Below are 137,229 nucleotides of genomic sequence, written 5' to 3'. Positions count from 1 at the left end.
CAAGAGGGGCCAGAGGAGTTTATTGCCAGGGCTGTCAGCTTTCCCCTTCAGGAGCAGATGTGCTCCCCTTGCTGCTTTTGCATTCCTATTCCCACACCATCAGTCAATCCCTGTGCCTCTGTAGTTTTTATCCACTTCATATCTTTCCTGAGGGATGTCCTTACTCCCTCCTCAGAGGGAATTTGCTTTGGAGGCTTCATCCATCCCCACAGGCATCAAATCATAGGCTGACGTATCTCACGAAGCCACGAGTCAACCGAGGTCCATCTCAGATTGTGGATGTAATTTAGGGTCAAAAGGAAGCCTGTTTCTTGTTTTCTCCCTTGGTAATACAGGGAATTCACCCTCAGAGAATTTATGAACATGTCAGTTGGTCAAATAAGAGTGTTCTGGATATTTGCAGGAATAATTTACTACCTGGCAGGGCTCGTTTGTTTACATCCTCCATAGGGATCCCGTGGGACAGACTTAATCCTGGGCCTGGATATTTGATTGAGGACAGCTCTTGGGGTATCTGCTGGGATGTTTGTAGTCCACAGACAGTCAGCTGTGGGATGTTTTAAGGTAAAATAAATATATATGAGCTTTTCCACCCCATCAGTGAGGATCTGTGTAACTCCCAAACTGTTCAGCTCATGGCTCAGTGCAAACACTTCTGATGTTGCTGAAAACAAACCCCAGTCTGCTCAAATTGATTTTAAAGGCGACAGAAAACCCAAGAGGTCGTGCAAGTGCCTTGTTTGATCAGAGCCAGCACAGGGGAAGGCACGGCACAAGGCTGGCAGGGAAAGAGGGGAAGCTGGAGGCTGAGAGTTGATGGATTCATCAGGGCATCCCTGTTGGATACAGCAGGGCTGGAAGGTGGCAGTACCAGCTGATGAGTTTTCACTGCAGCAGCTTGTACCAATCTCTGCTGCACCCCCAGCACTCAGGTGGGCACGTGTGTGTGTGTGTGGAGCAGTGCAGGACGTGTGGGAGAAGGGCTGCTCTTCACTTTAGGCTTCTAATCCAAGCACTTCAAACAGGTGCCTGGAGTTAAGGGGCTAAATCAGGGTTTGTTTCTCTATCCTCTTGTAAAATGCAGTTAAAGACACTTTCTATGAGTTCCAGTCTTATCAAGCCCCAAGCAGCATGTGAAGTGTTCAGTTTATTCTTCACTGAGTGTGTCTTTTGCCCTCTGCAAATTAAAAATCTGGCATTGGGTGGGTGTCACACCCACGCCATGAAGCCAGTGGCAAAGCTGGGCATGGGGTGGCAGAGCAGAAGCACGTGGTGATCTGGTCCCAGTTATGTGACATCTGGCTCTGCCTTCAGCCTTAAAACTGAGCTGCAAACACAGCAGCAAGTGCAGATTGCTGGAAAGGTCTTCACAAAGTGCCACAAGTGATCACTGCTCAGAAAAATAACATGTGAGGGACTCGGGGGTCAATCTCTGGAGCAGGTACAAGTCATGTGCTCGCTCAGATGCTGCTGGAGATCCACCAAGGAGGCTCCTCAGGGAGCTATCAAGGCTCCCTCAACTCTTGGGTCTCTCCAGCAGCTTGTGCAGTTGAATTAACATTTACTGTTGGTGCATTTCTCCCCACAAGTCTGAAAAAGGTTCTCCTAGACAACCATTCCAACAGCAAGGACAACCAGAGTGAGTTTATAGGGGTGGGAATCAGCTCAGTAGCAGCACAGCAGAGAAGGATGTGGAGGTTTTAGGGGACCACAGCTGATTATGATTCAACAGTTGGTGCTTTGTTAAAAAAAAAAAGGCTATTTTTGTTCTGGCAAGTGTTAACAGGAAAGTCACGTGAGACACAGGGTGATTAATCCATGCCACTCTGGGAGGCATCAGTGCTCCCAGTTTGGAGCACCCAGGGAGAGCAGGACACACTGGAGACCAAAGGAGACCCAGAGGAACAACTAAAACTCTGGACCTATGGAGGAAGATTAAATAAATCCAGAAATAGAAGAGGAAGGGTAGGTTTTGCTGAGGACAGTCTTCCAGTGGTGGAAGGTAAGAGGCTGAATCTGTTCTCCTCTGACTCTGCTGTAGGGAGGATGGGAAGGTGCTGAACTTCCAGCAAAACACACTTCAAGGAGGTTTTTCCAGGTTTTGTCTTATTAGGCAGGGAGGCTTCCCATGGGAATATTGGTGTGGTTTCTCTCAGTACCTCAGCAGAGCACCCGAATATGGTGTCCATGTGCTGGGTGATGCATGTGGAGGGACTGGATCATTGCTTTGGGGGTGGAAACATTGCTCCTCTGGGCTTGGAATTCTTGGGATTCAGTGACACTGAGGAGCAGGGAATTTGAAAGGGTGGGAGAGGTGTATCCACACACAGGGAGCAGGCTTGAATGTCCAAATCCACCTGCAGATCTCCCACGGACTCCCTAAATTTTCATGTTTAGAATGTAGAACTGGAACCAACTATGCAGAATAAACCAGAATAACACCAAAACCTGGCAATTTCTATGAATGAGACCATCACAGTTACAGTTACTGGGCAGATGATCTCAAGGGAATTTTCCAAGGATCTGAACCTTATATTTAAAAAACCCAAACAGCCCTAACAAATGAGGAAGGGGAGGGGAGATAAGATGAAGTCCACACCTCTTCCAGGATGGGATACTCATGTTTTTGCACACTGTAGAGTATATTAAATCTGTAAGGCTGATCTGAGGATATCTGGGTGCAGTAAATGCTGTAAATGCCTGAAATACTCTGGATTTGATGGAGAACTACCCATTTTGGAGGTCAGTGGGGGAATATTCTGCCCCAAGGAGGCCAATTGAACTGATGATTTTGGTGAGCAGAGAGCCTGTAGCCACCTGAATATTTCCTTGGTCACCAACAGCCCAGTTTACCAAGAGCTGCTTTCTCAGAGGTGGTTTGTTGCTGAAAAAAAAAATAAATCAGAGAAATCAAACATTTGGATTGCTTCTCTGATTCCAACAAACACAGATCAGGGAATTAGGGTGGGAATCTTGAAGAGTTTCCTCTTAAGTTTAAAGAGGACAAAGCCTTGCTGTGTGAACTCTTTGGCTTTGGGGTTCCAGAAGTAAATTGTAGTTTCCTTGTTTGTGCTCCTGAGGTTTCCAGCAGGCTCTGGGACAGGGATGCAGCAAGGAAATTGTTCCTGAGCTTGCTCTTGTTTTAGTGAATGCTGCCAAACTGAAGGGAAGGTCGAAATTCCCTCTTTTTTCCAGCCTCAAAGCTCAGCAGGTTTTCCACAGGCTCGAACTGCAAAGGTTTTGTGGGAGGTCCTTTTGACTTTTAAATTCCAACCTGTTTTCTCCTCTTTTAGCAGAGATAAATTGAGATCATTTCAAACTCCCTGAAGTGCTTTTCCAGGTATTCTTTGGCTTTGATGAAAGGCAGCTAGTGTCCATATCAAAAAGCATCCAGGGAAAAATTATTAATTTCCTTCTTTTGTGTGGCAGGGAGGTTAATGGGGCCACCAGTGCTGCCCTGCAGCTGGCCCAGGGTGGAGGGTTTTCATCTCCCTGCTTCATTTTGAGCTGCTTGGAAGCCCTAAAGCCCTTTGGTTCTCCATGGAGTGGTGTTGCTTTTCCTGTTTCTAGTGAGTTACTGGTTCTTGGACAAGGTGGGATTTAGTGGGAATCTTGTGGGATTTAGTTCTTCAGCAAAAGCATCCTTTCCCCACAGTGTTAATTACTCACTTGTGCCAAATGGGGAATGAGAAACAGAGTTTAAGGATCTAATTAGCATTTGCTTCTCCCTTCAACAGATCAGCTTTTACACTCATAAACTCGGTGATAAAACTATTTTCAGTTACTTTCTACTCATCTGAGAATCTTGCAGCCTCCACAGAATCGGAACTTCCAGGTTAGGAAAACAAACATATGGAAAGAAAAGCTAGAAATAATATCTTGCTGCCTTTAAAAAAGGACAAATGACATTTTTATGTGCATTTATCTTCTTTTTTAGCCCAGCAGTGATTACTGTACGTGCCAGAAGTACCTGTTAATATTAAATCTTCTTCACAAATCTTTTGTTCTGACATATCCAGAGTGGGCACAGTTTAAAAATACATATATTTTATCCCAATTTGGCTTATTCCCTTATAGGAGTAGGTAACATAAGGTACCATTGTAACAATCTGAGAGTGTCTAAGGAAAGCAATATTATCTTCACCACCACAGACTGGCATAACTAAAGCAGTGTTGAAAAGCCATAGGTCAATGTTATTGCTTTGGATCTATATCAAGGAATGCTACAATTTTTTTTTTAAACAAGTGTTTCTTCTCAGAAATCAGGACTACAGGATTTGATTCAGGGTTCTTAATTCTGGAAGGCGTTTTGAGGTTTGCTAAAGGTGCCATGTTTAGTCATAAAAATAACAAAATGAAAAATACAGGAGTGTATTTATAGTAAGAATAATGAAGATTTATAGGGTAACGATAGTTGCAGTGCTCCTGGCCTGGGAACTCTGTATTGAACAGAGTGATTGAATGTTTGGCTTTTAAAAAGAGAGAGAGAAAAAAAAAAAAAAAACCTAACCAACAAAAAAACCAGATGAATAATGAAAAACAAATCCTTTCTCTGGTGAAAAGCCAAACCTGTGTTTTGAAAATTAAATGTTTTTTTGGGTTAAGCGGTGAAAAAATGGACTTGATCTTTGCAACAGCTTGGATTTATTATTGGAAGCAGTTGGCTGTGCCATGGAGGAGAGGAATTTTCTGGTAATTAGGGCAGGAACAGGGAGTCAGGAGCAGTAGGGTCTGTTCCTGGCTCGGGCACTAACACGCTACGGAGCCTTGGGAAATGCACTGCCTCGTTTGTACCTTGGCTTTCCCATCCATAAAATGGGAATAAGGAAACAATTCCACCTCACAAACTGCACACACTAATTAAGGGACATTTCCACAGCACCTTGAGGTCGTTACTGCTGGAGGAGGGATTTTCACAAGGACGTGTTTAACTGCTTTTGAAAAGTCCTGCCCTAAACATTTACCAACCTGATTGCCCAGATTCCTAAATCCACGTGTGGGCATCTAATTGGATTTCTGATTTCCAGAGGTTTGCCTGCTATTGAAAAGAACATGGTGGGGAGTGTTTTCTCACTGGACTGTGCAAACAGAGGGATCACAGGACTCCCTCCTGCTGGGATCCTGCCATTTACCTTGGCCAATTCCACAGGCTCCCCCTGCTCCCAACAGTGAGGTGGGAGCACAGAATCATGGAATGTGCTGAGCTGGAAGGGACCCACAAAGATCATTCAGTTCTACCCTTGGCCCTGCACAGACACCCCAGTAATCCCACCCTGTCACTGAGAGTGTTATCCAAACCCTCCTGGAGCTCTGGCAGCCTTGGGGCTGTGCCCACTGCCCTGGGGAGCCTGGGCAGTGCCCAACCAGCCTCTGGGGGAAGAACCTTTGCCTGAGATCCACCCTGAGCCTGCCCTGACACAGCTCCAGCCGTTCCCTGCACGTTCTATTGCAAGTGGGGAGTGATCAGCCCAGTTGGTTCATGCAGTGGATGGTCTCTGGATGGGGCAGAAATGCCCCTCGCCCTGCTGGATGCAGCTTCCTCGGGAAAGCAGCGGAGTTAATCTGCTGGAGTTACCCCAGTACCCCAGAGGCCCCAAATCTGATTTGGCTTGGGTTTCCCGGTGGTTCAGTTCCTAAATCACCTTCTGTCAGCCTTAGAGCGGCTCAGCCACCCCTTCCTCCGGCCGTTGCCGTGGTCTGTGAGCACCAGGAATGCTGCTGGCCTTGGACACCATCCCTCCCTCCCTCCCCGGAGCACAGGAAACGCGCGCTGACAGGACAGGAAATTCTCCTGAACCACAAGGACCTGGAGCTCTCCCCTTGCCTTCCTGTGGGCCTTACCCAGCTCTCAGCCTGGGTCTTTAAAGGTTATTTATAGCACTGGTTGCATTGACACGTTTGTGTTTTGCTTCTTCTGTCAACCAAGTTGTTTCTCCAGTTGGGACTTTCTGGTTGTTTTCATTCAAAGCATCGGAGACGGGCCCAAGAATGTGGTGGTCCCGCAGGACAGTGATCCCTTGGAGCTTAATGGGCAGCCAAGTGGGATTTGTCTTTCTGGGAGGCTCTCAGTCAGCAGTGGACAGGCTCTCAAGTCTCCAGTGCAAAACAAATAGCTCCAAACTGGGGCAGGATTGGGTTTCCCAAGTATTTCTGTTCAGCAGCAGCGGATTTCCAGGTCGGAGTCACGTTCTCCTTGCTGTGGCTGATTGTTCCAGAACACAGTCCTGTTCTTCTTGCTGTGGCTGATTGTTCCAGAACACAGTCCTGTTCTCCTTGCTGTGGCTGATTGTTCCAGAACACAGTCCTGTTCTTCTTGCTGTGGCTGATCTCTCCTGCACCACCACTGTTCCCCTCTCATCCCATCTGCACAGCCGTGTGGTGGCCCACTCGGGGAATTATCTCAATTCCAAAAGAAAACAGAACAATTCCCCTTCCCTTTTTTTTTTTTTTTTCATTCTGTTAGAATATTCTTCTTTCAGGTCAGTTCCCTAATCCATATTTCAGATGGAGAAACAAGTCATGGAGACAGTGAGAAGGTGACAAGGGGTGGAAGTATGGAAGATGCTTAAGCCAGTGCTTCAACTGGAACCAATATTTGTGGAACTGGAGGCTAAGCCAGACCAAAAGGAGCTCTCCTGTGCTCCTCTTTGAGTCATGAGGACCTCAAAGTGAGTCTTGGCTGCAGGGGTGAGCAAGACATAAGTGTGTGGTTGGGTGTTGGTGTCCAAGGAGACAGTTTGTGTCTTTGGTGGGTAGAAAGTGCTGCTATTCCTTGGGCATAAAAGCTCTGCCATGGACAACAAGCTCCCAGGCTGGCTCTGGGTTTGCAGGGGAAAGAAGGGTGATGTGGGGATTCAGAAGCACTAGGAGTCCTACATTTCAAGAGTGTGACTTTTTAATAAGTTCAAAAAGTAGTGTGTGACTTTTCACTCTTCAAATGGCACCTCTTTGTGTGGCAGGATGACGTGCTAAGGTAGGAAAGGAACCAGGCATCATCCTAGATGGAATATTGGATGCATCTGACTGAAGGTCCAAGAGGTGACAGTGTTTTAGTTGGGGATCTCATAAAGGTGTTCTCACAAAACCTCTGGGGTACAAGGATTCAGACACAGGGAAGAGAAATTCTGGTTTTAAAAGTGCTAAGCCCTTCCTGCAAACTAATGATTTCATCTTCTCCTGCTTCCTGCTGGAGTTGCTGGTGCTTGGCCAGGAGGGATCTGTAGCTGGCACACAGGCAACTGTTCTTTGGAGAAAGGTGCTATTTTGTCTAGCAAAGCAAGGCAGGGAGTGCTGGGAAACATTCACACAACTGAGTAATGTGCAGGATGAGGAGAATTCTCTCCCCCACAACGTCTGATCCTCACAAGGAGTTAAACAGGGCTTATGGAGTGAGTAGATGGTGGGCTGGTCCTCTCTTGAAAAGCCTTTTTTTCACAGGAAGAAGGACAGAGAAGAGTAAAAGTTCAACTTTGTTTACCCCAGATTTATTCTGGAGCATAACATGTATTGTAAACAACTTTCTTCACAGGAAAGTACGTGCACAAAGCCTGTTCTGATTTATTTTCTCTGTTGTTCAGATTTAGCCCCAAAGCAGCACAAACTCACAGCTTCCCCTGAACATTAATGCTTTTAAAAACAAGCCCAACACGTAATTTCACTTACTGTAGGCTTTGTGTTGGTCATGCAGGGCGACAGCCCCAGCAGCACCCAAGCTCTGAGTGGCCACCCTGGCCACAAACTGGTGTGGTTTCCAGTGCAGAGTGAGAGCAAGAGCCTGTAAACCTGAAGGATGTGAGCAAGCCTGGGGCTGCTCCCTTGCTCTGGACCCCCCAGTTCCCTTGGTGGGGTGCCTGGGCTGTGCACTTTGCTCACCCTGGCTGTGGGATCAGGGAGGGGAGGTCAGAGACATTCCTTCCTTATGGTCAGGCTGGATCTCTCTTTTTCTTGGTCCCTCCTGGGACCAAACTCAGCCCCTAACAGGGCTTCCTTTCCCCTGAGGTCTCTGCTGACCTTCAGTTCACTCTTCACTGCTGTGTCACCCTGACAGCCCTGGAGCCTGCCCTGACCTCGGAGCGTCCCTGCAGAAGTCACTGGGAGTGACTGGGAAGTCCCTGGGAATGAACTGGCAGCACCAAAGCCTCCAGCACGTGCATGTTCCTTAGGGGGCAGATTTTGGATCCATCTGTTGTTGGCTTATCCCCAGTTAACTGTTGGTAGCAGTTAAGGTCTCACTCAGTGTGATGAGGCTCAGAACCACGAATATTCCTGGAATACATCCAACTGCAGCCAGGCTTCTCCTATGGAGTGTGGGCAAAGCAGTGCTCCCTAATTGTGAATTACACACAAATACTGCACGTGTTTGTTCAATGAGCTGGAGGTGTTTGGAATTCAACTTCAACCCCTCAAGAAATCCCCAGATCTCCAAAACAGGCTGTTCTGGGAGCTAAACCTCTGCATTAGAAGGGTTGAGTTGTGGAGGTGAATGGATCCACTTTAAATTTGTGAACAGACAACGGGAAAACAGGGCTCTTGAGTTCCCTGGAGACCCATGAATTGTCCCACTGAGTTTTTTCACAGAGCTGCACAGAGTTTTCTCTTTTGTCATTTAATTAATTTCTTTGCTGCAGTGAAGTGAAGACCTGAGGGCACCAGACAATCTTTGGAGCAGAGTGAAAACACACAGGAGACAGACAGGGTGATGGTCACTTCTCTGACAGGAATCATCTCCTTTAGCCTGACTCAGTGTTGTGTGCTCTCTTTTATTTCTGCCTCAGCCTGGTCCTACATTCTTACATGGGAAAGGAGAGCTGGATTCTGTCCTGGACTGTGGACAGGGCTGGAAGTCCAGCACACGTTCAGAATCCTGCCTGGAGGTGCCTCTGTGTGACAACAGTGCCCACACAATTCAGGACAGAACAGATCCTTTGCTCTCGAGCACATCCTGGATCTGGGGCTTTTCCAACCTTCTGCAACATCTTTGAATTTGGGTCTTTGCCCTCTTTGGTCCAGGTGGAAGCTCAAGAGCTCGTTCAACTCCGAGCACAGCAACTTGAAACCAGTATTTGGGAGTTTTGGGACACAACTGGACAGCAGGAGCTCAGTTGGCTGCATGGAAGGGAAACCTTTATTCATGCACCATGTTTCTGGCAAGATGCATCCGTGGAAGGGGTATGGCATCCCTCTGACACGCTGCGGGCTGCCAGGAGCAGGCCACTGGGGTTGCCAGGCTTTGGGACAGCAATCCTGGTGTTCCCCAGCCCGGGTGGGAGGTGAAATCTCCCCTCTGATCTCAGCACTGCTTTTAGCAGCTGGCTCCAGGGAGGAGGGAGGAACAGCCTGTGTGGGATGGAAGGGCCCTGCTCTCTGGCTCGGGAGAGCGTGGGGGGTTTTGGGGGGAGCGTTTCTGGCAAGCAACAAACTTGTCCAAATAAACAAAAGGCTAAAAACAGCCCGTCCTCAGCCCCCTGAGAAACCCTGCGGCAGATGTTGTCAGAGACTGGAGGTCCTTGTTGGGAATCCCATGGCTAATCACTGACAGCAGGCAAACACATGGCCGTGCAGAGAGGGCCCTCTGTTCTCCAAAATCACTGGAATATCTGTCTTGTCCGTGCCCGTGGAAGCGCAGCTGGGGAGGGAGCAGAGCTGCCCCTGGCTCGGCTCTGTGTGGTGTGTGGCCTCCAGCAAGTTGCCTCTTTTACACTGTAGATCCTTCTGTTGTGTGTGGAGGTCAAGGACAGGCAGCTGCTTCCCTGGGGATTCGTGGCCAGGCTTGTAAACTTTGCAAGGTGCAGCTGGAAGGGTCTGTACATGGTCAGCACGGATTTGATCCTTTATGTCTGAGCTAAAGGTGAGGAGGGATGAGAAGTTCAGCTCAAAGCTCACTTTACAAGACAATTTTTTTTTTTTTTTGCCACCAGTGAAAACAAGAAATGGGGGTGGGTACGATCAGAGGTGACACTGGACCAGGACTGGCCTCTCTCATGAAATGCTTTTCTCGTGTTTTGCTGCTCTGTGAGCCCAATTTTTGGCTCTGTTATGAGGTGATTTGTATTTCAGGCTCAGTGATGGCTGTGTGAGGTGGCTGGGGCTAAAGAGGGGAGGACTGAGGAACTGAGTGTGGTTCCACTGGGTGGAGGAGGCAGGGAATTCGGGATTAAAGGAATGAAAGGAGGAGTCAGGTCAGGCTGCAGTGCCTTGTCCGTGCTGTGTAAGGTGCTCCCTTCCTGCTCCTTTCTGCTGTCAAGTCTCATGGCATGTAAATAGGAAAGAAATACTTGTTTCCTTGGATTCATGGACTTCCTTCCTTTCACAGAAGTTAAACTGAGGCAGGAGGTGGGAATAACCACGAGAATCTTGGACCTGAGGGCATGGTGTTGTTTCCTCCCCCTGTAAACATGGAAACCTCTTTCAGATCTGTCCATATCCACAGCAACCAACTGATTGTCCTGTAGTAAAAATGAACCTGCTAAGCAAAGCCTAAACCTGTAAAATCCTGGGATGCAATTCTCAGCAGGACTATGCAAAGTAACCGTGTCATTCCTGTCACATCTGAGCACTCCCAGCCAGCCTGAGAAGCGACAAGATTTTCTGACCATGCTCTGAAATCTCATTTTATGGTTTAGGGGCATCCCAGGGACACAGCAAGGCGTTTTTCATGGAGCTGTGAATTTATGTGTCCGTGGAAATTTCCTATGGGAGGAGCATCTACAGGGATGGGGCATCTTGGACAGGTGCTGATGTGAAAATATACAGACCCACACGTGGGCTCCAGAAACACAACAAACTGGATCCAGCACTTTCTCAAAACAGACTTTTCTATTCTGTTTCTTATTTTATTCCTTCTTGAGGCTTTCCCAGCATCCCTCATTGAAATTTATAATCTGCCTGTTTCATAATTTATCATTCTAGTCCCAAACTCAGCACAACTCAGAGCCCTCCTAATGAAGTAGAGCAGATTGTTCCCATCTGATCCCATTCCTGCTAATCCTGAGAAGTCACAGTAGAGTTAAAAAGTCACATATGCAGTTAACATGTTGAGAAGAACCAAAAGGAGAGAGTGTGAGGCCAAGGTGAAGGAGCTGGACTGTTTTGTGCGATTGGAAATCAAGCTAGGAATACTCAGTGGGAATTATCTCATGGAAATCACTGTCCCTGTTTCACTGGGGCATAGCTATGTTGCCTTCTGAGCCTTCTCACTCCTGGATGTGGCCATTTTGTATTTCTGGGAAAGCCTGGCAGCTCCCTTTATTTGGATAGTGCTGGTCACAGCAATCCATCATCCAGAGCTGTGGTGTTGGTGCAGCAGGAACTGCACCTGGAGCAGTGGAATGTCAAATAGCTGCTGCTTTTTTGCAGGGAAAGAAAATACATGCTCTCAGGCACTGGAAAAGCTTCTTAGGAAACCCTGGGGCACTGTAAAACTTGCTAGGAGATCTCCAAATAGATACTTATCAGTTTGTTTGAAATTAGTTCTCCTTTGGGCCGTAGGGTTTGAAATCCCTGGATCTCAAAGAAGGCAAGGGAAATATAGGAAGTGGTTCTGCAGGAAATCCTTTTCTTCTCTGTCTTGTCACCTAAGTTTGTGTTGATGAGATCTGAATGACTTCAGTGGTGCCAATAGGCTGGGGTTTAGGGAAAGGTTCTTCCCCCAGAGGCTGGTTGGGCACTGCCCAGGCTCCCCAGGGCAGTGGGCACAGCCCCAAGGCTGCCAGAGCTGCAGGAAAATTTGGACAATGCTCTCAGGGATTGTTGGGGTGTCTGTGCAGGGCCAGGGGTTGGACTGGATGATCCCTGTGGGTCCCTCTCAACTCAGGACACTCCATGATTCTATGAAATAGGCTCCTGCAGCACTTAAACCCTTTAGAAACCCTCACCTGGGCCTTCCCCAAACTCTTTCCATTAAACAGTGTGTTAGAAACAGTCAGTACTAACATTCCCACTGCACAGCTTCCTTCTCATTGAAGAGGAATGGGAACTTTCTTAACTTGCCTTGGCCAGGAAACACCACAGGTCTGTCAATCCAGGGGAAGTTGTTCTTTCTTTACCCTTACCAAGAGCAAGATTTTGCCAAGCCCAGAATTCCTCTGGATTCCCTGCTGCCTCGGTAATCCCAGGGACTGCTCAGTAAATTTTGCAGTGTGGGGTATCTGGGAGCAGGGATAGAAACCGTGTTTTGAAATCTCCTGGCTCCATTTGCCTCAGAAGGTTATAAATGCTGTTCCCAGGACAAACATTCTCCATGTCTGGGAGCTAATGAGCCCAACAGCTGCTCCAAGGCTGTCCACCCCTGACACCAGGAAACACTAAGCCATGTGAAAAAGATTTTAATGTGCCCAGACACTCTGATATAAGAGGTTGAATGTGTGTCTGAAATGCAGGGGGGTTTCCCCACATCTATTTTACACCTTCAAAAGAAAAAAGTCCTTTACTGACCATCTTTGGCACCTGTAACTGTCAGGACAAGACCACCACAGACCATCATCTCTTTGACACTGGTGCAAATCCAGCTGTTTTCAATAAAATTGCAGAAGGATGAGATTATAAAGTGTCACAAACATTTCTCTGCGTTTTTGTGAGGATCCATCTGAAATGTGCCACATGCAGACAGCATGCACTGATACCCCCTGGCTCTCTGAGCAGCTTCGAGTCCAAAGCACCAGTAAATCCACTTTAACTGGCTGATTAAACTGGGTTTACAGCTGCTTTGCACTACAAGAGCAACCAAAGGTGTCCTGGCTCGTGCTGATCCAAAGTATCAAAGAATTTGTAAACAGGATCTAGGAACTATTTGAAGAATTAAATAACTTTTGGATCAACACAACACAAATGTCCATGATTCACTTCAGAGGAGACATAAACAGAATTACTGTGTGTCAGACCTGAGTTAGGCAGGAAAAGTGTGCAAAGTGATCTTGCAGTTCATAGAATCGTAGTCTGAAGTTTTTTTGAATCCCTGAGTTTGAAGGATCATCGAGTCCGACTCCTGGCCCTGCCCAGGAGTACCCTAAAAATCCCACCATGTGCCTGAGAGCGTTTGCCAAACACTCCTCCATTGTGAGAAGCTGGATGGGTGTGAAAAGGCAAACATTCTGTACAGAAATCTGCTCCTCAGCCGTGCTTTGGGAAGATCACGAGGCCTTTCCCGCAAGACTTTTTCCCACCAGTGCTCCTCAGACCCCAAACTCCCCCCGGGGCCACAGCTGGCCCACTGAAACCAAAGTAAAATGCAGAACCATGAGGGCAAGAACCGTGTTATGGGGTGGATCTCAAAGCCACACCTGATTCTGGCTTAGAAAAGCTCTGCCTGGGCTCCTGAGAGCAGCAGCAGTTGCATTAAAGGACCTTCTGAATCCTCAAATTCCTGATCTGGGGCTGTGGGAACCATTCTTTTCGCCTGACTCATGTTGACTTAAACCCAAGTGACTTTTAGCACAGGCAAAGTCAAGCCCAAGTTGTGAACAGGACCTTTCCATTCATGTTCCCACTGAGCCTGTGTCTTCTAAAGAGAAAAACAAATAAACTGGGTCGGCTGAACGCAGTAAACAGTTTTGTCTCTCGTTTTGGGCTTCAAAAAAAGTCCCAGTTGCTTAAGTGAAAATTGCTGTGACTTAGAGAAATGTGTCCCAAGGCCCCTCTTTTGTCTGTCTGTCTGTCATTAATCACTGGAAAAGCCTTTCCCTAAGAAAGTTTGCTTTTAGTAGCTCCAGCCTGGATGCTGATCTGGTTCCTCTGTTTGCATCTGGCACGAGCCTGGAGAAGGAAGTGGAGTGACTCGGGATTTATGGCTGTGTGAACCAGAGCAGAGGAGACCATCCTCTGGGCTCTTCAGCATCTGGAGAACATCACAGACTTATTAAAACAGCCAAACATCCAGTGATAACTGCTCTGACATCCCAGCCATGGCATTCTTTCTGACAGGGAGACTGAGCAAGGGTGGGAAGAGAACAAAGGCAGTGGGGGGTAAAGGAGTTGAGCAACCCGGATTTCACATGGAAACGGGCAGGATCTGCTGCTCATGCTGGGTTTTCCCTGCTCCTGGCCTTTTGGACCGGGTGGAATTACTCCCGATTTACACCCGTTCATGTGGAACAGGATCACTCCCTGTTTCTCCAGCAAAACAAACACTCGTTATTTGGAAAGAAAAACAGAGGAATCTTAAAATGTGACCCACAGCTGAGCGGAAATTCTCAGTAATGCAAGAATTCGGGTTTCTTTAGTTTGTAAACAAAGAAGGAGCCCTTGGAGGGAGGGTGTTGATTGATGCCACCACGGGGGTGGTAGAGGGACAGTTCCTGCTGTGGGGTAACTGAGATTCATCCTGCCACGGTCACAGCAGCTCCAGGTGTATCCAGCGGGAATGTGGAGGAGCAGGATGCTCTAACAGGAGAGAGCTGAGCTTTGGGAATGCTGACAGCAGCTTCTCTGCTGGCTCTGAGTCCTCAGGCAGGCTAGGACCTTGATCAAAACAACCCCAACTGCCAGAAGAAATAGAGATCCAGTGCTGAGCTGGAGATAGTTTGGGGTCTGCAGTGCAGACAAATGCTAAAAATTGTTTCCAGAATCAGCCCGAGCACCAAGAGCCCAAAGAGAATCGAGGTCAGATGCTCAGCTGGTGTAAACTGGTGTAAACTGGTGTGGTCCCCCCAGGCCCTGCCTCTGGTCAGTGGTTTGTAGCTCTCTCCAGAGCTCAGGTTCCTGTAGCCCTCACCAAGAAGCTCCAGATTCCCTAATAACAGAGGGTTTTGCTTTCCTTCCCTCCTAAAAACACACCAGCTCTGTTTTGAGGTGGTGATTTAGCCCGAGGAGAAATGCAGAGCTCTCATACTCCAGAGAACCCTCCAGCTTCCCTCCAGGAAGGGAGAAGAATCACACACACATCCAGACACACACACTGCTCCCTCAGCACAACCTGTTAAACTCAGCATGAACTCCAGGCCCAGCCTGGATATATAACCCAGGATATTTATGGAGTGAATATCTTCCTGTGAAGGATGTGGAAGGATGTTACAAGCACTGTAGAACCCCAACCCTCCCTCACATCCTCATATATCTCTCATACACACACTTTTATGACTATTTCACTGAACAGCAGAGGCTGATCCTGGCTGGCCCTCCATTCTGCAGGGAGAGGGCAGGAGAAATGCTTTCATCCTCCCTTCCATGCCCTGGGGAAAGCCCAAATCCCTCCAGGAAAATACTGGCTTTTCCACTCCAGCTGAACCAGTAGCTGCAGTGACCAGGCAGAATGTTTCAGTCATCTTTTGGGAGCATGGCAGCGTTGCCAACCCCCACAGTGCTGCTGTAAATGTGCCTCATAGCCCTTTGTAGGGGCTGTGGGGTGACTGTCCATGAAGTTGCTCTCAAAATGAGCAGAGGAGGAGTGACTGCCAGTGCTGTGTGTGACCTCAGAGGACTATCCTGCACTGGACACACCACCCAGTGCCAGCTGAAATGGTTCTCTGGTGACAGCAGGGACTGGCAGAATCACTGTGCACTTGCCACAGGAATGCTCAGGGTGAAGTTCTGCCTTTCTTTATGTCAAATTCACCTCATCCTTCTGTTCCAGAAGTCCTTTCATTGCGGGCAATTTTTCTGCCACAAGATTCTTTCTTTCAACTCTGATTTTAGTTGCTGGGGAGGGTGAAGAAGGGGGTTATATCCTTGTCATGAGGCTGGTCCATGGGATTCCTCTCTGGCTCAGCACAGCCTCACCAAGATCCCCTTAAAATTCCCCTGGGGCTTAAAATAGCATCTTTCCCACATGCATCCTGGTGAAGGGAACAGCCCCAGTGTGAACATGGGTGTTTGCCTGATTCCTTTTGTTTCTCCAGCTCCCTTTCACAGGGTAACAGCACAGACTAAGCTGCCATACTATTTTGAGAAGAATTGGAGAAGCTGGAAGTGATTTTGTGTTTCCTTTGTTCTAGGAGAGGGATCCACAGGGCCCTGCCAGCCCTCCTGGTCTGGGGCAGAAGGAACAGGCTCGAGCTGTGTCCTGGCCCTTGCTGATTCCTCTGGAGGAAGATGAGCAGAGGAGGAACATCACGAATTCAGAGGAACTTGCCCAGGCAGAGTGTCACTGTTTCAGCAGGGAAGTGGTCAGTCCATGCAGCTGGTTGGTTATCCCCCCACCTGGAACATCAGGGACACACGGAACCTGAACAGTTAATGCCAGTCAGGACCATTTCTGTGGGGTCTCAAGGTGCCAAGTGACCAACATCTGCCCTGGCAGGAAGAGCCTTTTTTCCCCTTACCTCCTTGAAACACAGCCAGGCTCCATGGTTTTCATTTCCCCCCTTCCTTTTCTGTGAGGTCAGGACACCTTGGGCTCAAAATGGTAAAAATTTGAGAATCCCCAGTAAGTTTCTTTTTTAGCAGAGCCTCCTGACCCTGCAGACTGGCCTGTCCCTGCCAGGCAGGACATCAACTTCCAGTCTAATGCACCAGGGAGAACATTGTGAAATGACTGTGCATGAAGAGGCACTGGAGTAAAGATGATTTGGGGCTATTTGCCTGGCAAAGAAATGGAACCAGCTACAGCTTTTCTTTTACCTGGCTCATGGCTGTGCTGCAGGGATAAGATTGGAAAAAAACCCTGTTTTTCACCTCAAGTCTGCCTTCAGACCCACCTCATGCACCTCTGTTGCCAGATGACATCAGGCTTCTGAGGGTGAAACAATTTAAAATATAGAGCTTAAAATTATTGGTTCAAATAACTTCCTTAAAACAGCAACAACAACAGACTGAGGCTTTGGGAACTGATTTGAAAATGTCTATTATTGCACCTCTGGGGTCAAATGGTCTAAACTTGGAAAGCTTTAATAATTTGTCAGGGTTTGCTTTACAGTCATGAGGAATTTAAAAGACAGTGTGGCAAAAGCTAAACTGAAAATAAAGGCTCTGAACTTAAAGTGCCCAGGACTCCAGCACTGCCTCTGCTCATGTAAAGCTCTGTGAGAGCCCTCACAAAGGTTGCAGCCTGATGAAACTTTTCACCTTCCTCAGCTTGGGTGAGTTTGGTCTGTCTGAAGGCAATGGTGGCTCCAAACACAGACAATTTCCTTATCAGTGTGTGTAAAATTGCACCATTCCTATAACTGAGGCTCTTCATGGAGCTTGAGGCTTGTCTTTTGTCATACATTTGTGATGTGAAACTTCTAAAATACCTATTAGTAAGGAAACAAAGGGGAGAAAAGAAGAAAGATCAACCTCACAGATGTGTGCCTGTAACAAAAAGAAAAGGAATCAAGAACACGTAAGTGAAAGTCTCACACTTGACATTTCCCACTTCATTTTTAATGTGTGCTTGTAACTTACTTTGTGCAGCCCTTTGGAGGACAGTGCTGTTATTTAATCAGCAGGTTTACAGGTAATTTTGGAGGTGACTGTGTCACATTCCAAGGTTAACAATCCCCTCAGCTGGGAGAAGCCCCTGCTTCTCCAAAGGTGCCAGCCCTCTGTAATGCTGGATCACAGTTACAGCTCCTGGGGGCTGGAAACTCATCCAGGATTTCTGGGCTGAGATTCCTTAGTGCAGGAAAGGCTGTCAGGAGAGCTGCCTGGAGGAACTGGGGGACCCCACTGCCCCCCTTTCTTGGTCTCTAAAATCTCCCCCTCTTCTCTACCCTCTGTGTTGGGAGGGGCTGCAGGAGGACCAGGTGACCTGAGGGTCCTTCCAACCTCCATTATTCACTGATTCCATGTAATGAGCTGGAATTGTTCCAAAACCTGAATGGGAAAGGTGTGGGCAGGCTCCTGTTGGAATCCCAAATCCCTAATGAGAGCTGCACACCAGTCCTGGTAGGCCACCCACCCCTCGAGGTCCTCCCAGCCTGGCAGAGCTCAGGGACCTGTTGCTGCCTGTTGAGGCTGATGAGATGTGCAGGGAATTAGGGAAGAACTGGGGATTTCAGCAGAGCTGTTTTGTCTGAGTCCTGGAGTTTATGGCACGGGTGGTGCCAGAGGTCCTTGGAGGGGTGGGATCCAGAGGAAAATTCCCCCTTGCACCCTCTTGGATGCAGCTGTGTACACACAGGCACCGGGGGAAGCTCGTGGTCATCGTGGCAGGGCAGCTGCTCCTTCAGGGGGTGGCAGATCCTGGTGCCCATAAAATGGGATGAGAAAATGCAGTGTTTGGAGGCAGAACTAGTAATGTGATGCCACATCCCACAGCTAGGGAGACCTCCCTTAGCCTTAGTCCCTTCTCTTTCCCTTGAGCACATCCTTCTGTGCAGGTGGTGAGGACCAAACTCCAGGAGACATGGAGTGCTGGTCTCAGACATCAGAGCAGTCCTGTGGCACGGGCAGCCTCCTTAAATGACCCTGCCCGAGTCCACCTTAAACATGCCCTCCCTCCCTGCAGTTTTCCTTCAGGATAATTAAGCATGCAGTAAGTTAAGAAGTGGAAAAACCCGAGGAAGCATCCATTTCACAGGTGGGTGCAGCTGTTTCCTCCCAGGGCCTGTTCCTCCTGCAGTTCTGTGCAAGCCCGTGCCTCGGCACAAATGCTCCTGGCCATGATGGTGACTCACAGTTGCATCTGAACAGCCAAATTTTGCAGTTAAGGGTCTCAGGAGGTCACCTGCTCTTACACCATGGCCTTGTTGCAGGGATATCCTTGGAAGTGTTGTTTGTCACTGCTCACCTGATCTGAAATGAGCATCCCCTGGGTTCAGTGTCTTTTCCTTGGGTGCCCTTGGCTTCGTGCTCTGCTGCTGCAGACCTGGATTTTTGCATCCTGCCAAGATCAGGCTCCAAAGGGGGCATTTGTTTTTTTTTTTTCCTAGAGGAGAATGTCTGCTTCTTCCTGGCCAGCTCTGTGTCTGAGCACTGGCTCTTTCCAAACTGGTGATGCCAAGACTGTTTTTATATATTTACTTCCTTTACAAGGACATCAGCAGCCACCTCACCCATCCCAAGTGTCACATCCCTTGATAGACTCCGATGTCACAATAAATCCTCAAATACAGCAGGGTGTTCCTCCCAGAGCTAATAAAAATGTGGATTTCACAAGTGAACTCTGCAGCCAGGAACAAAATTTGTCCCCTCCCTGACACCCTGTGGGCACAGCAGAGTGGCCTCAGGGCTGTGTATCTGGCATGCTGAGGGAATCCCAGCTCTGCTGGAGCCAGAGGGTGTTTCCCTGCAGTCAGGATTTCATCCCAGGGCTGTGCTGGAGTGAGGAGGGGTGGTTTTTCCTGCCCTTTCCACCCCTAGAGCAAGGAAGCCTTTGCACCCTGATTGGAGTTAGACAGGGTGTAGAACTGAGCCTTTGCTGAGCTCTGGTGCTGCATTTCTCTGACACTTCCTTCTGACAGTTTACAGCCACTGACGTGGTGACACAGCTGATACACAGGGAGGAACCCTCAGAAGGAATTTTAGGGCCACCAGCATGTCCTGGGGGTGACTGAGCAGCTCTGGGACAGGGGACAGCTCGGAAGTCACTGCAGACTGGGTGAGGACAATCCCCTGGACTGGGAGAGCACAATTCTCTGTACCATGCTGCTTGTACCAGCTTTTTGCTTTGGCTTCTGCAGGCAGGGAGAAATCCCACCGAGCCAAAAAAACCTGTGTGTGTGCTTGCCTTCATTTTATTCCTTGGCCTGACACGATTTTTTAGCAATTATCTGAATGTCTTCTATTTTAATTACTGTGAATCCAGGGAACGTGCCGGTTGGGCAGGATGAGTGAACCCAGAAGAACGTAACAAGGTGAATTAAACACCCACTGTGCTTTGCTTGGGGGAGATTTTAAGCAGGGTTGACATCTTTATCCCTTCACTTGAGGCAGCTCAGGCAAAAGGAGATACAAACCAGTGCTAACCTGGGTGTTTCCTGCCTTTGATCACTCTGAGGCACTCAACCTTCATGTTCCCCTTTTCCCTCTGGGTATGTCCAGGGGGGTGAACAGTTCAGCTCCTCACATGAGGGGTAGCTTTGCTCGTCCCAGTGCCCTAGGAAAATCTTGGAACTTGGGTGTAGGGAGCTCCCAAAATCCAGGGATCTCCAGCTGATGCTTCCTCTTCACATCCTACTGCTCCTATACTCCAAGAGCTAAGGTGGCTTGAAGGATGAATGAGACTGAACTTAGTGTGTTTTACTGCTCTGGGAAGGTGGAAGCATTCAGGTGGATGATGATGATGAGTGGCTTGGAAAGGATGTTTTATAATCAAATTATTCTTTACTTCTGTTGCAGGTTGAAAACCCAATCAGCCATCAAAATGCTAGCTTAGTGCTGAATGTTCCCAACAAAACTCCTGACAGGTGGGTGAGCCTTAGGACTGTGATTGAACAGTTCATCCCAGGGCACACAGCAGGTTTGTGTTAAAGCACAGTTTGGAAGATCGTGGTTCAAAGTGCAGCTGCTGCTTCTTATAGAATCATGGAATCATGGAATTGTTTGGGTGTGAAGGGAACTTAAAGCCCATCCAGTTCCACCCCCTGCCATGGGCAGGGACACCTTCCACTAGCCCAGGTGGCTCCAAGCCCTGTCCAACCTGGCCTTGGACACTTCCAGGGATTCAGGGGCAGTCACAGCTGCTCTGGGAAACCTGTGCCAGGGCCTCCCCACCCTCCCAGGGAACAATTCCTTCCCAATATCCCATCTAACCCTGCTCTCTTTCCGCTGAAGCCATTCCCCCTTGTCCTATCACTGGAGAAAGGGGAATGTCTTATTCTTGGACAAGGAGCCATGGATTGAGCCACACATCACACAGGGTGATGATCCTTCTAGAAAACCACAAATGTGTCATCTCCAGATGCCCTGGAGGGCTCAGGATTCAGCTGGGGTTTATATTCCTGCAGGGTGAGAGGATGAGGACAGAGGTGGTGCAGCACTTCATCCCTGTCTTATTTACGAGCAGTGGGAGAATGTCCTGGGAAATGTGAGCAGCTAATTTTAGGTGACAACATAGTTCAGGGTGCCAAGCCCTCCAAGAGGGGAAGGAATGTATGCCCGGAGCTCCAAGCTGCCTGAGGGCACTGGGTGTTTGTGCCACCTCCAGAACATGAATGTGTGCAGACATAACCTTCTGCTGGGACACGGGCAGAGGTGGCTGTTATGGAAGTGATTGAGAAATCCCTCTTATGGAAGGGGAGAAGAAGGTGCATCTGGGGTGGTTTGCACTGTGCTAATGCTCTCCAGCCCTGAATCCCAAGGGGCTTTCCAAGTGCTAATTAGTTAAGAGTCGGAATTGTCAGTTTGGACACACAGGGAGTGTGGAGGCTGATCTTGTTGCACAGGGACCTGACAGGACCTGGATGAAATTCAGGGCTTGATTCCCAGCTAAACTGCCCTGCCCTTGGAGGCAGACAGGAAGGAGGCTGAATGTAAATCATGGCATGAATTAAAATTTAAATTGAGTTAAAGCAATTTAAATTAACGGCATGAAGCTGAGTCAGGGGAGGTTTAAGCTGGATATCAGGAAAAGGTTTTCCATCCAAAGGGTGGTTGAGCACTGGGAACAGGCTCCCCAATAGTCACAGTATCAAGCCTGTCTGAGTTCAAAAAGCATTTGGACAATGTTTTCACAGACAGGGTGGGATTGTTGGGGTGTCTGTGCAGGGCCAGGAGTGGGATTGGATGATCCTGATGGGTCCCTTCCGGCTCAGGAGATCTGTCACTCTATGATTTTATGACCTACTACACTCCCTCATTTTCTGCCCTGCTTCCCAGCACTGAGCTGGGATGTGCTGGGCTCTGTGGGGCAGTGCCTGAGCTCCGGCCCCTGCTTTCTCCTGGCCCCAAATAAGTACCGGACCTTGCACCACTTCTCCCCGGGAAAGCTCCCTGACTAAGGCACAGCTCCACCTTTCTCAGGCCACTCCATGTGCAGCACATTCTGTCCGGTCCCCGAGCTGCTCTGTCCCACCCCCGGCCAGCGAGGGCTAAGAGTGCCCTCTGCTGCACTCCTCCTCCTCCTCCTCCTCCTCCTTCTCCTCCTCCTCCTCCTCCTCCTCCCACGGCAGCGCTCCGCCTCCTCTTCGGGAATAAACAAACCGACTCTTTAATACACAAAACAACTCTCTCGTATTCCAAAGGTCTGTTGTGCTGGCTGTACAGAAGCCTGGTGCTGGATTTCAGCAGCAAATAGAAAGGATACTGCCCCAAAGTAAAGATGTGTGAGATCCTGCATCAATCCCCAGGCACAAACAAAGCACTTTAGGGAAGTGCCGTCCTTAATCAAAATTCTTCATCCTGGAGCTATTCGTTGCCTTGTAAAACACGCAGGAGTTTTACGAGCACTCCTCGCGCAGGAGTTCCAGTGATGAAACTTTAATTTCTGGGAGCTGGAAGCGCAAGCGATGCAGGGACAGAGGTGACACCTGACAGCTCCAAACTTCCCATCCCTCCCTCCTGCTCCAACGCTGAGCACCGCAAAGCTCCGCTTATTCACCCCCGAGCTCCTGCAGCCAAACAGGAGCGGCTGCAGGCAGGGAAAGGGGGGCTCTGGCAGCAAAGCTGCGACAGGATTCCTACTCCGGGAGCTGGAAAGAGGTAAAAATGAAACCCTAGCAATCCTGCTTTTCCTGGGGTTTGATTCACCCGCCTGGAAGGTAACCAGGCTGCGGGCAGCAGTGGCAGCCCCATAACCGCGGGGGCCGCAGGAATCCGCTCGTGTTCCCTGGAATTCGGGCAGTTTTCGTTGCACCCCTTCGGGCTCGGTTCCAGCCCGTCGCTCAGCGCGGGGCCCGCCCCCTCCAGAGGATATTTAAGGAGAAGCTGATGTGCGACTTGCTCCAAAGAGACGAGAAACTCCGAAGGAGCGGGAGTCAGTCGGCAGCCTGGATCCCTTCCCAGTGCTCGGGATGTCTGGAGACTTGGGGACAGTGACCCGGACCCTGTTCCTGCTGCTCCTCGCCCCTGGCTGGGTACGTACAGCTCCGCCTGGGCTCTGCAGCTTCTTGCTTGGATGCATGAGAGGGTTTTGGGCTGGGAAACCCTTCCCACCTGCTCCCGAGTTTCCCAGGGAAGCTGGGCTGGGAGCAGAGCGACACAAACGTGCTGTGTAATTAAACCGGGCTCGGAGCTGCCCCGTGTAACGCCAGTCATCCACGGATCTCGGAGCTCCTGGCACACGGGAATGGGTTTTGTTTCATCCCCCTCCTGGGAGTCAAAGACCAGTCCTGGTTTACAAGGGGGAGAAGAGAACAGAGAGAGAGAAAGCCAGTCACTGAGTTTATGTCACTGCAAGGAATAACAGTCTCATATCCCAGTTCCTTACCATCCCCATCCTTCCCCAGCTGCCACTGAATCCACCCATGTGCTCCCAAAACCAGTGATCCCGAGGGGAAAATTAGACTGCAGAGTTTCCAGAGCAGGATTTGTGCCTGTTTTCCTGTTAACACAAGTGCTTGACAGAGCAGCTGATTCCTCTTAGGATGTTTGTGTGCTGTTCCCGTGCCAGGACTGGCAGGAAGGTCCCTGCAGTCATTAATGGCTCTAAATTGTTGGAAGTGCCTTTTGGATACATCAGGAAATCGGGTTCACAGAAGCACTTGCAGGGTTTGTTGTGCTGAAAGAGGCAATAAACTCCTGGTTGGTGAGGTCTGTTGGATGCTCCTGGCAGCACTTGGAGTGTGCCAGCCCCTCTCCTGCCAGGAATGTGCCCTGGGATATGATCTGAGGGTAACTGCTGCCATTCAGGTTGGCATCTTGGTTCTAGCACCAGCTCAGCTTTGGCAGCCTCGTGTTTGTCATATAAACAATAACAGTGAATCCCACTGCTGTGACCCTCAAATATCACTCTGAGATGTGTCATTTTCCCTAAACCTGCCTCAGAAGTGAAAATTTTACCTCTGAGCTCTGAGCATTAGGTTGGACTCAATGACCATAAAGGTCTTTTCCAGTCTAAATGAATCTGTGATTTATTTGTTTTTTGTGGATCAAGGCAGGAAATGAGAGCTGTTACTCCTGAATCTGCCTGTGGTGGTGTTCAGAGGCGAGAGTAATTCCAGGATTTCTGGGAGTTATGTTTAGGCTCAGCCTGGGCAGGTCTCTGTGTCCCCACTGTCTGGGAATGGGATCACTGGTTCTTGTCTCCCCTAACAGGTTGTTGTACAAAGTACTGCAACAGCCTTGGGAAGGTGCCTTGAGAGCCTGTGACAGAGGGAGAGCAGGGATTATCCACAACTGTCTGGTGTTTGGAGGATGAGCAGCCGTGTTTTGGCTGCTTTATCTACTGCCAGTCTTGGAGCACAAGGAGAACCAGTTGGATGTTTATTATCTCACCTCCACCTTGCAGCATTAACCCCTGGCTCAGTTCAGAACTCTCCTTTCCCAGCCCTCCGAGTGCAGAGATGAGCCCAAATAAACTTTAGAAGTCCTCTTTGGTTTGGCTCCCTCAGCTGGTTCCCTGGGCTCCCATGACCCTTGATCAGGAATGAGAAATCCCGAGGGTGCCACAGACCTGGTGAGATCTCATGTCCCCAACTTGTGCCCTCCTGAGGTGAGGAAGGGGTTTTGTGTGAATATGAAGCAGGAAGAAGGTTCTCACTCTTTCTTACCCCCAGGTAGCTGGGTTTGGTGCTGGCAGTTGGGAGGGAGCTTGTTCTGGCTTGTCAGCTGGGATGGGACCTGGGAGTAAGAGGCAGGGGAATCTTCTATCCAAGTGTTGGCACTCCCACAGTGGCTTGGCCATCACTCAGGAGTCCTGGGAGTCCCACAGCTTCTCACACAGCGTTTGTGACAGATGCAAGAGCTGCCAGCAAAGCCAGGAGCAGGGAGAGCTGATATTCCAGGCTTTAGAACCTCCTTGACTCCACGGCCTTGATCCCTGAGACTGGTTGTGTTCTGCTGCTCTCAGAGTTCACAGAAGTGCTCTGCCAACCTCAACAGAACCAAGGGCAAGGCTGTAGTGACCCTGAAATCGGGATCCTGCTCAGTGAAAATAAAAGTGAGTTTTGGGGCAGCCCCTTCTGCAGAGGGAAGAAAATGAAATGTTCCCTGAGTTGAATCCCTCTGGACCCAGGTCAGTGGCAGTTTGTGTGGAAATGCTGGGCTTTGTGTTACATTTGGGTCTGCAGCAAAGCCCCTAATTCCAGTCCTGGCAGTTCCTGGGGACAGGCTGGGGAGTTCTTTGGGGCAGTCTTGGGGCAGTTTCCACGCTGTGTTGAAACAACTCCTAGGAGCAGTCCTTGGAAAGAATGCAGGTGGAAGGTGCTCCTTGCAAATCCAGTATAATCCACTGTTCAGCCTATCTGAAGGAAAACTGAGTAACAGAGGACTCAGGAGGTTGGTTCAGTATTGACTTTGTCCCAGCTGTTCCCAGCTCCAGAGGTTCCCCTGGCCAGGCAGTTTTTCAGTGCTCAATATTGGGGGGGGGTGTGAGCCAAACCCAATTCCAGCTCATTCCCTCCTCTCCTGGACCTGGGAGAGCAGCAGGAGTTATAAATAGCGTGGGCTGACTTTGCTCTGTGATAAAACCAGAAAACAGGAGCTCCAACACCCTCTGGGTGATGGAGGGAGGCAGGTCCGAGCTGACTGGTGGGAATTGGAGTATTGGAAAGAGTATTGGAAAGAGCCCTGAAAACCAGGATGAACTGGGGGTTTGAGCTGGGGGAAATGAGGAACAGCTGAGGTGGGTGCAGGGACACCCAGCAAGTCTCTGACATGCCAGAGATCTGAATCCAGATGCTGTGCTCTGAAAGCAGAAGGTAAAACCAGGTGAGGTGGTTTGTGTGGGTGAGTTATCAAGGAAATCACCAGAGCCAGCAAGGATTGATGAGAGCAAGGAAGAGAACTCACAGAATCATGGAACGGTTTGGGCCGGAAGGGAACTGAAAAACCATCTTGTCCAACCCCCTGCCATGGGCAGGGACACCTTTCACTATCCCAGGTTGCTTCAAGCCCCGTCCAACCTGTCCTTGAACACTTCCAGGGATGAGTTTAATTCCACTGTGTCCTGTCATCCCGCAAGAGGTTGTTTTGGTTTGGATTTCAGCAGGAGAGCTATTTTGAGAGTGTTTTTTCTATGGCCTGTGGCTGACACTGCACTGGAAAATGCTTGTTGCCATTATTTTTTCTGAAGTGCATGGACTGCATCTCAACAGAGATCCCGTGTCAGGAATGCTCTGCCCCTTGTGTGAGCTCACGTACCCCCCACCCACTCACCCGGGGCTGGAGAACACATCCCTTGGCAGCTCCAGCAGTTGCCTACACGAAAAAAACAGTAGGGAAGATTTCTGTATTTTTAGTTCTTTTAATGCACTTCAGTGGTTGGGAATTGATCCCTGTGACGTGCCAGCTCCCGGCGAGCTGCTCCAGCACTGCCGGCTGGGAACAGCTGGGCTGCGGGGAGGAGGGGCTTGGCTCCAAAACACTCTGTGCTAGGACGGATCCAGGAGAATTAGGCTGATTTCTGCTGAGCAGGGAGATTCTGGGAGGACTCAGCCCTTGGGAGCACCCTAGGGAATGGCTAGATTTGTGTCTGAGGAGGTTTGGATTGGATTTCAGGCAAAGGTTCTTCCCCCAGAGGCTGGTTGGGCACTGCCCAGGCTCCCCAGGGCAGTGGGCACAGCCCCAAGGCTGCCAGAGCTCCAGGAGGGTTTGGACAACGCTCTGAGGGACAGGGTGGGATTGCTGGGGTGTCTGTGCAGGGCCAGGAGTTGGACTGGATGATTCTTGTGGGTCCCTTCCAGCTCAGCATATTCTATGATTCCATAGTTCCACGACTTTGAGGGAAGGTTTAGCCCGCTCCCAGTCCTGCCCTGGGCTGTGCTGGGTGTTCCAGCCGTACAAAGCAGTTGGCACCTTCCTACCCCACATGAGATCAAGTCAGAGCAACAGTCAAAACAGCTGGAAAAGTTTTCCTGCTGTTGTGGGTGACAAACACAATATCCAAGGAGGCTGTTTCCCAAGGGAGGGCTGGGTGGGATGTGACAAGTCCGAACAGAGCTGTAAAAAAAGAAAGATTTATTCTCTGACCTCTGTCCCAGGTGTGTGTCCCTCACCTCTTCCCAGCTTGGCTGCCCCTCTCCCAGGTTGCCAGTGGAGCTGTGAGGGGCTTGTCCAGTTGGGTGCCTCCCTCTCCACCCAGATCACAGCAGGACAGGACCCCAGAGTGTTTTGGTGGCATCATCCATGTGCAAAGGTCGTGTCAGCCCCGGGTGGGAGCTGAGCCGTGTCCAGCAGTGCCTGAGCAGGTTGGAGTGGTGATGGAGCAGGGCAAGGGAGGACTTGAGTGGGCAGGAACAGAAAACCAGGCTGGAGCTGGCACTGAGGAGGTTTCAGAGGATCTTTAGGTGCGACTTCAGGGTGTCACATCTCCCAGACTCGGGCAGATCCAGAGCTGAGCTGCTGTAGCTGCTCCAGGCAGATGCAGGACAAAGGTGGCACAGACTCAGTGATTGGGGTGTTGGACACATCCTGGGTTTTCCAGAGCAGGAAACCCCCCTTCAGCCACAGCCTGGTCTCTGTTTAGTGTCTGAAGTGGCATAAATCCACGGGTGGGTTTCAAGGGGTGGCCAGTGAAATGCTGCCCATGGGGGCAGCTCTGGAGTCACAAAGTCCCGAGGAAGGTTGGTTATGTTGTGTTCCTTGGAAAGGGGAGAGGAGAGAGCACATCTCTGGGAATAACGAAGGAAATGTGAGATCCAGGGCACAAAATGGGAGCCTTTGGGTCAGTTTTTAGCACTGCTCCAATCCCTCTGCCTGACTTTGGGCAAGTTCTGTACCTGTGCACGTCCTTTTCCAGCTCCAGCTGGGTCTGATTCTGCTGCTGCTGCAGAGGCTTTGATGTTTGTCCTGTGTAAGAGCTGGAATTGCTTGCTGTTAATAATTACCACTTTATTGCTTCCAGGGAGGTGGAGGGTGAGCTGTGCAGGGGACTCCGAGCTACTGCTTGTCCTGTTTGTTTTGGCTTTGCTTCCCAGAGGCATCTTTTTTCCCCCTGGAGCTCCAGAGGAATGAGGGATGAGAAAAGTCCTGTGAGTCCCTGGGCTCTCCCTCCTCTCTCTGGGGTGTCTGTGCTTGTGGCAGAGCCGTGTTTTCCCTTTCCCTGCCCGGACTCATCCTCTCCGTGGGTTTTTGCCCCGCAGGGAGAAGCACAGGCCTGCACCTTCCCGTGCCAGTGTCCCTCCCAGCCTCTGCAGTGCCCTGCTGGCACCAGCCACGTGTTGGATGCCTGTGGCTGCTGCAAGGTGTGTGCCAGGCAGCTGGGAGAGCTCTGCTCCCTGCACAGGCCCTGTGACCACCACAAGGGACTCTACTGCGACTTCTCCAAAATCCACAGAGGCAGCGGGATCTGCTTAGGTGAGACCTGCATGTTCTGTTCTTGGGTGGCTTCTCCGTGGCGCCTCCCAGAACACCCAGCAGAATTCCCTGGGAGCCAACAAATCCACTGACACACACACACACAGCTCCTTCCCTCAGCTCCAAAGGCGTGAGTGGGGCTGTGGATCTCTCCTGTGTCCTGGGACACCCTTAGGACACATCCTCTGTCCCTGTGGGCGAATATCAGCAATCTGGGCTCTTACTGAAAGGACTTTTTCCTGGAAAATCCCACCCCAAATCCCCCTGCCTTGCACTGCATATGGGTGTTCTGCACTTGGCTGCTCCCAAAGTGTGTTTCTGGCTGGAATGTGTGGGTGGGAAGAGCTGAACAGCTCCTTCACTGCATTGTGTCTGTGTGGAACATGGGAATTCCTGAGCCAGGTAAACACAAGGGCAAGAAACTGTTTTCTCGTGCCTTTTTTTCAGCCAGAAAAGAAATTTTTTTTTTGATTTTATGTTTTTATTTGGTGGTTCTTTTTAAAACAGGCAAAAATGACTTTGGTCAAGAGGGGAAAAAAAAAAAGCAAGTATTTCCTCAATCTCCTGTTCTTTGCTTGAAAACGAGACTCCTCTGCCACATCTCTGCCAGGAGCTTCAGGCCCTTGTCTAAATGAATCTAACTTGTAGAAGCTGGTTTTTTTTTTAATTTTGAAAAGTTTATATAAGTTGTTTCATTTCCCTCACTCGGTTTTTTGGGATCTTTAGGAGCCATGGGAGCTCCTGGTACTTTCTGTAGGCATTGACACCTGAGAGCTGAGGACTGAAGTTTAATAAGGTGAACGTAGGTGTGATAACACCCAGCAAAGTGTGAGCTGCAGGCTGCATCATTCCCACTGGGAATGAGGGATGGGTTTGTGGAGGAAAGGCAGTGAAATCACGGGAATGATTTCCTCTCAAGTCTCCCCACAAAGCCTGGACACCCTTCTGACAAAGGTGTTTTGTGTTCACCGTGAAATATCAGGTTTGATCCCAACATTTTGGAGTAAGAGTCCCAAATTCGTGCTGGGGAGGAAATCAGACTTGCTGACACAACTATCCTTCCAGCTTTTAAGTGAGAAATTAAGCTTTTCATGGCAAAACTCCCAGTGAACCCAGACCAGGATATCTCCCTGAAATGATCTGAGGATTTGAGCCGTAAGGTCCTTGGGTGATGTTTTTGTGGTGTCCACATGGATCTGTTGGAAGAAGGGGGGTTTTGGAGGCAGGGAAGGAAGGTGGAGTGGTGAATCAGTGAAGGGGAAGGATCAATGTGACTTACATTTATCCAAGAAAGACATGTTCTGGGAGCAGAAAGGAGCTGAGGTGTTCCAGTGTCACGGGAAAGGCGTCTCAGCTGGGACCAGCCCGAGGGCCATATCAGCAGAGGTGGGAAGGGAACCCTCAGAAGGAAAATTATTGTGTATTTGCTTAATGTTATCACATTCCACACGATGCAGAGGAATCCTTCTCTTCCTGCAGAGACCTTGGAGTATCAGAAAGGTAGAGACAATCCTGTAGTAACTCTAGAGTAGGGTTCCTACCGGTGGTAGAGTGGCCTGGGTGGGTGTTGGGACCTGGCAGAGGAGCTGGACAGGCTCCTTGAGCCCTGACATACTCCCTGTGGAAAAGGGCAAAAGTCTCCTTGGCTGGAGTTGGTGTTTGGGGTCGGGCACTGCCAGGGAATAAAGAACCACCTCTCTCTGCAGGCGCCGTCGTTTCGGTGCCTTAATTGGATCAGGTCGTTGGGAAAGGGAGGTCAGGGAGGGTAATGAAGGGCACGACAGAACCACTGAGTTTGGAAAACATAATCAACCCCTGGAGTGAGCTGCCATTCCTTGGGTGGGGAGGGAGGAGAGGGAACAGCACGATCCGTTCAGCGGGACGGGAGAGCGCTCGGGCTGAAAAACAGGGAGAGAGGGTTTAAAAATAAGTCTGAATGGCTGTGTGGAGGGAGGGTGGATGGATGGCTTCCACTTTGATGGAAAAAGTGAGGATTTTGAAACTTCTAAGTTGGAGCACAGGAGTATTTTTATCCCAGTGGCATTGAAAAGAGTTGCAAGTTGAGATCCAGCTCCGGTTTGGAACAGTCCGGAAGGATTTGTGTCCCCTCAAGGGATGGGATGGAAAGAGGCTCTCACTCCTTGTTTAGTCCAACCACTTTCTGCCTGACACAGTGTCCCCTGGGTGAGCAGGACTAAGGACAAAATAGATCAGGTTTCCTGGGAAGCCTCCACAAGCAGCCAAGAATCCTTCATTTTGCTAACTTCCCAATAGAGGTTTGCATGGGTTTTTGCAGGAAGCAGCAGTTGCTGAGAACTGTCCAAAATCAGGATTTCTGTCCCGTGAACAACTCTGAGATTTCAACATTTCATTTCAGGCTGATAGAAAAAAAAAATATAAAAAATACATCTAAATATCTATATATTTAAAAAACACCCTCAATTTTTTTTCATTATTTATTTAGAATACTCATTTGGCTGTGTCAAAACTTTCTGCTTCCATTTTATCAGAATATCTCATCTTGATCTTTTATAGTGCCCAAAATAATTACCAGAGCAAAACACTTCCCGCTATGGACACTGTCCCACAAGTATTTTGGTTGAGCACAAAGGAAATCTTTGATATCAAAATGAAATGCTTCAGTTGATTCCTATTGAAACCATTCCTGATCTCAATCAAATAAGAGATTTCTGCTGGAAAACTTCCACTGGGAAAGTTTTTGGTTAAGCCAGATATAAGAGCTGGGGAGCAGAGTGAAGGTTTTGCTGTTCTGTGTCAGATATTGTTGTGTTTCCTTTTATGCCCAAGTTTTATTAGGAGGGAGGGAAAGACTGGTAGGAGGGCTGGAGATGAGAGACATGGAGATCAGAAGAGAGAGAACTAGAAAAAATTGGAGCTGGAAGGAAGAAGAGATTTGTGCATCACAGAGGGGCCAGAAAGGTCAGCAGCCCGAAGTGTCATTTCCTTTGTAGGTGCCATCAGCCATGTGGGAACCAGCTGCTCTTGGGAGAACGTTGCCTTTTGGTCTGCCAGGAGTATTGAGGAGCAAAGTCGCTGCTCATGTGCCGTGTCAGGGATGTGACACCACTGACTGGGCACTGACTGGGGAACGGGCTGTAAAGGCAGTGTCACACTTGGTAGCTCACCCCAATGGAGGAGAAATTTTTCTAGAGAGCTTTGGGAGGTTTGGCGGTTCCAAAAAATCAGTGCCAGGAGCAGCCTTGAATCCAGGGAGGCAAATATTACACAATCCAGCACCGAGATGGCAGAGCAGGGCAGGGTGGGCTCTGTCCCTCCTCCTGAGGCAGAACTTCAGCTCTGCTCTTCCTCCTCCTCCTCCCACAGCTCATGAGGGTGCGACGTGTGACCTGCTGGGCAAGATCTACCTGAACGGGGAGAGCTTCCAGCCCACGTGCAAACTGCAGTGCATCTGCCTGGACGGCGCCGTCGGCTGCATCCCGCTCTGCTCCGACGACCTGCGCCTGCCATCCCCCGACTGCCCCCACCCCCGCAGGGTCAGGGTCCACAACAAGTGCTGTGAGGAGTGGGTGTGCGAGGAGGGCAGCGACAACGACCTGGGCACGGCCATGGCGGGTGAGCGGGGCGGGTGGGATGGGAACGGGAGCTGTCGGCCGGGGAATAGGGATGGATCCAGACTGCCGGTGGGCTGGGGCACGGGGAATGGGGCCAGGAGCTGTTTTCTGGCGAAGAGAAGTGGATCCAAACCACCTGTGGGTTGGGGTACGTGGGATCAAGCTACCTGTGGAATTGTGGTGTGTGGGGTGGGGCCAGGAGCTGTTTGTTGGGGAAGAGAGATGGATCCAAACTACTTGCGGATTGGGGCATGTGAGACAGAGCTGGGAGCTGTTTCCTGGGGAAGAGAAGTGGATCCAAAGTACCTCTGAATTGGGGCACATGGGATGGAACCAGGAGCTGTTTGCTAGGGAATAAGGGTGGATCCAAACTACCTGTGGATTGGGGCTCATGGATGGGGCCAAGAGCTGTTTGCTGGGGAATAGGAGAGGATCCAAACTACCTGTGCATTGGGTCATTGACTGGTTTGGAACTGGTCGTGGTTTTGTACTCTGGCATGTGGGTACCAGAGCCGCTGATGGAAGAGCTCAGTGGTGTTGTGTGGACCCTGTGGTGTCACAGCAGAGCTGGCTGGAGCTGTGCTGTGGTAGGAAATGCTTCCCTGCATCCTCCCCCTGCTGAGAGGCCGAGCAGCTCACGGGACGGGCCAGACCTTTGCTGCTGTTCTTGCAGCGTTAGCCCAGGTTGGGAGCAGCCGTGGAGCTGCCACGCTTTGTCCCGAGCCCTGAGCCTCACCCTGTGTCTCTTCCCCATGGCTCAGTGTTCAGGGAGGACCCAGCCCAGAAGCCTGAGCTGAACAACCTGCAGGAGAACTGCCTGGTGCAGACCACGGCGTGGAGTGCGTGCTCCCGGAGCTGCGGGATGGGCATCTCCGCCCGCGTCACCAACGACAACCCCCAGTGCCGCCTGGAGAAGGAGACCCGGCTCTGCATGGTCCGGCCCTGCGACTTCCCCATGGAGAAAACCAAGGTAGGGGCTTGGAGAGAGGGGGACACAGCTCCCCAAATGCCAGGGGAGACCTTGGGAATGGTGCTGGCTCAGGGGCTTTGCTCTGTGGTTCCGCTGTCTCCGTGCCCCGTTGCGCAGTGACGGGGATGGAGCAGAGGCCTCGGTGCGTCTTTCCTGTCTGTGTTAATCCATCCACTCTCTCCCCAGAAAGGGAAGAAGTGCGTGAGGACCCCAAGGCCACGCCAGAGCCTCCACTTTGAGTTCTCGGGGTGCACCAGCACCCGCTCGTACCGGCCGCGGTTCTGCGGGAGCTGCTCGGACGGGCGGTGCTGCACCCCCGACCTGACCAGCACCGCCGACGTGGAGTTCCGCTGCCCCGAGGGGGACTCCTTCCACAGGAAGATGATGTTCATCAAGGTGTGCTCCTGCCACTACGACTGCCCCCGGGACAACGACATCTTCCTGGCCACCTACCACAGGCGGATGATCGGGGACCACGTCAGGAGCGAGCGGCAATAGCCCTCCCCGGGCCGGATCCGAGGCGTCGGGAGGGATCTGAGGGGCTTTGGTGACTGTGTCGCAGGACAATGCAGCCTCTGCCCCTCTGTGAGGGGCTGTGCTCTCCAGAGCAGCACTGTTCACACCAGTGGTCCCAGTGAGCTGAGGTCTGGGGGGGAACAGCCCCAGCTGCTCCAGCCCTCTGACCCCCACCCGCGGTGCCGCAGAGGGCAGCGAAGGAACCAGACACAGGCTCGAGCTGCAAACTTGATCCCTGTTCCCACTGGCCAGAGGGGAGAGTGGATCAAAGCCACGTGGCTCCAGCCTGTCTCCAGCCCAGAGCACAGTGGGCACAGTTCCTGATTCAGACCCCAGGAGCTCCTCCAGCATGAACTGGGGGTGGGCCAGGCTGCCAGACCAAAACCTGTCCCCTGTGGGTGCTGCTCTGGGCAGCTTTTAGTGCCTTGATGAGCATTTCACAGAACCATAGAATGGTTTGGGTTGGGAGGGACCTTAAAGCCCATCTTGTTCTAACCCCCTGCCATGGGCAGGGACACCTTCCACTAGCCCAGGTTGCTCCAAGCCCTGTCCAACCTGGCCTTGGACACTTCCAGGGATGGGGCAGCCACAGCTTCTCTGGGCAACCTGTGCCAGGGCCTCCCCACCCTCACAGGGAGGAATTTCTTCCTAATCTCTTCAGAAATGGCTCTGGGGTGGGAGAGAGGCTGGACCCCACCAGCTCACACATCCACAGAGGGGCTGAAGCTGTGTTTTGGCTCCAGAGTCTTAGCTCTGGATGTTTGTGAGTAGGAGGAGCACTGTTCAGCTCAGGCCTCCCTGGGGAGTTTAAGGCACTGGCAAGAAAAATTCTTGTATTTGTAAATGGAGCAGATCCCCTCTGGAGTTACTTAGACAGTGACTCAGAGGGCTATTGGCACTGAGGTCTCCAGTAGGATTCCCACCTTGTCACAGCCCTGACAGAGTCTCTGCCATTAAAGACATCCCGCTGCCAGCCCATAGCTCCAGGAGAGGACACCAGCCCAGGAAGGTGCTGGTGGTGTGTCCAGCAGCAGTGCAGCCCCTGCAGCTCCACAGCTCCATGGAACTGCTGAGCTCTTGTGTGAAAACCTCTGCTGATCTTTAGCAGAGACATCCAGGCACAGGGCCTGATCCTGTTCATCACAGTCCATGTGCAAATCCCAGTGAATTCCTGTTCCAGCAGGAGCAGCAGGCCCAAGGCTTCACCCCACTACATCTCCCCCCAGAGCAGAGCCTGATGCCAGGGGACAGTCCCAGCTGCCCCCAACTGCTGCCCCAAACCCCCAAACTCCCCTGACATACCAGCTCAGGGCCTATGTCCCATCCCACTCCCTCTTCTTGCTCTCCCAGTCTGCAGCCGGTCCTGAGCCTTCAACCTCCTGAATCGATTTGAACTGTAAATAATTTATCTGGTGTTGTTTATCTGTTTTTAAGGCCCTTGTACAGTTCCTGTATCCCATTGGCACAGCCCTGCTCGTGCCATTCCCTCTCTCTGAGCTTCTCTCCTGCCGTTCCCTCGGCTGCTGAGCCTCCAACCACGCTGAGGTTGCACTTTACTCAACGCTAATAAATATCTCTTTATTTTTTATATATTTTATACATTTATTTGTTTGTTTATATATTTATCTTTTCTATCCCGTGTGAGGCTCCTGCCTGGTTCCCCCTCCAGCCTTTCCCCAGTGCTCCCAGCCTGCAGGGACCAGTGCTGGGACCCTCTGCAGAGCTGATGGCTGCGTGTGGAGGGGATGGGGGTCCCAGAAGGTCCCTTTCCCCCCACCCAAATAGCAGCGGGGCTGGTGTTGGTGCCTCAGAGGCCCCACAAATCACAGCTCCTGCTTGGGGGGGGGACAAGCAGAGCCCCTGCTCTGCCTGCTGAAGGACCCAGAAGTCCTTAATACCAGATTAAAAATAACCCCGGGAGCAGATGTGAGCAGAAGTCGGTGATAGCGGGGCCAGAACGCGAGGGGCTTTGCAGCGGCTTAACAGCTTATGGATTCATCCCCCTCTCATCACATTAGCCAGGGGCTCCCTCCCCTCCCACCGGGGCGAGGGTGAGAGGCTCTTCCTCCTCCCAAATCTTCCTCCTCCCCGGGGAAGGCTTAGGGCTCCCAGGGAGGGGCAGGGGATAGGGGGACAAGCCCCCATTTCATTTGAGCTGCGGGGTGTTGAGGCTCCGAGCCCGGGGCAGGATCCATCCCGTGGCTCTCCTGGGGGGCTGGAAAGGCCTTGGTGGAGGCAGAGGGGGGGACACGCGGTGACGGACGCACGGCGACAGTCCCTGCCGGTGTCCCCAGGGCGGTGGCCATTAGGTGGCACCAGGGACCGTCCCCAGGGGGACACCCTGACCTGGGGCAAGGTGCGATGGGGCGCAGGGCCTTGGCTGGCCCTGGGGGGGCTGGGGGTGACCCTGGGGCAGCACCCACCTGCTCCAGCCCAGCCCCGGCATCCGGTGCCACCGCAGGGCCAGGACAGCAGAGCGGGCCGGGACTGGGACCGAAATCTAGCCCGCCGCCCCCTCCATGGCTGTCCCGGTCCCGCAGGAGCCGCTGTCCCCCTTTATCTCCGCAGTCGCCGCCTGCGCGGCCCCGATAGCCCGGGTGTGGCCCCGGGGCTGGGGTTGGGTTCGGGGCACCTCAGGGACCCCGAAGCCCTTTATCAGCGCCGGCCACGCCGCAGCCGCTCGGGGTGGGCGCAGGACGGGGAACCCCCGGCTGGCCCGGCCCCCGTGGGGAAGGGGTTTCCCTAAGAAAAGTTAAGAAAGTGGGTGAAAACGAGCAAAAAAAAAATCCCCCGATCCTTTTTTTTTGGGGGGGTGGGATATTGGGGCTCTCCCGGCCCAGCCAGGGGTCCCCCGCGGCCCGCGGGGATTCCCGCGGGGGCTCCTTCTCCTTATATAGGCCGGTGACGTCACGGGGCGCTGGGAGGGGGGATCCCTGGCCACGCCCCTTCACCTGCGGGCCCCGCCTACTGCAGCGGCGCGCGGGCGGCCACGCCCCTCCCCGGCGCGCGCTTGACGGGCGGCGACGGCAGCCAATGGGCGCGGCCGCCCGAGCGGTGGGGCGGGGCCGGCGCGGTGACGTCAGAGGGGGCGGGGCCGGCGGTGCAGGTGGAGGGAGTGCGGAGCGGAGCGGCCCCGGTGAGTGGGGAGGGGACGGGGGGACATGGGGGGATTTGGGGGTCCCTGGGGGGATCAGGACGGTTGTGGGGTGCTGGAGGGATATAGGCGGGCCTGGGGGGGCTGTAGAGGTCAAGCAAGTTTTGGGGTGCGGGGGGTGCGGGGAGCTCTGGGAGGGGGGTACAGGGGTCAGGCTGGTTACGGGGGATTTGGGGGTCCCTGGAGGAGCCCGTGGTAAGTCAGTCTGGTCGTGGGGTGCGGCGTCATAGGAGGACTTGGGGTGGTCTTGGGGCGCATAGGGGGGTGGTTGTGGGGTTGGGGGCTTGCAGCGGGACACGGGGTGCTGTGGGGTGTGGGGTCCGCAGTGGGGTCAGGCTGGGTGTGGGGTGGTGACCTGGGGCTGGGGCAGCCAGGGGCACCCGTAGAGGTCAAGCTGGGTATGAGGTGCTTTAGGGGGCTCAGAGTTTTGTGGGGGGTCAGGCTGGGTGTGGGGGACCCGCAGTGGGTGAGGTGTGGTGCGGGGGGGTTGTGGGGAAATTAGGCGTGTCCAGGGCTGGGGGAGGCCGGGGAGGCACCTGCAGTGCTGTCAGGAAACGTACAGGGCAGGAGGGAAGTGGGGTAGGGGGGTCCCCAATGGGGTCAGGCTGGGTGTGGGGGGAATGGGGTGCACTGGGGCCGGCCCCGGGACTCTGAGTGGGGCTGACGGGGAGGATGTGGGGTGGCAGGGCTGGGGGGGCAGCAGCGGGGCCCACAGTGGGCTCATGCTCAGGAGGCAGCTGGGGCCCTGTCCCACGGTGGGTGCCAACCCCAGGACCGGGGGGTTTCCCCCCGTGGTGTTGTTCCCACCGGAGCAGTGGGGGGGACAGGCGGTTGCAGACCCAGGGAGTGAGGTGCCCCCTGCCCCCCCATGTCCCGCCCTGGGAGGTGGCAGCTCCCACTCTGGCACCCGGGTCCGGCTCTTGGTCCTGGTTTGGTGCTGCCGGGGCTGTGCCCGGGGTGCAGCAGCTCCACCTGAGCTTCGAGAGAGCTCTGTCCCCTCTCCCCCAGACCCGTCTGTGCCCACCGAGACGGTTCCCAAAGCCGACCTGGGAGTGCCAGGGCCCTGCTCCTGCTGTCCATCCCTGTCCCGGGGGCTTCTCCTGCCGTCGGTCCCTGTCCTGGCTCACCCGGGCAGTGCTAAAATCTTCCCATCGACTCCCCTGCGGTCCGGGGGCGGGGGGGGCAGGGTGATGTCGCCGCGTCCCCTCCTCGACGGGGACATTTTGCGGTGATGTTACAGCCCAGAGGCGTGTTTGGCGTCCTGCAATCCCTCTGACCCTTCCCGAATTTCTCCCTCCTGGCAGCTATAGTTGGTGGGTGGGACGAGGGGCTGGTGTAAACCTGGTTTGAACCCGATGGCAGGTCGCTGCCATGTGCTGTGCCGGTGGCGTTTGCCTTCCCCGGTGCCCGGCGGGGTCCAAGCGGCCGGCGGGGTGGCAGGGGGACAGCGGGGGACAGCGGCAATCTTTAGGGCTATCTTTAGGGCTGTGTTGCAATGGAGGGGTGTGCCTTGGCTCGGCGCTGCCGGCAGCCGCCTCCTCGCCCGGGGATTGATTTACGCCGCGGCTCCTGCTCGGGGAAAACCAGCGTTTGCTCCGCGGTTTGTGCGAGCGGGGCGGCCGCGGTGGGAATGTGGGGCTGAGCCGAGCTCACGTCGGCAGCACAAGGTTCGGGGAGCACCATCGGCCCCGGGCACTGTCGCACCTCACACATGCTCTGTCACCGGCCCGGCAGCGGGACCGGCCGAGCCGGAGCGAACGGCCAGGATGGGGAAGGCGGACGGTGCGGGGAATCTCTGCTCCTCATGGGAGAGGAGCCGCCCTGGGGCGCGGGAGCAAGTTGGGTTCTTACGAGGTGCACCTCAGAACTTCCCCGTCTCCCTGCTCCTCCCTTCCCAAGGCTCTAAGGCAGGCACGGATGTGGCTCTGGGAGAGCCGGGGTCACTCCCCTCCTCGTCCTCTTCGTGCCGGAGTGACCCGGTCAGTCCGCGAGAGTAACCGGCGCCTGCACCAGAGCTGAGGTGACACGGGACCCAAGTTCCGTGTTTGGCTTAATCCTTCTCAATGCCACTGCCCTGCTCATGCCCACTGTGCCCGTGGTGATGCAGCTGCACCGTGGCTGTCCCTGAGAGGAGGCAGCCGAAACTCGTGGAGCAGTTTGCATCCCCCCAGCTGCGGGGCCCGTGTAGATGTGAATCTCCCCCAGCTCTTGGCGCTGGCAGCCCCTCAGCTTCTCTCCCGCAGTGAGGCACACGCCGCTTCTGCCTGTGGTGATGGTAACGGCGAGTCAGCGGCAGCCAAAAGTTGATCCGTGCACCGAACCTCTTCCCACGGTGGTGCTCAGCCCGTTCTGCGGGCGCGGGGCTCCCCCGTCCCTTCACTTGGCTTTCCCTCACTCTTAAGAGAAACTGCAGGCCTTCCCGAGAGGGTTTGGAACCTGCTGAGGAGAGAAAGTGCCTTCTCATCCGCGGCGGTGCTGCTGGAATGAGGTTCCCTGTTCCCGGCGCGCAGCCTGGCAGCTGCTGGAATTGCCTGCAGCTGCTGGAATTGCCTGCAGCCGCATCGCTCCGCACCGCGCGTCCCCCCGGGCGGGCACGGGCCTTTCGGAGCCAGCAGAGGGTGAGGATCGCTTGGAAGAAAGGGTTCTGTCACGATTTAATACACAACAAGCTTTTCCTGAGCTCCCTCCCCAGATAGGTCCTGGAGGGCAGGGCAGGCTGCAGGTGGTCCCTGCCCTGGGGGAGCAGGAATAGTCCTTTCTCTGCTGAGCAGTGTTTTAGCTGCAGGAAGAGGCTCAAGGTGGCTGGAAGTTTGGGGTGATAATTGGCTCTTGGCCACGCTGGATGAAGGTGTGGGAGCTGAGGTGTGATTTGGGGAGGGGAGGGACTTGCTCACCGTCAGCCCGGAGACCTCTGTCAGTGAGCTACCTGGGAAGGAGGAGGATGTGTCCCTTGTCCCTTTTATGCAGTGATTTGTGCGAGGCTCTGAGTTGGGATTCACGGGGAGGGGCTGTAACCGGTTCTCCCTGCTAAGCCCGGGACCAGCACCCGGTGCGGGGGGACGAGCAGTGTCCCGCCCTGGACATTCCACCGGGGCTGTGGTCCTTCAGAGCGTCGGGGCTGTCCCGTGCTATCCCCTTCTGAGCTGGTGGGGACAGCCAGGGTGTGCTGGGGGCAGCCGGGGTGGGTTGACTGTGGCTCTGGGGTCCGGCCGAAGCGGCCGCCCCCGCTGCCCACCTCTCCCCACTAGAGGCTGCTGATGACCAGAGCATTTTCCCTCCCTGCTCTGAGAGAGCAGCGGGGTTTGGAATTCGCAGGGCTGAGCATCCCAGCCCGAGCTTTTCCTGCTGATTCACCCTGGAGACAGCAGTGCGCTTTCCCCGGGTTCAGGGGGCACATCTGCTCCCCCTGCCAGGCCCACAATAGATCTCCCCACTTCATTAAGTCTTAATTAGGTAAATGCAGCGGGACCATGTGCGAGGCCACTGCCAGGGGACGCGGATCGTGCGTGGAGCCGGGTACCAGGGATGCCGGCTCCCATCCCGCCTGCCTCAGGGGTGCCGACGGGGTTTTTCCAGCTGGGCGCTGAATGTGGAATGAATTCAGCCTTCCGTATTGTTTTCCCGGAGGATGTGTGCGCAGCGATAAGCGCTTCAGCCCTCCGGCATGGCCCAACTGGTAGAAAAGCCAAGGATTAGTTAAGCCATGGAAGGGATCCCTCACCGCTGGGCACAGCCGCGGTAAAACCGCCCTGTAGACACAAAGGAGACTCTTTGTCCAGGGCACCAAATGCCTGGGCAGGATGGGCTGGAAAACAAACCTGGACCCTGGGAAGATGATTAATCACGTAACAATTAGGCGTAAAATGAAAGGCAGTGGCTGCTGCAGTGGAAGGTGCCTCGGAAGGAGTTTGTGGTGTTGCACAAGCCCCGCTGCCTTTGCTGGGTACAGGCAGTGCCGGGCGGGCAGTGAGGTGCCAGCTGGCTCCGGCACCGGGCACGGCTTCCCCGACAATGGCAGAGCGGCGCTTTACATAATCTGGGACTTGCCAAACAAGCTTGAAGGTCTGGAAAATCCTCCTGCTATTGTTCGTGCTCAAAGTTTGCTAAATTTCCTGGTTTGATCTGCCGGGCCGGGTTTTGTTGTGGGACCGCAGTGTGGGGGAAAATGCACTTTGCACAGAGGGAAGAAAAGGGCGTTTGTGGCGTTTAATCCACGCCCGCTCCTTAGATGAAACTATTTTTTGTGGTTCACAAGAGGTTCTGAGCAGCTGCTGGCAGCTTTGTAGGGCTGCAGGACTCTGTGTCTATCCAATTAGTGTGGTTTGTGTCTAGTCCTCTCCTGATGCCCCCCGAGGAAATCCTGGACTACCAGACGAGGACGGGGCGCCGTGGGCAGGGCTCACACAGGCACCATCTGGGCTTCTGCACTGAGGGTCTGTGCTGGGACAGCAGTGCAGGGTCAGAACAGCTTTGTGCTGTCTGAGCCCCCTCGAGTCGGACCCTGTGGCTCTGGGAAGGCTCCAAAGCTGCTGCTCTTTGGCAGATTTTAGGAGAAGAGGCTGGAAAGGAGCTTGGGGCGCCTTGTTGTGCCGTGTCTCCCAGGCTGGAGGTCACTTCCTGCAGCCTGGTGATTTGGGGCAGCCGGGAACCCCCCAGGAGGATGCTGAGGCTGTGGGAGCCACTCCATCCCCATCCTGGCCTGTGGACGGCCATGGGATCAACAACAGTGTATTTTCTGGCCCTTGGGAAGTGTTTTGGGGTGTAGGGCCTGCCCTTGCTCCTCCATTGTCTCACCTCAAAGCTCTTTACCAACACAAATAAAGCCGTTAATTCAGTTAAATGAACGAACCCTGTTAAAATGTTCTCTGCTCCTATTCCTGCCTGTTCTTGTTCTCTGCTCCTACTCCTGCCATTCCTGGGAAAGCCGGGTTTGGTAGCAAGGGATGAGGTGAAGTTCTTGCTGGTCCACTTAATGTGAGGCAGGTTTTGGCACCCTGGTAAGCAGCAGAAGAGGAGGAACAACCCCGGCCTGACGGCACAAATACATCCTCTTATTGGATGGCTAAATTGGCAGCTTCAAGTGCCTTTCATGTAGGTAATTACACCTGGCCACAGTTGACCTGAGTGGGATTTAAGGAGGGGGTGTGAGGCTTGACGTGTGCTGGGAGCCTTCAGAGCTGACTGCAGTGGCACTACAGCAGTGCTGTAAGTGTTGCAGACAAGGCAGTGGTGGGGAAGCTCTGAGCTGGTTTACAGCCTGGAGAACCCGGTGTGGGGAGCTGGGGTGGGCTGATGCCTCGAAGCATCACCAGGGCATTAGGGCAGCGGGTGTGTTCCAGGCTGCATCTCGCTGTACGTGACCTCTGTGAGCTGATCCCTCTGAGTGCCACGGTGGCTTAGGTGCTTGCCAGACACCACCAGCCTTTAAGTGCTTGTATTTCTATATCCACTCTCCGAAAACCCTTGGAGATGGGGCAAGATGGGCGCTTCAGACCCGGGGGGGAGCTCTTTCTCTGCGCTGAGGGCGTGTGTCAGACAGGGCAGCACCGAGTCGCCTCCCTGCCCCGGGGTGAACTCGAGTGATGAGGAGGGAGGGCAGATGTTGGCGCGGCCCAGGGCCACGTTGAGCTGTAACGTGACTTCGTGCGTGTGTTGTTGCTGTTGTGCTGGAGGTGCCGTGGCTGACGTGGAGGTGAACCTCTGCCGTATGGCCGGGATGGGCCCCGGCCAATCCGGGGCTGGCAGATGGGGTCAGCGCTGCTCGGGGATTTCCTCGGGTGCACAGTGCAGGCTTTTAATAGCAAACGGGGTCATCTGCATCGTGGCACGGCCTGAAACCCGGCCCTAAGGATCCCCACTGGCAGCTGAGAGGTGGCTGAGCAAGACATCCACTCCTGTGGGAATTTTATTCCACGGTTTTGAGTGAAAATAAAATAAGACTTAATGTTGCTGGCGGGTTTGGGGTGAAGCTCCTCCCTAGAGGCAGCCTGGAGAAGCCCTGCCTTTCTCAGGACGGTCACGTGGCCCCTTTCCTGTCCATCCAGGTGGATCCTGTGCCTCAGCCCGGTGCCAAGACTTCATCCTTCTAGGAAAGGCAGCGGGGGCTGGTGTGGGTTTTCCTCACTCCCAGCTGGCAGCCCCCGGGCGCCTGGTGCCCTGTGAGCAGTGTCTGGGGTCGCAGATGGCTCTCATCGGGGTGACGGCGCTGTTTGCTCCATCTCAGCTGCCTTTCAGTGGGAATACCCAGGATATCCGAGTGCAGAATTGATCCCTGCCACTGGCCAGCCTTGTTCCCGGTGCCGCTGCTTTTCCTTGTGCTGCGGCAGGAGGAGAGTGTGGTCTCTGGCAGTTTGCATCCTGCTTTCCCTACAAACTGCCTTCATCCTGCTCGGCTCCCTGGCCCCTGCCCTGCTCGGTCTGAGGCTGTTATGGGAGCTCAGCAAACCGTGATGATCAGATCCAAGCACTGGACCTGGAACCACCTGGCAGTGCTGGGCTGGGTGAGGAAGCTCATTTGCACGGGGTGGTTAATTCTCTGCATGTTTTAATCTCCGTGACCATCTGTGTTCTTGCCTGGGCTGGGGAGATGGGAGCTCTTGGGATTTATCCCAGGAGGTGAACAAGGAGAACGCTGCTTTTACTCTGCGTGTGCCGAAAACTGCCCCGGGTCAGAGCGGGATGACCTCATTAGCTGTGGGAAGAGTCATTCCTGCATCTTTGGGCAAGGAGGCCTCGACCACAGTGTGTCAGCTCTATCCCAGAGGCACATCCCAAGGATCTGCAGGGAGGAGATGGGGGCAAAGGCACTTGCCAAAATTGGAAACCTCTGCAAATGCTTTCTACCATCCAATCCCAAGCATGGAGGGTCTGTGACCAGCTTGGCTGGCACCCTGGAGGGCTGAGGTCCCGAGGAAGGCAGTGTTGGTCTGGGCTAAAGCACCTCCTGGTCACCCCAAAAGCCCTGCCCAGGTTGTGGCAGCTTCTAGGGTGTGGCTCTGCCCCACCAGCAGCCACTGCTGCCTCTGCCCTGGTGAACTGCTCAATTTGACCTCCAGAAGCTGCTGCTGAGACTGGGGTGCTGACACACAGTACCGAAATTGGGGGACTAGTATCTCTGGGTGGGCTGCAGTAGCATCCCCTGAGTAGAGACGTTGCTGGCAGATGAGGTTTTCACAAGCAACACCCAAATTCTTCCTCACTTTGGGTTCTCACATTTGGAGCCTGAGGCTCTGCAGCCCCTCCAGAGCCCCAGCTGGGATGCTGCTGACCACGGGCTCTGCATGTGCCACGGGCAGAGGTGGCACTGGCTGCGGGTGCTGTCGAGAAGCGCCTGTCCCGTGGGGCAGCGCGGCCCCGCCGAGGCTCCCGCTGGCATCCGAACCCAGAGGGAACGATCCCTGCCCTGTAATTAAGCTCTTCTGCTCCTGTTCACCACACTAATGAGCAGTCTCATGGATGTGCTCCTCGCAGCTGCTCTGGATCCTCTGCATGGCTCCAGAGTTAGAGGTGACTTTCCAAGGGAGCCACCTGCAAAAGGCAGGATCTCCATCCCTGTCCCATTGGGGTGAGATGCGTGGGCTGGGAACCTTTGACTGTAAAGGATTTTCCTTGACTTCACCCTGCCAAGATGTAAATTCCTCTGCCAATACACACCCTGGCTCCTTGGTGAGGAGAACCCTTCCTGCTGTTCGTGCTGGCTGCGCTGGGTGAGGTGATGAGGGACTGAGGCTGCCTCTGGAAAGGAGAGCTGCTCTTTGCTTGCACCCAGGCTCTTGGCAACAGTGGATAATAACACTTGAAAAACAACTGGTGCTCCAGCTACAATCCCTGTTCAGCAGTTTGGGGGTTCAGTCTCGATGGAGGTGACGGCACCAGGACTGTTGGCGTCGTGGTGCATCCCAAAGGATGGGTGTGGGCTTGTGCCCATCTCTCCACCTGGTCTAGGTTTGATTAGATATTGGGAAGAAATTCTTCCCTGTGAGGGTGTGGGGGCCCTGGCACAGGTTTCCCAGAGAAGCTGTGGCTGCCCCATCCCTGGAAGTGTCCAAGGCCAGGTTGGATGGGGCTTGGAGCAACCTGGGCTAGTGGAAGGTGTCCCTGCCCATGGCAGGGGGTGGGCAAGAGATGGGCTTTAAGGTCCTTTCCAACCCAAACCAATCCATGATTCTGTGATTCTCTGCTGTGGCAGGGGGATTCTTGAGGACTCCAGCATCATGCCACATGTCAAGCAGGTCCCTGGACCCTCGGTGGGGCTGTGGCGTGGGCTGAGGGTCCCGCTGGATTTCGGGCCCCGGCGTGTGCCCACCGGAGCACAGAGCCGGCCCTGCCTCGGCTGGGAGCACCGCTGCTCTCTTGAATCTCTTCATTTAGTTAATGATCCTTTTGTTGAGAGGATTAGGGTTTAGAGGCCTCTGGCAGAGTGTTAATTAAATTAAGTCTCTGGGTGTTTCGCGGAGTTTTTGAAGCCCCACTAGAGGGCTCAGGCAGCCCTTACAGCCGGGGCCGGCGGCGCTGGGCTGTGCCCATCCCTCCAGAAGTTTGCACGAGAACTTATGTAAGGCCAGAGGACTGGACGGGCGCAGAAGTGCTCAGGGCCAGTGCGGAGCCCTCACGGAGCTCGCTGCTCCTCCAGCCCGGCTCTGCTCGGCCCTCGGCAGTGCCCTGTGCCCCGGCTCGGGGGGCTCTACTCCCTGGAGTCTGTACTCCCCGGAGTCCGTACTCCCCCGAGTCCGTACTCACTGCAGGCTGGCAGGCACGGGTGCCTGCGTCACCACCCGCCGTATTATCAGCGTTAGGTAATGCCGGGCTGATGTTTTTGGGGCTTTTTTTTTTTTTTCCTTCCCCACTCGGTGTTTACTTTTCTAAGAAGTGGCTGAACGTGAACGTCCGGTTCCACCTTCAGTCCTGGGGAGAGTCAGACACTGAAGTTCGCTGGGTTGTTGCCGGGCTCATGTGGATACAAGTGTGAGCACTTGACTTTGTGGCTCCAGGGGGTTCTCCTGGTGGGTGAGGGTGGGAGGGTTTCGTGTTTGGCTGAAACTGCTTATTAACCAGTGTCTCTTCTCCCTTCTCTTCAATATCTGCTGTCCCGTGATGGATTTTGGTGCCTCGCCTGCGTGGTTGGCCCGGCTGTCTCATCTCTGGGTGAGTACCTTCTTTGTCAGATGGAAATGCCTGAATTTTAAGTTTTAAGTTGCTTGGACTTAAATAATGAACTGACCTGTTTATTCTGTCTTAAACTCTGGAGCGTTGGTTGTTATCAAACAGCAGGATTTATTGTGTGTGTTTGTGTCTCTGTGTGTGTGTGTGTGAAGGTTTTGGATATTGAAAAGCACTTCCTTGGCCTGGAAATTGTTGTGTTTTATAATATGAAGAAGCCCCCAGTGGGAGTTTTTATTGCCAGCCTGGGCTGTGGAGCACTGACCTGGGGATAAAAGCTCACTAAGTGCCAGCAAGTGAGCAAATGGAAGTGAAAATGTTTTTGGGAGTGGAAGGCAATGGCCCCTGTTCCTCCCCAGATGCCTCCTGCCAGCTGTTGGTGGCAGGTCAGTGCTGTGGTTGTGTAAGGGGCTCTCTGAGGGCACTGGGCCACCTTCCCCTTTGCAATCCTGCAGATATTTGGGGAGGGCAGGGCAGGGAGAGGAGCCTGGGGCCCTTCTGGCAGGAGAGGAGGGGAAATGCATGTCGAGTTTGGAGAAGTGCACCAGGCACTGATGTTTTCAGTTTGTGTTCAAGGAGATCCTGCTTTGCATGGGGGAAAAATCGCCCTGATGGGGTGGATTCTGGTGGTTTCCCTGCAGGGGTTTGGTGTCTGTTCTGAACCTGAGGTGTACTTTGTGTGTTAAAGCCTCTCAGGATAAGGTGTGTGTGCTCGGGGTGGAGGGAAGGAAGGGGTATCTGCTTGGTGAAGCTGTTTCTCTGGATTCACTGGTGCCTTTGCATCGAGGTTGTGATCTCTGGAAACTTCAGAAGTTTCAAATTTACTTTCTTTCTTTTTCTAAAATTCGGAGTGTCCTGCTGTACATCACCTTCCCTCCCCAGTAACATCCTCTCCTCTCCTAGTAATGGAAAGGACTGAGCATATTTAGAGCAGCTCTGCTCCGTGCCTGAGCATTCCATGTGCTGCCGGTCACTGAGGAAAGACTTGAAGGGAAAGCAGAGGAAGCTGCTGGGAACAGATTGCTTTATTCTTAAACTCAACATCATTATACAATGCCTCACGGGGGGGACAGGAGAGATGAATCAAAACCAAGCACAAACCTGTTGTTCCTACCCAGAACTGAGTGCAGGACTATATTTGGAAGCTGTGCTGCTGCCTCCTGATCTGAATGAGCTGCTCTTTGCTGCCACATCTCTAAAAGCAGGATTGTTAATTAACTAGAGGACCTGCCTTGATCAGAGGTGCTGAGCCCCAACCCCATCAAACACCCAGCAGTCATCTGAAAGCAGAATAAAACTCCTCTGCATGGAAAGTCCTGAGAGCTCTGATGTGGAGCAAAGTACTTGTGTGAGAGTCAGGGTGGGTCAGTGAGAGGCAAACCTGTACCAGCACAGTGGCTGTAGCTGTGCCAGCAGTGCCAGCGTGGTCTGGAGCAGGTTTTCATCCTCGATGCCTGAGCAGACCCCCAGGACAGTGGCCCATCTGTGTGACAAGTCTCTGGTCATGGGTGAATTTCTTCCTTGGGGAATGCTTATAACCTGGACAATCCCTGGTTTGCTCTCCCCAGAGCAGTCTCACTGTGACTTTTGTTGTCTTCCACATGCCACACAGGGGGCAGAGAGCTGCATTTCGGTGGTCCTCCTTGTTACAGGCTTTGGGGGTTTTGACCCTGCTACGAGATGAGATTTGCTGCTTGCTGAAGGCCTGGTGTGAATCTTGGTCAGAGGACCAGAAAGCCAAGTGGTACCTTGTTAGTGATGACAAAGATCAAGGTGGTGTGGTACAGTTTCACTGGCTCAGGGACAGTCCTGACCTTCACCCAGCAGCAAAAACAGCAGGCTCAGATTGCTTCTCCATCTTTAAGCCTGGCTTATCTCATAGGTAAACATAAAATGCATAGGAGCTGTAGTAACAGAATCTCTCCTCCTGACCTGATAAGTGTTGGGCATCAGTCCTGAGAGTACCACACCAGCAGCTTCCCCCAAGGGAAGCTGTGAGTAGCTGCAGGGCAGCAACCACGAAGGAAAATGCTGAAGATGCAGGAAGAGCCTCTGTTGGGGGTTTTGCTCTTGACCTTCAAGCTGAGGTTCACATATGTTGCCATTATTTAAAGCCTGTCAAGAAATCCAAGCCTGTCTGTGGTGGTAAGTGCAGTGTGTGCATCCATGGGCTGTGGCTGGGATATGTCTTTCCATACGTTGGCACTGGTGACTGGGAGACGTGTTATGATCTTAAAGTTCACCTGTACATGAAGTTGTTTCTTTCTATCCTGTAATTCCTGTGTCACCTGGAGAATGGCATTGCTTCATGGAGCCCTTGAGCAGCTTGTTGTGTTGTGAACTTGGGTCTCCCCTTAATTCTTGTTTACACGTAACTCAGGGAGGAAGAACAAATGAGATCTCCTGCTTTTGCACCTCTCAGTGAGATTTTCTGCTTCGACCTTTCCCAATGGTCAGCAGCAGCTGAACATGAGCCCAGGTGGCCAAGGAGGCCAAGGACACCTGGCTTGTACCAGCCATGGTGTGGCCACAGGACCAGAGCAGTGACTGTCCCCCTGTGCTGGGCACTGCTGAGGCCACACCGTGAAACCTGGGGTCAGTTCTGGGCCCCTCATGAGAAGGAAGACATTGAGGGGCTGGAGCGTGTCCAGGGAAGGGAATGGAGCTGGGAAGGGGCTGGAGCAGCAGGAGCAGCTGAGGGAGCTGGGGGGGGCTCAGCCTGGAGAAAAGGAGGCTCAGGGGGGACCTTCTGGCTCTGCAACTCCCTGACAGGAGAGGGGAGCCGGGGGGGGGTCGGGCTCTGCTCCCAGGGAAGAAGGGATGGGACAAGTGGAAACGGCCTCAAGTTGTGCCAGGGGAGGTTCAAGTTGGATACTGGGAAACTTTTTCATGGAAAGGGATGTCCAGCCCTGGCACAGCTGCCCAGGGCAGTGGTGGAGTCCCCACCCCTGGAGGGATTTAAAAGCCATGTGGATGTGGCACTTGGGGACATGGGTTCGTGGTGGCCTTGGCAGTGCTGGGGGAATGGTTGGACTCCATGATCTTGGAGGGCTTTTCCAACCTAAATGAGTCTATAGAAATGTGGCAGCAGGGTGTCCCTTTCACTTGTCCCACCCCCTCAGAAGAGACCATCAGACTCCCGATGCGGTGTCAAGTTCTAGGGCCGGCTTAGCTCAGTGTTTTCACTTTGTTGCTTTGTAAGGCAGTGAAACAGTTCTCATTGTGGGGTTCAGAATAGCGGTGCTGCCCTCGGAATTACCATCTAATTAAATGAAAGCAAAAACCCCAAAGCAAGTGAGCTTTCTATTGCATAAGAAAGGCTGTTTTAGTTGACCTAAAAACCGACATTGAAAACCAGCCCAAACAGAGATGCTTTCCCTCCCAGCTCCGTGGGCACTGCGGAGCGGTTGCTACTGTTCTTGGAGAGCCATTCATGCCGTGGCAGCTGCGAGCCCGCTTCAAAACAGTTACTCCTTTGAGACTTGCTTCCCTTTTGCTTGATGGTTGGAGAAACCCTGCTGTGGAGACAAATAATTAGAAATAAAAGATGGCAGCTTAATGATTATTAGCTTTTTTCTGACGCAGTCTGCGCCGAGCGCAGGGTAAGATCAGCATCTCCAAGCTGCTGCTGCATCTCCTGCTCCGAGGATTTACTGTTGTGCAGCCTCAGTGGACCTGCAGAACCCCCTAAACTAACAGAGTTATTATTTATTTCGGTAACAGACCTTTTTCAGAGTCTTGGCAATTAGCTGTGACAATGGCAGCAGGACTCCTGCCCTTGCCTTCCCATTGCTCCATCCATACCCACAGCTCTCCTTGGCAACTTCTCGTTCCCCTTGCCCTCCTCCAGTACTTGGACTCTGTCTATAAATATGAACCACTTCAGGATTTCTTTATAGAATAGGATAGAAAGATAAAGAAATAAATAAAGCTAAAAATGCCTTATTTTTTGCTCCAGAAAAACCAGCAGCAATGGGATGCTATCCTCTGGGATTTTGTCCTATTGATATTAATCTTTTTGAAGCTGGTATCCATGACTGCCAGTTTCAAAGGTTAATATGCTGCATTTCAAGCAAGCTGAGGTCTTTTTCTTCTTCCTTTTTTTTTTTTTTTAAATTTGTGATATGGAAATGTGCACCAGTTAATCACTGTGCACCTGCAGAAATGCCTCTGGGCAGACTGGCACAGACTCTAGGCTGTGCCTATAAGGTTTTGGGATCATCCCTAGGCAGGACTTGGGGTGACAAGTCTGATCCAGTTGAGTAGCTCAAGACAAACCCTGCAAGGTCCAAAGAGAGGTCAGGCAGGGGAGGCAGAGCTGAAGAAGGTGGTTCAGAGCTTCAGCTCATATTTGTGGAAGAAATAAGGGAGCTCTGCTTAAAAGTTGTACTTGGGTCAAGTTTTAATTAAATAAGTGTTAGGTCTTGCCAGGTGTCCCTTGCTGATGTGCAGGTCTAGCCCTCAATAACAAACTGCTGTCTGTTGACTAATGCTGGGTCCATGGCTTGGGTGAATTTGGATTACATGGGATGTGTTAGTGCAAACCCAAGGGCTCTCTGCCAAGTATCCACTTCTGACTTACTGCTAGATACACACTGGTCCTAAATAAACCCTGATCTAGAAAATGCCCTTCCCTAAACCAAAGAGCTCTCAGTATTTTGAAGCCAAGGGATGCACTGTGCCCATACAACAGCACAACAATATGGACTCAAATCTCCTTCGCTGAACTGGTGCCTTTCTGGGGAGAAGCTGCTGTTCAAAACTCACCCACCTGGTGTTATTTCAGTGGTCCAGAGCCTCTCCTGGCTGCAGTTTGACTCCTCGTCCATGCAAGGAGGAAATCAGCCTCGACATGCTCTGTCTGTGGTGTGGCTCGGCTGCCTCCCTGCCGAGCGCTGGTCCCTAGGTGGCACTCACTGTCATTTTTGGGTTCATTTCAACAAAGGCTGCATAGCCGAGCTTGTCCCCCGCCGAAGGGACAGCTGCCTCTCTGGCCAGCCTGCCTGGTCCTGCTTGGTTTAGGAAGCTGGTGCAAGGGCTTCAACTTCCTCCCGCTGCCCAAACACAGGGAATTCCCACAGCATCTCCTGGAATTCCTTAATGAGGGGGAGGCAGTCAAGCCCTCTCCTCTGGTTTTAGTTGTGTCATCTTTTCACTGAGGCAGCAGGGGATGAAATCCTAGTAAGTTAATGGAAGCAGGGTGAGCTCTCAAGGTGGTGGAGGTCGGTGTGCTGTGGGACAGGCTGTGGCTTCTGCAGTGGCTCTTTCCGTGGTTCAGTCCATTCCTGGGGTTGTTTCTGGAGCTCAGGCTTGTGCCACACTGATTCTGCCTTTCCCTGAGCCTGCACTACCTGCATTCACAGCATCACCTGTCATTTATTCTCCAGGATTTTTTAAGCGCTTTCTCGATCCGTTAGGTGCAGCCACTTGCACGTTTGACACTTCCTACCCATACCTGAGAGGAAAAGTATTTCTCTGTCAGTGTAGAAATATTCTCCATGTGAACACTGGCTCCTGCAGGCTGCAGCTGACCTCCCCCTCTAATCTACAGTGGTGCATCTTGGCAGAAATGTGCTTTACACGCTGACTCTAAGCCCTGGAACAAAGCTGACTTTCCAGGGAGCTGTTCTTCCCTGCACTGGCACACAGCCTGCAGAGAGCTGAAGCTCCTCTTCATCTGCCTTATTCCTCTTTCTCCTTGGAGCTCATCTGCTGTGCTGCAAGACACTGACTCAAGTGAACATCAACTTCACGCAAACTGGTGAAACCCACGGCGGGAGCTTTTTGCATCAATTTACCAGATTTCGGGTGGGATGGGAATTCCTGGGTGTGCAGACTTAGTTCCCTGCCATGCCCTCTGCTTTCCCCATCTCCCCAAAAGGGATCCCCGTGAGCCAGCCCAGTACCAAAAAGACCTAATGGCCCAAAAAATGGATTCTTCTGCCCGCAGGGGAGGACGCAGAGTTTTAGTTTAGAATCAGTGGCCTTCAAAGGACACAAATTACAGCCAACAAAGGAAAACTCTCCAGTAGAAAACCACACTGAAAAAGGATGGAAAAGGCAGCTTGGATTTAGCAAAACTTGAGGCAGACTGCCCTGATGCCAAGTGTGATTCCAATGCCCAAATCACTCATTCTCTTTACCTACGGAGGGTGCTGCTTGGCTCTTTAATAACTCCTCAACAATGAATCAATTCTTGGTTTTGGAGAGTGTTGTATCGGGCTGGACCAGATTTAATCTTTGGTTAAGAGTTGATACAGAGCCAGGTGAGTGTGGATGTTGCAGGTTGCCTTCACTGTGCAAACATGTTGTAGCAAAGCAGTGCAGAGCATTCTAGTCCTTTGGAAAACTCCCTGAGTTTGCAGTTCAGAGGTGTTTTCAGGAGTGAATTCTGTGCTGGAGAGAGGGGTGGACACAGGAGAAATGCAGCATTAGCTGAGGCATCCCTTCCTTCTAGGTGAATCATTTACCTGGAATATCTTAGTTCTAGATCACTGTGTTACAGGGACACAAAGCCTGAGAAGTCCAAGGACAGTTTCCTTTCCTCCTCATCCTGGCCTTCTGCTCCCGGCCAGATCAGCACTGCTGATGGTGACAGCAAAACTGGGAAGAGGAGCCAGGGGCAGAGGGCCAGGAGCTGGCAAAACTGAGCCACCTGCTCTCCTCCCACCTTGTTTGCTCTTGTGAAATGGCTGCTGCTGCGCTGGGGACTGTCACTTGTGTGCAAAGTGCGTGAACGTGGCACGGGAACGGAGTGTGCCTGTTGTGTGTTCACACACGTGTGCATCATACAGCCCCAGCCAGCTCATGGGGAGCAGGAGTGGATAAAGGGTTCGGCTGACCAGCTTAATTCCTTTGTTTTCCTAGAATTTGGCATAATCCCGAGTATTCCTCTTCACCTTAAATCCTGCTTGCTCTGGGGGAGGGAGCACCGTGATGCACAGTTGCTTTGTTTAGACTGGGAATTCCTCGCTGGAGAAGCGAGGAGAGCTCTGTGCCTTTGATTGTTGTGCCAGTAATGCCCCTGGCACGGCGTTCCCTGGCACTGGTGTAAACTGGGAGCCCTGCTTTACAACAAATCCTACCAGTAGGGCATCCTGTGGCACCTGCAGAGCGCTGGATCACCTCTCAAAGGATTTGTTCTGTGAAGAACTTACTTGGGCTGGATTTAATCTACTGTCTGGATGCTCTTAGGATGCTCCAGTGTGTCCTGCCGAGCTGCTTGTGAGTGCCTGCACATGAACCAGGCAGAGGGCAGGGTTTGGCATCGTCCTCCCTGACCCAGTTGACTTGCACTGACCGAATCCATCAGGATCTGAGCGCTCCCAGTGGCCTTTCAGCTTGCAAGGACCAACCTCTGCCTCAGCGACCCCAAACACGTGCCTAAAATGGATGTAATTCCTCTCCTTATTCCTATGTCCAGCAGCTGAATACCACGAAATCCTGATTTACTAAAATAATTCCCAGTCTCTAAATGACTCCTGTAAAGCAACTTAAACCAGCTGTAACTGGGAGAGTTCTTTAAATATTTGCAATCCAGGCTTGGCATGGGGCAAACTGTTCTTATAGGGAAGAATTTAAGACATTTCCATTACTTCCTATGGGATTTCAGAGGTCAATTTGGGGCTGTGTAGGAGGGAAAAGGTTAGAAGCTAAGTCAGTGGCTTACAGAAGTGTGGTGGTGATGGGTGTATTTCCCTGTGCACAATAATGGTGGTTTGGGTTTTTTTTCCCTCCTTTTTATCCTTATTTTCTGCTTCCTACAAAAGGAGCTTTGGCTTAAATCCCTCTGCCCCAACAGAGCATTTTCCAGGCGCTCTCAAGGCACAGACCAAGTTCCTCTTTTCATACCTGATAGCCCAACTTTTTAGTTTCTCTTTCTTTAGCTTTGAAGCTCCTCCTGCCACTCGAGCTCTCAGCCATTTGTTTGGGGCCTGGAGAGGTGTCAGCAGCATCCTTTGCCCTCGTGCACAGCGTGTCTGCAGCTTGCACTGGCGCTGCTCCCTGTGGATAAATGCTTCACCTGGGAAATAATGGCTCAGAATGCTGCTGCTCTCTGGTCTCAGCTGCTGGCAGATGGAGTTGGGGATCATCTGGTGATCCCAGTGCAGTGGATGATGCTCTGTGTGGTGTTAAATCACTGCTTTGATGCGAAGTTTTTGTTGCCCTGGTCTCTCCTCCACTTAATCTGCAACCAGCTGGTGATGAAGTGATGTGGGTTTGTTTGCTTGTTTTTTCTTAATTGCAAGAAGTTGCTGCCATCCAAAAATTGTGTTTTCTTGGCTGGGTGGTTTTCTCCTCCAAGCCCTTTGGGCTCGTGTTTCTCATCTGTTTTCAGCCCACCCCTGGGTGAGCAGCAGCAGTTGTGGTGGGTCAGCACCAAACATCAGAGGCTCCTCCTGTGCACAGCCCAGGCTATTAAAACGTGTTAATTTATTGCTGTGGGGAGTGAAGTCAGCTTCAGGGCACGTTTCAAGGGAACTGCCTCTCCCCAGTGTAGGAGCAGCGACTTGCAGCCGCCAGACCTTTCCCAGCTTGTGTCTTTTAATCAGATGTGCTCAGCTGGGTCCAAGCAAACCACCAGATAGTCCAGATTTGAGGCAAAAATACCTGTCTTCCCTCTCATTTAAGGAGCTTTTTTCCAAGCAGTCTCAACACTGAGGCAAAGGGGAGCTGCCCCATTCTTTTTGAGTTGAGTGTCCTAGACATATAAAGGAGAAGGGGTAAACAGCTGCAAGGAGCATGTCAATTTTTCAGAAAACTGAAGCTCCCATTTAGCACAAGTGCCCTCAGTGTGAGTGGTCCTTGCTAGGTCAGTACCAGTGAGGGCTCAGCATGAGGATGGAGCTGTCCCAACCAGGGTGTGCATCAGCCCGGGGTATTATCTGCTGATGAAGAGGCAGGGCGGTTGCTCTTAATCCAAGCAGAATAATGTGCCTGAGAGCTTAATTCTCTTCGGGAAACAAACAGAGATGCCTCGGTGCCAAGCGTCCTTTGGGACTGTGCAAATGTTTGAGGGGGGTTTGGCCCCCCGAGCTGGGCAGGCTGGGCAGCGGGAGCGCTGATGGTGCTGGGCAGCGTTTTGCTCTGATGTACGTAGCAGGGGGAGAGCTGGACAGCTCTGGTTGAGAAAAATAACCGATTATAATTTGGCTGTGGGTGGGGAAAAGCCAGTCCTTGCCATAGGTGCGGGATTGCAGAGCAGGGGCAGGTCTGGCTCCTCGGCGGGGCTGTGCCGGGCTCCTGGGGGGGGATTTCTTGTTGACCAAGTGCTCCCCATTTCAATTATCGCTTTTTTTTTTTGGCTCGCCATCCACGGACTGAGGCAGTACCTGAATGGCCTTATGCTTAAAAAAAAAAAAGAAGAAAGGATTAAAGAATATAGTAATAGCCTAAAGAACACCCCGACGCCCCCGCTCATTTCTTCCATCCCTCCCACCTCCTTCATCCCGCCCCCCCTGCGTTCATCTCCCCCGGGTCTCCCTGCAGAGCTGGGCTACAACTTTCTCTGGGAGACAGCGAACTGTATTTAAAATCTAGGTCAGGGAGGGAGGGGGAGTGGTACCGGCGGGCAGGGCCCCTCCTTGCCCCGTTCCTACCGGTGCCGTGCGGCGCCAAACCATCGCCCCCCCCCCCTCCACCATCGGTTTACCGGGAGGGGGTGTTGTCGGCATCATTTCAGCCTCCCCTCGCAGGGGTGCGTTTGTGGCGGGGCTGAGCGAGGCGGGACCGGGCGGTCCCTCAGGGCCGCCCGCGGGAGGGAAACGTGAAGGAAAGGAGGGGGGGAGCCATGAGGGGGCGCGCGCCCGCTCCCCCCGCCCGCCCCGCCGGCCGCGGGTTCCCCTCAGCCAATGGCGAGGCGGCGCTGGCGCCCCGCCCACCACCCCGGACCAATGAGAACTTACTACAGTGTTGTGGGGGGGGGAGAGGCGGGGCCGCGCGGGGCTGGGGGGGCAGAGCCGCGGGCGGGCGGCGGCGGGCGCAGAGCGGCGGAGCCGGACGGGGAGCGCGGCGAGAGGAGAAGAGAAGCGGCGGGGCTGGGCTGGGCACGGCACGGCACAGCCCCCGGGGTGAGGGGCCCGGCACCGCAGCGCGGGGCTCTGCGGGGCCCGGCGTGAGAGAGGGGCGGCGGGCGCCGCGCGCGCGCGCGCGGGGGCGGCCGGGTAAGTGCTGCGCGGGAGCGCGCGCGGCCTTGGCGCGGCGGGTCCGTGTGTCTGCGTGTCCGCCTGTCCGCCGGCGGCGGGGCGGTGCGGCCCCCTGCGCGGGTGGGCACGTGTGCGTGCGCGTGTGCGGTTGTGCGCGGGGTGCGAGTGCGAGAGGTGCGTCTGTGTCCGCGCCGGGTGCCTGTGTGTGTGTGTCTGTGTGTCTGTGTGTCTGTGTGTCTGTGTGTCTGTGTGTGTGTGTGTCTGTGTGTGTGTGTGTCTGTGTGTGTGTGTCTGTGTGTCTGTGTTCGCACTGTCTGAGCTCCGAGCCCCTGTGCGGGTAAAGGATGCGGGTGCGTGGGGTGCTGGGGGATGCACGCGTGGTCTGCACGGGCACCGCGCGTGTGTGTGTTGGGCATGGGGGGGTGTGCGGTGCGGCTGCTGCGGGCTCTGCGTGTGTGTGCGCGGTGTAGCTCTGTGTGTGTGTGTGCCTGGTGTGTTTGCACCAGGTGGGTGTTTGCACGGTGTATCTGTGTTTGCATGGCATGTTTGCACCGCGCGCGTGTGTACTCTGTGTGTGTGTGTGTGTGTGCACACTGGGTGTTTGCGCGGGGTATGTGTGTCTTTGCATGGTGTATCTGTGTTTGCACGGCAGGTTTGCGCTCTGTGCGTGTGCACGGTGTGTCTGTGCGTGGTGTATGCGTTTGCACTGTGTGTGTGCACCGCGTATCCGTGTTTGCACTGTGTGTGTGTGCACAGCTCGTGTGTGAGCGCTCCCTCCGTGTGTCATGGAGAACTGGAAGCCGAAAGGCTGAGGCTCAGCCCGAGGCAGATCCTGCAGGAGCCAAGAGACAGGGATAGCAGGATGGGGACAGCGCAGGGGAGCCGGCACCCAGTCACTGGGGCAGGAGGTGCCTGGGGGCTGCCGTGGCCGAGCCGGAGTCCCCAGCTCTGCCCGGAGTCCATTGTGCAGGAGGAGGAGGAGGAGGAAGGAGACATGGCGGGGAAGGGCTGGCGGGGAATTGCTCTGGGCTCTGTAAGCCCACGGGGACCTGCTCACGCACCCGTGGGACAAACGTGGGTGCCGTGGTCTGGCAGCACCAGCCAGGTGAAAGCTCTTTCCCGGCCGTGCATCCCACTTCCCTCTGAATTCCAGCTCAGGAAAACACCTCAGCCGGCTGGGAAGCGACACTCTCCAGCTAACAGGATTTTCCGCCAAGGCATATTTTTATTTCCCATCTCCAGAGGGGCACCGTTCGCAATGAAAACAGCTCCAAAGGGTCTGGAATGAGTTAAAATCCACCTCGACCGCCTCTGTGAGTGCCGTGGCTGCAAGTGTCCCGGGCCCTCGCTTCCGTGTTTCTTGGGGAAACGGAACTTGCTCCCCCTTTGTGCGCCCAGAGGGCTGTGTGTGGTTTGGGGGGGTTGGTTTTGGGCGGGGGCCGACGGCCCTCCCTGCTGGGGGTGTGTAAATGGTTATTCAAGAATTGCATGCTTGGCAGCAAAGAGAAAATATCTTAGAGATGGTCCAGATCCTGGGGCAGGTGTTGTGCTGGTTCGGTTATATTTCTGTGTGTTATAATTTAATTAAGGTAGTGGAGAAGCAAAGCAAAATAGGTCCCTTCCAACGCAAACTATTCCATGAAAATCTTATTTCTGAGCAGCACTACAAGCTCAATTTTTGCCTTACCTCGCTCTTTCTATTTAGTATCTTAAGCCTTCAAAACACGCTGGGTTTCATTTGCCTTAGTTTGGTAGATCTGGGGGGATGGTCTTTGAATTAGTGATTATTCTTACTCACAGTTGAGTAAGAATGTAAAAATAATCCCTGTAAGGTCTCAGGGGGTGGAGGACACTCCTGGTCTGGATGGGGGATGCAGAGGGGCTCTGCCCCGGCCGCTGTCGCTGCCCTGGTGCCGCGGAGTGCAGTTCCTTTCACAATAAGCTGACTTGTGTGTTGCTGCTCCCTTTGCTTCAAAGGCTGCTTTAAGGAGGTCCGAAGTAGGTTTTTTTCCTTTTTTAATGGCTGGTCCAACCGTATTTTTAATGACTTGAAGCTTTTCCTGCAGCGTTGTGGTGGTTGTTAAGGGCTGTCCTGCTCGCAGTGTGTGTCTCGTGTCAGTGGTGCTGACACACTTGATGTTTATATTTTGCATCGTGCCAGCCCCTGGCATCCTCAGCTATGTTTCTGGGATGATTTGGAGCGTTGGGTGTGATTCAAAAGGCAGTGGGGTCCTTTGCATATCTCTGCTGCCATGGCCTTAATAAAGAAGGTGAGGATTTTCTAGGATTCCCATGGACAAACATAATCTGCTGTGGAAGGTAAATATCGGGATAAACATAGCGCTCCTTACCGTGAAAACTCAATTAGAGCCTTATGAAACAGAGAGAAGGATGATTATTTTTCCCCTAACATAAACACATTCATTATTTCCTCTACCAGTTTAGATTAGGAGAATGGAAATTACCAGTGTTTTCGTCTGATCTCACAATTGCAATTTGAAACAAATAAGATTATCAGAGGCAAAGCGTTCGCAGGGAAAGCAACACTCCCGAGGAGGGAGGACCATTCTCGGCCTGTTTCCAAACACTGTATGTTCCCAAAGCCTAAAAAAAAATGCTTCAAACAGTGATACTCCAAACCTACAGCTCCTGGCTCTGGCATCTCCCTGCCAACTGCCCTCGCTCCGCATGAGCGGCCACGGGATTTTTCACTTGACAGCGTTTGATTTTCAAAAAGTGGTAAAACATGTCTCTCCCGACGCCCCATTTACTGCTTGTCGAGCAGATATTAGAATGGATGGGAGGTGGGGACCTGGCTTCTCTAGTGAGCAGCCAACCACCCCTACAAATTCATTCATTAGCCATCAGAGTGTTGCTGTGCCGGGGTAGCTTGCAGGGATGTTGGGATGCTCCGTGTGCTTTGATATGTTGATGGCAGGATGATGATGATGTGAATGTGGTGTGTAATGTGCTGGAATAAAGTTGTGTGTACAGAGGGTTGCTGATTGAAAGTAGTGGCTCTGTGCTGTGTTTTCACCAGGGGTTATTTCGCATCTCAAAGGAATCTTGGATTTTTGGGGTCAGCAAGTGAACCTCCTGCTGTTCATCCTCGGGGCAGTTCAGTGGAGGTGTTGACTGTGTATCCACAGCATTTGGCTAGGAGTTTCTCCTCAAACACCTTTCCTTGTGTTCTCCAGTGAGGAGTGTGTGCTGAGAGGCTCTTCATTTGTCAGTACCAGTTCCACTGCAGAGCAGGTTTTTTTCAGCCCCTTACTGCCATATTGCACCTATTTCTTGGAAGAAGCCTGAGAAGTCAGTGATCCTCAGAGATCTTGTGCCCATGGTGGGTGGGAAAGCTCTGGCTCTCCCCAGGTGCCTGAGTGAGGGATCCCTGCTCCCAGTGGGAGCTTCCCATCCTGCTGTGGATGGAGGCATGTGTGGGGCTGCAGTGGGGAGCTGAAGCTTGGCTTGTGTTGATGTGCCTCACTGGGTCAGTGCCTGGACTTGCTGGAGCTGCTTTTACATCCCTGGGAATAAGCTGTGATGAATCAGAGGTGTTGCTTTAATAGGGGAGTCTGAGGGCCCTGCAGCAGCCCCATGGATGCAAATCATTTCCTACCATCAACCTGACTTTGTGCTTTTGAACTCCTGGCTTCTCCCTGCCCGTGGCTCTCCCTGTGCAACTTTCCTGGAGCGTTAAGAAATGGCAGCTGCTCAGGTTGTTCAGGCTCCAAGCTGCGTTTTGTTGCTGTCCTGCATCTCTCTGGGGAAGCTCCAGAGAGCTTTGCATCGTGAGTGGAAATTGCACCCTGGGCCTGGGGATCTTTTGCAATGATTGTTCTGCTTTCTTGGTGCTTGGCTTTTGCTGTAATCCTGTGTAGATTAAGCAGAGGGCTGTACGTAAAGATTTCTCTTTATATGTCTCATCTACTACTGTTTTGATCAGTATTGTGGTTCCTTAAGTTGCAAAGAGCTGTAGGATGCTGCATAGCAGGGATTTATCTCTGCCCATCGGATGGATTAGGTAGGAATGTTCATGGCTTGTACTTAATCCAGATTAATATTATTAGTTTCTTTACGTTCAGTCGGTTGTTTACGCTTGTTTTTCTGTTTATGTGAATTTCTGCTTTTGTAATTCCCCTCACATTGTGTATTAAAAGCAAATGCTTTTAATTTCTCCATGTAGATGAACTAAATCTCTTTTTTTTTTTTTTTTTTTTTTTTTTTAAAGCAGTTCCACAGAGAGGAAAATTGTGTGGGTTTGGGGGGTGTGTCCAGGCAATTGTACTCTTCCAGGGCACGCTCCTGCAGACCCTGCTGCATTTCTGATCCGGGCTTTTCAAACAAATTCCCATGCCAGCCTGCTTTAGCTGCTGTGCTCAGAGCAAACATCGACAGCAGTGGGTTGTGATTTATAATTTATAAAGCCTCACAGCACTTGAACTCTGGTGCTTTTGGAGGGGACCGAGGATGTTGTACCTCCCTGATCTCAGTGGAGAGCCTGAAAGCTGTGGGAAGAAGAGCAGCTCTGGGAGCTGTTTCTCCTTGGGGTGATGGGAGAGCTCCGTCGTTCGGTGCTTCCCTCCCACACACACATCTTTGGGGAGCAGCCCAGTCCATCTGCTGGTGAGCGTGAGTGCCATGGGATGTCAGCCTGGCTTCCCAACAGGGTCACACCATGGAATAACCCTCCTGAGGAAACCTTGGAGCCCAGACCTGGGGAGGAGCTTCGCTCTGCCCAAACCGAGTCCTACTCACACGGGATCAGCTCAGCCCGAGTTGTAACTGCAGCAAACACACCGTGGCTGGAGCTTGGGAATAGGGACACTGTTTGGAAGCAGCAGGAGAAGAACTGGGCTAGTTAGCTGTTTCTGTGAAAACCACAATTCCTTTGAACCCACGGGTCACCGTTTGTAGGCTGATTATTCCCCCCCTTCCCTGCCCCACGTAAGGCGCGTGTGTGAGAGAGATAATTAAAAGCTTTTAGTTAAATAAATAACTAAGCTGCTCACGCGGCTTTATAGTAGAATTGCAGAGCCAAACCCTTGGAGGTGGAAGATGGCGCGTGCTGCTGCTGGTCCCGCAGCATCTCCCGCCTTTCCGTGCTGGAGCGGGCTCAGGGCGTGATTCCATGTGGACTTTTCCCCCCCCTGGGGCTTGTGTATCACTGAACGTAAGAGCGAGCTGGATGTAAGGGGGGACAGTCCCATCCCATTGTGTCCAGGGCCTCGGGCTGTATTTTATTCCCCGCTATTCAAACTCTGCTCCGAAGACGGGATTAATAACTCCCGCCCGGCTTCATCTGTGGTGCCTGTGTGCAAATGGATCAAAAAAAGCGTGAGCTGGTCTTTGCAATTCTCTGGTGAGATGGGGCTGGATGCTCCGGGACAGCTCGAAGGGTGGTTTGGTTTTATCCCTCTGACGCAGAGCGCGATGGAACGTTTCATATTCCAGCCCCGGTTTCTGCCTCCGTGAGCTGCCCGCGGTGCCTCGAGCCAGGCACTCAGAAAATGAGAAACATGCAGCTGGTGACCATTCCTGGGGAGTTTTAGGAGTCATTTGTCATTGGGCAGGGGCTGGTTCATGGAAGGGTAAAGATCTTTCAGGTCCAGTTTAGCTGCCCTAGCCAGGAAATATTTCTCCTGCAGCCCTGCCTTGCTGCTGCCTTCCAGTTCTGAAACAATGGAAAAGGGAGTTCTACAACCAATGTAATAGAATATAAGAGATGCAGAGGCAGCTCAGGGTGGCATTTTGCAGTCTGACAAAAAACCCCCCTTGGATCCCCGAACAAAAACCGGTCTGTCCTTTAAATTCTGTGTTCTGTGTGCACGTGGTGTTCTAGTCCTGCTTGTAAAGACACATATCCAGGCAGTGTCACCTTGACCTGCACATCAGACACGAGCTGGTGGGACCCTCCAGGGATGCAGCCCCTTGGAAAAGAGCAGTGATGAGCTGCCATCCTCCCTGGGCAAGGGAACTCTCCTGTTCTTCATGTACATGAAAACTCAGCTGCTTATTTTTGTCTGAAAAGTCTTGAAATCCAGCATTAGGCCAAAGTTTTCTGTCCCAAGTACCTGTTTTGCAACTGTTGGCTGGCGGTGATTGACAGGCAAGATGGAAATTGTGGGTTAAAGTTGTGTGGGGGTTGTTGGTATGAAGTTAAAAAAAAAAAGTCACCTAACCAGCATCTCTCTCTCTCCTGTGTGAGTGTGTGTAAGTGTGCAGAGGTAATAGAAAGTCCATTTATCTTGTAAACATGCCCTGACACAGGCAGAGGATGTGTTCCCAAGCTGCTTGCAGGGGGAAGGGGGCACGTTCCATGCAAGAAAACAGAGCTTTTAGGATTCAGTGGCCAGTATTAAAATTTGAGCAGTGAGAAACGGGATGGGGTGAATAGCAGGCACTTCCCTGGTGTTCCTCCATCCCAGGGAATAGCAGCACTGCATCCACGTCCCTCCATCCCTCCTGGGATCGTGGCCGATGCCGATATCGCTGCTCTTTTATCTCCCACTGCCAACTTGAAAGTGAGTGTGTGTGGTGAGCAGCTCCTGAGAGTCTTGGTGAATAAGCACATCCAATAGCAACGTGGTAAACTTGGTGTGGGCTGCCTGGTCCAGCTGCTGGGATAACTTTCATCTGGGACAAGCTGGAAGCGTTTAGGGCCTGGGGAGGAGTCCAGCTGCAAATGCCCATTTTCAATGTTTGTACAGAGCTCTAGTCACAAAGGTTTAAGGATCCCTACACTTTCTTGGAGAGGGGGAACAACTAGGAAGAGGAAGTATTTTGGGAGGGAAAAATTGCGGGGTAGATATACCTTGCTTTTCTGTGGATTTTCATGTGCAGCCAGGCCCCTCCTGGGTGTTTAAACATGATGGAAGAGAGCTCTTGCAGACACATGGGTTTGCTGACTTAATCACACAGATGAGCTGGCTTCATTCTCCAGGGGGTTCTGAATAATAATTTAATATTGTAGGGGACAGGCACAGGATAGACCCTGGAGAAGGGGGTTTATCTGCAGTGAGAGCAACTCCATCAACATGGGAAGGGTGTGCTGGCGATAGCAGGGAAATGGCCACGTGCTGAATTCCTCTGATACCTCTTCCAACGTGTGTTGTTGGAAGAAATAGTTTCTTCAGACTTCTCCTGGAGCTTTTTGTTGTTGTTGTTGTTGTAACTGCTGCTTCTGTTATTTCCATCCTGTCCACCTCGATGCCGCCTTCAGAAAACACTTCCTTTGTTTATGGGCGGCTGTATCAGTTTGTTTGCTCCCGCCTGTCTCTGCACTTCCCTTCCCTCCCCCGGGAAATGGTGGAATAAAGCTGGGGTTGCCTGACGAGGTCAGAGCAGCTGGTGTGCCCATCCTCTGGCAGGACACCTCTCTCTGCAGTGAGGTTTGGGGTCCTCACTGAGGTTTGAATATCCCCTTGATAACAAGAACTGAAGGGACTTGCAGTGCCTGAGTGTGTTCATGTCAAAAAAATGACCTTTTTTCCCCTCGCTCTTGCGCACTGGAGCAAGTTTTTGTTCTGTTTTATTTTGTTCTGAAGCGAGGTGCTTCGAGTAGCTGGTGTCTCCCATCCCCTCAGTTTTGGGACACCAGTGTGGAAATATTCCTCTTCCTGGTTCAGGTGCTCTTGCTCCCACCTGCAAACACCCATCAGATGCCAGTGGGAAAACCAGCGGTGGCAGGGACAGCGTTAGTGGTTCGTGTTTTGCAGCCGCTGCTCTTGGCTTATTTAAAAATGATGGTTGACTCTCTTCATGTGCCCCGGTGATGACAAATGGTGATATTCCTTTTGCAGGCATGTGGTTTATTAAAAAAGGAGTTCCCCTTGCACGATGAATCGAGAGGGAGAGCTGGGGGGAACTGGATCTGCCAGGGAGGAATGGAAGTAGATAATGGATGTGAGGGATGAGTTGGGCAAAGAAAGGAGACTTGCAGTTACAGGGGAATTTGGTATTTCACTGTGACGCTTTTCTTGCAGGTTTATTTTTTTTTTTTATAATTGAGCTGGACTCTCCAGCACGAGCCTGGTTGTGGCACAGGTGGGGTTTGATCCACGCAGTGCTGATCCCAACACAGGCCAGCCATCTAGGGATGCACACACGTTGCATTATATACAACATATGCCAATAGGGTGGAATTAAACTTCTTTTTTTTTTATACTTTTTTGAGGCATCTGAGCTACATCTGTGCCAGTGATAAGGTTCCCTGCAAACACAAGTGAAGGGAGCAGGTGCCAGCACCCTGCAGGTTGCAAGGTGTGCACGGAGCTCATCGTTGAGGTACCAACCTGATTACAGGGTTGGCTCTGTCTGCTGGGGGGAGTGGTTGTACATTAACCATTTCTCGTGATTTCTCAGCACAAACAGTCGTAAATCACTCCTGTGGTAGGAGCAGATGCGAAAAGCCCTCGGTTCCTGTGCAGCTCCTGCCTGGGCCTTTGAAAATACAGTTGTAAAGAAACAAAGAACTCTGCCCTTTTGATGTATTAACTGTAAAATAAACTGGAAAATTGTAGCTAGATTGTGCTTGTTTTGGAAACAAGCACAATCTTGTAAGTGTAACCTTCTGAAGCTTCTGACTGTGGCAGAAAACCCAGGAGTGGTGAGTTATACTGAAACTAAGCTTTGATTAATTGTAACTTTTGTAGCGCTTGAGCTTTGCCACTAGAAAAAGTCTTGGTTTAGGTGAAGAACACTTGTTTTTTCATTAAAAACACCTGTTCTAATAAATTTTCGAGCTGGTTGGGGGGGAGGAGACATCAAGTGGAGCTGCAGCTGTGCACCTCTTGAAGCAGGAGGTTCGTGGGTGGGTTGTTCCTGTGTTACCTCAAGGGTCTGCTCCTGTTTTTCCCCCGATTCCCGTCAGCAGAAACACTCCCTGAGAAAATATTTTGAGACATTTACAGAAAACAAGTGGAGAGGGGAAAATCACAAGCCTCTCTGTTGGAAAACATCATCAGAGCTTTGCTAATGGAGCAACAGCATTTGGGATTTTGGCTGCACCCCACGACGCCGAGCGTCAGCCAAACCCAGCAGTCGCTCAGTTCCACATCTCCAGAGGAAACACCAACTGGGCAACGTGCAGTTTTTGTCTGTTTTTCCCAAGTTAATCTCCTTGCCTTGCTTTCCCACCCATGGACTGTGGTTTTGCCTAGTCACAAGGTGTTTCATGGGTGCAGCAGTTCAGGTGCTGCGAGTCAGAGATGTCTGGAGATGAGTCATTAGAGCTCAGGATGGGGCAAGTTTGTTGAAAACAACCTGGGAGAACCCCAGGCTTTGCACAAGCTTTAAAATTAAAGGTTGATTTCCAGACACAAAAAGATCCAGACCTCTTGGTATTGGCAGCAATGAGCTCTTTGATGGTGCTTTGGGAAATATGCTTGAAATTTGTTGCCGTGTTTTAAAGAAAAATATATCTTTGCTGCTCCAAGCAGTGAATTATAATTTTTTTTTTAAAATGCAAATTGGAAAAAAATGCAAATTGGAAAAAAATTCAGCTTGGAGCTGTGCAGATATTTGATTTTCAAGTTGATAATTTGTCACACAAGCAATGAGCCAGTGTGGTACCCGGCACAGTCCCTTATGGCTTTTGCAGTGATCATATGTGTGATCTGCACTTACTGTGGGGAAAAATGGATGTGACACTTGCATTTTAGTAGGAGGACTGTCTTTTTGGGTTGAATCACTGTAAATGGGGATGTGTGTGTTTCATCTGAAATCCGAGATCCACCCATCTGGCATTAATGCAGTGTTTGGGATCAGCCACCTGCAGCAGGAGCCTATGCAGCCATTCCCCATTTACCAATGGCACCAGCCCGTTTGTGCTTGTGCAGCATCTTCCTGTTTCCAGCCATGCTGGAACTTGGGTTTGCTGCCTAAAATGAACTCCTTCTGTAACATAGCAGCTCACTGGGTGACCACTAATTGAGTTAATTGCTGCCCTTAATATGAAATATATTGTGGGTTAGAGAGGCACGTTCTGCTGCCCCACAGGACTCGACTGATGCAGTTCCAGGCATGGGACACCTCCCTGTGTCCCTGTGCAGGCACGTTCCTTATGGGAGCAGTTCATGCCACTGCAGCGTTCCCTCTTGATGCTGCAGTGGGATCTCCAAGCCCTACTGGAGTTATTCACCTTTTTATTTTTCCTCTTGTATGTAGAAGTCTCTTCCCTGCTGTTGTCAGGACTGAGTTCTGCATTGCTGTTGGTGAAAGTGCACCACACCACACAAGTTAAAACGCACACTTTGAGCCAAAAAAAAATCTAACATTTGATAAAAAATGAGTAGATAATCGTGGTGAAGTGCTATTTCCTTCTGGCACGTCGCTGTTTCACACAGTGGCAGTGCGTTGTGCAATAGGGATCTATTTGTAGAAAGGAAAAGAAGAGGCCAGAGTTTACGGGATCTTTCTCAAAGTCCTACAGAAGGATGTCTTTCACCAGGGGGATTATTAAATCTGAGCAATGTGAGTTGCAAAATAACGTCTTGCACTGCTGCCTGCAGATGCCAGTGTGTCTGTGAAGGCTCTGCCAGCTGCAGAGGGTCGTTCCGTGCCGTCCCTGAAGGCTCACGCTGGGCTCCCGTGTCCCAGGGCTCTGCCACAGGGAGTTGTTTTGGGTCTTAACCTTCCAGGTCCGGTGTCAATGCCTGAAAAGCTCAAGTCATGGTATAAAGTGACCTGTGCTTGGAGGGCAATGTTTTTTCAGGTGTTTTTTTCTGTATTTTGGGGAGTTTGGGGTCTCCATCCTCCTGTTTTTGGCTGGTTTTCCAAAGGCACTTAGAACTCACTTGCATTTATGCAGCACTGGCTGCTGTTACTGGTGTGTGCCCCACATCCCCTGAGTTAACAACCCCAGTCCTGAACTGCTGCTGTGTTTTGTTGAATCCCAAAGGAGAAAACAGATATTTAGTGCTGTGGATGCCGGGGGGATCCCAGAGGCTGCTGAGATCTGGGCGGTGAGGCTGCAATGACCTTCTGCTGTTTCACCAAACCTCCTCTTCATGCTCAGGGCTGTTATTCCACCACTGAGACCAGGAATCTGTGTTTCTTCCCCCAGAGGAGAGGCTGGTCCTGGATGCCAGCAGGTTTGAAGCCCCGTGCAGCGCAGCCGGCAGCAGCCTCGTGCGCAGGGTGCTCGGTAATTAACGTCGGCTCTTGAGCGCCGAGTAATTGGGAGCAGTAATTGGATGGTAGCTTAAGAGCAGGAGCATGGTTAAATAAACCAAACAGGCTTGCAGTTGTAGTGTCAGCAGGTAAAACTCCTGGGAAACAGCAAATCCACATGGCAGTGACGGGTGGCACGAGCGAGGTCTGCGCTCAACGCAGGCGCCCCAGAGCAAAGGCAGCGATCCGGAGCGTGCGGAGCAGAGCAGGGCAGGTCCTCTCCTCCTTCCCCGGGTGCTGAAGAGGGGGCACAACCCGGTAAGGCAGATATTTTTTAAACAAGAAAATGAAATGTTCTTGTTTTGGAGTTGTAGGTCACTTCAGAAGAGTTTTTGCGGCTTGTTTAGTTGGGGAGCTGGAGCAAGCTCGGGCTGTGCAGTGGCGTCCTGAACGGAGACCAGCTCGTTGCATTTGTTTCTGTCTTGTTTTTGCTTTTTATTCTTAAACCACACTTCTTGCCACTGCAAGGGCTGCAAAAACCAACCTGCTTTCTGCAGCTGGTGTGGCATTTTCTCTACTCTCATTTTCCTCGTGCCCTGGTCACGGCTTGCACCGTCGAGGAGGTGCCTTGGAGCGAGCTGAGCCCCCTCAGACCTTGTGTGCACGCTCGTTATTTTCATCTTACAGAGGAACAGGCGACCATTTACCTTCAGCTCAGGTATATAGAAGGAGAACCTGAAGGAAGTGCAGAGGAGGTGGTTTATGGATGTATTTATTGGAGGAGCAAAGAGCTGGTTTGGCAGGAGCCGCCTGGCCGGGGCGCCTGGGTGAGCTCACCGATGCTTTTTGCTCTCTCCACTCTTTCCCCCTGGCCTCGTTTGAAGGGTCTCCTCATGGCAGTTTTAACCCGAACAATGATATCACCAGAGCTTGCAGAAAAGAGGATTTGTGTGGCATTTTATTCCCTTGTGCTGCATGAATGTGGATTTCAGCAATATTGTTGTGTGGCTCCTGCTGTCAGCAGCACGGTGAAAAGAGCGGCTCACTTGTCTGGAATTGTGACTGTGGGACTCGCAGCCCTTCAGCAGCACAGTTTTAGCTGGGGCTCTCCATTTAGTCTTCAGCCCTGGGTGCTGGGCAAGACCAGTAGTTTTCGAGTCCAAAATACTGAGGGTGATATGGTTTATTCTTGATTTTCTGTTGGTTTTGGTACTTCATAAATAGCCGGGACCCTGTGAGTCTGCAGAGCTTCCAGCTGGATGAAGCACTGTTGGGCTCAATGAGGCTTCAGCTGTGCGTGAGGCAATTGCACAACTGGGTTTTAAATATAAAAAAGGGAAAAATAAGCAAAGCTTCTCCAAAAAAACATGTGGTTGTTCTTCCCACCGTTATATTGTCGGGGGGAGGGTGTGCACACACACAGGCACACACTTTCAATAGAGTAAGGATTATTTTGAGACCTAACTCACAAAGTAAGTATCAATGGGATGCTAAATTGTGTACACAAGGCCAGTAGCTTATCCAGAAAGCACCACTATCCTCAGCTATGATTTATTTTAGCAGGGAGAGATTTAAACCAGCTGATGTTTTCTGCATATGCTTTATCCCTACTAAAGGAAATGCTTGGTCTTTAATGGCTTTTCACTTATATTCAAATATTGCAGTGTTTAAACAGTCGGGAGGTGTTTGCTGTTGTCTTCTCAGCTGGTTGGTGGCCAGCAGTGTCCTGGCTGTGCCACGGCAGGTGTGTGCCAACACTGGTGGGAGTGGGGAAAGCTGATTTACAACTTCCAAGTGCTGCCCCAGTTTCTCATGTCCACCTGTCTCCATGCCCAGGCTCCCTTTAGTGCCCTTGGGGATGTTAAGCTTCTCCCAGTGTGATGTTTAATGCAGGATGAAAGGGAGAAGATTCGAGGGAAAGGTGTGAGTGGGTGGGGATCCTGGGCAGCCCCTGGAAGTGGGGAGAGAAGGTAGGAGGGGATCGAGGGGTGGTGGAAGGCAGAGAGATGAAGTGCAGCTGGACAGGAGGGTGGGAGACATGCCTTTAGTGCATGTTGTCCATGGAGCTCCTGGGTGGAGCTGTTTGGATCAGCAGGATTAGGTGTGGCTGGAGGGGAAGGTGCTGCAGTGTTTTGTTCACAAACCCGAGGACCATCCGGGAGCACCAGGGTGAGACTCAGCACTGACACTGGCCTGGTGTGCTGGGTGGCAAAGGTGGGCGTTGAAGAAGTAAAAAATACCTCTTGAGAGCTGGTGAAACGTGGCATTGCTGCTGTTTGTTCAGTGAAATCACAACCCACAACACCCTCCCACACCAACCCATCCAGCGCAGAAAGGAGGGTGGCAACTGAAAATATGAGCAAACAGCCCCTGGATGTGGGTGCAAAATGTGTTTCTGACCCCTCCCTGCAGTGCTGAGCGTGAACACAACTTCCTTTTCCTTTCTGTAGTCTGAAGAAAGCGATGTTTGTGCACATTTCCTCCATGCAAATGATGGCAGCAACCCTGGGCTGATGCCGGAGCTGAGCTGTGAGCACCAACGTGGATCCTTACTTGGGTCTCCAGCGCTGAAACCTCACAACACCATCTTACCTTCCATCCCATTTTTTTAAATCAGTGCTCACCCTTCCCCCCCAAGATGGTATTTAATATCCTGCTCACTGTTTCCTACTGCTGATAGGCCAGGCTGGAGCTCAACTGCCGTGTCCTGGTGAGCCATTAGTGCATCCGGATGGGATCGGGGCAGTAATTCTGAGCAGGAGTGAGCACAGGCTCCCTGGGGGATAACTCTGTCGTGGCTCTGTGGGCAGGCAGGAGGTGTCAGCGTCATTAGTTTGGTTCTGCAGCAGAAGTGGGGGTGATAAGGTGCTCGCTGGGTGTTTGCTCTCCCAGAGGATCAAAGGGATTCCTGGCAGCTGAGCAGCTGAAATTAAGCACCCCGTTAACAGAGCTTTGGAATGGTGATGGACCAAAATCTCTGGGTTAGGCACCGAAATATCACCCCTTGATCCCACGGGACAATAGTGAGAGGATTGCCTGAAATGGATGGTCGCTTTTTTGCTGTAAACTTCTGATAGCTGCGCTCCCACTCTGCTGCCTCAGACTGCCGGGGGTTTCTCCTGAACCCTGCCAAAGAAACAGGTGATTATTTAATGAAAATGGCATTCCCAAGCTGTGTGTCTTGTTAAAGCATCCAGAACGTCGTGTTGTGTCTTCTCCCCGCTGGTGACACAGCGCAGCCAGTGTGGGAATGACGGCAATTTTGATTCAAAGCCATCTCCAGTGAAAATGGTTGTTTGTAAATGTGTTGCATCAGATGTGTCAATGGATGTAATTAAGGAATGAAGGCTGCTGCACACCCCTAATTAAGGGGATTAAAAACTAAAGCTGCCTGATTTCACTGTTGGGTGGAAAAAACAAACAGACAGAAGTGGTGGAGACTGCTGGAGGGCGAGTTTTGAGTGGGGGATTCTGCTGCTGAAAAGAGCAGCTCCGGGAGGTGACAGGACTGACCTGTTCTGCCATGTGTCTGTAGTTGACTGCTGAGCACAGAACATATCTGATTGCTGCTCCACACTTCCTCCAGTTTGGTTCCTGTTGGGGATGGGAGAGTTTTTATCCCCTGGGGTGCAGCCTCTGGGAGGTGACAGTCGTGTCACCCAGTGATGGTTTGGTGTCTCCCCACTCAGTGCCATCACCGGCTCTTGGCTGTTTTGGGATGATGCTCTGGGATCTTGTGTAGAAGCAGAGGAGAGATGTGTGTGAGGTGCTGAAAGCAGGGCAGAACCTTCAGGCATCCCTGAGGTGCTTTTGTGTGCGTGAAACGGGCCAAATTGCACCAGATCTGGGACAGTGAACGTTGTGTATGGAAATATTGGGGAGCTGTGCTCACTGAGGGCTTCTCCCTGGCTGTGCCAAGAGGATGAGTTTGTCCTGGGATGGGGACTGCTGAGGATGTCTCTCTAATCCTGACACTGATCTCCCATTGCTCATTTGACTCTGGGAGGGTGTCACTGCAGTTCAGGATCCCTGAAGGGCTGCTGGGGAACATCCTCTGTGTGGGAGGCATTGCAAAACCCGCTGGGATTTTCCAGGAACCATCTTCTCCTTTGCTCCCCAGCTTGCAAAGCCACCCCAAGGGGAAGGGTGACTTTGGGGTCACTGAGCATCACGAGCAGGAAAAGTGGGCAGAAAACCATCCCTATGGAGGTGGTGTGAAGTGTCCAAGTGCGTGCCTGGGACACGCAGTGCCCTTTTGTGGTACGTGGCCCTGCATTCACTGGGGCAACGTCCTTCTGGGGCCCTGGTGGCACTGGAGCTTGTCCCAGTCAAAGAGTCAGCACCTCAAGGCTTTACAAACAGCTTCTGACTCCTGTGTTTGGGAAAACAGCTGAGTGACTGGTTTGCTGCCTGTGGACCATCTCTGTTGGGAACGTGGAACCAGGATTGAATGGATGTTTGCATGTTCTCCTTGGGCACAGGCAGAAGCACCATGGGATGATTTTCTGGGAATGACGCAGAGTTTGGAATTAACTCATCACCTGCACTATTTAAAAGGGGAAAAAGAAAAAGAGGGGAGCTTTCTGGAGGAGCTGTCTCCCTCCCTCCCTCCTGTACACGGTGCCCAGAGAAGAAGCTTTGCTGTTCCCAGTCTGAGGCAAGGTCAGCAGCATCCCAGTTTGCATTTCCCATTGCTGCAGCCAGCTGGGAAAGGCCTGGTGGGCCCTGTGCTTCCACAGGCTCTGCTGGTTTTGCTGGGGACTTCAGTTAGCTCTTATGGGCTCTAAAGCCAAGCTGCCTGGTCTTGTGAGTTTTCAAATGGTTGAAGGTTGGGTTCTGTCTGTGATACTGGGAATTTACAGCTCAAGATTTGTGTTGGGGATGGATTTCTCCTTCTCTGTGTGTTGCACATGATACTGAGCCCTGAAAGAAGAGGAGACTTTAGAAAAGGGTGGCCCTTCCTGAAACAAAGCCTTCCCCCAGCTCGGGAGCAGCACAGGCTGCTGAGTGCTGATACCTGCCGTGGTTTGTACCCACCCAGTGAAACTCAGCCTCACAAAACCCTCCCTGCTTGCTGACTCATTATTCCTGGGCTCTTTGGAGCTTTTGCTGCCCCAGCTGTGTCTCCAGAGGCTGCAGCTGTGCTGGATCTGGGTTGTTCCAGGCTGGTGGATGCTGAGGAGGTCTCTGGCTTTTCCATCCCCATGTTGATCTGGAGGTGTAAGCATCTGGGGCTTGTCCAGAAAACCAAGAATAGAGGGATTTTGTGGATAATCTGCAGCTGGCCAGTGCCTTCCTGCACTCCTAGGTGGGGATCATTAAACTTTAAAGTGCAATGTTCAGGCTGATAATTACTGTAAAGGTAATTTTAGTCCCCTTGTCTCCACTGTTTGATGGTTGCAGTGAGCATAGAAGAGCAAACCACGTAAATTAGCTCAGCCTGGCATCTGGTGCAACTCCTTAAAACTCATTAAAACAGCAACAAAACCACATTGCTGTGCCCCTGGGCAGACCCTGGCAGCACAGGGTTAGGCAGCGTGTCCTGGGGGTTTCCCTCCCTGCAGGCTCTTGCTGGGGAGAATTTGCATTGAATATTTTGGAGTGTTGGTGTTCAGAGGAGGAGGATCAGTGGCTGACTTACAGGAGAAAAGGTCTGGAAATCAGCTTAGGGTAGTGTAGTGCTAACTTGTTTAAGTGTCCCTGACAGACTGGGAGAGTTGGGGGGGTTCACCTGGAGAAGAGAAGGCTCCAGGGAGAGCTGAGAGCCATTTCCAGTGCCTAAAGGGGTTCCAGGGGAGCTGGAGAGGGACTTGGGACAAGGGATGGAGGGACAGGACAAAGGGAATGGCTTCCCACTGCCAGAGGACAGGATTAGATGGGATACTGGGGAGGAATTGTTGGCTGGGAGGGTGGGGAGGCCCTGGCACAGGTTGCCCAGAGAAGCTGTGGCTGCCCCTGGATCCCTGGAAGTGTCCAAGGCCAGGTTGGAGCAACCTGGGCTAGTGGAAGGTGTCCCTGCCCATGACAGGGACATGGAACTGGATAACCCAAACTATTCTATGATTCCATGATATTCAGTGGCAATTTTGAAGCAGTAAGCCCAGCTTAAAGCTGGGGTGGGGGATGCTTTCAGCCAGCTTTCACCTAGGCTGGGTGGAGGATGAGCCTAATGTGGCTCTGGCCATGCCAGTCCTTCTTGTAAGTGGTTCCCTTAGATGGTTTAAATACTGTGCATTTCTCAGCTCATCACATCCAAATAACTGTGTGATTATGGTTATTTTTAATGAATTTGGGGTGTCCTACTGGGGTGCGGCGGATGCGTTCGAGGCACTGGGGTGGATGCAAATGGCTTTGCAGCCATGCAGTAACAAATGAAGTGGTTAAACACGATGTCCCCGGCCCACAGGGGAGGAACAGCCCTTGTGTGTGAGCTGGAGCACTCGGTGGTGAAACCTGTTAAGAGCTTTTAGCATCAAACATCCCTCTGGCTCTCGGTGCAGCAGTGGAACGTCCTGGCAGGTGCCTGTGTGTGTGTGTGTGTGTGTGCAGGGGTGGTATTTATCTAGCAGGCAGCTCTTTATCAAAGGAGTGTGCAAGTCCCTCTTGGCTTCTAATTATAGCTTTGGTTTGGAAACAACCAAAGGGAGAACGACAAAAGCAAAAAAAACCCAGAAACGCTTTAGCCCTGTGCTTGGAAAACTGTAAGGGAAGAAAATGAGCCCTGTTATGTTAAACCTTGAGTGTAAATGAGGCACAGTGTAAGTAAACACATCTGTGTTCAGGCAGGGGGAAAAAAAAAAACAACTCCCTATGAATAATTCATAGAAAAAATCCTCCTGTTCAGCTGATGGAGATCTATTGCTTATTTTGTGTTGAACTGTTGCTTTAGCAAGGGGTGTGCTGCTGTGGGAGAGCCTCGGTGGCATTGTCATCTCTGCTTTGGTGTCATCCCCACTGTGGGTATTCCTTGCACACGGAGTTTGGAGTGGCTGTGATGGAGCAACCTGCTGGGATGGAGCCCATCCTTGGATTTGCTTCCTTGTGGTGGAGTGACCTGCTGAGGCAGAGCCCATCCTTGCATTTGCTTCCTCGTGGTGGAGTGACCTGCTGAGGGAGAGCCCATCCTTGGATTTGCTTCCTCGTGATGGAGTGACCTGCTGAGGGAGAGCCCATCCTTGGATTTCCTCCTTGTGATGGAGTGACCTGCTGAGGCAGAGCCCATCCTTGCATTTGCTTCCTCGTGGTGGAGTGACCTGCTGAGGCAGAGCCCATCCTGGGATGTGCCCCCCTGTGATGCAGCACTGCTCGCTCCTGGTGCTCTGAGCACCGTTCCCGCTGCTTTTCCCTGCACAGATTTTTGGCCCCTGCCGTGTTTCTGTGCTCCCTGCCCCTGTGGGAGGCTGGTGGAGGGACCAACCCCTGGGATATTATCTGTACCACGCAGGTGCTGAGCTGCCTGTGGGGTGGGGATGGGTCTGGATGGATCCCTCCCTCCCTGCAGATGCCTCTCCTCTGCCTAAGGAGGGTTTTTGGAGCGGCTGCTGCCTGCCAGGCTGAGCCCCCTGTGTCCTCTTGGGGGGTTTGGTGTGGTCAGAGCATTTGCAGACTTGGTTTTGCAGAGGAAGGTCCATCAGGCACTGTGTGTTTGAGACCAAACCTTGGTTTTGCTCTGACCTCTGCTGAAGAGGGGAAGGGAGCCCCAAGAGTAGCTGCTCTCTATGGAATAGGGAACAACACTCGTATTAAACTGGTGGTTTTCTTAGTCTTTCTAGCAAACTCCTGTGTTGGAATATGATGGGATAGTCCATGAGCTTTATTTTCCTGGCAGCCCTGCCCACGTGCCTTCCCCATGGCTCTGTTCTGAGTCCAACTGCTCCCAGATCAAGTGAGTTTTCCTAGCAGGTCCCACACGGGGCAGCCTTTCCAAACCCATCGCAGCAGACAAGGCTCCAGTGACAAGTACATGTTTTCATTTAAATTTCAGCACTTTACCAATGAGCAAAGCCCATGAATTTCCATATTCTGTAGCATCCAGGAGGATTTTTGAGGATACAGGGGGAGGAGCTCTCAGCTCCCTTCGGTTGTAATGCACTTACTGCTCCATTTAGTCAGGTCATTTTATAAGCCCAGTCTTCAATTTGACATAAATGATTTGCTTTCAGCAGATGGTGAGCTACTATTTTTGCCCTCATTTAAATAGGAAAGCTGTATGAGAGCAGGAGATGGGAGAGGGGCACGGGGCTGCCGACGTGCAGTAGATTACCAGGGCTGCTCTGGTGAGAATTAAATCCGGGCAGTTGTAATGTGCCATCTGTGTTGTGTTGGGTGGTTTATTTTTCCCCTGTTCAATGAGGCTCCTGGAGTCTCCTATTACCCTCCAGGTCAGGCTGAGTGACAGCATCTCTTTTGTTCAGGACCCAAAGTACCAGCACAGAAAGATCGTGCACGTTAACTCTGACAGGGGTTATAAATGTCAGCGCTAATTATTCCTCTAATAAAATATATTAAATAAATTCCGAACGGTTCTGGTGCTTCAGAGTATTTTCAGGTTGTTTGAATTCCTTATCGAGGGGCTTATTTTATTGCACTTGAATTTCTTGTTTTATTTAAACTCCCCTAACAAACAGCTTTCTGCTGTGGTCATAGAATCCCAGAACGGTTTGGATTGGAAAGGACCTTAAAGCCCACCTCATCCCACCCCCCTGCCGTGGGCAGGGACACCTTCCACTAGTCCAGGTTGCTCCAAGCCCCTTCCAGCCTGGCCTTGGAATGTTTTTTTAACTGTAGTAAAAATCCCGTGTGGGACACGTAACTCACACACGCGTGGGGCGAGTCCTGCTGGGGGCGGCTGCAGTTTCCTCCCCTCCCACCCTCAGGTTTGTCTCACGTGCACCAGGTCTTGACTAAACCGAATTTTCGGGCTGTGCTGTCTATTTTGAGCAATGTTCTCTGTAGTTTCTCTGGTGAGTTGTGTGCTTTTCACACACATTATGAAATGGGAAGGAACGCATTTAAAAAAAAAAAAAGAACCCACCACGCTGTTGCTGAAACTATTTGATTTTTGCCTATTTTTAGCAGAAATTTTTCTCTTATCATTGTCTCCAGCTCTTGCTGGAGCAGCAGCGTTCTGAGAAGCCACACGTTTTTGGGTAGGAAGGTCAAGACAATTTGTCCCAGCACTGTGATCACCCTTATCTGGTGTTGGGCATCGCTGTGAGACAGTTTGGGTTTCCAAGAACTGAACTTTCCCCGTGGACAGTCCTTTTTCTTCTCTCTCTGAAAGACTAAACCACTGGGCACGAGCTATGGCACGAGCCATAAATCATTTTTCCAGGCTTGGAAGCAGAGATAAGTTAGATTTTCTGTCACAGAATCACAGACTGGTTTGGGTTGGAAGGGACCTTAAAGACCCTCTCCTTCCACCAGGACACCTCCCACTATCCCAGGTCGCTCCAAGCCCTGTCCAACCTGGCCTTGGACACTTCCAGGGATCCAGGGGCAGCCACAGCTTCTCTGGGCAACCTGTGCCAGGGCCTCCCCACCCTCACAGGGAACTATTTATTCCTAATTTCTAATTAACTTTGCCCTTCTTCAGGTATGGTCACTACACTTATTTGTGTGCCTAAATAAGAGACACTGGAGGAGCTGACAGGTAGGAGAGGGTGACAGACAAGTATCTCAACATTCCTGTTTCTTTTGAGAGGAGATGTTTTGCTAAAGCCTCTTCCAGCATTCCCAGGAGGTCCAGATCCTCCTCTGGCAGGTGAAGGGGATGTGGTTGGTGGAAGGTCAACCTGTGGTTGCAAGTGTCCCCAGTGGGGCAAAGCCTTTTTGCTTCTCTGGGAGTATTTAACTCCCTTTTCTTCAGGTTGCTTCCTGTTGCCAAAGCTTTCTTGTCTGGAGGATGTTCTTAAACTTAAAAATGCTTAAATATAAATACATATTTTCTGGTGAGATTTTCAACTCTGAAATCTCTCTCTGGGATCGTATCTGAGTTTTGTTGTGGTTTCCTTATTTCTGTAGCGTCAAACACCTTCTCTACACCAGACTTGTGAAGAGCCTGCTTTTTACAGGCTGTCTGGCATCAAAACCTTCAGCCTGTACCAAAGAAAACCCCCAAATGCAGTATTTACAAGTGTGGCAGCTCAGAGCAGGAGGTGAGCAGCATCACTTGAGTGCTCCTACAAGAGCAGAGCATCCTCCTCCAGCATCCAGGGAGCTCCCGAGGCACCTGCAGGCTCGGCAGAATTGCCTTGTGGGATAGTGAAGGAAGAAAAATTGAATTTAAATAGAAACCTGCTTGTGGTTTGGCTGTGGGTTGTGCTTTCTCCAAAGGATGGGTTGAGGAGCAGTGGTGTGGGAACTTTGCTCTTCGTGTCAGCTCTGCTGCGGGCTGGGATGGAAACAAAACAAGTGCAGCCAAGGTGCTTTTTGTCTTGGAAAATCACAGAATCACAGCCTGGTTTGGCTTGGAAGGCACCTTAAAGACCATCTCCTTTCCCCCCTTTGCCCTGGGCAGCCTCTCAGTTATGTTATTTGCTTGCTGATCTCTTTACTTTTGACGGGGAGCGTAGGGAAAACCATTTCTGAGCATAAAACTCGCAGGGGAGGGATCCAGCCGTGAGCCTGGGTCGGAGCAGCTCAAGTCTTGCAGCAGGAGGTTTGCTGCACCCAGTGAGTTATTGGTGCTGGCAGCTATGAAATGTTTATTGGGAAGGGCAGGGCTCCTACGTGCCCATCTCCGCATCCCCAGCCCTGCCGAGGGGATCTGGCTGAGCTGCAGCCTGGAATCCCAAGGGATGGAGGAAAGACAAAGAGATGTTTAAGACAAGGAGATGTTTTTCTCATTGCCAGCGAGACCCACCTTCCTACGTCGAGAAAGGTCCGGGACTGCGGCTCTGAAATGTAAACAAGTAAACAATCCTTGTTCCAGAATTTAAGGAGAGAAACGTACATCCAGAGGAAATGTTCCTTTGTGGACCGTCCCTCTGGTTTCCTGTGGCTGATAAGAGCTGCTCCTCAGCTGTGCCCTCCCCACCGTCCTCATCTCCAAAGCCCTGGTTCTGCCTTTCTAGTCTGAGGAGCGACGCGCGCCCGACGTTGTGTGTTTTGATAACGATTCCTACAAATGTGTTTATTCAAAACAAACACAGTGGGAAGCAACTACAAAGCAGGCTGCTCTGGCAGCTGGTGCCAGAGGGAGCTCGCTGTCGGCGTGTGATCCTGGTGGGACAGGCTTGCAGAGCATCCATCCCGATCCGTGTGTGCCAGGACATTGGGAGCTCTGCCCTGGGAGTTGACCGTGGCGAGTCTGTCTTGTGTCGTGGGCTTGGAGTGATGGGTTTTTTGATAGTTCTTGCCCCTTCCACTGCCTTGTGGCGTCTCCAGGAGTCTTTGGAGAGCTGTTGAGAGCAGGAATTGGCTGCATGGTGGCTGGAGGGACTCTGCAGAGTGTTGCTAACAGGGCTAGCAGCATCTCTGGCAGTGGACTGTGGGAGAAGTGAAGAGGTTTCATAGCATAGATGAGTGTTCTGAGTTGGAAGGGATGCCCAAGGATCATCCAGTCCAACCCCTGGCCCTGCCCAGAATACCCCAACAATCCCACCCTGGCCCTCAGAGCGTTGTCCAAACCCTCCTGCAGCTCTGGCAGCCTTGGGGCTGTGCCCACTGCCCTGGGGAGCCTGGGCAGTGCCCAACCAGCCTCTGGGGGAAAAATCCTTTCCTGAGATCCAACCTGACCCTCCCCTGACACAGTTTCAAAGGATCCAGAGTGCCTGTTCTAAATCTGACACTTCTCCAATGGAAGCACAGACCCAGTGGGTTCCATCCCTGCTTTTCCAAAAGCCCTCCCTGAAAAGAAATAAAATCACCAAAACCTCAAACCAAACCTTGTAACCTCAGGAAATTTGCATTGCTGGAGGAACAAACTCAGGGAAGATCTCTGATGCTGCCCTGGTTTAACCACAGCGTTAGGAATAATATCAAGTGTTTGCATTAAATGCAAGGGAAGAGTCCTTTGGAGAGCTGGGGGGGCTTTTCTCCTTCCAGCACTCTGGTTCTTTTGGTAATCAGCATGAGTCAAATTAAAACTGATGAATGCAATAATACGTAGGAGGGTGACATCTTGAAACGTTTCCTAATTTTGGGTCTGTATTTGGAGCAAGTGTTTGTGCGCCGAGGCTCGGGCTGGGGATTGGGGCATATTGGATTATATGCTATTTGCTCAGTGTAAGCAGTGGCAATTTATTGCTGCAGATACATGTGATGCAACGCACAAAGATTAGTTCTATCCCCTCTAAAGCATGATTATTTTGGGTCCTCTTTATACCCTAAATAGATATTCTTCTCATGTGATTTCCATCTTTTTGTGTCAACAGCCCAGGCTAAAGTTGAAATAAACATTGCATCAGTTTGACAGCACAGGCTCTGAGGAAATCTGCTCTGCATTTTATGGGTGTCGTTTGGAAACCTTTTCGTTCTACGTTTTTGCTGTGTGCAATCCAAAGATTCCATGAATCCCAAAGCCTGCTCTGCTCCACTGGACTGGTCTTGTGCAGATCAACATAGTTGATCAGCACCAATGAGTCCTGTCCCCATCAGTGTGGTGTGATGTGGTGTGTTTAGATCACAGAATCTCAGACTGGTTTGGGTTGGAAGGGACCTTAAAGCCCATCTTGTTCCACCCCCCTGCCAAGGGCAGGAACACCTTCCACTAGCCCAGGTTGCTCCAAGCCCTGTCCAACCTGGCCTTGGACACTTCCAGGGATCCAGGGGCAGCCACAGCTTCTCTGGGCAACCTGTGCCAGGGCCTCTCCACCCTCACAGGGAGGAATTATATCCCATCCAGCCTTGCCTTGTGGCAGTGGGAAGCCATTCCCCCTTGTCCTGTCCCTCCAGCCCTTGTCCCAAGTCCCTCTCCAGCACTCTTGGAGCCCCTTTAGGCACTGGAAGGGGCTCCAAGGTCTCTCCAGAGCCTTTTCTTCAGGCTGAACAGCCCCAACTCTCTCAGCATTGTCCAAAGAACGGGGGGCAAACATCAACAGAGATGTTTCTATCAAAGCAAACCACAGCAAAAGGAGTGGTTTTGCTCTTGGTGACTCTGTAGGCTGGAGTTGGCAGGGATTCAATCCTCGTACAGGTCATTCACTGAAGGGTTGGACTCGATCCTTGTGGGTCCCTTCCAACTCAGAACGTTCTGTGATTCTGTGGCAGGCTGGTGTGACTGGTGAACGTGGCGTGTCTGTGCTCGTGGCTTGGCTTGAGCAGCTCAACCAGGCTTGAATGTTGGAAACCACCTCTGGATTGAGCCCTCCTGCTCCTCTCTTACAGCACCACCATGACAACAGAGAAGAGCCCAGCGGCGGACGCCGACAGCTCGGACCAGCAGCAAGCCAAGGAGGAGGAAGGAGCTGCTGAAGCACAGAAACAGGAGGCTTCTCTGGAGGAAGGGGCTCAGCCTACGTCAGAGGGGCAGGGGCAGAAGCAGAAGGCCTCCAACGGAGACACCCCCACGCACGAGGAGCAGAGCAAGAAGGAACGTCGCACCTCCGAGGGCCGGGGCCTGTCCCGCCTCTTCTCCTCCTTCCTCAGGAGGCCCAAGTCTCAGGTGTCTGAAGAGGAAAAAGACACTGATGCTCCTAAAGAGGCAGGAGGTGACCAGAAAGGCGCAGGATTAGGAGCCAGCCCTGATGAAGACATCCTGGTGAAAGCGCCGATCGCAGCTCCTGAGCCCGAGCTCAAAACCGACCCGTCACTGGATCTCCATTCCTTGAGCAGTGCAGAAACACAGGTAAAAAAACACCCCATCCTGTGGGATGGGCTCCCTGCTGTCCTAAAAATGTGTCTTTGTAGCCAAAAACTTCATATCCCAGGCTGGTGAGCTTGACCAGAACAGCTGGTGAGGTGTCAGCTCCCTGTGTTGCATCGTGTACTTCCCACTCTTCTCCCTGCATCGCTGTGTCCTGCCAAGTACCTGCCCTGGGAATTGTGCTCGACGCTTCCCAGCATAACTTAAAGTGCCCTGTGGCGAGTCCTTGCTCTGCTGAGGTTGGGATGTCACCTCAGAACGAGGGTTCACATTCAGAGGGTCCAAAACCAGTTGGGATCTCCTTGGTGTGAGCAGGATAAGGGCAGGTCAGTGGCCTGAGGTGGAGGACTTGGATTTAGGGAAGGGTTTCTTCAGCTTCAAGGAGCGCAAGCCCAGCATTTCAGGACTTGGTCATCTGCTCAGTCTGGGCTGGTGCTGAGCCTGCCAAATACAAACATTTTCTGCTTATGCATCATGTAGACAGGGATTTCTGCAGGCTGGTGGGCTGAGCCCAGCTCCTGGTAGCTGTCTGGTGTCTGCTCTTCCCAGCCAGGGTCATTTTTTGTGCAAAATATGTGAAGTTTTAAAATTTAAAGTAGAAATTGAGGCAGACACAGCCACAGGGAACATTCACAGAGCTGCAGCTGGTTGTTGGTTTGGGGGTATTGGGTGCCCTCTCTTACTCCTTGGGTGATGGCAGCTCTGCTGTTACTTGTGCCTGGACTTGGAGAAGGGTGTCCTTTTTCCTCAGCTGGGGATTTCTTGCAACCCAGCGAACCTGGATGTGTTGCTGGAGTCACAGAATGTGCAGGGTGAAATTTGGATTTCTTACCCACTGCCTTCGTTCTGAGTGGCTCCAGAGCACTGTCAGGTACCCACAAACACTGGGATTCAGAGCAATACAAGTTCCAGCATTGCCAGTAGGCAATAACTGTAAATCCACCTCCTTTAAATTACAAAGCTGTAGAGAAGGTAGGTGACACATTTTTCTTTCTTTTCCCAAATTTCTGAGCCTGTGAAAACCAGGGGATGGTCTCTGCTCATGTTCTGTACCTCTGAGGGTTGGGAATAGCAGGATGGGAAGGAGCTGGAAATTTTCTTGCAATTTCAACCCAGAAGTTGTATTTTCAAGAGCGAATCATCGCTGGAAGCGTTTAAAGTCAGATTGGACAGAGCTTGGAGCAACCTGGTCTAGTGGAAGGCGTCCCTGCCTGTGGCAGGGGGTAGAACTGGATGAGCTATAAGGTTCCTCCCAGCCCAACCCATTCTGGGATTCTAAAATACATGATTTCTTCCTCAGTTTAACTTTGATTTAGTGCTTCTGAGCACACGTGAGCGTTCACCCCAACCTTCCTTCACGGGCTGTTCGCTTCAGACGGAGCGTTTGTGCCTTTTTTTTTTTTTTTTCCCCCCAGTTCTTATTTTAGATCCCAGTCAGTGGCTTTCTGAACTGTGACACTCTGCAGATATTTCTGCTGTGACAGCAGTTGTGAGGTGCTGCAGTTTGATAAATGCTGACCGACGGGCATTAGGAGCTTTGACTGATTCCCTGCTCCCGATTGTCCCAGTTCTGCTGGAACAGAAGTCAGCAGCTTGTGGACATTATTTAGTTTTTAAATACCTCCGTGCACTTGTGCCTGGGTGTGATTTCATGAGATGTGATGGCTTGAACAGACAAGGTTTTGCTCTTCCCCTGCTGCAGCTGTGCTCCTGCTGCATCCAGCCCTTCCAGTGCTCGTCAGAGCCTCCCGTGAACTCGGTTAACCTGCTGAAATGGCAGAGGGGAAAAAAAAAAAGGCTTCCTTCCTCCTCCTGCCCCCAAACTGCATCTCTTTCTGCTATTTCAGTGGATTAAACTGGCTCACAAAGTGCTTCTGTAGGCAGAGGGACAGTGGTGTGAGGGCTGCCTTCCCTTTTTGGTGGCAGAGAGCTGCTTGGTCAGCTCAGATGGCTGTGAAATCCTAGCCCTGACCACCCCTTTTAGTGCCACTGCTGCCATAGAGTCATGGAGTGTTTTGGGTTGGAATGGGCAGGGACACCTTCCACCAGCCCAGGTTGCTCCAAGCCCTGTCCAACCTGGCCTTGAACAATTCCAGGGATGGGGCCACAGCTTCTCTGGGCAACCTGTGCCAGGGGCTCCCCACCCTCACAGAGAAGGATTTCTCCCCAATATCCCATCTAAATCTCTCCTCTTTCAGTTTAAAACTATTCCCCTTGCCATGTAGAGGGTGGGTGCACTGGAACAGAGCCCATGGCCCAGGTTGGTACTGGGAGCACTGAGTGTCTTTCCTGGGAGGCAAAAACCTTCCCAGTCCAAAAGGTGCTGTCATTAACACCACGAAGATTTGCAGGATATAATCTGCCTTGATTTTTCTAATCAACCCTTATTTCTTTTTTATTACATCCTTTATTAAATGAAGACTTGAAAATGACTTGGAAGGGCTTTAAAAATTAATATCATTCCCTTGCTCACCCCAGCTGCTGCTCCAGGTCCTCGGTTGCAGGTTGAAGTCAGATAATGAATTTTGGGTGAGGCCCCAGCCCTGCAGTGCTTATTTAGTGTGATGCTTTGTTTGCTTGTTTGACACCTCTAAATTGGGGTGTTGGGGGGGTTTCAGCCTGCACAGGAGGAGAGGAGGGACGAGCAGGAGCCAGAAGGCAAAGACCCTGAGGACAAGGAAGAAGGAGAAGCCAAGGAAGAGTGTGCCAAGCCGGAGCCTAAACCAGAGACTCCGGAGACCAAAGCAGACAAGGATTTGAAAGCTGCCCAGAAAGCAGTGAAAAGACACAGAAACATGTACTGCAAAGTGGTCTTGCTGGATGACACCATTTTTGAGTGTGCTGTGGATGTAAGTACTTGTGGGGTTTGGTTCTGCTTCTCCTCTCTCCTGTCTCCCTTCTGCTCCTCTCGAAAAATCACCACAAACACGATTTAATAGGGGCCTAATGTGCTGCCAGGGAATTACATGACAGGCTTTACTGCAGAACAAGCCTGCTGTAAGCTATAACAACTTATTTAGTGTGTTGTAAAAGCCTCTGGGTACTAGGAATCTTTATTTTTTATTGTTCTACAATTCCAGGGTGTCATGCTTTATAAAGGTAGGAAGGATTTAAAAAAAAAAAACAAAGAAACCCAAACTTTATCTCACTTGCTGTTCATCATCTTTGTCATTTGTATCCCAGATCAGAGTTTAGGTTTTTGGGATAAGTTGGGACGGTCTAAATATCTTTTGCCCCCTCTCCTTTGAGAAAAATGGGCTGCCAAATTGATTTGTGCTTTTCTAGTTCCCCAAGGTCCCTTCACCTCCCAGGCTGCTGGTGCTTGGATATAAAGAAAAACACGCTGTGTTTAGCCTGCAGTTGAATATATTTGCAGTAAACAATTTAGAAATTATTATGTTGACTTAGAGCACTGCAAACCCCTTCATCTGAGAGCTTTTCTTCTGCTTTCTTCTGTGCATTCTCTCTCAGGGATGTGGTGCTGTCAGGGCAATAAAAAGCGAGCAGAAATCCCTATTTTAGTATTGAAGTACTTGTCTGGAATATTAATAATGTGGTACTTACCACTGGAGCATAGTTCCACCAGCTTGTTTTCCCTCAGTCCTGCTGGTAAATGGGCCAGGAGAGGGTATCTGGGCACAGGATTCCTTGTGGGAACAGTCACCTTGGGTGATCCTGGGCAAGTAGGTCAGTGCCGGGTGTTTGTGTAACGGTGCTGCTGGCATTGCCTGGGATCAGCTCGGAGCATCCTGCCCCAAACTCCTTCCCCTGGGCCAGGGATGTTGTGTGCAGCCCCCCAAAAGGGAACTGTTCCCCTAAATCCTGATGACAGCTTGCCATGGTGTATCCATGATGCCTTTGGATACTGGCACAGGCATTGCTGGTGGGGGGGGGAGCCCTGACTTGAGCAGGACGTGAGAAATCTCTCTGTAGGTCCAGAGGATTGTGGTGGGCACTGCAGAGGGGATTAGGAGGGGCCACTGTGTCAGTGAGACCCTCTTAACTTGGCAGGCACCCTGGGCTTTAACACCCCTGTAATCCTACTCTGGTGTTTTGAGAGTTTATTAAGATTTAATTGGGAAGGAATTGCAAAGGTGTAGGCAAAGAGCAGCACAAATGCCTTTATCCAAGGAGAATTAGTGCTTTCAGGCATCCTTTCCAACTGACAGCCCTGGAAGGTTTTTCATTCCTAGATCACTGCCAATTCCTTGAGGGATACCCAGGCTAACACATACATTATGTTACCTATAGAGTCACAACGTGTGCACAAAGGACCTGACAGCTGAAAGGCTGGAATAAAGCCAAGGAATAAAACCAGGCAGGGGTCTTGGAGCAGTTGCCATGCAGAGATGAGTGACAGGAGAGCTGTGGGCACCAGCAAGGCATTAGTGAAGCTGATTCTGCGTCACTGGAACGGCACTTTCTTCTAACAAAGCCTCCAATGGAATGAGCTGCTCCTGGTTGCCATAGTTTTATGCCTCAGGGATGTTTTCCTTCATGCTTTTGGACTAAAAGGGTATCTTGTTCCTAGGGCCAGTTCACTTCTGCAGGATTTGGGGGGGGGTGGGGGGGAGAGGAAATAGGAATGCTCAGAGTGTGTTTCTGGAGGCAAGAAGTGCTGAGCAGCTCTGGGTGCAGGAGGCAAACAGGAGAAGGTGGTTTTCATCAGCAGATCGGGGTGATGGAAAGGCCACAAGAAATTATGGGCTGTGGGTCCGAGCTGCTGGTTTTTTTCTGAACCTAAAAAAAGTCAGATTGTCCCCAAAATGAACAACTGTAGCAGTGGGTCGTAGCAGCAGGTTCATCTTTTGATCCACACCTGGTTGTCTGACAGCCTGGATCCGGGAGATATTGGGGCTCTGAATGTACCTTGGCAGGGAAAAGCTGTACAGATCCTTGGTGTTTACTGAGCTCCTGATGGGAAGTTCAGCTTTGGGGTCCTTCAGACAGGGAGCTGGTCAGAAGAGAGAGACCCACTGCATTCCTGTTGCCTCTCCATTGAATTCTTATGCCTGATGCTCTTTCCCATAAGGAGTCCTTGCTCTGAAACAGCCAGGAATTGTGATTTGGAGCTACTCAGGGCTTACAGTGTGGTTTGGTGCCATTCCCTTCCTCCCCTCTGCTGTGAGTGAGAACAGGCAAAACCCAGCCTGTCCAACAGGATTTCTTCTTCTATTTGCAGAAACATGCCAAGGGACAGGAGCTCCTTAAAAAAGTCTGTGACCACCTCAATCTGCTGGAAGAAGACTACTTTGGTTTGGCCATATGGGACACACCAACCTCCAGGGTAAGCAGCTGCTGTTCTGGGGTGGTCTGGCCCCGGGGGGATTCAGCTCTTCCATAGGATCATCTTCCCAGGGCAGGAGGGAAAAGCCTCCTCTTAAAACTGCTTTTGATGTCCTCCCTAAAGATGGGTTGGGGGTCATCACAGAGGCAGAAATGGTGAAAAAGTGAGTACAGGAGTGTGGGTTTTAGTAAAAAGGCTGCATGAATCACAGAATGATGGAATCCTTGTGAACTTGGGTCTTCACCTGGAGAAAATTTGTTATATTAGTTTGCTGCAAATTAAGTTGTTTTCTGCCATTAAGTTGTAGAACTCCAGCTGAAGAAGTCAGGCTGCCCTGGCACTGGTGTCAGCATTGGGAAGGTTTGGTTAGAGCCTCCCAGAGCAGTTTGGAGTTGAGGCTTTGCCCTGCAGAACACCAATGACTCCATACCAAAACTCCTACTCATGGTTTCAGTTTAAGGCCTTTGTTTGGTTTGACTCGGGCGGTGTCTTATCTTTTAAACCCCTTGGTTACCCTTTAACTCAACAATTACTCAAGGTTTGTTTCACAAAGCCAAAAGCTAAATTGAAATGAAGGGCCCAGTTCTGTGTCCTTTAGCCCAGTTCTGTTGGTCCATATTCTGAATATTCCACTGCTTCACCTGCACTATTCACCCTTGGCAGGTTGTGGGGCTGACAGACATTTGCCATTAAATACTTTATGATGTTTAATCCACAGGCAAAATAACACCCTGTCACTGTTTGAGGCAGGCAGAGCTCCCACTCGGGTTTGTTTTACTGTCTCTGGTGTCTTGCTATCTTCCTGTATGTGAAATCTGTTTCCATGTATAAAGCCTGGATACTTTTTACCCTGGGAGTTTGTTCTTGCAGAGGGAAGGGTAGGTGTACTTTTATATCCAATTAAGAGCAAAAAGAGTCCTTGAAAGTGTTCAAAAAGCATGTAGGTGTGCTTAGGGACGTGGGTTAGTGGCAGTACTGGGTTAATGGTTGGGCTTGATCTTAAAGGGCTTTTCCGACCTTAATTATTCCACGATCTCCCAGAGCCCTGGGCTTGCTCTTCACCTGTCCAGGCTTTCAGCATCAACTCTTCCAGAAGCAGAAGCACCTCCTTCCTCCAGCTAACAAGGGCTGAGAGGTTGTGGAGCTTTTTAACTGTAGGGGCTGAAAACAGATTGTTTTGTCACATCTGTGTCCCAGAGCCAAGAGCTGAGGAAGGTGAAGCCTCTGTCCACGGGTTGTTCAGCTCCAGTGTGGAGCAACCTGGTATGGTTTGTTCTGATGGGGAAAAACACCATTTTTGGAGGGTTTTTTGGGAATCTTTCTGGTTGTGTTTCATTGAACTTTGAAGTCTGAGGCTCCATCTCTCTCCTGCCCTAACTTCAAACGAGACCCCACACGGAGTTACTGATTCACAGGAAGAAATGATGTTAACAGGAATCCAAGGATGAGCTCCTGCACCTCACCTGCAGCTGTGTGGGGCAGGCAGAGCTACATGTGTGTATTCCTGGCCAGGGAAGGCTTGCATGTGGCATTTTCCACCTTGATATACAGGGGATAAACCTTCTGGGGAGGGATATTTACCCCCATGGGCGTGGCCGAGGGTGACAGCGGGATTAGGAGGTTGTGACAGCAGCTGGAGCAGCAAGGAGCTCATTGCTCTGAAAGGGAGGATTGTTTCCCTCTGATTCATGACCCAATGGGATAAAAGTGGTGTTAATTGCTGTTCCCATCATTGTCTGCTGGCTCAGGCGGGGTGGGATGCATGACTGCACCCTGGGCTGCCCAACCCAGGAATGAGCAGCCGTGGCACCACCCCGGGCCATGGAGATGCTCAGCTTAAAGCTGTGCCCCTAAAAAGGGCAGCAAGTGGCCCATCTGCCTTCCCCAAAATGGATTTTTTTACCCCCATTTTATAGGTTAGAGGGACAGGCACATAAAAAGAGGAGATTAAATGTAAGTATGGCTGTCTCCCTGCCACGAAGTTACGTGTCCTGCTGGTCGGGAGAGATTAGCTCGGGGGATTCAATGAGTTAATTCCTTCACCTCGGGAGACCTGGACGTCTAAATCCTTCTCAGGGCTGGTGAAAATGAAGAAGGTGGTTAAATGTAGCCTCTCCAGGAGGGTCATTAACCCTGTGCCATCCCCTGCAGTGGGGCAGACCCTGACCTCTCCAAAGGGAAAGGCTCAGACCATGGAAAAAGCAGGAGTTGTTTTTTGTGGTTTATATTGCACCATCATCCCACAAAACCCCAAATTACAGAGGGGAGAGGAAAAAAGGATACATTTCTAAATCTGTAGCGGAGATAATTAGAAGAAACTTGAGTCATAGTTAAAAGAAATGAAGTTTATGTCACACTCCTGTGAAAGATTCCAGCCTTCTGTGGTAATTGGGTGTTTTCACTCATATTTCAGTGATTAGGTCGTTAAAACCCAGAGCTAATAATAGAAAGTCTTGGTGATCTTTGATCTGAGTCGGCTAAGTGAGGAGACAGGGTGCTTAAAATGAATGTAAACATCCTATTTGCCTATATTTAAGGGTTGTGGAGGAAAAAAAAGGTGTTGTAGAAGTGCCCCTTGTAGCTGGATGTGGCTGTGACCTGGCTGTACCTGCAGCCCCGATATCCTGCCTTTTTTTTTCCCCCCTCCTGTTCCTCCTGCCTCCCCTGTGAGTACCTGGTAGATGAATGATTGGAAATACACCCCCGAGACCACAGCCTGGAGTAAAAGTAGTGAAAAATGCACTGTCTCTCCAGTTTCCATGGCTGCCTGAGTGTCAAATATTGTCTTTTTTCGCCATATTTTTAGCAATTTGCAGCTTTCTGTGGCGTTTCTGGAATGTCTGTTAAACTGTGAATGTTTTTATCCTCTTACAGACGTGGCTGGATCCTGCCAAAGAAATAAAAAAGCAGGTTCATGGTAAGTAGATTGAATTTATCATCTGGAGGGGGGAGTGGTTTCTCCCTTCTTCCTCAAATAACATGGCCTTGGAGGGGGCCCAGGGATGGGGAGAGGTCAAGTGAGGGTGGCTGGCAGGGATCAGCACAAGTTCAGGCAGTCTCTACGTCCTTTCTCTCCTTCTTAAGGACTTAGGGATGCTCTGGATTTAGGGAAAAATGTCATTTCCTTGGCAAAACATGGCTTGGGGCGTGTTTGCCTGAAGCAAAGCAACACTGGCTCTGCAGGGCTGGAATGGGAGATGGCTCCTTGTTGGAGGATGGGAAAATGGGTGTCAGTGGGAACCACTGAACTCCCGAAGGAGACTGGGAGAGCCTGAGCAGAACTGTGTGCTGGAGCAGGGTCTGATGGACTCTGAGGCTGTTTTGGGGTCCAAATAGGGGCACTGGAATGATAAATGGCTCAAGTAGCATCCCCAGATGCTCTCCAGAGTGGCATTTTAAGGTCTGCTACCACTGAATTACTTCAAGACGAGGGCAGTGTTAAAATTAAATAAACATCTCAGAGGCTTTTGTTTTCTCTTGGGGGCAAGTCCGGCTGCTTTGGAAGTAAAATACTGGGTTTGGGAAGTAAACTACTGGATTTTGGATGTAAAGCCACCGGTGTTTTGGAAGTAAAATGCTGGGTTTGGGAAGTACAGTGCTGTTTTATGAGAGTAAAATACTGTTTCACGGATGCTTTTGGTGGGAGGCACAGGACAAAGTGTGTCACTAAGTCCAGGTTAGGGGGGAAATACCACAGGGCTGTGGAGCAGGGAAAGCTCCTGGTCTTACCAGCTTCTCTTGGGATCAATAGCAAAATGTGTTTGAAGGGCAGGAGCTGCTCCATCCATAAAATTCATCTAGTAAATGTGATGAGCAGCAACCTCTTATGGAATCTGATCCCCTGAGATGGGTTAAATGACAGATTATTAGATTTTTGCTTGAAAATAGGTTGAATGCGGGTATGAATATGTGTACCCTGATATGGGTTGCTTTAGATAACCTCTGCTCCCTAAAATGACCTCCTGGAATCGCTTGGTTTGAACTGTGTGTGATGAAAACAACATGCCTTGGGTTTAATCCCAGTTATGGTGTTGCATAAGAAGTAAATCCAGGGATGCTCCGTCCCCCCTCTTCCCTGTGTGAGATCGGGATAAACCTCTGGGTGAAGTGCAGGGGCAGATCTTCTCTTTCTGAAAGAAATCTTATTTTGAGCTGGTGTTAAAGGGCCACAGCAGGGGGGAGATGTAACTATGAAAATCACCCGGTCAGGACTATTTTCTGCTGGGAAATGTGATTATTTTCAAGGAAAAGAGAGAGTAACCCCTTCAGCTGTGGTACCTAGGCTGACCAGACCACTTATAATGCCAGTTCTAGTGTGATTATGTGGATTCTCACTCCACTTAATGCCTGTAATGGTGCTGCACGAGGTTTGCAACAAACATTATTTTAACCATTAAGTGTTATTTTAGACATTAAGTGTTAAACATTTAGGTCTGGACTTGTAAAGCTCTTCCTACCCTGGTGCTTGCTGGCTTCACCCTAAGATTGATGCTTGTGTTGGGCTGAGTTTAACCTGTGTCTGACCACCTGACCCCAGTGCATTAGGCTGAGAAGTGACTTAGCACATCCCCTCCTGAAATTTGAAAATTAGCTTGAGTGATAAACCAGTCCTAATTCGTTAACTTACAGCCCACCCCTGCCCTCTCTTCATGAATCCCTTTTCAAGCAATGAAAGAACATGGGAGTCTTTGAGCTTCTTAGCAGTGAATTTAATATTTGCCACGAGTAGTGGTTTATTTATGTGTATTTCCCTGTCCTACTTCTTTTTCTCCTGCTTGTATCCTACCTCCTATAAATAAAACCATACCTTATACAGATGTTAAGCTGCATCCAGCTGTGAGAGTGAGCAGTATAAAATCAGTGTTACATCTGCTGGGTGAATGTTGAAGATCAGGTTGGATATTCCCAGCTTTTTTAATAACAACTGACTGTCACAAAGCTGTCCTGGTGTGTTGGCTTTTCTCTACCTCTCCTTTGTCATTGCAGGAGGCCCCTGGGATTTTACCTTCAATGTCAAGTTTTATCCTCCAGATCCTGCCCAGCTGACAGAGGATATAACCAGGTGAGTTCCCTGGGAATCTGCTGCCAGCCAGGAGCTCGCTGAGCAGAGCAGTGAATATGGAATAGAAATGTTTAATATTTAACTCCTTCAGTGAGGAGATCAAATGTCTTCCCCACTTGGTTTGTTCTCAGTGGATGTGTGGATGCTCCTGCTCTCCACTGGAGTCCACTTGGGTAAAGCAATGTCATGTACAACCCTGGCATGGGTGTGTTTGTAGAGGAAAGTACGTTTTTATCTAAACCCAAGATTTTCTGGTCCCTTTGCAGAGTGGAGGTGACCTTAAATCCCCCAGACCTTCACACTGTTTACCTTGGGAATGAGTAAAAACACAGGTAGAACTTGGGAACGAGCGCCGTGCTCGTTCATCAGGGGCATAAAAAAAAAAAAGAGACTGGTCCTCAAGTTAATAAATTTCTCTGTGATCAATATTTTCCTTTGTGCCCCCAGGTATTACCTGTGTCTTCAGCTCAGACAGGACATCCTCACGGGGCGGCTGCCCTGCTCCTTTGCAACCCTGGCCCTGCTGGGCTCCTACACGGTCCAGTCGGAGCTGGGGGACTATGATCCCGAGCTCCACGGCCCAGATTACATCACTGAGTTCAAACTGGCCCCAAACCAGACAAAAGAGCTCGAAGAGAAGGTTGTGGAGCTTCATAAAACATACAGGTAAGGTGTGGTGGCTGCAGGGGCTTGTTTGTGCACAGCAGCCTGAAATAAGGGCAATAATGGGGCTTTCGGGTGTTTCCCCCACCTTTGTGGTGTGTTTTTGGTTTCCTGCTGCACCAATTTTATGTTGGCAACAGAAGCTTTAGCAGTAAGGTGTGAACTGGCAGCTCCTGAGAACGTTGCAGGTACTGAGCTACAGAGAACCTGTGGCTGCTCCATCCCTGGAAGTGTCCAAGGCCAGATTGGATCAACCTGGGATAGTGGAAGGTGTCCCTGCCCATGGCAGGGGATTGGAACTGGTTGATCTTTGAGTTCTCTTCATATCCAAACCATTCTGTGACTCTGTGATGATTCTATGAACATCAGCTTTTAAAAAAATTTCTAATACTTCTGAAAAAAATCTTTCTAGAAGCTGGAATTCTTTTTTTCAGGCATGGAAGAAAGTCTTGAAATTATTTATAAACAAGTGCTTTTTTTTTCAACAGAACAGGGGTTTAGTTCATGCGAAAATCCAAAATTTACTTGTTTTAACCTTGCCCTTCGTTTAGGATTCATGTAATTTTGGGTTGTAGTCAGCTCCTGCCTCTCTGTGTATACACAGTACACTACAGCATGTTGAGGGTTTTCTGCTGCCACGGTTCACTTCCTAACGTGGAAGGATTCCAGGTGATCCAAGAGTTACAAACCTGCAGTTAAAGTGTTCCCCATGACCTGGGCAGGTGTGCAGTGTTCAGGGAGGGTTGAACAACTGGGAGTCCCCCTGATACCACACTGGCAGTAACCAAACCTGTTATTCATCTTTTTTTGAGCTCGTTTTCCTGGATGCTCTCGAGGGTTTGGCCGCAGGAGCTGTGGGGAGGGGCAGCAGCTTCTGTGTCCTCGCAGGGATACACTGGGATTTTAGAGGGGAAAACCCCCCAAATCCATAACACCACTTGGTGGTACTTTCAACCAGCAGCCCCTTGCCCTGTGAAAAGCTGCTGGTTGATGCCCTGACGAGAACAGAGCAAAGACAAGACCTTCTCAGAGGCAGAGGGGAACTAATAACTGGAGTGCAGTGGGAAGGGTGGACATGGGCTCCTGGCTGTGGCCAGAGCTACAATTAACACCTCACTCAACCCTCCAAATCAATACTTTAAATTGATTCCCCTCCATTTGCACTGAGAGGAGAGGAAATGAGGGAAAATAAGTACCAGGCCACTGATGAGCTTCATGACTTGGAGTCAAAGGCCGTTGCTGTGCTGGAAGTGTTGGATCAGGGTGATGAATTATTCATGGCTTCATTAGAAGGAGACTTCAAGGTATAAGATGTAGTTATATTTCATCTGTCTGCGTGTGCAGGAGGAAGCAAAACGTCCCAGTTTAATTTCTGGTCTGTGTTCTGTGAACATTAAACTGTCAGAGGGTTTTCAGTGGGAATCAGAGTCATGGAATCATTAAGGCTGCAAAAGGCCTCGAAGACCATCGAGTCCAACCATTCCCCCAGCACAGCCAAGGCTACAACTAAACCACTTCCCAGGTGCCACACCCACATGTTTTTTGAACACTTCCAGGGAAATCTCTGCTAAACCACTCTCCAGCTCTTGCTACTGTATTTGCAAAGCACGAGGCACATGTTGACATAGTGACAGCTCCTGGGTCTTTCTTACAGGATTGTCCTTACACTTGTCTTTGTCTGCCCTGTCTCCCACCACCACAACCTCTATTTACATCACACACAAGATGTATGGGAGGGCTCAGTGAGGAAGACATCAAAGGAGGGAAGAAAATGAAATATATGCAGCTGAATTCTCTCCCAACAGAGCTGTTAATGTACCTCACACACCAGAAACTTATTAACAAGGGCACTTCAATACCGTTGATAATGGCCTCCATTATCAGGATGTCTCTGTTAAGTTGTGCCCCTCCTGCAGACAGGGCACCATCTGTTCCCAGAAAACCCTTCATTCATCTGGTCCCCCGGTTGGAATCTCTGCTGAGTGGTCTCAGCTGTCCATGTGTTTGGCTTGGAGAACAATAGCTGGGTTTGGGGAGGTCTGGAGGCAGCAGATCTGGGGGGACAGGACCTGTCACCCTTTGCCTGCGGCTCAGTTGGGGTTTCTTCTGCTGAATCAAGTTTTGCCCCCTCGCTGCTGTTCCTTGCTTTCTTCTCTAGTGCCCGTGCAGCTCCACAGGAATAAAGTGCATCTGTGTTCTGGGAATGTCTGAAAGCACAAATGTGGGCATTCGGAGCGATTTAATAATTCATCACCTGAGCACAAATCTGGTTGTATTGAAAGCAAAACAAAATCTAATGAGTTTCATGAAGTCTGATTTGTCCTCTCTTAAAAGCAACAGTTTGAGGAATACCAAACCCTTTCTCTCTTTCCCCAGATCCATGACTCCAGCCCAAGCAGACCTGGAATTTCTTGAGAATGCAAAAAAGCTGTCTATGTATGGAGTCGACCTTCACCAAGCCAAGGTGAGAACCAGCACCCTGCCTGTGGGTTTTGTCATTTGGTTATCCTTCCCTTGCAGGAACAAGTTTACCTGTTTCAGGAAGCTCCTTTTGAAAGGTAGAGGAAGTATGGAAATACAGACACAGAACAGGAATGACTCAAGCATTCCTGCAGGAGAAGTGATTCTTCTTGGTTGCTTGTTATTTATATATCCCAGGAAGCTTTCCAAAGCTTCTTATATAGAGTCCTTGCTCTGAGGAACTTTGAATTTATGGCTCTGACCTGCCACGTGGGGCAGGAAGGACTCTGGATAAGCCCTTTGGGCAACCAGCAGTGCAGGAAAGAGGAGGTTGTGAGGAGAAAAGTGAAGGAAAAGCTGGAGCTGGGAGCTGGAGTCTGGGGGGGGTGGGGAGATGAATTTGGGTGAAGACCAAAGGGGTGATTTGGAAGGCAGATGTTGACCTGAAACTTGTAACCCTGACGCTGCTTAAATCCTGGTTTCCCAGGACTTGGAAGGAGTGGACATCACTCTGGGAGTCTGTTCCAGTGGCCTTCTTGTTTACAAAGACAAACTGAGAATCAACCGCTTCCCGTGGCCCAAAGTCCTGAAGATTTCCTACAAACGCAGCAGCTTCTTCATAAAGATTCGGCCGGGGGAGGTGTGTCCTGGCTCCTGTGTGTCACCTTTCACTGCCTTGTGATTGTCACCGTGTGTGTGTGTCACTGAAACGGGGGTGGGGAGGGAACGGCCTTTTCCCTGGATGAGCGTTTCCTGTCGGGGTGTCTGATCCCGGCTTGGGGTTGAGCCGGAGCTACAGCCTGGCTGGTGAGGGTTTAACAGCGTGTCATCCAGCACCACCTCCTGGCACTGCGGGGTATTCCCAGCATCCAGGGGAACGGGTGGGAAGTTGTCAGCTGAAACTGGGAGAGGACTAAATCCTGGTTTTTTTTGGTTTTTTTTTTGGACACAAGGCAAAACAAAGGCTCTTTGTCTTGCTTTTATTAAAAGAAAGTAATAAAAAATTCGAATTAGCTTTTCACCTAAGGGCAGGAGGCAGGGGATGGATGCACTGGTGCTGCTTCATCAGTGGGGAGATCCCTGGAGCAGCCTGGCCACATCAGGGAGAGAGGCTGCAATGGGGATCTGCCTCTTCCCTTCTCTTCCTCCTCCTCCTGCTTCCACTGCCTTGACCCAGCCTTGCAGGGAGGTCAATGTTTGACTCCATCCTGCAGCTGGGCAGTATGATGGGGGTGTAAATGAGGCTGACTGGCTGCAAAATCCACAGCATGTTCCTCTGTAAATCCCAGTGCATCCTGAGAGATGCCCAGGCTTGTGGCCAAGCCCTACCTTTGATCTGAGCTCCTCCTGCACATCCTGGAATGAGTTCAGCAGTTTGTGCTGCAGCAGGACAGAGCAATGGGCTGGGGACTGAGCTCCTGCCTCATGTATTCCTTGCTATACCTAAATAAGTTGTATTTCCCACAGCAAGAACAGTATGAAAGTACAATTGGGTTCAAGCTTCCAAGCTACCGGGCAGCGAAGAAGCTGTGGAAAGTCTGTGTCGAACATCACACCTTCTTCAGGTGGGTTTCCTGAACTTTGAGTAACTAATGCTTTAGTGTAACTGCTGAAAGTGAGCAGTGTTCCTTAGTTCCTTCAGTGTTCCTTAGGGTTTGGAACAACTGGAGTGAAATGGTTGCAGGGACACTGAGTGTTTGTTTTGCAGTAAATTTTTAAGCAGGTTCTGCTTTATAAGATACATAAGACAGAGAACTTTCACTGATGTAGATGTGAGACTTATTGGCAAGAGACTTCTTTAATTTCTATTTAATTTCTCTCTACCTCCTCCCCTACACTCTCCCTTCCCAATACATCCATAGAAAATGAAACTCCTTAGAAAATAAAGTCCAGTGAGTGGCACTTAAACCAGAACAACTCAGGTTTAGTGGGATTTGAGCTCAGCCCAACTCAAAGTGATCTCTTGGATTCTTCAGAAGGTTTTTCTACTCTGAAGCACGCTGAGCTCTCTGGATCCGGGGAGCTTTCCTGATGGAAATGCCACAGCCATGAAGGAGCACTCATTTCAAAGTGTTTGGTGTTAGAAATTGAGGAGATTTGTTGGGAAACGCCAAGTTGGGATTTCCCAATTTGTTGGGAAACTCCAGTGCAGCACAGCCCACAGAAGCCATACGTATTTTTCCCAAGATGATATGCAAAAAGAACGAGAATCCTTCATTCCCTCTCGTGTGGGGGGAAAATCAGCCCAACGTCACGAAGTCGTTTGGAGTCGAGGACGCGGATTTTCGGATTTGTTCCTTTACTCTCCTCGGCCGCGCCGAGATTTGCCGGATTTGCCACTGGCTTTTGGTTTTTAAATCCCGGGCGTGTTTTTCAGGCTGACTTCCACCGAGGCCATCCCGAAGAGCAGGTTCCTGGCGCTGGGCTCCAAGTTCCGCTACAGCGGGCGGACGCAGGCGCAGACGCGGCAGGCGAGCGCCCTGATCGACCGGCCCGCGCCCCAGTTCGAGCGCACGGCCAGCAAACGAGCCTCCAGGAGCCTGGATGGAGGTGAGTCCACACGCCCCCCTCCCCGCCCAGGATGCTGAAATAACAGCTCAATCCCCTGCTGTACAAAAACCCCCCCTCGCCTCCGTGAGTCGTGTGTTGAAGGGTTATCGTGTGTTCAGGGGTTGTCGTTCGAACCCGCGCTCGTCACGCGACCTTTGCTCACGTCAAAAAAAAAAAACACCCCAACCAACCGACCCAAAAGTTCCCCCTGCAAAGATCAAAATAACGTCATCACAACACAGGTAATTTATGCAAAATCCGCCCTTTGTCCCTTCGCCACAGTCACGACAGGAATTTCCCCCGTGATCATTCCGCTCTCCGACACTGTTCAGTACTTATTTGTCTGTTACCTCTCCCAGGTAGTATCCTTATCTTAAAATCACAGCACTGTGAGGGCTGCTGTGGGAAAATGAGCTCCAGCTCAGCCAGGCCCAAAACAAAAATGCAAACTGAGAGTAGTCGCGGCAGAACTCACTGACAAAAAGGGTGTGGGTGGGTGCTGAAGGCTCATGGCAAAGTTCTGGTTGTAGAGATATTTCCTCATTCAGTGTCAAAGCATTTTTCTTTAGAAAATCAGGAATTAAGCTATTTGTTTTGTTTAACGTAACTGCTTAAATTCCTTAGTTCTCCTTGAGGGGGAGATTTTTTGCCACAGCTGAAACTTTTCCAGTGTTCCTTAAAGTGATGCTTAGGTTGGGATGTCAGTCAGGTGGGCTTATCTCACGTTTTTAAAGGAGATGGGTAGCTCCAGGCTAGAGGAGGTGAGACATGGAGAGGAGAGTGCTTAAGTTTACTCCACTCGATCTGGATCACTGGATACTAAGATTCTGAGAAAGGGGAGCATCGCTTTGCACCACGAGTAACAGGGAGAGGGGAACATCTCTTTGCACCATGAGGATCCAGGGAAAGGGGAGCATCCCTGTGCTCTGAGAGGATCCAGGGAAAGAGGAACATCCCTGTGCTCTGAGAGGATCCAGGGAAACGGGAGCATCCCTGTGTAGCAAGAGGATTTAGGAAAGGGGGAGCATCTCTGTGCGCTGAGAGGGTCTAGGGAAAGTGGAGCATCCCTGTGAACTATGAGCATCCAGGGAGAGGGAGCATCCCTGTGCACCATGAAGATTCAAGGAAAGAGGAGCATCCCTGTGCTCTGAGAGGATCCAGGGAAAGGGGAGCATCCCTGATGGAGCAGGGACTTCATTGCTTTGAGCCCCGAGGTTGTGCTGCAGCCCGGGAGGCACCAGGGTTGTCCCAGCGCCCTGTGACCAGCAGAAGCCAGGCTGTCCCTGCTCCTGTGCTCAGTGACACTCCAAGCCTGGGCTTTGTACCTCGAATCCAGAGGGAAAAGTCTGCTTGGTCTGAGCTCCATTCAGCAGCAAAGCCAAATTCCAGCTTACCAACAATCCGGGCGTGCGAGATTCCTCAGGCACGACGCACGTGGGGGGGGCGAGGAGACCAGGGCTGTTGGTTGCCACTTGACCCTGCCATTCTGACCCCAGATGGGTAGAGAAATCCCAGCTGCAGTCCCACACCTGGACGTGAGAGCGTGGAGAGGAGCAGGCCGGGGATGTGCGGGCCCTGTGGCGGTTGCAGCGTCGCCTGTGCCGCGCGGGTCCTTAACGTGTGCCCCGTTTCCTCAGCTAAACGTGCGACTCAGAGAGTTGAGTTCAGGACCGTAGAGGAAGAGAAGCAGAAGGAGGTGGTGGTGGTTGAGGTTCCTGAACCAAAACCTGCGGATCAGATCCGAGAGAAGCCAGGTATAGCTGTGGTGGTGGCTACAACTCTCTGCGGTGCCTTTCCTGTCCTCTCCGTGCTTGTTCCTGACAATTCCAAGTTTCACCCAATCTGATGGCTTTCTTTTTTCATTTCTTTGCAAGAAGAATTCTGCAGTGAGAGGAGACACAGCCCAGCTCTGGGAAACTCCTTAAATTTCCACCTTGCACCTTGTAATTCTTGTGAGGAGGTGGGGGGAAAGTTGAGGATGTGATGGTACTTAAGAACTCTCATTAGATTTGGGTAGTTTTGTGTATGTCAATTAGCAAACTTTAAAATTTGGTCTTGAAACTTCTTGTGAAGCTTCTGAAATTCTTCATCGTGGGATCTTCTCGCCATTTTTTAAGAGTTCTGGGAGCTTTTTTTTTTTTTAAAGTCTATTCTGGGATCTTTTTTCAGCATTTGAGAAATGCCACCCCATTTAGTCTGTGGAGCTTATATTTCTCTTAAGAGAGGTACTATTAATAAATATTAATAAATATTAATGTCCTTAAGAGGGGGTGTAGGTACAACAGCACATTTGAATACTAATAAGTGTTTCACAGCACAGTGTTGTCAAATATTTGCAGCCTTCATCACTTGGATGGCGACCGCCTGTGGTGTGTTAGGGCTGGAAATAATTCGTATGCAAATGCTGTGGGTGCTGCTCTGCTTCCCTCCTTCCACCTGGAATTTTTTTACAGTGTGCTTTTGACTGCATCACTATTTTTGTAGCATCTAGGTCCAGCTTTCACGAAGTGTGTCAGCCTTCCCCCCACCGTGGTCATGCCTTGATCTTCCCTAGTCAGCATTGCCTGGTGGGGAAAGCCCGATGCTGTAAAAACAGGGTGAGGAATTTCAGGCACCAAGTGAATCATTCAAGTACATTTAATTAAAGCTGCTAGTTTTTATATAGGTTTTTATCTGGATGTGTTTTGCCTGGATTTTGCCAGCCAGCACCCCTATCCCTCCAGACTGTGCAGGCAGAGCCCATCCTAGTTCCACACGTGTCCCCACGTCTCCCTGCCTGGGCAAGGAGCCTGCAAAGCTTATTTCTGTTGTTCTTTTCCCCTCTTATCCAATGCACTGTTGGGTATGGCAGCACTAAAAAGGCTGGTGCACAATTCCATGGTGGAAAATGACTGTTGAGCTGCCTGGTTTGCAAACCTCTTTGCTGTTCCCAGCTGCTGAGAGGGATCTCCTCGCTCTTTGCTGTGGTGACCGTCGTGTGTCCGTGCGGGTCCCCAGCCCCCATTAACACCTGCAAACCTCTTTCTAGCCAAACACACTCTTGAAACTTTTGAAATGAAACCCATTGCAGAGGAGGAAGAGGAGGAGGAGAAGGTAGAGGTGGTTAAGGTTCCTGTTGCCAAGCCAAAGTTCCCGGAGCCGGTGCCGCCGCGGTCAGGTACAGCCACAGCGGCGTTTGGTGGCTGCTGTGCTGTCACTGTGGGGGTGAAGTGATGCAGTGCTGTAGGACACAGGTTGCACTGCTTGTGGTGGTGTTTGTTGCCACTAAAATCCCCCCCTGGCTTTGCCGTGTGCTGCTTTCCAGGAGTGCCCTGGGTGAGGTGAGCGGGTGCCGTGGCTTGGCTGTGTGTGGAAGTGAGTGTGCAGTGGCCTCTTAACCCTCCTCCCTTGCTGTTCCTTCCTGGAAGGTTTGCTCCCCTGAGCTGTGGGAATGTGCAGTGCCTGAAAATCAGGTTATGAGATCCAGGACTACTGGAGGTCACCTACATTCCACTTTATTTCTTCACTAGGGAGTGCTGCTTCCCTAGTTGGAAAAGGGTGTCAGAGCAACGTCGCTGCTGCAGTCAGATCCACGCTAATCATGATTAAAATGGGGTTGATTAGTTGTTGCAGAAAGAGGAGACTGAAGCCGTGGAGGGAGGTAACTGAGAACTTCATGTTTTCTTGGTTAGGATGGAAAACACTGGAGGATATTCCATGGGATGGGCAGCAGCAGAGTGGACATCAGCTGGTGTCAGACCTGAGCACAGCCTGGGCTCTCCTGATGCAGCTGCCCCTTCTTATCCATCTCCTGCACTTTTCCTCCTCCTGACTCTCCTGTTCCCAGCAGGGACTGTTAGTGGGGTGATGGTGGTCGATCACAGAATCATGGAATGGTTTGTGTTGGAAGGGACCTTAAGGATCATTCAGTTCCAACCTACATTTTATATCTTTTATTTTGGGGCAGTGCTTTTTTACTGTGTTTAAATCGTGTCAAAATACCCTGAAGTAGTTAATCAGGAAAATTAACTAAAATACAGTTCTGGGCAGCCCAGAACTCACTGTTGGATGGCAAAGGAAAAGCTTGGTGTCTGTTATCATTTTTCCTGCATGTCTTCATGCCCTGGGAGAGGAGCAGGAGAGGTGGCTGTGTGGATTTACTGGTGGCAGTATTTCCTTTGCTGCTTCATCTTTGAGGTGGCATTTTAACACATCCATAACTTTTTTAGCCAAACGTGATCTTGGCAGTATTGAGATAAGCCCAATTGAAGAGGAGGAGGAGGAGGAGGAGGAGGAAGAAAAAATGATGGTGGTGAGAGAACTAGAGCCAGTCCCGAAGGAGCCAGGTACCACCGCGATGACGGCTTTGCTCTCCCAGCATCCTCCTCATCCCGACTGTCCCTGCCATCCCACCTCTGTACAACCTTCCCAGCGGCTGTCACCGCTTCCATGGCAGAAGTACACCGGGACATGGCACTGATTGTCCTCCTGAAAGGAGAACACAGTGTCTGGGCCACAGAAGTGAGCTGCTGTGCTGAGGAGCAGGGAGAGGACGGAGCCTGTGGTGGTGGTGTGGGGTTTGGGGTGGGTCCAGGTGTTTGTCTTGAAGGTGTAATTGAAGTCTCTGGAAAACCAGGTTCTTTTTTGCACACACCCCCCTCCCATCTTGTACATTTTTTGGTCATGTGGATGCTTTATTCTCTCATGTTTTATTTACACACAGATGAGACGCAGTGACCTTTTCAGTGAAACAGGAATTCTTACTAAGGAGTTGCTTGAAATCACAGTTTCTTTTTTAACAGCAAATTTTCTAGTGTCTTTGACTGGACACCGGTGTTGGATGGGATGGGTTGCACAGTGTGATCCTGCTGCAAACTGTGACTTTGGGAATGTGGGACCACGTCGAAGATACTATTTTGGGTGTATTTTTAGTGGAACATCCATAAAAACAACCTCAGGAGAACCAAATAGCTTATTGTATCTATAGGTACACACAGGGGCTGGCTTTGTCACACAGTATTGACTTGAATATTTCGTTGGAGTCGGGCCTTTCAGGGGTCAGGAACTGCCTGGGAAATCAGGAATTGAAGGAAAGGAATAGGCAGTTGATTTTATGTGGGGCTAGTGCTTGTGTTTAAGACTGTCATCCTCTGGAAAGGTGATTTTTTGGCAGCATGCTGTTCATTCCTGCACTGTCACTGACCTGGAGGTGCTGGGTATCTTCCCACCGTGCTGCCTCGGAGATACCCCACGGGACACACAGCCCAGCCTGCTTTGAATCCCACCTGGAAGTTGCTGTGAAGTTTTCTAGAGCGATGCTTGTTGATTATTTTTTCATTTGAGTTGCCTACAAGATTGGGGAGGGGGGGGGAAAGCCTGTGTTTCCCTTCCAGAAACCATCTGTTTCTGTTTGAGGAGGTGCCCACAAGCCCAGAACTCCCCACTCTGTGTCCGTTTTGTGGTGGCACTGGAGTGGAGTCCGTGTCAGTTGTGTGTGAAGGACCCAGAAATCTGTGGCACGATGTCAAATTCCAGATTTGCCTTTCTGGTGTGGCTTCTCTGCAGAGTGCAAGCTTGCTTTTTGTAAACCATCTGGTGTGGGGCTTTATTTGATTTTATTTAAACCATAAGGAAAATAATCCCAACTCTCCCGTACTAAACGCACAAACTGCTTCGCTCAACATCTTTATTTCGTTTCCCTTTTTTTACCTCCTCCTCCTCCCTTTCTTTTTAAATGACAGCACTGTAATTTGGAAAGGCTTTGCCTAGAGCTTCGGAACGTTACCTGCTCTGAACCTTGTCCCTGTGTGTCCCCCCTCCTCAGCAGTGGCTGTGATAACCCCGGAGCGGAGTCCCCGGCCCACCTCGGCCCCGGCCATCGCTCAGAGCCACCCTGCAGAGCCAGCCCCAGCTAAGCCTGACGTGAAGGACGCGGCCACATCTAAAATGGGGAAGGAAACAGCAAAAGCTGATGTGAGACGTGAGGAATTCCCACCAGAGAAAGCCAAGGCAGAGCCAGCTGATGCATCCAAGGTAGGTCAGACCGGAGTCTCTTTGGAAGAGCTGGAGGGTCACTCTAGAAGCCACCCCAAAGCAGCAGCTCTGTCCACCTTCCCCTCCTGGGAGATGAGGGGTTTATCCCTCTCCCAGGCATCAGGTGGGGAGCAGGCACGGGGGTCTGGCTGCCAGGGGAATCCCAGCCCTGACATTCCTTGTGGAAGAGGAGTCACTCCAAGTTCTGGTGGCTGCAGTCAAACTGAGTGCAACCTTAAGATGGTTAAAAACGCTGCCAAGGGCTGCACGTGCTCGTGGGGTCGGAGTTTAGGGCTCACCCATGGCCAGGCTGTGCCCCTTGATTCCTGGTACGACAGCAGGAGGCAATTCCAGTGAAATCAGTGATATGGATCTGGCTGCAGCCCAGCGCCGGAATGTTTTTCACATTGATAGGCTTTGGCTGGGAGAGCTGGTAACACAGTGCTGCAAACTGGACTAAAACTTTAGTTGACGATGGCACTGGTGAGACCTTGGGGGGTTTATTGTTTAAATGCCATTTTTTTAAGCATTATTTGATCTTTCTACAAGTGTCTGAGGCCTTTGCCGGGGTTGATATGTGTGTGTTGTTCTAATAAGTCAGAATAATGTGCAAAATTAATGTTGATATTACAGTGTCCTTAATATTCTGCAGATCTTATTGAACTGAAGCCTTGCAGTGGTGCAGCAGAAGTGTTTGCCTTGAGACACAATTTTCACATTACCCCAAAATTTAGCTGATCTCAGCATTGCTGGAGCCACATTTCCTATAACATATCACACAGTGGGTCTTATGTGACATCTCCAGGGGAAATCCCTCTTAATTAAGGTTGGGAGATGGAGGTAAAGGAAAGGACAGTTGCTTCAAAAAATTCCACAGCCTGTGTGAGTGGTAATTTTTAAAGGAAAGTGCTGAAGGGATCCTCAGGCTGGCACTGTGGAGTTGGAATTGGAGCACAGAGTTCCTGCCTGGCTGCTCCTCCTCCCTTGTGTTACACTGAGAACAAGGAAATTTTACTCATCCCATCTCACTTATTACAGGTTTTTTCTTAAGTGCTCAAACACTGGATTTTTTTTTCCCCCCCTTTAAATATAGATGTGGGAGGAAATTGTGGATTTGAACGTGCCAAATTTACCCTGTTTCTCCAATGTAGCTGCATCACTTCTTTTAACACCCACTGAATGCTTTTACCTTCAGAGTACTTGGCAACCCAGTTTCCCTAAAATACTTCCTTGAGAGTGTTAAGGCAATCTTGGCTCTCTACTTATGGACAGGAAAGAACTTAATTAGTGATGTTAGGCTTGGTTTTGTAGCTAAGCCTGCTCTTACTGCCTCTGCCGACGTAATACCTGTGCATATAACCAATAATTTCTGTTTTTGAGAAGGTCTGTGTTAATTGGAGCATGTTGCTTTGTTGGGATTTCACTGGGAGATCCAGCTGCAAATGGCATTTGAAAACATTGCCTGGCCGAGCTAATGCAAGTGGGAAGCCCTTCTTCAGAAGCACTGGAGAGCACTGGTTTCAAATATAAATAATTCTCCAGCTGAAGGAATTATTTCACCTGCTGTTGACTAACAGAGCTGCCGTGCCATTAACCCAGGGCTGCATGTTGGTTTTTGCATGTTCCCCCAGCACCTCAAAACCAACTTTATGCAGCCGTGTTTGGAAACTGAACAGTTTCTCGAAACAAATCTACTAACAAGAAATGTTTTTACCGATTTATTTCTTAAATGTAGGTGAGGAAAACACACATTGAGGTCACAGTCCCCACCACGAATGGTGCCCAGCCCCAGGTTTGTGCTAATAATTCAGTTTAGGTTGCTCACAGTTGTTTTGGTTTTGTTTTTTTTTTTTAAGGTTCAACATAGTTAAATGAACCAACTCTTTTTTTTTTTTTTTTTATCACTGCCCAACAGCAGCAGCCTGCAGAAAAAGAGGAAGAGCTGATAAGAATGAGGAAGGTTAGCCATTTTACCCTTTCACCAGCCAAATTTGCCATATCATTCATGCATCTGTAACATGTTTAAAAAGACAGTGCTCCAATTTCTTCCTGTGCTTTGGGTTGGGATGTTGGTTTTCTTTTGACTACCAAATACTTGATTGGAAAATGAGTAGTTTTTTTTGTCCCATAGACACAGCCTGATTGCTAAAATTATGCCTGTTGAATGTTCAAAAGAAACACGGTTGGTTTGACTTATGAAATTTGTCTTCTCTGTAACAAATTCACTTAGAAACCAGAGAAAACTGTGCAGTTTGCATTGCAGGAAATGCAAAAAAAAAAGAAAAATGAAGAGGATGTTTTTTTTTTTTGGTATTGATTAAGTAACAGGGACACATCCAAGATGGGACAGGTGGTTCAGGCATAGTTACTGTGCACACTGGGACCTTGTAAAGGTTACTCCAGGTAGTACAGCCTCACACTGGGGTGGGCCTGCATCCCTCAGGGATGTCACGTGGTGACCTGTGCAAGGCTTCCATGGAAAACCAGTAACTGTCTCTTTGTGGCCGGAGCTGAGGCCCCCGGGAGCTGTCTCTTTAAAGGACTCATCACATCTCCCATTCTCCATGAGCCAGACCCCCCCATTCCTGGTGGGAATTCCCACCCCACGCTGCCTCAGCGCTGCACTCCCGACCTTGAGTTAACTTTTTTAATTTGCCAGTTTCTCGATCCCGCAAGACCAACGTTTTAATTTTTTGTGCTTTTTTTTTTTTTTTGTTTGTTTGTTTTGTTTTGTTTCCCCCTTTCCTTTCATTTTCACAGAAGAGATCAAAGAGGCTAGATGGTGAAAACATTTATATCAGGCATAGCAATTTAATGTTGGAGGTTTGTATGAACTTGAAGCTTTTTTTGAGTTGCATTTGCCTAAACCTTCTGCATCTGCGCTGAACTTCTTCCTCTTCTGCTGCTGCCTTTATTTTGCATGCTCTTGCATGAAAGACCTTTTGATTTGATTTGATTTTTTAATTATGCTTTTGCATGGTGACAGTAAAATGATGATGTGCAACCATTCTTCCTTCTACCTCTTCTGACTTTCATTCTCTCATACCTACCCAAAATACATGATTGGCAGAGCTCAGATCTGCTCTGGGACCCACTGGGTGCTCACAGGGGCATAGATTGTAGTGGGGACTAGTTTTTCATTGCTTGAAACAAATTACTTTCCTGGGGGAAAAGCTAGTCTATGAAAATACAAAATTCAGGATAAGCTGCAGGGGAAATTGGAACAGGTTGCCCAGAGAAGCTGTGGCTGCCCCATCCCTGGAAGTGTCCAAGGCCACGTTGGATGGGGCTTGGAGCAACCTGGGCTAGTGGGAGGTGTCCCTGCCCTTGGCAGGGGGTGGAACTGGATGAGTTTTATGGTCCTTCCCAACCCCAACCATTCTGGGATTCAATGAAGTTGTCACCCCTGGGCATTCAAGCCACCACAATGTCCATGTTGCTTCAGGCAGGAGGGATCCTTTTGGATGCTGCAGGGATGTTTCCATCCTCCTTCAGCCCTTCCTTGCCTTGCAGCACCTCAGCACCCCCCAGGTCCCATCCTGCTCGGTGCCAGCTCCCCACAGATCTGACATGGGGGCTCAGTGGTCACGGGTGGCTCATCCCTCCAGGTTTTCCCTTTGCATTTGGGAGCCCTTTCCGTTTGCTTTCACCCAAGCACGGTCTCAGAACAGGCCACGCCAATCATATATTTTAATTCTTTAATACACTGTGTTATGGGAGATGTTTTGTGGCTTCTGATACTCTGTGTTACGTGTTTCTACTCAGACTTGCAGCCCCAGCAGCTCGTAGGGTTTCCCCGTTGCCATCTCTTGAAAAAAGTGGAGTGAACCAACTGCCTTCTCCTAATCGGAATTTTCAAAAAGTTTTGCAGCTTTTGGGTGGTTTGTTTGTTTGTTTTGTTTTGGTTTTATATTTATTTTTTTTTTTTAAAACCTGCTACAACGTAGAGCTTTGAGCCGCGAGTGAAGGGTGTGAACACATCGGGCCGCTGCTGGAGCTCTGAAGACTCTGCCTGTCGCCTTCTTCCACCCAACTCAAAACAGCTCCATCTCCCCAACCCCAAACAGAGCTTTGTCTTTGCTTCCAAACCCCTTTTTCCTGTTACTGCAACACCTGCCTCTGCCACCCAGCCCTTTCCCTCCCTGGTTCTGTTGCAGGTGCTCCAGCCCTCCCCTAGAACAGGGCTCACCCAGCAGCTCACCCCCTTCGTTCCCTTTGTGTTTTTTAGCCCATGCATTTGGCAGATCAGATATTTTCCCAGCAGACCTCACCCTCCTGAAGCTGCCTGTTGATTTTGTTGAAAGCCTTTTAACTCTCCACCTACACCAGGTTCTTACAGAAAGGGAAAAACAGGAGGAAAAGGAGGTGACGCTGAGTGAGCTGGTTCCTCAAGGTGCTTTCCAGACCTGGCTCCACGTTAGCTCCTCGTGGCTTTAGCTCCTCTCCAGCCCTCCCAGGCCCTGCTCCTGCACAGTGCTGGAAAAGCCAAGGTGGTCCTTCTCTCTTCTCTAAGCCAGGAGCAGCTGTAGGGTTCCTGGACCCAGGCAGGGATTTACCCCGGAGTCTTCAGCAGACTTATTTCTGCTTTTTTTCCCTACCCAGCAGGCACTTGACTTATACTTTCATCCAGAATTGATGCCAAAACTTGCGTTTTTTCCCCCTAGAACTGTGCCAAAAAGAGTAAATGTTGTTAAGGAGGCATTTGGGGTTTAGCTGTGTCCTGGGTGAGCTGCAGGGATGCAGATTTTTGGGAGGGCCCCTCCTTTAGGGATGTGTTTGCTCTTCCATCTTCTAAAATTAATGGGCTGAGTAACAACTGAAAGCACAAAAATAGTTAAATTTCCCAGTGATGCTTTTACTGACCTTGATTTCTCCCTTTCTTGCTGCTTTTTGGCCCTGTCCAGAAAAGTTGTTGTTTGGCTTACACCTGTTTTATGCAGAAGCTTTGTTTTCTACAAACTCTGGTTTGCTTGCAAAGAAAAACTATTTTTAACAAGTTGACTTGCCTTGAAGTCTGTGTGTTTATGCTGTAAACTGGCATCACAGAGTAGAAATCTGGCTTTTTCCAGATGGAAAAAAAAAATCATCAGGAGTTTTTTGACTGATCCAGCATAAAGGAAATTCTCAGTTTGATTAAAAAAAAAAAATCATCTCATCTTCATTTCAGAAGTCTAAAACCTCCTATGGTAGCTCCTGGAGGGATGAGATGAGAAGGAGGGGAAATGATGGTAATGGAGATATTCTGGGAGCAGAGATAATTCCTGTTAGGATTAAAGAGAAATAGGTATGAAGAGAGCAAAAAAAAAAAAATTAGGAAAACGTGTTATTGAACATTAATTGTATTGATACCTGGGAATATTCAGGCTTGCAGAGGGAAAAGAAAGCAAACCTACCCGATTTAAAAAATAACCTGAACAAACAGAGTCTGGCAACTCTACAAAAAAAAAACAACCCATATGGGGAAAATCCATGAGATTCCAGGTGACCTGTCACTGCTTTGGTGGAGATTCTCCTGGAGGAGACCGTGATTAATCCGAGAGGAGAGAGGAGAGAGGACGCTCCCTTGGTGTGTTTGCAGTGTGAGCAGCACTCGGGAGGTTCGGCCCCGCTGAGCGCAGCTTTGCTAAGCCCAGCCTAGGCAGTCCCAGCTCCTCCCTGCACCCCTTCACTCATCCTGTCCCTTTTGCTGGTAGGATCTAGATAAGCCCCAGGAGGAAATCAAGAAGCACCATGCCAACATCAGCGAGCTGAAGAAGAACTTCATGGAGTCCGTCCCGGAGCCGCGGCCGAGCGAGTGGGACAAACGTCTGTCCACCCACTCCCCTTTCCGGACCCTCAACGTCAACGGGCAGATCCCCACGGGAGCGGATGGAGTGAGTACCTTGGGGCCGTGGTGGTGTTCCAAGGGGTGGCCTTTTAGCATGTGGGATGGTCCCTGAGAGAGCTGAAGTCGGAGGCGTCATAAAAATGCGAGTTTTGTTTTGGTAGGGGAGGACGTAGGGATTCCTCACCTGCTTTTGGGGCTGCTTTTCCTGGTGTTGCTGTCACTGTGATGTTAGAGAGCACTTCCCATCTCCCCAAAATGTTGGACAAAACCCACCTAAACTCTTAAATTAAGAGAATTATTACTTCAGTGATAATATTGCAACCCAGTGCAGAAGCACTAGGATGGGATAATTTTTCCGAAATCACTTTATTCTCCAGTTTCTCCTTGGGGTTTAGACTTGCATTAGGAATTCCAGATGCTGATCTGCTGTGGAGGCTTCAGGAAGACTCCTCAGCAGGGCTGTTCATACATGATGGGAACCTTCCTCCTTCCAGGAACAGGGCCTGTGTGTTAGTAGCCACATACACCCAGTTTCTCTGCTCATTTCCTTAAAAAAGGTAATTTTTCAAAGAAACCCAGTTGGAACAGCAGAGATCTGTCACCAACTGGTTTCTTCTTGGCTCAGAGACACCTTCTCTGTGTCACATTGGTGGTGCCTAACTCAGGTTTGGAGCTTGTGAGTAAAACTGTAGTTAGCACCCGTGGTAATCAGTCTCTGATTACTCTCTCACTCAGTAGTAAATGCAATTTTTTATTACAACAGAAAAATTGCATCCTGGCTGCAGTGGTGGCAGTTGGAGACTCTCTCCTGGTTTAAGCCCAGCTTCTCTCCTTCCTGCCCACAGCCCTGCAGATAAACCTGTATTTTATCTTCAAAGCAGTGCAAGGGAAACACTCATTAGTCAGTAAATAGTCTTGCAGTGGATGGAGCACTGTAACACCTACAAGAGGTTTAACACCAAGTTTACTGCAAGCTCCTCAAAGTGTAGAGAAAACCCAGGACAGCTTAGGAAAAATGAAATCCCCAAATTGAACTTAGTCGGGGTTGGTTGCTGTAGAATCACAAAGTGGTTTGGGTTGGGAAGGACCTTAAAGCCCATCTCGTTCCACTCCCTGCCCTGGGACACCTTCCACCAGCCCAGGTTGCTCCAAGCCCCATCCAACGTGGCCTTGGACACTTCCAGGGATGGGGCAGCCACAGCTTCTCTGGGCAAACTGTCCTTGGGATTACCCTGTTTAACACATGGATAGACTTTGCTCAGTTTAAACCCACAGGAATTTGGGCAGCAGAGCTCTGCCCACGGTGCCACGTGGTATTTGGGGTGTGGGTGGGACAGAGCAGGGGCTCTCAAGCCCCACAACTGCAGTTCAAGAATTATATTCTTGGTTATTATGGAGAATTTCTGACAAGGTGACCATATTGTGAGGTGCTGGATGGTGTGAGCTTGTCCCATCTAAAGCCACAGTGGGTCTTTAGTGTCCCTGGATTTGCATTTCTGGAAGGTCCCTCTTAGTCTGACCCTCTCCAGAATGATCTTGCTCTGAGGTGGAGGTGGACACATTCTGGGAACTTCCAGAAATGCATCTTCACCAGACACTGACCAGGGAGGGTGTTTTCCTTCACCTGCACCTGTTGAAGGATGGCAAATCATGATGGTAATTTAAGGTTGACAAATCACAATGGTAATTTAAGGATGATAATTCACCGTGCAAAGTGGTGCCTTCACCCTGCCCTAGTGGCCAAAGGGTTTTTTGCCAGGGGCTGCTTTTCTGCTGTTCCTGAATGTTTTATTACGAGACAACTGAACCCTAACACGCTTTGTGTGTCCAGGTCAAGAAAGTCACTGTCCTATCTTCTGAGAGACAGGTTGGTGGGCTTGAGGTAAAGCTGCTGCTCTGATCTGTGCTTCTGAACCAGACTTGCTATTGCAATGGCACCGAGCAAAAACTCGACAGCAGCTGCTGGATAACATTTTTTCTTTTGGCTACATGAAGTAGTTTCATAACTCACACCCAGAGGTCTTTGGCTCTTGCTGCAGCTTTTGCAGCTTTCAGTTTTTGCTTATTTTGGTGCATGGCTGGTTCGAAAAAGCTGCATGAACGATATAACCGTGTATTCGGCGAGAAAAGCAATTCTGAAAGTTTAACTGTTCCCTGTTCTTTTTATGTTGTCTTTCTTTCCGTTTCTTTGTTGTTTTAACAATCATGTTACTCCGGCATTTTATATTTTCTTTTGCTGCCCAGTCTCCCAGCTACTTTCTCCCCAATTCTCACCACTTAGGGGTGTGCAAAGAACCAGTCCCAAAATACCGCACTGACCAGAGGAGGTTGGCTCAGCTGAGGGAGCTTAGAGCCAAGTTTTTCCTCTCCTAAGTACACCTGGATTTGCCCAGGGCTGCCAAACTAAAGGGATGGAGAGTTACTGCACAGCAACATTCCCACAATCTTTTCTTTCTTCAGCAGAAGTGCTGGAGGCTTTGCATGGTCCTGTGTGCTGATTTACTCATTCCGGGTTTTTAACGTTCCTCAGACTCCAGAAACAAAAGTGCTAAAACACGGAGCAAAATTCCAGGAGCTTGCAGTGCTCCCACTGCCATCCTGCCCGTTCCACACGTGGCATTTCTGAGAATAGCAATTTTACACTTGTTCCAGTAGAATTTTCAGACCAATCAGTGTTTTGATCCTCTGGTCAGAACTTTGGAAAAGCCTTTTGTATCTGCTCTGCAGTCTGGCTGTTCCATGGCATTTGCCAGACGCTGGTTTTAAGGGTAGATTAGGAAGCTGTCAGAGACCACCTTTTGTACTGCACCATTCCTGTTTCTAATGCCTCCAGCTTTTTTCTCAACCATTCCAATTCCAAAACACTCCAGGAGGTTTTGAGCACCTGCTTTCCTGGCAGGGCAGGCACAAAACCACCACAACCCCGATGCAGATGTTGATCAGCTCTGCAGGGAGGACGTGGTTCTGTAGCTCCAAGGCTCGTGTGGCCCAGGCCACCGGCTGCTCTGCTCCCCAGGGCAGTTTATTTTACGTTGAGAAGAGCTGTCCTAATGCTTTGCACACCTCCAAGTGTCACTTTTGGGCACTTTCCATCTGTCATTTTTGTTCATCTCTCTCTGTCTTTCTTGATCTTCTACCACGAAAGCAGAAACGGGAACGTCCTCTGTTAGTACAGGATGAAGACAAATTAAAAAAGCAGCAGATACCTACTGAGACAGCCTTTCCCCGGCCAGCAAGTGAAGAAACTCTTCCAAAGGTTTCAATTGCAATTCCTGAAGAGCAGAAAGCACTCAAAAAGTGTCAGCTGTACTCTAGCATTTTTCCTTCTCCACGTATTCCCTTTATGATGTCCTTTCTCCTCGTTGTAGCACTGACTGTTTGGTGGCTGCTCTTTCTCTGAGTGGCAACAGGGTCGTGTTGAAACCTCAAGACCAAAGCTCCTGAATTTCTTGGCCGTAGCCTCTGCTGCATCTTCCTTGTCCTGGTCTTTGATCTCTCTAGTTGGCTGTCCCGGGGAGGGACATCCCGCGACCGTCCTGTTAAATCCCTCTGTGTGTCCTTGTGTGGCTGGGATGGGACCTGGCAGGAGTGGTCTGGGATTGCCAGGTCCCTTCTGAAGTTTCCTACTGTGCAAAAGCAAATTCTTTGAACCCTGTTCCTGATTGCTGTGAGAGAGCAGGCGGGGAGAGGAAATGATGGGAGGAGTCGCTGGCTTCCTGAGCCCCTGTAGACTTCACGTAGGAATTGCTGGAAAATTGCTTTAAAACTTGTTGTTTTTTTAATGTAAGATGTTCAAAAACTGGAGAACCTTTGATACTGGTCCAAAAGAGGCTTGGCAGTAATCTGCTGAATTATGGAATCCTGGAATGGTTTGGGTTGGAAGGGACCTTAAAGCCCATCTCATTCCAACCCCCTGCCAGGAACAGGGACACCTTCCACTAGCCCAGGTTGCTCCAAGCCCTGTCCAACCTGGCCTTGGACACTTCCAGGGATGGGGAGTCCACAACCTCTCTGGCCAACAGGAGGTTGAATCTCTGGGAAGAATATCAGAATCTAATCCATAATCACCCCTTTCCTAGGAAACTCAGATTGGCATTTCAATACAAAGTACTGGTTCTCACTGCTGTTGGTGATGACTCAGGGACAGGGACAGGCAGCTTTTCTTTTCCCAGTGGGTGAAGCCTTTGGCAAAGCATCCCGGCTTCCCTCTCCACCCCTATTCACGTGTCCAAGAAAATACGCAGTGTTACAGGAGAAAACCCATTGCAAGGAGATATTAATTGTCAACCTAGATTAATCATTTCTTGGAATCTGATGGTCTCGGTGCACTCGGGATGTGTTTTGTTTCATTTGTGTGGAACTAACGGACTCGTGTTTGCTGAGGTCACAGGGCTGGAGTCACCTGCTGTTTTAACATCCCCTCTGTTGCCATGTTGGCTTGGCCACATCGGGACACACTTCTAAATGTTAAAGCCCTCGATTGTTTTTGACTTCTTTACCCAAACCCTTGCATGCTGCTTGTTGTTTACTGCCTACAGTGTAAATGTCTGGATGATGCTCCCGTTTATCCCAGTTCTCCTGGCTGAGCTGTGCAGGCTCCAGCCCAGCTGGGCTGAGCAGAGCTGCTTTGTGAGCTGGAGGGAAGGTGGGACTTTGTGTCTGAGGGGTTTCTTTTCTGTAAATAGTAAAGATGGGGCTGAGCTGAGCCCCCCGTGTCTCCTTTCAGCACTAATCCGTGTTTTCCTGCAGCTGCTGGAGGATTGGGCTGGACACAGTTACTCTGGGAACAGCCCCCAGTGCCACCAGTGGTGGCAGCTGCTCCAGCAGCACGGGAGAGAAAGGAGCAGACCTTTATTACAGGGACTAAAATGTGTGAATATATATAAATACATGTATTTATAACCCTTTCTAGATCTGTATCCATGTGAACAGTGTTATTTAGGAAGCAGATAAGCTTGCAGGAATAAGGCAAACATGGCATGTGCTGTCTGGTCAGAGGGTCCGTGGTGTGTCACGGACCACTCGAGCCACCTCTTGCTTTCAGTGTACAGGTTGAGGCTCTAAATGCTGTCTCAGAAACTTAGGTTGGTAGTGAAACTCTTTGTTTTAGTCCCACAGGAATCTTTCCAGTTCCTCTTGTACCCTGCTCCGATTAGTTCACCGGTTTGTGCCTTTAGGACTTTGTTTTGTGAGGATGCTGATTTTTCATTGGAAAAGATTCTTCCCTTTTTAATACACTGCCTTTAATACACAGTCTTCCTCCTTCAGTGCTTGGAAGCGTAGGAGTCAGAGGGTTGTTGTCCAGGTGTCCAGGTGAAGGAAAGTGTCAGCAGGCTGTGTCCCTGCATCCTTGGAGCATCCCTTGGAATGCACTTGAACTCCAGCGAGTTTGGGGTGGAATTTAGGAAGACAAAAGTGGGCCCTGGAGAGGAGAGGTGGAAAGAGATGTTGAGGTGCCACGTGCAGAAGATGCAGGATGGAAGAGGCCAGGGGGATGCTTCTGGCTGGGATTCCCTGCCTGCATCTCCTTCCCAAAATTGGAACAGACATGATGAAAAACAGGGACTGTTTGCTCTCCCCAACCTGGCTGGGGAGGGAAGGGATGGGAGTTGTGTGGGTGTCTCTTTGTTCATTTTCTGTCCATATTTCCTGGAGAAGAGCGGCTTAAACACAACAGGTGCTCCCTTCCCAAAGCCATTGCTCGGGATCCCTCTTGGAATGCACAGCTGAGGTTCCTGTGTGTGTCTTTTTGGTTCCTTGACAAGGACTTGGAAGCCACATGGGTGGCTTTGGCAAAGCCATGGTTTCTGTAGCTCTGTCACCCAATTCCAAAGGACCTGAAGTTTAAAACTCTTTGCCCAGAGCAATATCTGACCAGAGTACTCAGGGTGTCTCATCCCAGAGGGATGAGAGGTGGGCTCTGCCACTTCAGCTCAATTCTGTAATTCTTTAATTCAAACGGTCTCTTTCTCTCTCTTTTTTAATCTTGAGGCTGGTTGTCATCAGCAAAAAAGCTTGGAAACTTTACACTCTGAGAACACTCAGGAACATTTTTGGGATTTGTATACCAGTTATCACTGCAGAGTATAAAGAAATTGAACAAATGCTTTTTGTTTCTCTGGCAGTTTAGAGGCCAGTTATATTCCTCCAGGTGGGTATGAGCCCTCCTGACAGAGAATTCCTGTAGCTTATCAGGAACAGAAACCTCATCCATCTGATGCCACAGGGATGTGCCCTCTGGGCTCCAGCCCCTTTTCCAGTCCCTCCTCTGCTTTTTTTCCTGTTTGCTTGTAAGGCAAAGGGAGTGACAGTCCATGGCATTCCGTGTAAGGTCTCGTTCCTGCTCGTTCTCTCTCCCGTTTGTGCACATTCCGTGTCTCTTACACCTTGGTGCTGTGGTTTCACCCTTTTCCCTTGGTGTCCATGCAGGACTCAGCCCTCAGAGGAGGGCTTTTGGGATGCCTGCTGTCATCCTTGAGCACAGGGAGAGCTCATTGACTCTAGTGCTGTTTAAGAGCAGAGGTCTCAGGGGTTTTGTAAAGGAACCAACTCTGTACCACTCCCTGTTTTCCTCAGGAACAAACTTGCTGGGAACACTGGCAATCCCTGGCTGCCTGCCCTGACACTGGCACCCATTGACAGGGATTCACACACCCATGCCAGGCTGTGAGGGATGGAGAACTGAGTTATCCCTTCCTAGATCCTTCCAGGATCCTGGAATTGTCTGCAGTGCGTAACCTCCTCCCAGCTGGCATGAGAAATCCTGATTTTTCAATGTGGCCTGCTGCAGAAAATGACATTTTGGTGACTCTGGCACACCAGAATAAGTCTGACAGCAGTTCTGATGTTAATTAGGCTTTCCCAGTGTTTTGTGGTGTGGTCACTCAGCTCTTTGGTGCTCGTGTGTGGGATCCCCTTAGGAGCTGTTGGGGCTCCATCGTGATTGGTGTGGTTGGCTCCACACTCACTTTCTGAATCTTCTTACCCTGGTTCCATCTCTTCTGAACACCACCTAAAACATACATGAATCTCTTGTGCTTTCCTGCTTTAGGAAAAGGTGAGCATCAGTAATTTTAAGCAGCAAAGTGCTGCTGGTGGCTTGGAACTCGGATTCAGCTCCGAGGCCGTGCTGGGTGTCGGGCTCTGCATGTGCTGATGCTCGAGGTGTTCACTGCTGCAAAACAACATCCCTTTTTTCTTTCCCACTGTTGAAAGTGAGCAGATAAATGAAGGTGTTGGCTGCTTCTCCTGCCACGTGCTGCCTCTCTTGGGGGGTCAGTAGAAGATGAGCTGAGGACTCTCCATGGGCAGGTCAGGGCATGGAGTTCAGCCAAGACCAGCTCCCCTCCCTTGCAGTTTGTGCAGTGGTGACCCCAAAGAGTAGGTATTCCCTGTTTCCCTCCTGAAGTAACAAGGAGAAGTGGATTTCCTCAACGTGGCACCAAGGGAGTAGTTTGTGTTTGGAGGAAAGAGGCTGGGCTGGCCTTGCTGTGTCTGTACCACGGGGCTCCTGGGAAGGTTATCATAAAATCATGGAATATCCTGAGTTGGAAGGGACCCATAAGGAACACAGAGTCCAACTCCTGATGGTTGTGGGCAAAGTGTCTTTCACTTCACATCAGTGTCAGTAATTTGTCGCTCTGAGAATTATTCCACTTTGTTGGGTTTTCTTTTTTCTGGTCGTGAGTTGATGGCGCCTGTTCTGACCTACAGAATGAGGAAGGAAGCTTTCTGGGTAAATTCAGCCCCAAAAAAGGATTATGGATTCATGCAGGAACTCTCTGGTCTGTACTTGATAGTGGGTGACACTGGAGAGAACCTGTCAGTGGTGGTTCCTCTCGTGTCCCTGTTTGTGTCCGTTGTGGTTTGTGAGGCTGGAGGGAAGGGCTGGCCTTGCTTTGGGCCCCTTTGGGATCTTCTATCAGTGGTACATAGTGGTGTTGGGTCAGTTTGTGGGGACTAAAAACACTTTCTTTTTTACCTAAAATGCTCTCTTTCGGAACACTTTTTCGGTTTTGTATTTTTTCTCAGATTTTCCTTTGTAAATATGTACATTTATCATTAATAAATGTTGTTGCAAATCACATCCTCCTTTCCACTGCTTATTAACAAAAAAAGCTGTGTTAACAACCTGTGTTAATTAATTGCTTGGACTAACCCTCTGTATTCCTTTCTCAAACCAGAAGCCATCAGACCTTGGGTCACTGCTGGTGGCTTGCAGAGTGTTGGGTCAACTGGACACTCTTGGGTGTGGGTTTAATGCTCTTGGGGAGAGAGGACACACAGCTCTGAGCTTTTAAACTGACTGGAATAACTTGGCTGAGGATTAAATCCAGCTTGGTTTAAGACAGGCTTTGTTTGCAGAGAGGTCAGAATGTTCAGCCCTCTACCAAATGCTTGATGTCACACTAACACCTTCTCCCTCTTCGCTTCAGAGACTGAATGGTAGGAAAAAGCAATTGCAGAAAGTTGTTCTGAGGGCAGAGGCGATGCAGATCCTGCACAACTCAGCTGCGAGAGCCTCTGTCTGAGGACAAAAATGCTCCTTTTGGGTTTTGTAAGTGAAGAAGCCACGTTCTTAATGAACCACCATTTGTCTGCTCCATGATACGACACGAGCCTCTGGTTGGGTTTTGGCTGGTTGAAGCTCAGGTTGTGTTCAGAGACTGTATCAAGAGTAATTTTTGATTCTAACTGCCAGCTTCTCTTTGGTGAGATTATTTATTCTGGATAAACCATTTGGCTGATCCTGTGCTGTCACAAGGGATCCCAGGAAGGCAGATCTGGCTGCTGGTGCTGCTGCTCCCTGGGACGAGCCTGGCACCAGAGCAGAGCTTTAACTTCATTTATGAAACGAGGGGAGCAAAAAGCAGCAGAACAAAATTGATATCAGTTATAAACTCTGATGTGCTATCTCTTCTTTGCCAGAGGCAGCTCTTGCAGTGCCACTGGTCTGTTCTCTGCAGAGGGAATTTGGAATAAGAAGCCGCTCATCCCCCACAAAAGGGATGGGAAGAGGACCTGGGATGGGTGGACAGAGGAATCATATTGCCCAACAAGGAATTGTATTGCCCAACCACCTTATTTTGATAATTTAAGTGTTGATCTTGATGTGGTTTCATGTTGCCCAGTCCTCAATGCAGTGGTTGGAGGTGGTTGCTGTATGTTGTGTAATATCCTGAATTCTTGCTCAGGACTTGAATTTTGAAGCTTCTAGCACATTGTGTCTTTTCTAGCATTACTTTTAATTTTGGTCAAAATCTCTTTTATCCTTCTGTTGTCTGACTAGGCTGGTCAGGATGTGATCAGATCAATGGCAATTAAAAAGATCCATCCAAGTCCACAAATCCATAGGTAATGTCTGTCCTTTTCAATGCCAGGGTGTGTTGAACAGCTTCTAAACCTTTTTTAACTTCTATCTTTAAGGCAAAGCAGTTCTGTAAGGCAATGGCAGGTACTGTAAAATAAGGCTCTCTTGTTTTCTGCTTTATAATACTTTTTACCCAAGTGCTTTGCCAGCTGTGAGATTGAGCATCAGTTGATCTGGGAGCGTTCTCTGGTGAGTGTGGTTTGCTGCCAAAGCAACATCATCTCCTTGTGCATCCCTAGATGGTCACTCTGAGCCTGTGAGCTTCTGTGGATCCGTGTTTGGGGATAACCTAATAACAGCCTTCACAATTCCATTGCCACGCTGGAAAAGAACAGGATTGGGAAGTACTGACCAGCTGGGATTTCTAGTGTGTCATGCCGTGGTTGTAAGGAGTTAGTGAGCACTGTAACTTCATGGGCTTATTAATTTTTATAAAATATCTTTAGTAACTGGCAGCTGGCACCACTTTAGCACCCCTTAAGTCTCCTGCAGGATAAGAGTGTGGTTTGGGATGAGAATAATGGAATATTCTACAGAGAGAGGCAGCAGCATGAAAGCAACACCCACTCCAACAGCTCAGGGCAGTTGGTTCATACAAATAGATCCTGATGCAAAACAGCAGGTTCTTGAAAAAATACAGGCAAATTTATACTAAAACACTTTAAAAAAACCCCCAAATCCTTTTGGCCACTGATATCAACCATGTAATTAAGCCTGTTATTAATTTATCCCCAGTCTGAATTATTGTGTGGCACTTTACACTGCAACGCTTCAGCTGAGTCCTCAGGTGCACAAAGGTCTGTATTTAGAGGGTGGTGCTTTAGTTGCATTCGTGTCTGGGGCAGTTTGTTTCTTCTGGGGCATTGCATCCTGTCCTTTATTTAATTTACACTGTGTTTGGCTGCTTTGTGCTTGATTTAGGCCTTGCTGGTTTGGGGTTGTGTCCGTGGAAATGAGTAGTTGGCAGCCCAGGCACCTCTCAGGTTTCCTGGGTCTCAAGGAGAGCTTGGAACTCTGCAAATCTGAGCCCTAAACGTAGGGATGCTTTTGCATTTGCAATTGGAAATAAATCTTGATAAGATCAGAATTTGTAACAGATGCTGAAATTCCCAAGGGGGGAGTTTTATAGAGATAGTTTTATCTGGAAACAAATACCTTTCCATTGCTCTCTCTTCTTACCAGTGGAATAGGAAGGCAAGGCAAAAAGTGCTTCTGATCAGTTGATCTTATCAGGATTTCATTCTGTCTTTCCAGCCTGCATGTTTGCTGCTGCACTTGGCTCTACTGGTACCAGGATATGCTTGGCACAGGCTCCATTCCAGCTTTCCCTTCCTTTGTGCCTCTGTCATGCAAGATACTTCCAAAATGCAAATTATTTTCTCTGTCTGTGAAAGGGATTTGGGAAGATGTTTTGACTGCATACAGGGTTTTGTCTCTTAAATAGCTCAATGTTTGTGTAGCTGGTTAATCTGCTTTGTTTTATCTGTTATTCTTGCTCTTGGTTGAGTGGTGCCCCAGCTGTTTTGTAAGGAAATCTCACTCCTAAGGCATGTTCCATTAAACCTCAGAAGATGTGCTGTGTCTTCTCAAGATCCCATGAGTAATTTGCAAGGTTTAGCATATATAATTAAGGGAAAATCATAATATTGGCAGTGTATAAATTCAGGTTTTAAAACAAGATTAAGGCATGGGTGTTCAACGCTGATAACCCCATTTCTGTTCTGTTTTGTGGAATATTGCAGTGGAGTATCTTGTGTTGGGCAAATGAGGGTGGATATAGAATCATGGAATATCCTGAGCTGGAAGGGACCCACAAGGATCATCCATCCAGCTCCAGGCCCTGCACAGACACCCCAACAATCCCACCCTGTCCCTGAGAGCATTGTCCAAACCTCCTGGAGCTCTGGCAGCCTTGGGGCTGTGCCCACTGCCCTGGGGAGCCTGGGCAGTGCCCAACCAGCCTCTGGGGGAAGAACCTTTGCCTAAAATCCAACCTGAGCCTGCCCTGACACAGCTCCAGCCATTCCCTGGGTGCTGTCCCTGTTCCCCCAGAGCAGAGCTCAGTCCCTGCCCCTCAGGAGGAAGCTGCAGCCCCTGCCATGAGGTCTCCCCTCAAATATTCCTTTGGAAGAGGACTTGTGGAACTGGATTTTGATCAGAAATAACACTCCACTGTGAGCACAGTCTGACCTGACCATCTCAGTGCTGCTCCTTGTCCCTTCACTCCTGTTAAGTGCATTTTGCTCAGCAATATCCCAAGGACTTAAGAGAAGCCCGAGAGACTGGAAATCCTAATGGATAGAAATCCTTGCAGCTAATCCATCTGCAACATAAAGGAGCAGAGAACTGAAAAATACCCATGAGGAGTTAGGGAAGAGTCATTTCTCGAAATGACTCTAAAAAAAATCATCTATTTGTTCCTGCATAAAGCAGCCCCTGGTCTTACCCTACCATCGAGTTGTGCCATTACATGAGGTCAGTCAGGGTGAGAACCTCTGGTGTGTAAAAAATGCACTGTACCAAATGTCCCACGGGCTTCAGACCTCACAATTTAAGCTCAGATTACAGTTTTTTGGTTGCCCAGGGAATCTTCTTATTAGAAAGTGAGGCAACGGTTTCCGTTTGTCTTAACACCACCACCAAAATTGGAATTACAGTTGGCAAAATGGACTTACCGTGTTTTTGTGAGAATTTAATCCCTGTTTTTCAATTAATAGATATGTGGCTGTTTCTGTGCAAAGTAACCAGAAATCAACCACGAGGTTAATTACTGAAAAGAGATAGTCCCTTGGGGTTTTCCCTCTCGTTCCCTGATTCTGGATGATGTGACAGCTCGAACACCTGTAAATTGTGGGGCCTGTAACTGCTAATTCTGCCTTTCCTTGGAGGCAAATTTCCATGTCAATAAGGAGAGAAACTCAATTTCCAGCACATTGTCTTGTTCCTGTTTTAACTCTTGCTTTCTGTCACTGGTGTTCCCTCCTGGCTCGAGGGCTCCCAGAGGTGCCAGAAGACCTGGGTGAGACCTTGCTAAGGAGCTGAACAGGAGCAGGAATCTGATTCTCTCAGCCATTCCTAACTTGTAGATATTCGTACAACAGTTTTCCCAGTGCCACAAGGACATTGTGTCAGTTATCCTGGAATTACAGCAGCCAGGAGGGTGCTCAGAGGGGGGTGAGCATTCCCAGGATGGGGAAAGAGCAAAGCACAAGGTTCTGTGGATTGTCGGGCACAGAAATTCTGGGCTTGTTCTTTTCGCTCCGTGTGCAACTTCAAACACTGTATAAAGTATTTCAGTGAGTTAAAAGCAGAATTGGAGGATAGGTTTTGGGATAGTTGGGTGGGTTTTGTTGCACATGGGAATTTTGGATGTGCACAAGTCCCCACCTGCTGCACTGAAATTATTCCTGTTTCCAAACTGGGTAAAAAGCGCTTAGTGGGGGCTCTTCCTTTAGGTGCAGGGAGTTGTTTTTATATTAATTCCTTAAAATTTAGAAGAGTGGATTATTAATGTACCGGGAAGGCTGTGTCAGTAAATGCACTGGGTACCTCACATGGTTTTTCAGTGTCCAACCCCACTGTTGCATGTGTTACTGGATGATACCTGATAACAAAGCGATGTTTTGCCTTGATGCCTCCTGCCCTCCTGCTCTCCCTAACGCTTCTCTTTCTCTCTCTCTCTCTCTCTCTGGCCTTTTTTGTGTATCCGTTTCTTTTTAGAAAATGAGTGACTTTTCCTCCCAAGAGGATGTGGCTGCAGTGCCAGAGAGGAGCAGTGTTTACTCTGGCTTTGCATGGGAGGGCTCAAAGCAGTCGGTAGCTTTTAGTGAGACCCCAGTGCCACCTGCCTCAGAGCCTTCTCCCAGCCAGCACTTTGGTGCTTCCTCCCTAAGCAGCGAGGAGGAGGAGGAGAAGGAGGAGGAGGCAGCTCCCAGCCTCCCCACCAGCAAGGAGGACCTGACATGTGGAAAGGGGGTTTGTGTGGATGTGGAGAAGGACTCGGAGCTCTCTGAGCTGGAGCCCCCCACCAGCCCTGCGCCTCCCCGGCAGCCCTGGGGAGAGGAGGAGGAGGAGGAGGTGGCAGAGGATGGTGAAGACAGCTTTGCCTTTAGAAAGCCCCATGGAGAGTGTCACAACTCAGATGCTCCCAACGGGCTGCCCGTGGTCATTCGCTGCTTCCAGGTAGTGAGCCCAGCTCCTGCACCCCCAAACCCGGCTGCCTCTGGAGTGGGAACCCAAACACTGCAGCAAGCAGATGCCATGGACCTGGAGAGGAGCTGGCTTTGCTTGGCCTGGACTCGTGCTTGGAGTTAATGACCCGGTTAAATCTCCCAACAATCAGTGTGCACGAGCCCCTCTCAATTTTTCTCTGCATTAAATACAAGCCCCTCTCAATTTATCTTTCTGCGTTGAACACAGTCACTGCAGTGCAGTGCCCTTTGCTTTTCTGGGATCAAAGCATCCTGTGGCACCCCCACAGAAAGGCTCCAGACCCTTGTAATTTTAGTTCCTCACGGATTTTGCCAGCTCCTGCTGGAGCCTCAGCGCAGCTGAGCAAATTTGAAGCGCTGTCCAAGGTGTTTCCTCGTGCCCTTGGTGCTCCCCACCGGGGAGGTATTTTTGCCTGCTTCAGTGTTGATGTTGCTTTTGGCTCAATAGGTGCCCATTCCCCTGCTAACGATCACGGTGGCATCTGGCAGGTTTGGGGATGGTGAGCAGAAACTGAGCCCTCTGGGAAAGCACTGGGTCTAAACTAACTCTGTCTTCTTCTGGATGATCATCAGGTGGTGGAACAACTGATTTCTCTTTCCCCCTCCCCCCTTCATTGTCTTTCTGTTTTATCTGACATTGATTTAATAAAAGTTTAAGATCTGACAAGGACTTTCAATAATACAGTTGCACTTGGAGTCAGGATAAAGCTGCTCAGTTGTGATCAAGTCTTTGTGTGCCCAGGGTTGGTGTTAATCCTGACATTGGCATCAGCAGATGAGGGTCCTCTTCCCCTGGCAGCTGGCAGTGAGCTTTTGGTAATTAGGAAGTTAAGAATCAGTGGAGACAGTGTCTTTGTGGTGTTGTGACACACCAGTTAAACCCCTAATTCCTGGTTTGGGCTCACCAGAGGTGGGGAAGGGCTGGAGGATTTTGCTGCCTGTCTAATCCTCACTCCCTGTCTCTGCCTTCTGAGCAGTTCCAGAGCCTCAAACCCAAAGATTCCCTGGCTGCCCTTGGTTTGCTTTTATCAGATCAGTGTCAGAACCCTTGCCAGCAGCACGGTCAGGATGTGGAGGTGGGAACTGGGTGTTCACAAGGTGTTTCTAACCCTGTCTCACAGCCCCCCCTGGTGAAGACACAGACTGTCACCATCTCTGACGTGTCCAGCGCCATCAAAAGCGAAATTCCCACAAAAGAAGTCCCCATTGTCCACACGGAGACAAAGACCATCACCTATGAAGCTGCACAGGTAAGGTGTGTTCTGATTAATTTCCCAGGGGCTTAATTAAACTCAAGGAAGTGTTTTCTTTCCCAGCCCTCAGGATGAGACAGCAGCACCTGCCATTCTCCACACATCCAAGTCACAGCACAGACATTAACTGATGCTGTGGACACTGTTTCCAGGTGCATCTGGTATTTTTAGAGAAACAGTAGTTTTGCTATCCCTGAAGAGTAATTATTTTTTCAAGATGTGCATTCTAACAGAATTTATCTTCAGCCACTGGTGGCTTTGGGATGCAGACTGGACCATATGGAGTTGACCTGAGTTGGCCTTTCTTTCTGCAAGAGATGTCTTGTCTTGTTTTCCTTTGCTGTTTATGCCTCTTCAGAACTTGGTTTATAAATTATTTGCTAATCCTTTAGGTTTCAAGCCTGAAAAGGTTGTTGTACACTGAAAGTTTTGTATAAAATACAACCAGACTGGGGATGTGGTGATTGGAAACTGGAAAAGTTAATGGAGTGATACCAGTGTACAAAGGTCATATTGATTGCTAAGGTCAAAATTAATCCTCAGTCTAAACCAGGTTTTATCGAATGATTTGGACTGGAAGGGACCTTAAATGCCATCCAGTTCCATCCCCTACCTTTAGCATGGACACCTTCCACATCCCATGGACTGTGCTTGTCTAATTTGGGATTCTTGAGGAATCCCATGACTGTTCAGCATCTGTCCCAGTTGCAGAAGTAGAGGAGTTGTTCACACAAAGGTAGTGAGCACTGCCCTGATCTTCAGTAGATGAATAGAGGAGTTTTGCTCCCACTGGAAAAGTGCATCTCCCGGGCTGGGAGCAGTGGATGTGAGATGTGCCACGGGATCTCTTCGGTCTGTGGAAAATGGTCCCACCTTGTGGTAACTCCAGATATTGTCCCACTGCTGAGCTGGGAATGCTGCCCAGTGGGGACAGGGACAGGATGAGCTGGCCAGGATGGCTTAGTTTAGGATTTTTGGGCGACCTTGAGCGGTCGAGTTGGGCAGGAGGGGATCCAAGAACCAGCTCTAAAAGTTATTTCTGATTCATCAGATGTGTGGTTGTTCCTTGCTTCTGCAGAGGTCAAGGAAGGGATATACAAGGTGTTGTCAGAAGGGAGGAAGGGTGACAGGTACCTCCTGAACCAGGTTGTTCTCTTGGCTTTGTGGATCTCCATGGATGCAGGCAGGTGGAATTTGGGATTGGTTTCTGTGTTGGTCTCCCTTTGTGCTCCAAGCATGGAGGGGCATGACCAGCACTGCAGGGCCAGCCAGCAGTGTGCCCAGATTTGGGAACAGCCCAACCTTCCTGGTCTGAGGGGTGCCACAGGTCCTCCCTGAGGAGGGATTCTGTGGATCTGTGCTTTTCCAGTCTTAAAAGTCCAGGGACTTCCAGCCTCCAGAGCCCTGCCCAGCCCTCGTGCACCTGGGCACAGGTTGACTTGATCCATGATGGAGAGGAGCTTCTGTCCTCGGATTGCTTCCTGCTCTGGTGACATGGAGCCCCTGCTCCTGTCCACACTGCTCAGGGACTGATGGCCTGTCCTTGTGCCCCACAGACAGACGGTGGCAATGGGGATTTAGACCCTGGAATCCTGCTGACTGCCCAGACCATCACTTCGGAAACCACCAGCAGCACCACCACCACCCAGATCACCAAGGTAACACCAGTAAAACAACAGCTCAAACAACAGCCTGATGGAGCAGATGGGCAGAGCTGAATAATAGGGGAAAAAAACCTCTTGGAAGCTCCTTTCAAAAAATATGATTAATACTTGAAACGAAGCACAAGAGGCCCAGGTTGCCCACGTTAAGGCTGAATTATGCATTAATTGCAGCACAGTTGGTGGGCTCTGACTGTCCTGTGGGGCAGCAGGAAGAGCTGTACTGTGAGGAAAAGCTCTTCCCTGGCTCAGCTATAAAAAAATGACTGTTTGACAGTTTTTCTTTGAGCAGCAGCAGTTTCCCCCGTGACTCTGATGCCGTGGCACGACTGTTTGGTGACGCTATTTTTGGATACTTTTAGACAGGCAGCCCCAGTGAGCTCCAATTCCTCTGCACTTCCACACTAACAGCAGCTTTTCCTTCTGTTCTAGACTGTAAAAGGTGGCATTTCAGAGACACGGATTGAGAAGAGGATTGTCATCACAGGAGATGCAGATGTAGACCATGACCAGGTAGGAGTGTGGGCGTGATCCCAAAGAGTTTCCCAGAGTTGCCACAAAGGAGACGTTCATGCCTGTCCAAAGAAAATGTCACTAAAAAACTGACCCAGGGAAACTGTACTGGGGTAAAAATAAAACTTCCAAACTGATATTTTTTTTAGCTTGTGGCTGCTCCCATCCCTGGAAGTGTCCAAGGCCAGGTTGGACAGGGCTTGGAGCAACCTGGTCTAGTGGAAGGTGTCCCTGGCCATGACAAGGGGTGGAATTGGATGGGCTTTAAGGTACCTTCCAACCCAGGCCATTCTGTGATTCTATGACTCTATATGAGTAATAAATTCCTTTTTGACATTATGCAACTGGGCCAGCAAAGCTGAATTCTGTTCTGAAACTGGTGTTGGCAGCAAAGTTTTGATGCCAGAATTTTTTTGGACAATGGCACTTTAAAAAAAAAAAAAAATCCATAAAAATGTGAAATAAAAGTTTTCCTTGACATCTGGCTGATCTGAATTAATTTTCCCATAACTTTGAAACACTGTTGCTGCTGTATAGTGCCAGAAGTAATTTCAGAGCACTCAGCACCTGCATTAAATCTCATTGGCTTTATGTGAAACCTTTGTGATGAGTCAGCCCCACTGGCCTCTTGCGTGTGTTGGAAGTGATGATTTTGTCATCAGAGAATTATACTGTGAATTTAAATTTAGTTGCAAGTATCGTGGGGGTGGAGAATATTCTTATGACAAGAACTGGTTTATTAATTCCAACAGAAAATGTCTGAGGTGTCTGAAATGTGCTCATCACACTGGCTGGAAGAATAAACAGGCTTTGCTTGATTGCTCTCATCCATCTGCTACCAGTGGAGAGATGGGAATACTCTTAAAAAACAGCTTTTCTTTTTAGAAATGATGTGATGGCACCACAAGTCACCAAAGTGTGTGGCTGAAGTCCTGGGGACAGTTTTGGGCACCACAAAGATCTCAAGCTAAGACAGTGAAGGGTCTGGAGGGGCCACACAAGTAGCAGCTGAGAGCCCTTGGCTTGTTCAGCTGGACAGGAGGAGACTGAGGGCAGAGCTCAGTGGGGCTGGAGCTGTGTCAGGGCAGGCTCAGGGTGGATCTCAGGCAAAGGTTCTTCCCCCAGAGGCTGGTTGGGCACTGCCCAGGCTCCCCAGGGCAGTGGGCACAGCCCCAAGGCTGCCAGAGCTGCAGGAGGGTTTGGACAATGCTCTGATGGACAGGGTGGGATTGTTGGGGTGTCTGTGCAGGGCCAGGAGTTGAATGGATGATCCTGGTGGGTTTCTCCCAGCTCAGGATATTCTGTCATTCTATGAAGTGGCTGTTCAGCCTGGAGAGGAGAGGCTCAGCAGCCTTCCAGGCCCCAGAAAGGACCTCCTGGGAAGCTGGAGGGGGACTCTGTCAGGAGCAGTAGGGATGGGACAATGAGCAACGGGTACAAATTGAAAGAGGGGAAATTTAGGTTAGATATTAAGAAGAAATTTTTCACTCTGAGGGTGGTGAGGCCCTGGCACAGCTTGCCCAATATTCAAAGCCAGGCTGGATAAGGCCTCGAGCAACCTGGTCTAGTGGGAGTTCTCCCTGCCCACAGCAGGGGGGTTGGAACTGGGTGATCTTTAAGGTCCCTTCCAAACCCTTAACATTCTCTAATTCTGTAAAATTCTTTTTCACTCTCCAGAGTTAGAAGAAGGCTCTTGTGCCCTTGGGGAGAGTGGGTGCTGGGCTCTGAGCCATGCTCTGACCCACTCTGCCGTGTTCTGACCCGTTCTGCCCCACTCTGCCATACCCTGAGACACTCTGCTGTGTTTTGACCCATTCTGCCCCACTCTGCCATGCCCTGAGACACTCTGCCCCGTGCTGTGACACGCTCTGATCCAGGCTCTGACACGCTCTGCCCCTTCTCTCCTGGCTGTCCCACAGGTCCTGGCACAGGCGATCAAGGCGGCGAAGGAGCAGCACCCGGACATGTCGGTGACCAAAGTGGTCGTGCACCAGGAGACTGAGATTGCAGAGGAGTAGCCAGGCTGTGTGAGTACAGACACCACCCACGAGGGAGGGATGGGGGCTGCTCCCCTCCCAGGGCACGGGGGTGGATCTCTGGGCACACAAGGTTTGGCTAAATATGGTCAAAGTGGCAGTAAAATGATTCTTGTTCGCTGCTGAGGCTGGTCCTGGTAGATCAGGTGAGGCTGATGAAGGAGGCCCAAATACAGACTAATCCTGCTGAGGAGATGAGCCAGAATTGGTTAAAAGCTACACAGCTCCTGCCATGAGGCTGCTCTGCCTTCCCAAACACCTCTGAGGCACCAGCAGCACATGGAGCCACTGGGGACAGGAGGACTCTGCCTGTGTCAGTGCCAGGGAACCCCTGAGTTGGACCCCAGTTTGCCTGGAAAGATCCCTTTTTAGGATCTTTAGGAAAGAGCTGCTTGAGGAATCCTGGAGCTCTGCCAGTGCCTCAGTGCTGTAAAGTCCATCCTACCCCACACTGGTGATCAAAGAATCCTGGAATGGTTTGGGTTGGAAAGCACTTTAAAGCTCATCCAGTCCCAACCCCCTGCCATGGGCAGGGACACCTTCCACTACCCCAGGTCGCTCCAAGCCCTGTCCAACCTGGCCTTGGACACTTCCAGGGATTCCAGGGGCAGCCACAGCTTCTCTGGGCAACCTGTGCCAGGGCCCCCCCACCCTCACAGGGAACAATTCCTTCCCAATATCCCATCTAACCCTGTTCTGTGGCAGAGGGAAGCCATTCCCCCTTGTCCTGTCCTGTCCCTCCATCCCTTGTCCCAGATCCCTCTCCAGCTCTCCTGGAGCCCCTTTAGGCACTTCCCACCTACCATGGATGGTAACTCACCTGTTCTCCATCTGCTTTTGGGAAGGAGGTTCCTCTGTCTCCCAGGAAGCTGCTGTTGGCTGCTGTTCCTCTTACCCTGTTCCTCTCTCTCCCTAGGAAATGTTCCTGCCAGCCACAACACCAGGAAAAAGAAACCCAGCAAAACTACCAAGAAACTACCTGGAGCACAAAGACCTCGGATTTCAGACTTGACACTCAGAGACATTCATATCATTTATTAGGAGTTGCGCTTTGACATTTTATTGGGATTTTTCCAGGCTCCACTGGATCCTATTGGATATAGGGTTTTGTTTTGTTGTTGGTTTTTTTTTTTTTGTTTGTTTCTGTTTTTTTTTTTTTATATCTATTGTGACAGAAATCTGCCATATTTCTAACTGTACTGAATATTTTTTACAGGTTTTCAATTTTGCATTCCCTCTCATGCAAAGCCTCTTCAGACACAGCCCCACCCCAAAAACCTCGCAGGGCTCCAGGGCTCCCCCTGTTTTATCTCCTATTCCCTCTGCCTCCACCGGGATGAGGGAGCCAAAGCCACCTCTGTGCATATTCCCAGTGCAGGATCCGGACTTGCCTTCCCAAAGCCATGGGTCCTCCTGCCACGAGAGTCAGTTTAAAGAGTCAAGACTTCAGTTTTGTGCAGCATTTCCGATTGCCTCTGGATTGTTCCTGTAGCTCTTGGGAGCTGCCCCCCCCACCCTGAGCTCCCTCCCCCTTGGGATCCAGCCCCCAGTGTGTGATCACAAGTAGGGTTTTGTGGTGTAGCCTATGCACACATCTGAATAGCTGACTAGATTTAAGGAATACTGGAAAAGTTGCTTCAAGTATCTTTATACTGTGAATTTTAGAGCTTTAAAGAGGACTGTGGTAGCATCTCACCCTCCTCCCGTGTGTCTCTGCCGAGTGCTCCCCGCCCTGTTTGTGTTTTCTAGATGCCATTAAATTAAAAAAAAAGCCCTTAGAAGTGTGTGTTTAAGGTGTGTGGACTCGGGATGCTATTAAGGTAGGCTTGTGCAGCATTCACAGGAACTGAGTTTTTTTCAGTGTCATAGTTTTACACTTGTTTGTGTTCATGATTTTTAAATTAGGGAGGTTTTTTGTTTTGTTTTGTTTTTTTTTTTTGTAAGTCATGGGTTGGGGTTTTTTTTCCTCCCCTCGCAGTGCTATTTAAAGCTGAACACGTTACCCATCTCCCAGGGCGTGTATCCTGCTATCATTTGATTTAAACTCCTTTAGACAATCCTTCCTAGGCCTGTAAGCTGTATTTGGAGAGGCTGAACAAGGAATTTTAGGAGGTGTCAGGTGTTGCTGGTCATGATAGAGCCAAACCACATGGGAAGTGCTGACATTCCCTCTTCCACACTGTCCTGGGGGGTCTGGATTTGGCTTCGTGACCCCCTTGCTGGAATGAAATCCCAGGGTGGGTGTCTGCAGCTTTAGGCTGGGCTTAGAGACCCCCAGGATGATCTGCAGCGTGGAAGGGGTGACCCAAAAACATGATTCCAGGGGCTGGATGTGCTTCCCTGCCCTGCACCAGGGGCTGAGCTCCCACTGCTGCTCTCTGAGCTTTGTGGGAATATTCTAATCATGCCTGGGTTTGTCCTTCCAGCATTTAAATTCAAAAAGCAGAAAAAAACCAACCAACCAAGCTTTGTAAAGAGTCTGCACAGACACTTGTGAACACTTTGGTCCACTTTGAGGTTGTGATTTTTTTTTTAAATGTATAAATATATATATATATATATATAGTGTGTGGCACATTGGTAGCTGAGGGCAGGGAGTGCTCTGCTGCTCCTCAGGCGAGGATGGGAAGAAAATGGCAATAAAGAAAAAGCTCTCTCTTCAGTTTCAAATTTGAATGATGTGTTTCAGAAGTCACTGGATTTAGCTCAGGCTGCAACAACCCACTGTTGAGCTGCAAACAGCCTTGGAACTGCACCAGGGCTGCTGCAGCTTCTCAGATTCAGGTGCAATTTTAATTAAGTTGTCAGTATTGATTGGAGACTCTGCTGGAGCTGCTGGATTTTGGCTTTCCTAGAGCCTTGCTGGCCCCTGCTCAGCCTCCAGCCTTCCCAAGCCAACAGCTGCTTCTGGGCTGCTCCGGGTGCAGGATCCCCTCCTGGGGTGCTCTGCCTTCCACAGGGCATCCTGCTCTGGGGATTTAGGGACTCCTGGGCCCCACAGCTGCAGTGTAGAGATTAAGTCTTCCTCTACCTGTCTGAACAGCCCCTTCCTTCCTTGTTCTGCCACGCAGACCTTGGAGCAGGTCTGTGTCCCTGCTGTCCTCAACTTAGTTGGGTAACGCTTGCCTTAAACACCCCTCATGCTGAGCACCCTCTGGCACTGTCCTTTCTCTGGGAATTTAGCTTTTTTCCCCACTCAGTCCTTCCTTCTCACCTGCAGCAGCCACCTGAGGAGGGAATGGGCACATGGAGTAGTGGCTGAGAGGGTTTCTGGGCTTTACCAGGCAGAGCCAGTGTGATAAATTAAGTTTGTCCATAGCACTTAAAGGCACTTGGCTGCCGCAAGAACTGAGGGGAACCTGGTCCCTGGGTGTTCCCTTGGGGTGTCCTGTGCCCTGAGCACAATGAGTGGGACAAAACACCCTGAGCAGGGGATTTCTGGGGGTGAGAAACCTGCTGGCAGGAGGGGTGGTTCCTTCCCAAAGGGACGTGCCCGCCGTGGCTGCGGATGTCCCTTTTTAAGGGCTCATATTTTACTTTTCCCCTGGATTTTGGGTGGCCGTTTCCAGGCTGTCCACTCTCACACTTCCCCCCCCCCCTCCCGCAGAGTTCTTGCTTCTCCTTGAGTATTTTAAACAAGTCATGGCCTCGTCTGCCCTTTGCCATCACCTGCTGTCCGACCCCGGGGGTTTCCCACTGACCCTCTCCCGCCGACACGCGCAGCGCCCGAGCCCGGGAGCTGGATGGGAGCAGCAGCAGCCTGGGAAGAAGATAAAAGTTAAGAGCAGAAGAAGCTTCTTCCCCCCCTCATCCAGGGCCGTGGTGGGGCTGCCCACACCCCTTCCACCTCCAGTGGGATTTAAGATCCTTGGCTCTGAGCAGTGCTGTGTCAGCTCGAGGGACAAACTGGCTAAGTAAGGTCTATTTATATGAATGTTCCCAGCTCTTCCCACTCCACAAATTCACCCAGAGACTTGTCTTGATTGTATAATATACATTATATGGAAGCTATTTATATATGAATGAATGTTTTTATAGAAAGGAAGGCAAGGAGCTCCTGTTCTCCTCCATTAAACTGGAACGGTGGCTCCAGTTGCCTGATAGCAATCCCTGACCAACAGAGATGTGTTAGCAAAGGACTGACTGATTTCTGGTTTTAAATAAACTGTGGTTTGCTGATTTTCCTAATTGTACAATTACCTTAAGAGGTGGTAGTGTCCCAGCCTTAGAGGTGCAACTTGTAAAAAAAAAAAAAAAAAAAAAAAAAGTCATAAAAATAAATAAAATAATTTAGTTGAGAAGATGAAGGAGCTTTGTAAAATTTTTTTAAGGCAATTGTGAATTGTCTAGGGTAGGCATTTACACTCTTCTTTATAAAAATAGTAACTTTTAAAGTTGGCAAATCTTTCTAGATCAACTAGTGATGGGAGCTGTTATTTTGGATTTTCATAGTGAATCAAAGGGAAAGTTGCTGTAGCGTTTAGACAGACCTAAGTGTTCAGTATTGCTTCTTGTATTGAATTTTTCAATAAATTTTCAAACAAAACACTCTCCCTGGCCCTGGAGCCTTTCTTCCTTCTTCTCACCCTCCTCCACATTTTTCTCCCCATGGTAATTTGGTTTTTCCAGCCTAAACCAGACCCACTGCCCCTCCAAACGCAGCCGTGGCTCTCCCAGCCCTGTGCCAGCCTCCACCACCAGCATTCTTCTGGGCTCTTGGTGCCTTCAGACCCTTCCAAACAGCTCCCAGTGGGGCCACGTGCAAGACCAAAGCCCCCCCAAAAGGGCCAAAAGGGATTCCCAGAGTTTTCCCTAAAGCAGCATCACTTGATATAAAACCTCCCTTTGAAGCTATGGAATTCACCCAGGTGAGGTAAAAGGGATTCCCAGAATCCAAGTTTTTCCTAGAGCAGCATCACTTGATAAAAAACCCTCCTTTTTGAGATCCAGAATTCCCCCAGGTGAGGTTGGTGCTCAGCAGCTGCTGCCCAGCCCGAGGGAACATGACTGAACTGGAGCAGGGAGGAAATGTCACATCCATCTATTTTTTTGGTCCCATCTCATTTTTTTTTTCTGGCTGCAGCAGCTTTAGGAGGGACAGAAACACGGAGCAGAAAGCTGACAGGGCATCTTGGCCACCAGCCTGACAGAGAACAAAAGCCAGCTGGCCCAGTTAGGGCTGCTGGAGATTGGGAACTGGCTGGGAAGAGCAGCCCTGGGGGCAAGGGCAGCCCTGGGGCTGCTGTGGTACCACCCCCCGGGGCAGAGGGGAGAGGGAAGGGGGACATGGCCCCTGTCAGATACTGAAAGCCCCACGAATTCCCATCGCTCCAGACACAGCCATCGCCTCTCCCACCCTGCCCCGGGCCTGTTTGCTTGCAAGCCTCTCCAAGTATTAAATCTGAACATGCTGTAAAGCCAAACTTACAAAGGAGCCCCCAGAAACCGACCCTGGAGAGTTGGGAATCTGCCACCACTGGAGCTGCTTTCCCGTAACGTGTCAGGGTCGGGGTTTACTCCCATAATTTACTCCCAGGTCTGCAGCAGAGCTGAGTGTGTCACATTATCTCCCTGGGCCAGCATAGGCTGTGGCTCCTGCCCTCTCCAACCCCGTCAGGGTCATGCCAAAACCAGCCCTGTCTCGGGGAGCTGGGGCTTGTGGAGCTCCCAGTGCCTCCAGACAACGCACTGGTGTGATGTGACAGCCCAGCACAGACCACAGCCCCCAGACCAGCGTGTCTGGGGTAAACAACCAAGAAATGGCTTCATCCCTCTGCTCAGCTGCGCTTTGGGGTGTCAGTCCCCTGCTCAGCAGCCAAGGCATCAGCTGTGTCCCCACTTTAGCATTGCCCAGGGAGCAGCTCCAAGCTGATCCCAGTCCGTCCCAGGGCTCCCAGCTCCCATGGCAATAGGGGGGTGTGTCCTGAAAGAACATCATCACCCCTGGGACCCTCGTGGTGAGGGGCACTGGGCTAACAATGGTCCCCAAGGGGCTCCCAGCCCGTCCCTGTCACGGACACCCTGCAGGGACGTCGGTGGGACCTGCTCCCACACGGCCCATCCACCCAAGGCACAACAGTTTGCTGGGCAGGAGCATTGCCATCACCACTGAAGGGACACCCCCAGCACAGGGCACACTGCAGCCCCCCCCCAAAATTCCCAGGGGAACTGTGTCCCCAGCTCATTTTCCCAGGGGACAAGCACAGGGACAGCAAACACCCACCACAACCCTTCGCTCAGCCACCGAGCCCTGGGGCTGTCAGCCAGGAGACCACCACACCTAGGAAGGCTTTTCCTTAAAGCTCCCCCATTCCACCCCCTCAGGGTGGGTGTCCCAAGCCCAGGGTTACCCCCCTGACAGCCAGAGGAGGATGTGTGTGTGTGTGTGTGTGTGTGTGTGGTAACTTTGCTGTGGCATTTTGCCTGGCTACAAGCAAGGGAAAATATTAGACAAACAAACACCATGGCAATGCAGATGCAAATAAATAAAACCCCAACCCCCAAGCCCCTGTCCCGGCCCCACAAGAGGCAGCAGCAGCTCCCCACAGCTCCCGGGGGCCCAGTCCCAGCTCCTGGGTGGCCCCGTGCCAGCTCCAGCCCCCAGATCCCACACCAAAGGCAATGCCTCCCTCTTGGAGGTCCCATCATTTGGGAAGGAGCCACAAAAGCTCATCACCCATCCCTGGTCCTTCCTCATATCTCAGAGGAGCAGCCGTCACACCGGGAGGAGAAAGTTCCCATTCAAACTCCAGTTTGTTCCAGCCCTCGGCTATTTTTGGGTTGTTCCTCCCATTTCAGGGGCTCAGCAGCCACTTGTGTTCTCAGGGGGTCAGTGCAGTGCCCTCAGGGCTCCAGGGGGAATTGCAGCAGTGGGGTGACTCCCTCACTTCCAACCGAGAGAGCCCAGGGGGATTCAGGGTCTGGAATAAATAGGGTTGAAATGGAGGAATTACATTTGCAATGGGCCAGGTTGGACACACTGAGCCCAGCCCTGAGCTCCTTCACTGGGGAAATTGAGGGAAAAGTCAAAACCAGAGGCAGGGAGTGACCTCTCATCTCACAGCATTGTGTTCATTCCTGCTCCATCCCCAAGCCCCCAAGAAAGCACCACTGCAGGACACCTTCAAGTCTGTGGGCATCCCTTCCTTTGCCTTTCCCTTTCCTTTCCTTCCCCCTTTTTGCCCCCAGTGGTTCCATACGGACTCCAAGCCAAAGCCCTGGAGATTTGGGCTCCAGCTCCTGCCACTCAACGACTGACAGCACTGGGGGGACTCTGGCTTTGGAGCTCGGCTCACCCCATCCCACCTGGACCAGCCCCAGGGGGATCATCCCACATTGCTCAGCCCGTTTCTGCAGCAGGAGAAATGTGCAGCTCCTGGGGTGCTGATGAACCTGTGGAGGACACCCCACACCCACAGAAAATAAAGAAAAACCAAAATTAAGCAACTACCCCCAAACCCACCCCAGCTCCAGCCTCATCCCGGCTCCCTCAGATCCTGGGAAGTGCCAGGATGGGTGCCCTCGGCTCAGTGCTGGCTCATCAAAGCAGAGAGGCTTTCTGTATCACATTATTGCCTTGTTTTTTTTAAAACAAAGCAACAAAAAGCAGCACCCTGTGTACTCCGCCGAAAGGTCATAGAGGTTTTCAGCTCCCCACACCCACCCAGGGTCATCTTTAAGCAGGAGGGGCTGCACCTTCACCTCGCACAGGTCACACTGTCCCCGACACTTCATCTTCCCAGCACCTCGGCAGATTCACGGCCGGCATCGCTCACCCCAAATAACGCCGCAGCCTCGGCGTTCCCCGGCGGTACTGCAAGCGCAGAGCCCCCGCCTTCCCACGGACCTGAAATCTTAAGGAAGGACTCCTCGACCGAGCAGACCCATGACTGTGACCCCGAGAAGAGGAGGAGGGAGGGCAGGAAGGGCTGCAAACCAGCCCGAGGGCTGAGCAGCATCAGGTGTGGGGTGGGAGCTGATCGTCCCCGGCTGTGGCTGATTCCGTGTGCCCGTGGCTCTTGTGCTCCAGGGTTTGGGTCTGGATCCTTTGCTGTTTGGAGCTGACGTTTTTTGGCACGGCCCTTCTCTCTCCATCCCCCACTTTTTGCCCCTTTGCAGGGTGTTTCTCTGGCTGGCACCGAACCTGCCCCACTGGAGCTGCACAGTCCTTGGCCCCAGCTCCTTGTAGAGCTGTTTGAGAGACTTGGGGGAGTGTTAATAACTCCTCCTGCAACCTGTAGCCCCTCCCTGGGGGATGGAGGTGTCCCAGCAGCAAATCTGGAGCCCCAGCAGCACTACTGGGGTGTCCCTGGGCATGGGAGACCCTCTTACAGCCCTCAGTGGGGTCTGAACCCTCCCAGGGCACCTGTCCCACACACAGCCTATGGCAGTGGTTTCCCCCAAACCCATTTTCCACATTTTACCCCATAGCCATGCACCAGCCCTTTGAGGTGGGGGGTAACTGCAACTGGTGGGGTCTCTGGCAGCTCCAGTGTCCATCCTCTGGCCCAAGGGACCCCGGGGTCAGTCCTGGCCAGGCTGGAAGTGTTGGTATTTGGGATAACCCCCTGATTTTCTTTGCTGGTGTTTCTGGTAAAATCCCTCTTCTGTTGGCAGGAATCTCCTCCTGCAGTGGGCACCTCCTGGGATGGGATATTCCAGTGGGTGAGAACAGCTGGATATTTAATCCATAGTGTATCCAGCCCGTTCCTGGGCAGGACAGACCACCCAGCACTGCCCTTCACAGGCTGCACAGTGAGACATCTTCCAGGCTTCCAGGATGGTTTCACTTCCCACCTCTGCAGCCAAGCAGGGTCAGCCAAGGGATCCATCCAGGGGGGATATTTCTATTTTCTCTTTTAATTTCTTTTCTAACCCAGCCCCATCCCTGCCCAGTTTATTGCCAGCACACTGTGGGGACAGCATCCACGGCATCCACCCTCTGAATCCAGCACTGTTAAAATCCCACAGATTCTCTGGAAACGGTGTCCACAGCTGGAGCTGAAAGTGAGGGATGCACAGATGATGCTCTCCCTGGAGAAGGCACGGGTCATCTCACCCTGCCAGATTGATTAATCAAGCAGCTTTGCATTTTGAAACAATCCCAGCGTGGCTCAGAAGTGCCTCCCTGGAGGATGCTGCTGAGCTGGGCAGGAGGAGGATGGGGCAGGAGGAGGATGCTGGAGTGGGCACGTGGTCCAGGCAGGTTCCCCTGTGATCCAGCCACTTCCCACAGTCAAGCTGAGCCCCAGCCAAAAAAACGAAGGGAAAAAAATGAAAACAAAACCCCCCAGTAGCTCCTGGTGCAGCTCCTTGTGGTGCTTCAGGCTCCAATTTCTTGCTGCTGGTTCCTGAATCGTGGCCCAGGGCCCAGCCTGAGCTCTGGCTGCAGCTGGTTGAGCCCAAATAAAAAGTTATTTTCGGACAAAAACAACCTCCTGGCCCTTCCCCTGGGATGCTGCTCCAGGGCAGTCCCTGCCGGTGACTTTTTCTTGTTGCTGTTTGTTGCACTGAAGCAGTGCCTAAATAATGTTGAGATTAAGCAGCCAAATAAATAGCTGAGCTGTGGGCTGGTGTCGCTGCCAGCAAATCCTTCGGGATGCAACCGGCCCCAAACCGCA

At 50.6% G+C, this 137,229-nt stretch overlaps 2 protein-coding genes and 2 long non-coding RNA genes across 16 annotated transcripts; 3 read left to right on the top strand and 1 right to left on the bottom strand.

Moving 5' to 3' along the window:
- Positions 1-19,357: 19,357 nt before the first annotated feature.
- On the top strand, positions 19,358-20,264 carry LOC120324958. Its single transcript, XR_005566692.1, has 3 exons — positions 19,358-19,453; positions 19,661-19,709; positions 20,194-20,264. It is a non-coding gene; the product is annotated as an uncharacterized LOC120324958 (long non-coding RNA).
- A 2,456-nt stretch (positions 20,265-22,720) lies between these two features.
- Positions 22,721-33,821, top strand: LOC113984570 (CCN family member 2-like). The gene is made up of 5 exons (XM_027714683.2): positions 22,721-22,868; positions 28,035-28,248; positions 31,594-31,842; positions 32,603-32,811; positions 32,998-33,821. The coding sequence occupies exons 1-5, from the start codon at positions 22,806-22,808 to the stop codon at positions 33,307-33,309; spliced, it is 1,047 nt and encodes a 348-aa protein (XP_027570484.1). The 5' UTR covers positions 22,721-22,805; the 3' UTR covers positions 33,310-33,821.
- An 11,784-nt stretch (positions 33,822-45,605) lies between these two features.
- On the top strand, positions 45,606-128,666 carry EPB41 (erythrocyte membrane protein band 4.1). Of its 13 annotated transcripts, XM_039389984.1 has the most exons (23): positions 45,606-45,625; positions 80,227-80,686; positions 83,323-83,553; positions 85,887-85,991; positions 88,866-88,908; positions 90,978-91,053; positions 91,501-91,719; positions 94,093-94,180; positions 94,664-94,816; positions 95,644-95,741; positions 96,554-96,726; positions 98,364-98,480; positions 102,530-102,738; positions 104,474-104,530; positions 104,654-104,698; positions 105,499-105,561; positions 108,432-108,611; positions 110,397-110,447; positions 123,268-123,396; positions 124,956-125,057; positions 125,493-125,573; positions 127,493-127,600; positions 128,526-128,666. In XM_039389984.1, exons 2-22 carry the CDS (start codon positions 80,234-80,236, stop codon positions 127,589-127,591), a joined length of 2,772 nt encoding a protein of 923 aa, XP_039245918.1. In that variant the 5' UTR covers positions 45,606-45,625; positions 80,227-80,233; the 3' UTR covers positions 127,592-127,600; positions 128,526-128,666. The 13 variants fall into 13 exon arrangements, with proteins under 13 accessions (XP_039245918.1, XP_039245924.1, XP_039245928.1 ...); XM_039389985.1 differs by lacking the exons at positions 45,606-45,625; positions 110,397-110,447 and adding an exon at positions 55,662-55,803; XM_039389995.1 differs by lacking the exons at positions 45,606-45,625; positions 98,364-98,480 and adding an exon at positions 55,664-55,803 and having other exon boundaries at positions 110,397-110,432.
- On the bottom strand, positions 48,945-55,436 carry LOC113984569. The gene is made up of 3 exons (XR_003539549.2): positions 55,293-55,436; positions 50,412-54,987; positions 48,945-49,158 (listed from the first exon to the last, which is right to left on the bottom strand). It is a non-coding gene; the product is annotated as an uncharacterized LOC113984569 (long non-coding RNA).
- Positions 128,667-137,229: the final 8,563 nt, after the last annotated feature.

The sequence above is a fragment of the Pipra filicauda genome, unplaced genomic scaffold, assembly GCF_003945595.2.
Source record: "Pipra filicauda isolate LSUMZ 115617 unplaced genomic scaffold, ASM394559v2 scaffold78_size3787270_pilon, whole genome shotgun sequence".
Lineage (NCBI taxonomy): Eukaryota > Metazoa > Chordata > Aves > Passeriformes > Pipridae > Pipra > Pipra filicauda.
Note: the sequence above shows the minus strand (reverse complement) of the source record. Positions and strands in the feature narration are given on the sequence as shown.

Excerpts from the sequence above, each read along its gene's own strand:
- EPB41 (XM_039389984.1), top strand. The coding sequence starts at position 80,234 with ATGACAACAGAGAAGAGCCCAGCGGCGGACGCCGACAGCTCGGACCAG. Across the intron at positions 104,531-104,653 it reads CGAATGGTGCCCAGCCCCAG|CAGCAGCCTGCAGAAAAAGA; the intron begins GTTTGTGCTAAT and ends ACTGCCCAACAG. Across the intron at positions 104,699-105,498 it reads AGCTGATAAGAATGAGGAAG|AAGAGATCAAAGAGGCTAGA; the intron begins GTTAGCCATTTT and ends TCATTTTCACAG.
- LOC113984570 (XM_027714683.2), top strand. The coding sequence starts at position 22,806 with ATGTCTGGAGACTTGGGGACAGTGACCCGGACCCTGTTCCTGCTGCTC. Across the intron at positions 31,843-32,602 it reads CCTGGGCACGGCCATGGCGG|TGTTCAGGGAGGACCCAGCC; the intron begins GTGAGCGGGGCG and ends CCCATGGCTCAG. Across the intron at positions 32,812-32,997 it reads TCCCCATGGAGAAAACCAAG|AAAGGGAAGAAGTGCGTGAG; the intron begins GTAGGGGCTTGG and ends CTCTCTCCCCAG.